The 144,179-nt window shown below is 38.7% G+C and overlaps 4 protein-coding genes across 5 annotated transcripts; 1 reads left to right on the top strand and 3 right to left on the bottom strand.

Moving 5' to 3' along the window:
- Positions 1–9,299: 9,299 nt before the first annotated feature.
- On the bottom strand, positions 9,300–20,745 carry LOC117299710 (5-methyltetrahydropteroyltriglutamate--homocysteine methyltransferase-like). The gene is made up of 9 exons (XM_033783265.1): positions 20,558–20,745; positions 17,901–18,018; positions 15,668–15,765; positions 14,069–14,118; positions 13,128–13,194; positions 12,197–12,280; positions 10,912–11,066; positions 10,206–10,287; positions 9,300–9,640 (listed from the first exon to the last, which is right to left on the bottom strand). The coding sequence occupies exons 1-9, from the start codon at positions 20,694–20,696 to the stop codon at positions 9,351–9,353; spliced, it is 1,083 nt and encodes a 360-aa protein (XP_033639156.1). The 5' UTR covers positions 20,697–20,745; the 3' UTR covers positions 9,300–9,350.
- A 9,766-nt stretch (positions 20,746–30,511) lies between these two features.
- Positions 30,512–55,311, top strand: LOC117299338. Of its 2 annotated transcripts, none has more exons than XM_033782860.1 (6): positions 30,512–30,836; positions 32,717–32,861; positions 35,153–35,275; positions 37,354–37,489; positions 53,552–53,644; positions 54,448–55,311. In XM_033782860.1, exons 2-6 carry the CDS (start codon positions 32,721–32,723, stop codon positions 54,651–54,653), a joined length of 699 nt encoding a protein of 232 aa, XP_033638751.1. In that variant the 5' UTR covers positions 30,512–30,836; positions 32,717–32,720; the 3' UTR covers positions 54,654–55,311. The 2 variants fall into 2 exon arrangements, with proteins under 2 accessions (XP_033638751.1, XP_033638750.1); XM_033782859.1 differs by having other exon boundaries at positions 32,720–32,861.
- On the bottom strand, positions 41,807–43,801 carry LOC117299339. Its single transcript, XM_033782861.1, has 2 exons — positions 42,437–43,801; positions 41,807–42,159 (listed from the first exon to the last, which is right to left on the bottom strand). The coding sequence occupies exons 1-2, from the start codon at positions 42,624–42,626 to the stop codon at positions 41,891–41,893; spliced, it is 459 nt and encodes a 152-aa protein (XP_033638752.1). The 5' UTR covers positions 42,627–43,801; the 3' UTR covers positions 41,807–41,890.
- Positions 55,312–55,620: 309 nt separating the features above from the next.
- Positions 55,621–97,872, bottom strand: LOC117299145. The gene is made up of 23 exons (XM_033782609.1): positions 97,802–97,872; positions 94,926–95,081; positions 83,922–84,290; positions 82,699–82,812; positions 80,886–81,332; positions 79,992–80,105; positions 78,122–78,232; positions 77,020–77,367; positions 76,401–76,514; positions 75,719–75,832; positions 74,904–75,138; positions 74,305–74,426; positions 72,742–72,828; positions 71,526–71,894; positions 70,549–70,671; positions 69,500–69,693; positions 68,625–68,767; positions 67,824–67,895; positions 66,458–66,529; positions 65,017–65,088; positions 60,789–60,860; positions 58,231–58,317; positions 55,621–57,651 (listed from the first exon to the last, which is right to left on the bottom strand). The coding sequence occupies exons 2-23, from the start codon at positions 94,993–94,995 to the stop codon at positions 56,472–56,474; spliced, it is 4,629 nt and encodes a 1,542-aa protein (XP_033638500.1). The 5' UTR covers positions 94,996–95,081; positions 97,802–97,872; the 3' UTR covers positions 55,621–56,471.
- Positions 97,873–144,179: the final 46,307 nt, after the last annotated feature.

The following is a 144,179-nucleotide window of genomic DNA, read 5'->3' on the forward strand; positions in this document are numbered from 1 at the left end:
AGACTAGTTATATTGTTTTTAATGTTTCCATTGGACTCCAGCTAGAAAACTGTAGTATCTATATTGAGATCATCCTTTATTGGCTGTTTAAAGAGAAACCGTGCTTTTTCTAGGCATATTTGTTTTGGATCATTATACCGGCTGTCTCGCTTTTGAAATGGCTGCCGAATAATAAAATAAACGATTTTCGGGGAAAAGAGTTACGGATAGTTTATGGTCTCAACTTTTATAGGACATCAAGAGGTCCGAAAATAATTAATGCCTGGGTAAGCACTGTTCACTTTTGTGAAGGGTATGACGATTAGGCTGCACAGGAATTAGCCTTCCAATCTGTGAGCTTACAAACATCAGGGTGATATCACAAACTCATGATCAATATTACGATCAGTTTGGGTTTGCTGAGTGTACGTTAAGGTTTATTAAACCATTTGTGTCAACATGAGTAAATAACAATTGTATTTTTTTGTGCATGTGGCACTATAATTTTCCCTGGTAGACTCAGTGGTGTGTTCATGGGATCAGGGTGTGGTGATGTTACTTGTGCAAGTCCCATGAGTTTTTGTTTCACATTAATTTTTTGTGACTTTGTTTTTGTGACTTTGAATAAAAACATTCACCCCACATTTCAGTTCAAGAGAATTTGAACACTTCATTGGGTTTTTCTTAATAACCAGATGGGGATTAAGTTAATTGATTGAATACAAGGAATGTCAAAGATGTTGGCTACCTTTGAGGTAGGCGACATCTTGGATTGAATTTTGTAAGCTACAAAGGACTTGCCTCTCACAAAGGGACGACCCAATCCCGTGCAGGCTAATTGTCATACCCTTCACAAAAGTGAGCAGTGCTCACCCAATCATGAATTATGTTCGTGCTTTTTTGTGTCACATGAAAGTTGAGGCATAAGCTATCCATGCACCTAAACCTTTTTTACCTGGAATCATATACTTTTTATTCGGCAGCCATTTAAAAAAAATGTATAATTTTGTTTTGTGAGACACACGGTAGTCTACTTTTAAAACATCTTTCCAACCACTATTCACTTGTAACAAACGGTTTTAAACGCTTTTTACGGGCCATCTTGCCAGATCCGAAGCAAAGATCCCTTTAAGCATCAAAGCACACACATTAATTGTTCAATCAGGGTGTTTTTTTCTTTCATCATTCTCTTGCAACTTCGATGACCAATTAAGCCAAACTTTTCACATTTTTGTTATTTTATGCATGTTGGAACACACACAGTGAGATTACATGGTCTTTGACAATCAAGCGTGTCCAGTGCCTTTAAGACAAAGTAGTTAACCAAAGCGTTTGATAAATAATTGTTTGTCGTCTGGATATCGGACGTGAGTGAACTGTTTTAATGATTTATACGTACTTAAACAAAAGAAGTAGAGTTAAAAATGTAGTTGTGACCGTATAAGAATAGTACAAACATGTAAAATAACTGCAGTATTATTACAGTTGTATCCGCTAAGATCCGCTTTAACCGTTTAGTAAATGTATTTATCCTATAATTATGCTTTAACATATGTTTAACGAATTAACTTAAATGATATTTTATACAAGTACTTGAAATAAGTAGTTTTACTTCATTTATCAGACTAGAAAGTTACTTAATAACTTATTTACTTCAAATACAAAAACATACAACAATTGTATCCGCTGTATGGTCCGCTTAAAGTCATTATATACTTTCGGTACAGAAACAAAAATTAAAAGTTTACAGATTTACAAATAATTTACAGGGTTTACAGAAGGTAATGGTGAAAGACTTATCTTGAAATATTATTCCATGAAATGCTTTACTTTTTGAGAAAACATTAAAACAAAATCAATTCTCGATAGCGAGAATTACGGATTTGTTTTAAACACATGTCATGACACGGCGAAACGTGGGGAGACAAGGTTGGGTTTTCCGGTTATTTTCTCCCGACTCCGATGACCGATTGAGCCTTAATTTTCACAGATGTGTTATTTTATTTGTAAGTTGTGGTACACGAAGCGTGGGCCTTGGACAATACTGTTTACCGAAAGTGTCCAATGGCTTTAAATGCATGTAGCTCTTAATTATGCTTCAACATAAAAGATAATGTTAAACGAATTAACTATAATGATCTGTTATACATGTACTTGAAATAAGTAGTTATACTGCATTTATCAGATTAAAAAAACAACTAATGAACTTTAAATACAAAAACATACAATTGTATCCGCTTTATGGTCCGCTTAAATGCATTTAGCCTATAATTATGCTTTAACATAATATAAAAGATGATGTTTAACGAATTAACTATAATGATATTTTATACATGTACTTACAATAGGTAGTTATACTGCATTTATCACATAAGAAAGTTACTTTGTACCTAATGAACTTTAAATACAAAAACATATAACAATTGTATCTGCTTTATGGTCCGCTTTTACGGTGCAGTGGAATTCTTTGTATTATGTATAACATAATAATGAGACTATTTTTTTATTTTGTGAGCGATGGCTGCAACCCTATTTTTGCAACACTGCTTTTTACAAGTAGACCTACATATGGGACAGTCAAATCCTTGAGTCTATGACTGGAAAGATTCGGGATAATCTAAGAGGTGACAAAGTCCATGAGTGAATCTTGATGGTTGATGTCGTTTTTTGTTTGTTTTTGTTTGGGGGGGATTTTATTCATGTTATTTTAATTTTGGGGTAGGGCTGGACAATATTTTGTTCTAACTACACACTTCGTGCACAACATTACTGTTATAAAGTACCCGATGATTGATACCTGTTTTGTGCCTGTTAATTCCATTTTATCGAATATATCCCGGTGCGAAGTTGCTACTGCTAATTCAAAAGCAGCTATATACTTTTTACTTTTGTATAACGAAATTAAGTTTACAATTTTGTTAATTCTTGTATATTTAGTTAATATTTTATAGACATTCCATTTTTACTCTTTATTATCATTTATAATCCGAATAAAATTATTGTAGAATACACTTATCTCCACGATATGATATTCAATATTTTGAAAAACACAATTATTATACCAGAAGTAGGTGTTTGTGAACACAAACAAAGCTGTTCCGTGCTGTTTTGCTCGTATCATGTGCTAAAATTACAAGGGAGTCTATAACTGAATACAAGTTTGAAAAATGTTATATAGTTCTTGAGATATGGTCCCACTTCCGGTTGCCCTGGAAGTAGAGGTCAACATGAGGTAAAGGTAATTCAAAGTCAATCTTAATTCTTAGGAGTTTAAAAATGAAGACAAAAAAATTGAAAATCGGTTGTGTAGTTCTTCAGATTTGATCCCTCCTCCTAGAGGTCAACTTGGGTTCACGGTTTTTCACCGTTTGTTTTAATGCCTAAGGAGTCTAAAACTGAAAAAAAGTTTGAAAACCGATTTTATAGTATTTGATATATGGTCCCACTTTCGTTTGACCCGGAAGTTGAGGTCAACAAGGGGTCACGGTTACCTAAGGCTAATCTCCAACGCCCAAGGAGTCTGTAACTGTAAAAAGTTTGGAAATCGGTTGTATATTTCTTGAGATATGGTCCCACTTCCGGTTGACCCGGACGAAGATGTCAACTTGAGGTCCGGTTTTTTTTTAAATTAATATTGAATTTGAATGTACTCACTCTAATCTAATGTGTACACAGCAAATAATATTTAAGCATTAAAGTTTATTAAAGAGAACAACCTTCACCAAAATGTACTTTCTTAAGCCCACCGACAAAAACAAATTGTTTGAATTAGCAGTTCAAAGTAATGTTATGTCCTCTTCGTTTTTTTTAAAGGAATGTTGCTGTTGTACTAAGCTTTGCGATCATCATTTTTTGTCCATGGCTTTTCCTGGACGACTATAAAACTGTTATGTTTTTGTATGTTTGTTATAATCTAAAGCTCACATATTTAAATTTGATATTTATTAAAATAGCACACCATTCTTTAAAGTTTAGTTTCTTGAACAATCAGACAAAAACAAAGGCTTGTTTCACTGATGTCAAAACTAAAGTCTTAGGAACCATTTGTTCTACACACAACTAAGTTGGTATTTTGTATCGACCTGTAGTCAACAACGCTTGACTAAAAGAAACTGTCGAAACGGTGAGACTTTAACCGTTTGTTTTAATGCCTAAGGAGTCTAAAACTGAAAAAAGTTTGAAAACCGATTTTAGAGTATTTGATATATGGTCCCACTTTCGCTTGACCCGGATTAGCCTTAGGTCAACATGGGGTCACGGTTACCTAAGGCTAATCTCCAACTTTACCTAACAATTGTCTCAAGAAAAAAAAACCGTAGGCCTAAGGAAACACCTTGTATCTAGGGGACACAGCGAACGTAGGGTCCAACTTGCTATCAACAGGGCTCTAAACGTACCTCGTCATACTCTGTTGACTAACACGGGAGCTAAAAAATCTCCTACCAATAGAGTTGCTTTGGTCACCACCTTCCACCCCAAACTACCCAAACTTCCCTCAATTCTCAATAATAACATGCCTATACTTCACTCCTCCAGCAGGTTAAACTCAGCAATCCCTGAGGTTCCCATGGTTGCATTCCGCCGCCCTAAGAACCTTGGTGACATACTAGTCAGGGCCAAACTTCCCCCAGGTACAGTCCAAACACAACCCTCGACAGATATACTGGGCTGTCACAAATGTACCCGTTCCAAATGTAAAACGTTTCTGCACATTAAGCCCTCATGTAAGGTGAAGAGTCATACCACTGGCTCTTCATACAACATCAAGACCGACTCTGAATGCAGCACGTCTAATGTAGTCTATGTCATATCATGTAAGAGATGTGGGCTACAATATGTGGGAGAGACTAAGACCAAACTTAGTCTTCGCTTTGCGAATCATGTCTCTTCCATAAAGACTAAGAAACCGTACCCAGTCTCTATCCACTTCAACAGCCCCAATCATAGTGTCAGTGATGTTGAACTTCTGGTGATTGAAGCTTGCAATGGTGATGACACACACCGCAAGAATAGAGAATCACACTGGATTCACCAACTCAAGACAGTCAAACCCTTTGGACTTAACATAAACACTGGTGTTAAATAACTTCTCATTACCCTCCACTTCACTTCTGCCTAAGAACTTATATGTTGTATATATTCTGTACATAAAGTATAAATTAACCTAGTTTAAAGTTGTTTTTATAAATTCATCACTGTAACTATCTGATGTAAGTAACCCCCCCCCTTTTTTTCCACAGGTCCCTCATACCTTTTTTTAAAATCATCATACCTTTGATCTTGCTATTCTTATTAATTGACCATTGTTAGTTGCATCATGATGCAACTTGCTCTCTAATCCTACCCTTTCATGTCTCCCTGCATTGTTGTCGAACAATACATCTACCACTTTTATGGTCCAGTAACCCTTCCTTTCATTCTAAACATCCTTTGTCCTCGCCACTTCAACTCCTATTGGTTCATAGCCACCAATATTGTTTCTGAAATAGAAACTTTGATTGGCTGTTTTTTTTCCCGCTTCTTTCTGGATCCTTTCCTTAATCCCTTTCCCCCTCTCTTTTTCTATAATTGGATATGTATTTGTTTGTACTTGTTTTATGCCTCTGAAGAAGGTCCGGATTGGATCGAAAGCTAAGGCCATCTACCCTATTCATTATATTATAATAATAATAATATATGATATACTAAACACACGCGTAAGGTATGGGCAAATTCAAAGCCAAGAGTTCCATCTTAATTGGAAAATATTATTAATTTTTATTTCATAAATCTATTTCTCATACCCCTGGCTATATCAGACTAGCGCCCCAACTTGTTAACTTGCTAATTAGCTCAGCCAAATTAATTAAATAAGGGAAGAGTTTTTCTACTTTATACGCTGTTTTTCTACTTTATACGCTGCTTTTCTACTTTATACGCTGTTTATAATGCTATGCAAAGAACAAGCGTTTGGGTACGGGCATATATGCAAAGCCAAGAGTTCTATCTTAATTGGCAAACCTTTTTGTTTTTTATTTCATAAATCCATTCCTCATACCTCTGGCTATATCAGATTAGCGCCTCATAGTGTTAAGTCTGCTAATTAGCTCAGCCCAACTAAATTAATCAGGGAAAATTTTACGATTTTTTGTACTTTAAACGCTATACTTATACAACAAGCGCGTAAGGTATCGGCAATTACAAAGCCAAGAGTTCCATCTTAATTGGAAAATATTATTCATTTTTATTTCATAAATCTGTTCCTCGTACCCCTGGCTATATAAGCCCAGCGCCCCAATGTGTTAAGTCTGCTAATTATCTCAGCCCAATTAAATTAATCAGGGAAGAATTTACGAATTTTGGTACTTTATACGCTGATACTTAGACAACAAGCGCATAAGGTATGGGCAATTACAAAGCCAAGAGTTCCATGTTAATTGGAAAATATTAATAATTTTTATTTCATAAATCTGTTCCACATACCGCTGGCTATATGAAATTAGCGCCTAAATGTGTTACGTTGGCTAATTAGCTCAGCCCAATTTGATTAATAAAAGAAGAATTTACGAAATTTGGTACTGTTTGTGATATTATGCTAATACATGCGTAGGGTATAATTATGCAAAAACGAAACAAACGAATTCCAGCTAAGTTGGAAAATATTATTCTTATTTAAATCATAAATCTGTTCCTCATGGCTAAATGCGATCAGCACCCCGACGTGTTACCTTGCCTAATTAGCTCAGCCCAAACCTTACGCTTGTTCTTTGTATAGCATATACACAGCGTTAAAAGTACAAAAACTCGTATACTCTTCCTTGATTAAACTAATTGGGCTGAGCTAATTAGCAGACTTAACAAGTTGGGGCTCTAATCTGATATAGCCAGGGATATGTGGAACAGATTTGTGAAAAAAAAACTAATAATACTTTCCAATTTAGATGGAACTCTTGGCTTTGAATCTACCTATACCTTACGCTGTACAATCCTTCCGCACTGTCTTCGACGGGTAATGACGGTCGTTGACAGTTATATCGAAATTTGGTGCTAGCACCAACATTTTTTGCCAGCACCAAACTTGGTGCTCACTTCAGCCTGGTAAAACAGATTTGTTTTGGTGGAGAGCGCCACCAAGAGACGGCTTCTTAGAGGTTCGCAAATAATATATTTGCTCACACACACGAGGGTTTTGCTCACACACACGAGGGTTTTGCTCACACGCACGAGGGTTTGCTCACAGGCACGAGCACACACGAGGATTTTGCTCACACACACGAGGGTTTTGCTCATACGCACGAGGGTTTGCTCACAGGCACGACAATTTGCTCACACACACGAGGGTTTTGCTCACACGCACGAGGGTTTGCTCACAGGCACGAGGATTTTGCTCACATACACGAGGGTTTTGTTCACACGCACGAGGGTTTGCTCACAGGCACGAGGATTTGCTCACACACACGAGGGTTTTGCTCACACGCACGAGGGTTTGCTAACAGGCAAAAGGGTTTTGCTTACACGCACGAGGGTTTGCTCACAGGCACGAGGATTTGCTCACACACCAAAGGTTTTGCTCACAGGCACGAGGGTTTTTCTCACAGGCACGAGGGTTTTGCTCACACGCACGAGGGTTTTGCTCACACGCACGAGGGTTTGCTCACAGGCACGAGGATTTTGCTCACATACACGAGGGTTTTGTTCACACGCACGAGGGTTTGCTCACAGGCACGAGGATTTGCTCACACACACGAGGGTTTTGCTCACACGCACGAGGGTTTGCTAACAGGCAAAAGGGTTTTGCTTACACGCACGAGGGTTTGCTCACAGGCACGAGGATTTGCTCACACACCAAAGGTTTTGCTCACAGGCACGAGGGTTTTTCTCACAGGCACGAGGGTTTTGCTCACACGCACGAGGGTTTTGCTCACACGCACGAGGATTTGCACGAGAAACTTTGTGGGATTTATTGTATTCAAAAGTATATTTGTTTTTCTAGGACACGTTCGAGACTTAGCGCCACATCGAGCTTCTGCAAATAGTCATTGAATGTCAGATACCATGGCACTTTACCAAAAATAACAAGTTCGAACGCTTACATGACCCTGCACGAAACGGCGTCATCGGCAACAGCTTACAGCTGGATCGCGCGCGGCTGCCTATTATTCAACACCCGCAAACGTAATGATCTAGCCGTAATTATATACCTCATCGATCTAATCCTCTAATCTGATTGGTTAAAAATGCAGTCATGGAAATAGCTATGCCCCCTTTTTCTATCAAGATGACGTCATAGTAATTATGCCTGGGGCATAGTAAATTGACTATGCCCGCCCTGAAAATAATGCAACCATGATATGTATAACGCAGCGTTCCGTGTCACGGCGCGACCTTTTTTCGCAGTTGACCTTTCGACCTTTTGTTGAGAAGAATCTTTGTTCGGTATATAAAAGAAAAATTGAATGCTCGAACTGGTTCAATGCTGCAAGGTATCTGTAGAACCGCCCTCAAGCTTTCTTTAATAATTGAAAAGATGGCCGCCATCACTATTCTCCCCAGTGAAGTTTGTTTTCCTCCTGATATTTGTATGTTGCATGCAATTGTGTCACTTTCTTGGAGTGTTAAAGTCACCTGGAAGTGATATTTTGTCAAAATAAAGCTTTTGCCACTAATATATGTGTTTTTATGAGTGGAATGTGAAAAAAACAGTTAACTAAGGTTTTAAAAACTCAGTTCTTATGTTATTTACAAATTTAAGAGTAGACACCGACCCGAGAGGGCGCTGTTCGTGACGTCAGTCGAGGCAGACTTTGCCTGTAATGCGTAGAGTAAACACAATTGCAAAGTACTGTACGGACCAAGTCGTGTGAGTTTTTACGTTTCAAAAAGAATATTTTTGGGGGCTTTTCCGGCAATGCCGACCAGGTGTATTGCTGCTGAATGCAGAAAATCACTTTTTGAAACGTACCAACTCACGACTTGGACGTACATGTACTTTGCACGTGTGTTTACTATACGCATTGCAAGCAAAGTCTGTCTTGATTGACGTCACAAAAGGGATAGGCGGAGTCAGCCCCCCAAAACAACTTTATATATTTTTTAAACATATAAATCGTAACAAACAATTACTAAAAAAATTGTTTTATTGTTCGTAGGCATATACTCTTATGTTTGAAAGAAGAAAAATTTTATTTCCAGGTGACTTTAATCAAGTTATGGTGCCCATTAATTCTGTAAAAAAGGAGCAAGCAAACATGCAATCATGATCACAGTTATCACGATCACCGTTTGCATCTCTTTTCAAGCATCTGAAAGCACACAACGTCGTGTGACAAGGGTGTTTTTCTTTCATTATTATCTCGCAACTTCGACGACCAATTTTGAGTTCAAATTTTTTGTCAAAGGTGTCCATTGTCTTTAAGCATGGGAAGTGATTTTGCAGCTTCTACCATGTTCAATAACTTTTGTCTCATGATGTCATGTGGAAGAAACGCCAATCCACAATCCGGAGCCACGACGAGTCGATCACTGGGGATGAACTGAAGAGCATTCTTTAGCCTCTCGCGTATTTCATCAACTGACTCTACCTTGCTGCTTGCAATAGTCACTGATCCTAGGATGATTCTAGACATCTTAAAGTGTCGTAGCAGACTCAAGTCATTTCGGCAGTGGGCATCCTCGATGGAAACTGTTAATACAAAGAGAATACAAAATAATTAACGTATCACAAGAGCTTGTTTTCGTGTTTAATATCATTTTATGCAAATTAATGTATACACATAATAAGATGGTTCCATTTGAATGATGACGTAACGTGTATACTCACATACCAGCCTGGCGAATACACATATGACTTAACTTGTTCGATACCTATAAACTTACATAGCACCATGTAATGGTTTACTTGGTGTTGTGGCGCAATATGCAGACAACCAAACCAGGAACAACGGGCAAACCTCTTTATGATAAATGTACTGTGCCCTTATGCGTGCATTCACAACGCACGGGACCAACGGCTTTACGTGCCGCCCGAAACACTCTTGATTAAGGAGACAATTAACGACTCGAACCTACACTCTGCTTGGCACAATCTGCTAAAGCAAACAATTTGTATAAACACGAAAATAGTCTTGGCCAGTAATCTTATTTTACTAAGCAAGTGTTGTTAGCTTAAGTAAAATTCCTCTGCTTAAGCAGCTCCATGAAATTGGGCCCGGATCAAAAACACCAGAGTTTGAACTCGGTTATAGTACCTTCGTCAAATCCTGCTCTGTCGATGGCATCTGCAATTTGAAAGTATCCTTCCGGTTCAGCCTTCATGTAGTTTTCTTGTTCCTTAATCAACCAACCAATGAGTACATTTGTTACATAAATAAAACACTGATACTTGTTGTATTTCGCACAATATTAATAATTTAAAAAATATATATATATATCAAAATTAAAACAATTACTAAATAAATAAATATATGGCGAAATATGGCGAACTGTGTGAAAATTATACCTCTGATAGCGCCCTCTTTTGGAAAATGCCCCTTCACTTTAGCCCACGGGGACATAGGCCAGAGATACAGGTCTCATGTTAAAGTTTTAGCTGCAAATTTCCATGGCAATTTCGAATCCACGGCTTCAGCTTTTGACTCGGCTTCAGGTTCCATCCTCTCGTCTGAAGCCATAATCGTGAACGCAAAGCACGAGCATTGCCAAATCCAACGCAGGGCAAAGCTAGCCGGAACCGAATCTGGAGTCTATCGTCTGAAGCCATAAGCGTGTATGTACGCAAACACGCACATTGTCAAATCAAACGCAGGGCTAGGGCAAAGCTAGCAGGAACCGAATCTAGAGCTGAAGCCGTGGTTTCGAAAAGAAACACAGTAGGGTTAAAATCATCAACAAGGCCGTCAATAGAAACTTATGAACGAGCAAGTAGTTTAGTTTCGGAATGAAAACAAAACTTACATAGTACTGTGGGTAACCGCAACACAGATGTATAGTCTTTGTGACGTCATTCCCAAGACCGTCGATACATTTCGATGCATGTTCAATCCCATAATCCAGACACTTTGTTACATCGCGCATAAACACTGGTTCGTCAAGCTGTATGTGTTTGCACCCTGAACAAAACAACATAATGACAAAATTAACTATAAAAATGCCTAGCTGTCAGTGTTATTATTAAAGAGCATTTCTAGTGGCTCTTAAATATATATTTTCTTATTTTTTTTTTCAATTGGTGGAGTGCCAAGAAACGGACAAGATACGAGTTCCTTAACTTACGCTAGAACGGCAACAATGTATTTTCCTCGGAACACTCCCGGCCCAAAATCTGACCGTGTGTTGCCGACCCGGACGGCAAGGGGTTAATGCATATCATTATCATAGATAAACAGTTTTTGACTCTTGCCTGAAAAAAGCCGCGCGGAGAGGTGATTTTTGTATCATTTCTTAAAGTGCAATCTTTCAGCGAAAATAAAGTTAACCTTTCAAGAACAATGTCTATTCGACCATAAAACGGTAATCATAAGAACACTAGTTATTATAGATCATCCTGGAACTGCTTATTAACTGCTTATTAGTAGTGTTACAGTTGCCTTTACAGGTTTGGATGAGAAGTCCTATATACACCGATCGGGCCCGCAAGTGCTGGGCGCGGCGCGCCACTGCTGCTGTGTACTTGTGCACAAAGACACGATAAAATCGTTTTCATCTTCATTTTTTATGGGAATTTAATGTCTTCCTCGACAATCTATGCAATTTCCATAATATGGCTGCATGGTATAAAGATGTACTACATTCTTGATATATTTGTTTAATTAAGCAGAAAGTAAAATACTGGAATTCTGACAAAATACCGTGCCGATGTAACGTTTTTAGCGACTATTATGCAGTTTCCCGTCTTTGACTCATCTAAGACAAGCACCATTTTTAAGATGATTCGGTTTCTTTTTAGTTGTGCATATTTGTGGTCAGTGATCTACATTGGTATATCATGATGTCCTGTCAATGAAATTGTGCAAGTCGGTGAGGAAAACATCTAATTTCCATAGAGAGTGAAAAGGAACATGATTTTCTCGTGTCTTTGTGCACAAAACTATGCACCGGTACACCGCAGCAGTGGCGCGCGGTGCCCAACACTTGCGCGCCAGAACTGGTGTATACAGTTAAATAAACAAGTGATGCAATAATTGGACGTCTACATTTTAAAAAGGAAACACAAAAATGTAAATCATTGTTCAATGCTTACCGGCATCGGCTAGTCCTTTCATGATTTTCTGTATCGCAGTCACCAGGTCTAAGCTGAGTTGTTTTTCATCACTGTAAAACTTGTCTACACAGTACAAAATAACAAATAAACTGAAAGGAAAATAGTATTTGTGGCAGTGTCATGGCCGAGCGGTTAATAAGAGCACCGGATTCAAGCGCTGGTGTTTGATCAGCAGGGTGTAGGTTCGATCCCGGTCGTGACACTTGCTACATACAATTGGGGAAGTATAGTGCTTTCTGCTCTACCGGCCAGGCTTCAAATTGATGATACCCAAACCTACATCCGTATGGACTGTGAAAGGGGTAACCCTGTGTCAGCCCTAGGAGTAGGTGTCAAGGCCACACCTTAAAGTGGCCTTAAGGCCTTGCAATTGTGTGTCAGGCGACTTGCATAGAAGTGCAAGATATCCCCAACTTTGTTCTCTCTTTTTTTTTTTTTTTTTTTTACAAATTCCTGGTTATCTGGTTAAGTTGGGAAACTGCTTGTAATTAGGAAGTGCTGTTTTTACAGCACCGATGACAAATTGTTGTTCTTTTTGAGCGCTTGATATCAAAGCCAGAGACACTCATAGAATGTCAAAAGATAACAAAGAGGTTCTTTAAGGAAATCAACTCATAATGAACTTTAAAGCACTGGCCACTAATGGTAAGTACTCAAAATATTTGTTAGCAAAAAAAAAACTAACTTGGTATTACACAAGCAAAGGAGAGGTGTTGATAGTATTAAACAAGTAATGCAAAAAAAATTCTCGTTCAACTTCGATGACCAATATTAAACCCAAATATTCTCAGGTTTGTTAATTTTATGCTTAACGTTGGGATACACCAAGTGAGATTACTGATCTTTGACAACAACCAAAGGTGTCCAGTGCTTTGAAGGGCTCAAATAATGTTCTTCCTTTCAAGCTTACTTTGTGTTGTCCCAATAATGGTGAACGGTCCTGGAATAGTTGCCTTAACGGGTTTGGATGAAATCGCCTAAAAAAAAAAACAATTGTAACTTACGGTAAAACGTTGTTAAATTATTCCGCATGGGATTAAATATTTTGAAATCTACTTTTAATTAAGAAGTCAAATACGTCAAATACGAGTTTGTTTTGACCAATGCTTCTGTTCAAGTTGGGATGAAACAAAGATATGTGAAATCTTGTCAGAGAATATAGGGTGCGTTCGTTTAGCTTCTCTGTGTCGACCCCGGTGTGTGGCGGTTTCCTTTTTCAAGGACGAACGTGGGTAATTATATGAACACGTTCGTCCTGGAAAAAGGAAACGCCACACACCGGTGTCGACCCGGGGAAGCTAAACGAACGCACCCGCAACTGGCCAGTAGTCTGGCTTATACGCTTGTACATTAACAAACAACTATACTAAACAAACAAGGACCAATGGTTGCGTTCGTTTATCTTCCCTGTGTCGACCACGCAGTGCTCACTCGGGTGATCCCCCGACAAGGGCTAATCGAACGATCACACTGGCCATCTCGTGGTGACGGCATGGACCTTATGTCACCCCAAGTGACCCACTCCACAAGCAAGGCACTGGGGGGCTGACACAGGTGAGCCCGTCAAGGCTATTCGAACGTACCGGGGCAGACCAGGGTCGACTCAGGGAAGCTAACCGAACGCACCCAGTGTTAGTGTTCAAACAATTTAAAACATGCTCGATATCAGGCAAGCAAACGAGGTGCATGCTGGTCTAGCTATAGCGATCAAACTTGATCGCTAGCTAGACCAGCATGCACCTCATTACACGCACAATGCGCGTGTACCGAGCAATATTTGACATAAGGTCTATTGCATCCAATACAATAAAACAAAACAAAAGTACATAATTATGTCACTGCTTGTCCTACCTGTGCTTCGATCCATTTCTTGACAATAACTTCACAATCATCACCCGCCTCTGCATTGAATGTCAAAAAAAACATTCCTAAATACCTGTTAGATTCGTTATTCCTATTGCTGGAGAGCGCGTCACGTGGGTGTGTATACGCCTTTGTTTATGACCAGTGAAATATGTTGAAACATGGGCGTGACACGCGAGCTTGCACCTTATTAGACAGTTTCTTCATTCATATTGGTCGAGAGCAACGGCTGAAACAGTTGTGCCACATCACGCGATAAGCGCGACGCGCAAAGCATTCCCTTTTAAGGAGTTGTTCACCCGAGGGCGGCGGAAGGCTTTACCGGGGTGTTGTTTTGAAAGAAATCATTGAACGATTCATTTTTTTGCATTTATTTTACTTTTTGACTATAAAATGTGTTGATGTTTTTGGCCGAAAAGGTATTTATGATTGGGAATCAAAGTGTGTTGAAACGGTGTTCAACTAGTGGCTTGAACCCACCAAGGCCAGGTTCTTTATAATTTACCTCTAGTTGAAAACCTCCTCACCACACATTGATTCCCTTTTATTTAGTTACTTGATTTATACAGATGTTCTGTTCAAATAGGATTCTCTTGAGGATACTATTAGGTGGCAGCAGAATTGTACCAGGTAGTCATTGTTCTCGGGAAAAGTGGGCATGTCATAAATTGACGGTTAAGAACTCCGGATTCAAAACTCCAGCGAAGTGTGGGTTTTAAGCAAGACAAGACACAAGCAAGACACTGGACCATGATGCTTCGTCCTTCGGATGGGACGTAAAGCCGTTGGTTTTTAGTATAAACGCATGTGGAAGAACCCAGTTCACTTATCGAAAACAGAAGGGGTTCGCCCCGGTTTTCCTTTGTTCCTGGCTGGATTTTCAGCATATTGCTCCACAGCATCTTGAAAAATCAGGTTACATTGGGTCATTTAAAGGCAGTGGACACTATTGGTAATTACTAAAAAATAATTATTAGCACAAAACCTTTCTCGGTGACGAGTAATGGGGAGAGGTTGATGGTATAAAACATTGTGAGAAACGGCTCCCTCTGAAGTAGCTTTCGAGAAAGAAGTAATTTCCCACGAATTTGATTTCGAGACCTCAGATTTAGAACTTGAGGTCTCGAAATCAACCACCTAAACGCACACAACTTTGTGTGACAAGGGTGTTTTTTTCTTTCATTACTATCTCGCAACTTCGATGACCGATTGAGCTCAAATTTTTACAGCTTTATTTTATGTACATGATGAGATACACCAAGTGATAAGATAGTGTCCACTGTCTTTAATTAAAAAAATCCAAGTCTTGCGAGAAAATACTAATTGTTGAAGCGCCTTGAGCTTCACTGAGTGACAGTATGCGCGCTCTGATAGATAGATAGATAAATAGATAGATAAAATGGTTTAATACAAAAAACTGTCCTCGCAGCACAAAGGCTGAATTACAAAAAATTTACATAAATTCAAAATTTCAAAATTTGAAAATAAATAGAAGGCAAACAAAAGATATATGAAATAGCTGAGCCACTCCCCTAAATTTACACGTTGAAAATTGCACATCATGACAGAGAAAGATTGTGATCTTACCTATCGGACCGACTACTTTCGGCAGAACGCTCACACATGCTCCGTTTCGATAACTGCACTTCTCCAAGTTGTCAAAGCTGATTCCTCTTAAATGACGACTGAAACAAAATAATTCAAATTCATAATAAAATAAACTTAATTGTTTGGAGCGATTTTATTTTGCTTGGATAGGTCGAGTTGGTCTTTGAAAAGCGTTTGTAACCGTTTGTTATAAAATGCATATGATTGGAAAGATGTTTTGAAAGTAGAATTTTATGATCCACACAAGTACCACTCGAAATTGCGTGGTTTTCCTTTTACCTCGTCTGCTAACACGGTCGGCCATTTATGGGAGTCAAGTTTTTGACTCCCATAAATGGCCGACCGTGTTAGTTTGCAAAGTAAATAGAAAACCACGCAATTTCGAGGCAGATTTGTGTGGATCATTGTATTCTAATTTTAAAGCATCTTTATAACCATATGCATTTTGTAACAAACGGTTGTAAACGCTTTTCAAAGACCAACTCGACCGATACAAGGCAACGTGTTCCTTTAATATATCTCTACTTTGCAACAATGGATTTTACTTCCATTGTTCTAATGCAAATTCGATGACCAATTGAGCCCGAATTTTCACAGGTTTGTTATTATATTATATCAAAGGTTAGAATCGTCAAGTGGGAATACTGGTCTTGGACAAATTACATTTACTCGTTGTACCATATGACACAGTGTAGAGTGGCAAACGTTCAATATCCATATTTCACGGTAAAACATGTACGAGAAATATATACGTTATTACATCTTTATTTACCTTGTGCTGTTTCTACTGTTTACCCAACCTTGTATACAACAAGGTTACATGGGTGTTTGGTTTGGACCAAAGGGGGTGTACCTGTGTATGGACTCGAGCTTATAAGCTTTTCTTCCTAGTGAGCTCCCCTGCAGTATCATAAAAGTGTATTTATGTCCACCTGGCTTAAAAGTATTATTTTAAACTTGTACAATTTATTGTATGCGTTACAATGTTACTGTGGGACTAATAAACCTTGAAACCTTGAAGAGACGTGTCATTGTTTACATTGAATTATATGGGTCAATGAACTTTGGATGGGAGGTTAATCTACATGTGGCAATCAGGTTTGTGCTTCATCCAAAGTCCACTGTTTGGAAAAGCAATTACATGGACAGAACTACACTTGTGGACAATTAGTCATTAAATGTCCGTTGCGGTGTATCACAACTTACATATAAAATAACAAACCTGTGAAAATTTAGGCTCAATCGGTCATCACAGTCGGGAGAAGAGAACGGGAAAACCCAGCCTTGTTTCCGCGCGTTTCGCCGTGTCATGACATGTGTTTAAAATAAATCCATAACTCTCGCTATATCGAGAATTGATATTGTTTTAATGTTTTCTCACCAAGTAAAGCATTTCATGGAACAACATTTCAAGGGAAGTCTTTCACCATTACCTTCTGTAAACTCTGTAAATTATTTGTAAATCTGTGTTCTTTTTTGTTCTGTACCGAAAGTGCATAATGGCTTTAAAGGAACATTACATAATTGGTAAGGAAAAAACTCCTTTAAGATCACAGCTTTACATAAACTTAATCGATCTAAAGATAAGGATAGTATAGAAAACATCCCTCAATAAATGAACAAAAAAAACTAAGTTTCCCGTTTGAAGTTTTTCGCTCACTGAGCGTTTTATTTCTTTATTCTTCATGAATCGATGTCATGCACAAAATTATGTGTAATCGTTTTGGGGTTTTTCACTATTATTGTTCTCCACACCCACATTGCCGATCGATCTCAAACTTCAACAGATTTGTCAGTTCATGTATAAAATGGTGAATTACATAGAGTGCTTACCATGCAGCAACTGTTTTGTTAGCAAAAAAAAACTCTTTATGTTCATTTAAAGGAACACGTTGCCTTGAATCGGACGAATTGGTCTATAAAAAGCGTTTGTAACAGTTTGTTATAAAATGCATATGAGTAGAAAAATGTTTTAAAAGTAGAATATAATGATCCAAACAAATTTGCCTCGAAATTGCGTTGGTTTCCTTTTACTGTGTGATCTAAGACGGTCGGCCATTTATGGGAGTCACAAATTTGACTCCCATAAATGGCCGACCGTGTTAGTCGACGGGGTAAAGGAAAACCATTTTCAAAGACCAACTCGACCGATCCAAGGCAACTTGTTCCTTTAATATTCAGCCCTCTAAAGATGGAGATTGGTCTTGCTTACCATAAATACCATACGTAACTCTCTCGGTCAAGCTCACCGTCAGTAACGACATCGATCCCTATATCTGCTTGTTCTTTTAAAACATCAGTCAAAGCTCTGAGGTGGAGCTGCTGCAATCCTGAAAAGGGTGTTGTTTCTTTTTAAAGGCAGTGGAAACTGTTGGTAATTACTCAAAACAATTATTAGCATAAAACCTTTCTTAATGACGAGTGGGGAGAGGTTGATGGTATAAAACATTGTTAGAAACGGCTCCCTCAGAAGTGCCATTGTTTTCGAGAAAGAAGTAATTTTCCACGAATTAAATTTTGAGACCTCATATTTAGAACTTGAGGTCTCGAAATCAACCATTGAAATGCACACAACTTCGTGTAGCAAGGGTGTTTTTCCCTTTCATTATTATCTCGATGTCATTAGTAAGTTCGATGACCGATTGTGCTCAAATTGTCACAGGTTTGTTATTTTATGCATGTTGAGCTGCACCTAACTGTGAAGGCTAGTCTTTGACAATTACCAATAGTGTCCACTGCCTTTTATTAGTGACTATCAATCAATCAAATTCAATTTATAAAGCGCATAAATCAATGGTTTGCTCGAAAACGCTACTGAGTCATAGGAAAAATAAAACTTGGGATGGCTGGTAGGCCTCCTGAAACAAGTGGACTTTTATAAGTGTCTTGAACATGTCGAAGGATGATGCGTCCCTCATGTGATTTGGAAGTTTATTCCAGAGTTTGGGCCCGTATACTGAGAAGGCTCTATCAGCAAAAGTGATGTGGCTGGTTCTTGGCACTGCATATAATGGTAAACATGAGCCACTTGTGTATTTCTCCCACCTGATTGAGGTTCGGAAGCAGGGATTTGTCAGCAAGAATTAAGAGCACAATAATTGTTAATGTTTCATCATATAGTCATGGTCATCACCTAGAGAAAAACGTCACGGGATATGTTGCCTTGGATCGGGCGAGTTGGTCCATGAAAAGCGTTTGAAACATGTTTGTTTAAAATGCATTCCTTTAGAAAGATATTTCAAAAGTAGAGTAATAAAAATGATCCACACAAATATGCCTCAGGAGGTTTTCTTTGCTGAACTAACACGGCATGCAATTTTGAGGAGTCAATATTTTGACTCCATCAAATGGCCGACCGTGTTATAGTTCGCAAAGTAAAATTAAAACCACGCAGTTCCGAGGCATGTTTTGTGTTGATCATTATATTATACCTTTGAACTATCTTTCTAACCAAAATACGCTTTATAACAAACGTTACAGTTCGTATGGTTATAAACCCAACCTCTGCCCAACTTCGTAAGCAGACAATATTGCGATTTTCCGCTAAACAGTTAGCAGCAAACCGGTCACAAATTATACATTTGATGTTGTAGTTTGGCTGGTACCCTCATTCTGGTAGGTAACAATTTACTGTGTTAGTTACTTGTGCTTTTAAGCAGCTCTATTAAATTTGACCCCCGTGTGCACTAGACCATAACACATTTTTTTTTTTTTTTTATTGCTTTTGACCCGAAAAGAACGTAAAGCAAATAACCATTGTTGTCATTAAAGGAACACGTTGCCTTGGATCGGTCGAGTTGGTCCTTGAAAAGCGTTCTGTAACCGATTGTTTTAAAATTGTTATGGTTAGAAAGATGTTGTAAAAGTAGAACACAATGATCTACACAAATATGCCTCGAAATTGCGTGGTTTTCTTTTTAACTCGTCGACTAACACAGTCGGCCATTTATGGGAGTCAATGTTTTGACTCCCATATTAATGGCCGACCGTGTTAGTTCGCGACGTAAAATGAAAGCCGTGCATTTTTAGTGATACTTTGGTGGATCATTATATTCTACTTTAAACAAAAAATTCTAACCATATGCACTTCATAACACACGGTTTCAGACACTTTGTGATGACCAACTCGTCCGATCCAAGGCAACGTGTTCCTTTAAACTTGTAGCAACGACTAAAGGTTGGATCGCAAAGGGCAATGTGTCACACTGTAACATTAGCATGTAATACAAATAATATACAATTAAGCCGACCAGACTCTGCGATGTATAAGGTTTACAAATCTGGACAAAGAGGTCTCCAATCTGTTTCCACTGGTCAGACAGAGGCATTGTTAGGGTATTCTTTTGTTACTCTGCGGTTTTGCGGGTCGTTCGAACTTCCCTCCATGATATCTAGCAAGTTTATGATGGTTGACAAGCAAATGGCGGACAAACAATTTTAGTTATCGTGGAATAGGGTATATACATGGAGAAAGGCCTCCATCCATGGTATATAATACTAAACCAGTTAACAATGTGTGTTAGCACTGTATGTGCTCATACTTTCCCCAAGTCCTGTGATTTTGTTTATATTATACCCCTACTGCACTTCAAATACGAAGGGTGCGTTTGTTAGCTTCCCTGGGTCGACCCCGGTGTGTGGCGTTTTCGTTTTTCCAGGACAAACGTGGGTAATTATCTGCACACGTTCGTCCTGGGGGGGGGGGGGGAAACACCACACACCGGGGTCGACCTTGGGAAGCTAACGAACGCACCCACATAGCACACAATACCCTGGCCTTGAAAGAAGGTCAGAAGGGTGCACCCATAGATTACTTACTGTGGAACACGCAAGAGTTTACTTACACACAATGTGCACAGTATACCTTACCCGCAGTGCTTTCCGTGATGGCTTTAAACTGTCCATACTTTGCAAATAGTAAACTGGGTTCTTGCACGTCAAACCATGACGGTACATCAAGGTATGGCGGCTTTGGGTAGCTGCCGATAACTGTAGTTTTGAGCGGCATAGTCACTTGAAGTAGGTGGCCGTTCGTATGTTCGGTAGCGGCTATACTGTAGACTGAGCTGGCCGAAAAAAATTGAACCAGTGCATGCACAGTGGGCCAGGTCAAGGTCACACTGCGCCAAAATAGGCAATGGGCGCTCGTTTTAAAAATCAACACTTCACTGTTTAGCTTTTGTTTTCCTAATGGTCCAGCGGTACGTTATAAAACAGAACTAAACTTTCTGTCAGCTAAGGGCATATGATTTGGCCAGTAGCTGGCTACTTTGGTCGGTTAGGAACATGTAAGGCAAAGGGGTTGAACTCAGTGTTGCTAAAATGATTGTGGAAATATTTGTAAAGAAATAGACAGTCATTCAATATTCTTCTCTGTCTAAGGGGTGGAAGTCTGTACATTTTACATAGGTCAAGATCATCCAAGTTATAAACAGTGCCATTATTTAGTGTCCTATGAATAAATTTAAAAAAAAAACGAAACTGAACTCCCTGTAGTCTATGTGCTTGATGGGCTGAAATAGAGTTAAATACAATGGTACAAAATTCAAGATTAGGTCTGATGAGAGAACAATACAAGGTACGTAAAACATGCTCATTTTTTTAAGGAGCGAAAGTTACGCCATACTAAACCACTCGTGCGATTGGCTTTTAAGACTGGGATATTAACATGCGGAATGAAAGTGAGTCTGCTGTCAATAAAAATACCAAGACCTTTCTGGACATCAACACGAGTAAGAATATTATCACCTAATATAAGGTATAATCAATTTTGACAGGCTTCTTCTTAAGAGTCAGGGTTAAACCCAGCTAACACACGACCTAACTGCAACGTTGCCTGCAGGTTGCGGTTTCGTCATGTTACCTAGTAACGTTCACACAATGTTGCAACAACGTTAAATGGTGACGTTGTATCGCAACATTGCTAGAAAGTTCTGCCGCAATGTTGCTGGAAGGTTGCGCTTTCGTCATGTTACATGCTGACGTATATACAACGTTGCAACAACGTTTTAGTTGTACATTGCTTTGGAACATTGCTTCCACGTTTTGTCGCAACGTTGCATGAAGGTTGCAGTTTCGTCATGTTACATTATAACTTATACCAAACGTTGCAACAACGTTACAATTGTCTGTTCCCTAAACATCTCCCGCACGTTTCTTCGAAACGTTGCCTGAAGGTTGTGGTTTCGTCATGTTACTAGAAACGTTCAAACATTGTTGTGAAAACGTTAAATGGTGACGTTGTGTCGAAACATTGCCAGAAGGTTTGGCCGCAATGTTGCTAGAAGGTTGCGCTTTCGTCATGTTACATGCTGACGTATATACAACGTTGCAACAGCGTTTTATTCGGACATTGCTTTGGAACGTTGCTTCCACGTTTTGTCGCAACGTTGCATGAAGGTTGCAGTTTCGTCATGTTACATTCTCACCTATACCAAACGTTGCAACAATGTTACAATATTGTCTGTTCCCTAAACATCGCCCGCACGTTTCTTAGAAACGTTGCCTGAAGGTTGTGGTTTCATCATGTTACTAGAAACGTTCATACATTGTTGTGACAACGTTAAATGGTGACGTTGTGTCAAAACATTGCCAGAAGGTTTGGCCGCAATGTTGCTAGAAGGTTGCGCTTTTGTCATGTTACAGGCTGACGTATATACAACGTTGCAACAGCGTTTTATTCGGACATTGCTTGGAACGTTGCTTCCATGTTTAACGTTGCATGAAGGTTGCAGTTTCGTCATGTTACATTCTCACTTATACCAAACGTTGCAGCAATGTCACAATTGTCTGTTTCCTAAACATCGCCTGGACGTTTCTTAGAAACGTTGCCTGAAGGTTGTGGTTTCGTCATGTTACTAGAAACGTTCATACAATGTTGTGACAACGTTAAATGGTGACGTTGTGTCGAAACATTGCCAGAAGGTTTGGCCGCAATGTTGCTAGAAGGTTGCGCGTTTCTCATAGAAACATTGCCTGAATGTTGCGCTTACGTAAATACAACATTGCAACAATGTATCAATATTGGACATTGTTTACGAACGTTGCTTCCACGATTTGTCGCAACATTGCAACGTTGCAACAATGCTACAATTTTCTGTTCCAATAACATCACCCAGACGTTGTTTTAGAAACGTTGCGTGAAGGTTGCATTGTCGTCACGTTACTGAGTAACCTATATAAAATGTTGCAACAACGTTTAATGGTGACGTTGTATCGCAACATTGCGAGAAGGTTTTGCCTCAAGGTTGCCTAAAGGTTGCACTTTCATCATGTTACATACTGACGTATATACAACGTTGCAACAACGTATCAGTTGGACGTTGTTTTGGAACGTTGCTGCCACGGTTTTGTCGCAACATTGCCTGAAGTTGCAGTTTCAATTTCATGTTAGATTGTAACTTATACACGTTGCAACAATGATACAATATTTTGTTCCCTGTTTATAACATCGTCCAGACGTTTTTCTAATAGAAACGTTGCCTGAGGTTGATGTTTCGTCAAGCCAAAAGTTATACATACTTACTGAGTTTTGAGAGCACAGTGACAAGATGCTAAAATTCAACATTTTGGCGGGTAATTTTGTTCTTGTTTTTTGGATTGAAAAATGCTTTTAACCCTAAGTTTAGGTAGCTGATGGGACATCTCAAACTAAATTTTGTGCAAATCCCATGTTGCATTAACATTTTACAAGCAAAAAGCTATACATACTCACTGGGTTTTGAGAGCACAGTGACAAGATGCTAAAATTCAACAAATTTACTGCAGTTAAAACTGCATTCAAACCCAAGTCAAACTATAGTGAATCTGCAGTATTTAAGAAGTAATACTGTAGTATTTCTACTCTTAGTTTACTGTAAATTCACTTTAATTTTACTGCAATAAAAACTACAGTAATACTGCAGTATCCTTGTAGTAAAACAATGGTAATTTTTTTGATAATACTACAAATTTACTGCAGTAAAAACTGCATCCAAACCCAAGTCAAACTATAGTGAATCTGCAGTATTTTAGAAGTAATACTATAGTGTCTCTACTCTTAGTTTACTTTAGATTCACTTTAACTTTACTGCAATAAAAACTGCAGTAATACTGCAGTTTCCTTGTAGTAAAACAATGGTAGTTAAATTTGTTTGATAATACTTTAAATTTACTGCAGTAAAAACTGCATCAAACCCCAAGTCAAACTATAGTGAATCTGCAGTGTTTTAGAAGTAATACTAAAGCATTTCTACTCTTATTTTACTGTAGATTCACTTTAACTTTACTGCAATAGAAATTGCAGTAATACCGCAGTATCCTTGTAGTAAACAATAGTAGTTTGTTTGATAATACTTTAAATTTACTGCAGTAAAAACTGCATCAAAACCCTAGTCAAACTATAGTGAATCTGCAGTATTATAGAAGTAATACTGTAGTATTTCTAACCATGGTTTACTGTAGATTCACTTTAACTTTACTGCAATGATAACAGCAGCAATTCTGCAGTATCCTTGTAGTAAAACAATTGTTTTTTGTGCATGAAACTATAAGCTATGGTAATACGAAAGTATCATTGTCGCACTTAGAATGTTTTCAGAAGATGGATGCTGTCAGTACATATTATAGTCATGTAGAAAAGTTTATTTAAAAATTGGCGTCCCCACTTTTCTATAGAATTTTTAAGGTTATTGTCTATAGAAATCAGTTTCCTTCGCCGCCTGTAGAATTCTAGTTTTCTATGGATCTAAATTCTAGTATAAAAACTTTTATTTTCAAAAGAGTCCCATTTCAGGTTGTCTAATATTCTATAGAACTTAGACTTAGTTTCTTTTATAAATATATCCATAAACAAACAAGAAAACTGTTCAAAAGTAGAATCCCAACTTCTCCATTTTATAGAATTCTAAAAAAATAATAAGCTTTCTATTATGGGTCTGTTTCAGGTTGTCTATATTCTATGGAACTTAGTTTCTATTGTGAACATTTAAAAAAATTAAAACTTTTCAAAAGTAGAATCCCACATTTAATACTTCCCATCCACAACCCCCCCCCCCCCCCCCCCCTGAGCTAGTTCCCAATTCTTTGGTAGCTTCGAAAAATAATGACTGGACATTTTTCCATCAATAGAGGGCGCTATATGATAGTTGTGTGTAAAACGGTCGGCACCCAGACTTCGCGCATGTAAACTGAACAGCTATGTTACGCACAACATGTGGAGCTCCGTCTATCTATCACTCAGAGCCAGTTTCAAACCGTTTCTAACGGCCGGCGGACCAACGGATTCTAATTTCTGTGATGATGATGTTCATTGTTGTATGTTTTGGCGTATGATTATTGTACATTTTGGAGGTATTTCCAGTGAATAAAGGCTGACCGTGTGGGGCTGATTAGATGTGAATTTTACAGTGAAAATTAAGAGCAAGAGAGAGTCGACGTCCGTCAGGTACCGTCGCCGTGATGATGTGGGTGATTATTTTTGTTTGGTAAGTAACGTACGTACGTGTTTGAAACTTAAAGATTTTCTTTTAGAATGTTCTTCTTCAATCCACTTCCTTGTAAATTGTAAATAAATAGCTTATTTTTTACTGAAACTTCCGCTGGGGAACTTGGCAAGGAAGTCAGGAGAACTGTTTTTTTCTAGCCTAATGGTTGTATAGATATAATTTTTTTGTAAATAGTCTACTTTACTTGCTTTGGTTTGGTTGGACTTGGAATGGAAATCTATGATGAGGGAAAGGTTAACCTCCATGGTTAAAGATTCATACATACTTGATACTCTGTCTGGGTGTACCCCGTACATTATAATTCAGAAAGCACTGCAGTGAGGTTAACTAACTTTTATTTAATTTTGTTTAAAAAAAAACTCTATGGTATGTTTCAATTTTGTTTGTGTTTATAAATTTTATCCTTAGTTATTTTTTTTGGCCCTGCTTTACTTGTTTTCTTGGGTAGAAAAAGAAAACGACAATGGGTTTGACTTGCCTTGGGTCCGACATTTAAACCCAAATTATATATAACAAAAAATTCAACATTAATTGTCATGTTCATATTAATCATGACAGTATGAAGTACTTAGAGGGGAGGAGAGTAATAATGGGTATTCAAAACCTTTTTGCCTCATCTTGACTTTACGGACTGGAGAGCTGTGCAAACTTAAACCATTGAAATTTTCTACAAATGTTTCATTATTTCTGACACATATTTTCCATTTTTTTTCTTTTACAGATATTGTGCTTCTCTGATAAAGACAACTCAATCAACATCGCCATCAACAGAAGGCTGGCAATGAAGCATGGCGCGGTGTTAGGGCTACGTCTTGCTCAAGATAATTATTTCAAAAAGAGATTAATCCTGTCCTGTGGTATTGCAAAAAAAGGTGCTGCATGTATTTATTTACACTGCTTTCTCTCTCATTATATTTTGTACTAATTATAATCGTACAACCGTCAACTGCACAAATTTGTAAAGACTGCATTGAAACTGCAATAAAACTATAGTAATTATGTGGTAGCAACGGGTTATTTTGAGGTAAAATAATGCTGAAACTACAGTAACAGTGTAGTTTTACTGCAGTAAAGACTGCATTGAACATTTCGAACATTTTGGGAGGTTGCAGGAACGTTAATTTTGCACATATTGGGACGATGCTGGAACGTTTATTTATAACATTGAGACGTTGCAGCAACGTAAGTTAACAACATAATTGGGAGGTTGTCAGAAGGTTAATTTTGGATGTGGTATGGACGTTGGCTTACAACGTTAGAGACAACGTTGTCACAACATCAAGAAGAGTCCACACAAATTCGTTACCACAACGTTACACATCAACGTTGCAACAACAGAAAATGTACAGATGCAACAACGTTTTCGCAACGTTTTTTTAAGACGTTGCTGGAACGTTAACTTACAACATTGAGACGTTGTAGGAACGTTAGTTAACAACATATTGTGACGTTGTCAGAAAGTTAATTGTGGATGTGGTATGGACGTTGGCTCACAACGTTAGAGACAACGTTGTCACAACATCAAGGAGAGTCCACACAAATTCGTTGCCACAACATTACACATCAACGTTGCCACAACAAAAAAGTAACGTTGTAACAACGTTCTCGCAACGTTTTTTGGTTAGCTGGGAAATGCTACATTTGTTAACGTTAAGAAATAGACGCCATGTTTTAGACCAGTCAAGAAGTCAGCCTGCAAAGAAATAGTATCGGCTGTGCAACCAATCTGACGAAAAACCTTTAGATCATCAGCATATAAAGTAAACATTTATTACTTAAACATTTAGGAAGATTGTTAACAAATGATGTAAATAAGAGAGGTCCTAGAATTGAACCCTGTTAACTGTTTTCTAATAAACATTGTTACTTGTTTATTGTTTTAAAAGAGTTGAGAAGTAAACAAATGTTTTTCTCATGTATTTCTTACAGTTCACCGTGAAATAAAGACCTTTTGGAAACTGGAGCTCGAGACCTCTGGCCGACTTAGATTTATTTTAATGGTTGACACGAGCTGGCAATTTTGGGTTATGCTGCCACACGCTACACCCTCTTAACCCAGTACATATGCTATATATTAAAATCAGACCAACTATATTATTTTAAAGGCAAGGTACACGTTTGTTAATCGTCAAAGACAAGTCTTGTTACTTGGTGTATCCCAACATAGGCATAACGTAACAAACCTGTGAAAATTAAAGCTAAATATTGGTCGTCGAAGTTGCAAAAAAAAGGATGAGAGAAAAATTACACTTGTTGGACGAATTTGTGTGCTGTCAGATATGAATACAAGACTTCTAGCTAGAAGTATTTTATTATTTTAGTGAGAAATTACCTCTTTCTCAAAATCTATGCTACTTCAGAGGGAGACGTTTTTCACAATATACTAACAACAGCTATACAATGCTTGTTTCCAAGTAAGGTTTTAAGGTAATGTTTGTTTTCAGTATATACCAAACGTGTACCTTCCTTTTAAAGGCAGTGGACACTATTGGTAATTGTCAAAGACTAGCCTTCACAGTTGCAAAAAATATCAAACCTGTGAAAAGTTTAGCTCAATCGGTCGTCGAAGTTGCGAGATAACTATGAAAGAAAAAACACTCTTGTCACACGAAGTTGTGTGCTTTCAGATGCTTGATTTCATTATTATCTCGCAACTTCGACGACCAATTGAGTTCAAATTTTCACAGGTTTGTTTCATGCACATGATGAGATACACCAAGTGAGAAGACTGGTCTTTGTCAATTACCAGTAGTTTCCAGTGTCTTTAAATTCCCCCAGACTATAGGTGACCCGCTACGGTTTTTTTGTTTTTTTTTTGTTTTTTTTTAAGATCTTTATTTGCATGGTTAACCGAGAACACCTACCTTTAGGCTATAAAGCTATGAATACAACAATTCTGTGATCATACTTATAATTTGTATCCTTTCGCGCGAAATGGTAGTTCAAAACATCACTTTACTTATAATTCGTTTTTCAGACAAAATGATGAATTGACTAATTTCAAACTGGAGTAACTCAGCAACGCAACACACCCCAAAGCTAAGACATAATATACCAAATTGCTGCTGCTGGTGTGTTGTCAACATCTGACTCATTTTCACGTAGCGAACCTTTGACATAGAAACTGTCTGGCCCAGACAATTTCAACCTCTTTTAATGCTTAACCTTTTGAACTTTTAATTGGCGCTGTGTACGTGTTGATATAATTGTATTTGGTGTATTAAGGGGTCTTTTAAAAAACACAATGTCCACAGATTTACACTAAACGTACACAGTTTGACGAAATTTGATTTTTCAGGATTAAGGACTAAAAATTAGCCTTGGTATCCACCAGTTTCGGATTCAGCACCCCCAAATTAGTTAAATCAGGTATGTTACCAACTTTATTAAAAAAATGCCGCTCACTTCCTTAAAGGATTTGGGTAGCTTTTCAAAATGTCCATAGATTTACATTAAACTTACAGGGTTTAAAGATAATGATAGTGGAAATGATAATGATAGTAGTATGATCACAAAGTTGTTTTATTAATAGCTTTATTGCTTATAAGTAAGGGTTCTAAAGGTTCTAAACCATGGAAAATCTAGATCTAAAAAAGACATTAAAAAAAATTCAAACAAAAATGTTTTTTTTTTTTTTTTTTTTTTTTTCACATTTAACTGTCCATTACTTAATAATGCATTGGGCGACATCTGACTCATTATCACGTAGTGGGTCACAAATAGCTTACTAGTCACCGTCCTCTGGAGTGCGTTCGTTTAGCTTCCCTGGGTTGACCCCGGTTAGTGGCGGGTTTTTTTTCCAGGACGAACGTGTGCAGATAATTACCCACGTTCGTCCTGGGGAAAAAACACCATATACCGGGGTTGACCCAGGAAAGCTAAACGAATCCACCCATAAGCATAGTTCAGTTACGTTTAAAGGCAGTGGACACTATTGGTAATTGTCAAAGACTAGCCTTCACAGTTGGTGTATCTCAACATATGCATAAAATAAGAAACCTGAGAAAATTTGAGCTCAATCGGTCGTCGAAGTTGCGAGAAAATAATGGAAGAAAAAAGACCCTTGTCACACGAAGTTGTGTGCGTTTATATGGTTGATTTCGAGACCTGCAGTTCTAAACTTGAGGTCTCGAAATCAAATTTGTGGAAAATTACTTCTTTCTCGAAAACTATGGCACTTTAGATGGAGCCGTTTATCACAATGTTTTATACCATCAACCTCTCCCCATTACTTGTCACCAAGAAAGGTTTTATGCTTATAGTTATTTTGAGTAATTACCAATAGTGTCCACTGCCTTTAATACTGCACAATCTGCACTGGACACCAGTGATATTTACTCAACATAATTTATTGTTAGCATAACAACTTATAACTTGGTAAATAGCAATGGGGAGAGCTGTTGATAATTTACTTTAGAACAATATTGTGAGAAATGGCTCCCTCTGAAGTTACGTAGTTTTTTTTAAGTGGTAATTTCTTACTTAAAAATTTGAATTGAATTCGAGAACTCTGCTGAGGTGTTGACTTGTCTAATCTGTTATGACCAAGTCCATATATTACTGGGAAAAAAATGGAGTTCTTCAGATTTGGTCCTTCTTCCTTTGGAGGTAAAGGTTAACATAGGGTCACGGTAAACCAAGGCTAGTATTAAATGCTCAAAAATTATGTACTGAAAAGAATTGAAAATTTGTAAGTTCTTGGGTAAAAGCCGGTTTATAGTCGATCGCGCGATGGAAATCTTGCGCGCGATCCTAAGACTGAGGCCTAAAAACAGTGTCTTGGTATGATCTCGTGTCAAGATTTCCATATCGCGACCATCCCGCCACCGACTATAACTCGGCCTTTATGGTACAACTTACGGTTTACCTGGAAGTTAAGGTCGACACGGGGTCGTGGTAACCTTGTCCAACATATGACGTAATTCTTCGAGGCTCGTGAGTAACGCCAGAGACCGGCTTCAAAAACCGGCGTGTAGTTTGACCTTTGACCTCACATAGAGATACACGCAAATTCTACACCAACATTACCAAGCAAGTACCGTATCCACCATGCATGAACTGTATAAATTATACCTACACGTCAATACACGTGGATGCGGACGACCAAAAGAAAGCTTTCCATATCCGTGTTTTGATTGGCTAACCGAGGTGAGCTCAGGCCAATCAAAACAAACCCAGCAACGGTAGCTTTTAGTCACTGCATTTATGCAATGGTATCATTGTATCCAATGAAATTACTGGATCTGAATAGCAGGTACCTGTCTCGCGGATAAAGACAGGGGCCCAGTCTAGTCCATCATTGTGTGCGTTCGTTTAGCTTCCCTGGGTCGACCCCGATGTTGCGTATTTTATTTTTTTCCAGGACGAACGTAGGCACACAATTACCCCACGTTCGTCCTCGAACCAGGAAAACAACCCAGACACGTCACCACGTGAGCTTTCCCGTGGTGACGTCAGTGCACCTCGGGCCAGCCCCAAGTGACCCTATCCACAAGTGGCACTACCGAGCCCAGTTCATTACAGTGAAAGTTCGGTGTGGTGGGGTGTGTCAATCGTTGCTTGCTCTCAGTATCAGAATAAGGACGATTACTAGGAGCTGAATGTAAATTACATGTGTCCACGCTGGTATAAACTATCCGGAACTTTGCAAGTCGTCTATCAAGGTAAACCTACTTATACACAGCATGACTTATTAGACAGTGGAAGTGTGAGGAGCCGTTTATCATAATAGTGGGGTGGCCATCCGCTGGCAAATCGTGGGCCAAAGGTGGGATGCCCTAGTAGTTAGTAACCCAAAATTAGCAATAACTGCAGCAAACCTGGGAAAAAAATTGGAAAGAAGCTAATTTCAACTGATAATGGTAGGTATGGGTGTCAGTTACCACACTATCAGTTGAAATCAGCTTCTTTCCAATTGTTTTCCCAGATTTGCTGCAATTATTGCTAATTTTGGGTTACTATAGGTCGGGAAGCTGTACTCTCTCACCACGCTTGTTTTGTACATGTTCAAAATAAGCGTTTCCTTGTGTATCATTCATACCCCGTCGTTCACACAGCTCCAAGACCTTACTAATAATGTGTCTAGTGGGAAAACCAGTATCATACAAGCAGCGCGGTAGCATAGTGGTGAGATCTCTGTATACTAGTAATGAAAACGCAGGACGATGTCGGCAACCATTTCGAATTAGAAACAACCGCTTGATCGGCATTGACCTGGGTGTACACGTTATAGTTGCATCATGTCAGCAACACCTTTGACATATAGTCTAGACCAGATTTCCAAAAAGGGCTCTAGTAAAGGGTCTATGTAACTTTTGTAGGACAAAAAACACAATGTCCACAGATTTACTCTAAACTTACACAGTTTGAAGATAATGATAGTAGAAAGCTTCACTGGAAATATTACGTGCTGAGGTGCTGTAGTTTGGGGGAAATAAGTTAAACAACGTCATGAAAATAATGTTCGTCTCATGACACGAACATTATTTTAATCAATTACAAATGTATTTTCATGACATTGTTTTACTCATGTCTCAAAAACTACAGCACCTCAGTAAGTAATATTTGAATGGAAGCTTTCCACTATCATTATCTTTAAACCCTGTAAGTTAAATGTAAATCTATGGACATTTTGAAAAGGTACCCAAATCCTTTAAGGAAGTGAGCGGCATTTTTTAATAAAGTTGGTAACATACCTGATTTATGTATATTGGTTTGCGGCAACACCATGTGTGTGTGTATCTACATGCCAGGTAAAGTTGTTCTTAGGGAACTGTCTTGCTTTATTCTACTGCCGTGGAGTAGATAATCGGAGGTTCGGGAGACTTCTCAGTTCTGAAAAGAACTGTCCTGCTTTTTAACTATTACCAGGGCGGATGGTATATAAATTAGGCAGCATAACGCATTGTTAGTCGTGTTTGTACACACACGGACAAATTTCACACAAGAAGACGATAGTAAGATTCCGAAACAAAGGACAACAACATATGTATCCCCTCCAATGATAAACAATCCAGCCCTCTCTTTTCAGCTGGATGTGAGAAACAAGGAAAAAACAAATACATGTATCTCTTTATTCATTATTACCGCTCAATCCACAAGTATAGACTCCTGCTTTATTTTTGTATGTCAGCTAGGACGGTTCCCAGCAATGAATCATTCATGAAAGGTGTGCGTATCTTCGATATTAGCAATCACAGTTTGCCAAAATTGGCAAATTGTGGCAAATTGTTTTGCCACTCCCCAATTACATTAGTGTCCTGTGAAAGATGCGAGATAATAATGAATAGAAAAAAGCACCCTTGTCAAACGAAGTTGTGTGCTTTCAGATGCTTCATTTCGATACCTAAAAATTCTAAATCTGAGGTCCCGAAGTCAAATTCGGTGGAAATTATTTCTTTCTCGAAAACTACGTCACTTCAGAGGGAGCCGTTTCTTACAATGTTTTATATTATAAACCTCTACCCATTACTTTACCAAGTAAGGTTTTATGCTGATAATTATTTTGAGCATTTACCATTAGTGTCCACTGCCTTTATACCAGCAGAATGAATTCTACAACTCCAGTATTATCAATTGAGGAGAAGAGGGATCTATGTCACGGGAAGTCTGCATTGCCGTACGAAGAGCGACGCAAGATTGTGGACGATTTGTACCGAGAGTGGATTAAGGACGACTGCTACGAAGAGGTAAAACCACTAGAGTTTATTTAACTAAAATAAAATAATAAATTAAATAGTATACACATAATGAATGTTTATGAGTGCAATGGTGCGAATAATGTTCATGAATTGAAAGATGGAATGTTCTATTCAACGAGGCGGAGCCGAGTTGAATGGAACATTCCAGCTTTCAACGAATGAACATGTTCGCACCATTGCACGAATGAAAAACATTCATTATTTGTTTTATATAACATCCAAGTAGATCTCTGTCATTTTGATTGAAAGATACAACTTTCAAAACAAACAAAGCGTAGGCCTACAATTTTTAATTGTAGAAGCCGAATGCTAGAAATTTTACTTATTTTTATGCCTTGCAGTAACACATGCTGCGTTACCAAAGGCACGCGCACGCAGTGATGTTTTTACTCGGCTTTTTCGTTCCATCCGAAAAGTACCATTGCACGCTGCCAGCACAGTAAGCGGAAAATGGTGATCATAAGCGCAGAGTTTGGTGGTTAAGAGTTCTGTGAAATCAAATCGTACTAGATCAAACATCAAACCACCGACCCAAAAAAAAAATTAAAAATCGTAATTAATTAACCACGTGACCCATATTTGCATATTTAATTGTACAAGGGGACAAAGTTGTTTGACATTCCTGTTGATGCTGACAACATGAGAACATCAGCATAAGTATTGGAATTGCACTACCTATTGAACCACTTGGAGTGTTCAAGGAGTCCAACACGTCAGTCTAGAGTCCAACTCTGATTGTAAAAATCAATTCAGGCATCATCTTCAATTTAATTTTATGCAACAAGCAAACTTATAAATTTTCTGATTTTATTTCAAAGGGTAACATAAATGGCTGTTAGCAAACGGTTTCCAGCAAAAACTACATGGTGTACGTGCAAAATACTCTTATTGACCTCAGGCATTTACCTCTAGATAATAAATCAAGCATTCAGTTCAAAATGATAAAAGTTTGTTATTGCCACATTATTCAGCGAACCATGAATCATACACAGCTACCATTCACAAGAAAATCTATGTGTGGAGGGTAACGAACAATAAAACAAATTTTTTAGTAATTGTTTGTCACGATTTATATGTTGAAAAATATATATAGTTGTTTGGGGGGCTGACTCCGCCTACCCCTTTTGTGACGTCAATCGAGGCAGACTTTGCCTGCAATGCGTATAGTAAACACACGTGCAAAGTACATGTACGTCCAAGTCGTGAGTTGGTACATTTCAAAAAGTGTTTTTCTGCATTCAGCAGCAATACACCTGGTCGGCAATTTTTTTTTGAAACGTAAAAAACTCACGACTTGGTCCGTACATGTACTTTGCAATTGTGTTCACTCTACGCATTACAGGCAAAGTCTGCCTCGATTGACGTCACGAACAGCGCCCTCTCGGGTCGGGGTCTACTCTTAAATTTGTAAATAACATAAGAACTGATTTTTTTAAACCTTAGTTAACTGTTTATTCACATTCCACTCATCAAAACACATATATTAGTGACAAAAGCTTTATTTTGAAAAAATACCACTTCCAGGTGACTTTAATAAATCACCTTTACATTGTAACTTTAAACAAAAAAAGGATAATTTAAATGAAGCCTAAACGTATTCCTTCGTTCAATTTGTTTTGGAAAGTTGTATTTTGTTTCTCTTTTAATATATATATATATATTATAAAAATATTACATGCCTCTGAAGAAGGTCCGGATTGGATCGAAAGCTAAGGCCATCTACCCTATTCATTATATATATTATAAAAATATAATTTTGGCTACTTACCGTCTTTACGTTTAGAATTTTTTTAAATGTATTGGCGAGAAGTTCAGTAGGGGTCTTATGATTTCATTTATGAATTGTGGTATTTCCTTACTTGTAAATTGTTGTGTTTATTTCTGCTGTTGGTACAATTTTATAATCGTTGTCGTTTTGCTGTTGTTGTTTATTTATCTGTTTCTTGATGATTTAATTATGCGCTTGTGTACATTTTATGGAATAGGCGCAACGTAAATCAATAACTTAATTATAATAATAACAATAATAAATAATGTCATGAAAAAAACACATTTTTTCTAATTCTCGGGTCTCGAAATCAAATTCATGGAAAATCACTTCTTTCTCGTTCAAAGGGAGCCTTCTCTCACAAGGTTGAAAACTATCAACAGCTCTCCATTACTCGTTACCAAGGTTTTATGCTAATAATTATTTTGAGTGATTATTCTTTTTTAACTGTTCTAGGGAGGAGCTTGGCAGTATAATCATTATAAAATAATCTTCTTCTTTTTTTTTACAGGAAATGAAGAGACTCGGCTATGTTGCACACATTGAACTAGCTCAAGAGATACTGAAGTGCGTTACAGACAAGACTCCACGTATACTTGATTGCGCTTCTGGAACTGGCTTTCTGGGTGAAGAGGTAGGCTGCACACTATATTACACTCTTACCATCTTGGTCATGTTCCCTGTTTCCGTATAGTAACGCATACTAACATTCTTTGCGCAAACACGGCACCAGACTATTTTTTCGTCCAGCCTCAGTTTGGTTACAATGCGAATTGGAATGGAGTAAAAGCAGGTTCTAACTCATAACATGTACATCGCAAGATGGTTTTGTTTAAGGATCGTTTGTGTATTCGATAACAGCAATGAATGCTAACATTCATTGCGCAAACATGGCACCAGACTAGTATTTCGTCCAGCCTCAGTTTTGTTACTGTGAGTTTAAATGTCAAACAAAACTTGTATTAAGTTTTATTATTGTTATTGTGGTTTTTGTTTACCCTCCGAGCTGCCCCGGGTGGAAATGTAAATGCTGGACCTCCACTAGGCGCGATCGGAAGGCACAATCGGTTAAAGGCAGTGTACAATATAGGTAATTACTCAAAATAAATATTAGCACAAAACCTTACTTGGTAACGAGTAATGGGGAGAGGTTAGTAGTATACAACATTGTTGAGAAACGGCTCCCTCAACGTAGTTTTCAAGAAAGAAGTAATTTTCAACGATTTTTATTTCGAGACTTTTAGAATGTTGAGGTCTCGAAATCAATCATCTGAAAGCACACAACTTCGTGTGCAAAGGACGTTTTTTTCTTTCTTTAATATCTCGCAACTTCGACGACCGATTACGCTCAAATTTTCACCGGTTTGTAATTTTATGCATATGTTGAGATACACCAAGTGAGAAGACTGGTCTTTGACAGTTACCAAAAGTGTCAGTGTCTTTAAATAGTTGTGTTTGTGGCAAGATTTTGTTCTCGTTATACGGGTCTGAACATTAAGTTGGTTTATTGTTTGCATAATAATGTTGTACAACGGGAATTAATTTACACATGTTCCAAATAATTCTGTTAATGGGAAGGTACACGTTTGGTAATTGTCAAAGACCAGTCTTCTCACTTGGTGTATCCCAACAAAAGCATACAATAACAAGCCTGTAAAAGTTTGAGCTAACTTGGTCATCGAAGTTGCGAGAAAATTATGAGACAAAAAACACCCTTGTTGGACAAATTTGTGTGGTTTCAGATAAGAATAAATAACTTCTAGCTAGAAGTATTTTATTATTTTAGTGCGGAACTATCTCTTTCTCAAAAACTATGCTACTTCAGAGGGAGCCGTTTCTCACAAGGTTTTATACTATCAACAGCTCTCCAATGCTCGTTACTAAGTCAGTTTTTAAGTTTTTTTTGTGTTGAGTAATTACCAAACGTGTACCTTATGCCAGGTGGAAATAAATACACTTTTATGGTATTGCAGCTTATAAACGTGAGCCCCAAACAGGTACACCACTTAAGCCCAAACCAAACAAACATTGAAGCAGTCTGAAATGTGAAGGAAGCAACATGTATTCAAACGATTTCAAATGTATTCAACAAATAGTATGCACACAGTAATTTCCGTGCACATTATATGGGGTCCACAAGCATGACTCTAGCAGTCGGGCAGGGGTCTATCGAATTCCTTGTACTTGTGGTAAAGTGTACATTGGCGAGACCGGTAGAGACCTCACTACCAGGCTGAAAGAACACGGCGAAACGTGCGGAAACAAGGGTGGGTTTTCCCGTCATATTCTCCCGACTCCGATGACCGATTGGGCCTAAATTTTCACAGGTTTGTTATTTTATATATAAGTTGTGATACACGAAGTGTGGGCCCTTGGACAATACTGTTTACCGATGTTGTGCGATTGCTTTAAAGGGTAGTTCAAAAGAAAAATCTGCGGAACTGATCCATACAAGTTGTATTTATTGAAAATGTATAAAAAAAAAGTGTGAAATTTTTGACTCCCATAAATGACCAACCGTGTTAGTTCTTAAAGTAAAGGGAAAACCACGCACATTCGAGGCAAATTTGTGTGGATCATTAACCATTAATATGCATTTTATAACAAACGGTTACAAACGCTTTCCAAAGACCAACTCGACCGATCCAAGGCAACGTGTTCGTTAATTGATATAGTATCTGAATTTGTCCTTTCCCTCTTTTTGTTTAACAGCTGCAAAAGATTGGCTTCACAAATGTGGATGCCCTAGACGCATCGCAGGAATCTCTCAATTACAGCAAGAAGAAAGAGATTTATCAGAACTACATTTGTGGACTTCTCGGACCAAAGAAAATGGAAATTGACAGCGGTATTCAATTTATTTATTTAATTATTTCTCTCTTTTATTTACCACCGGTGAGCCAATTAGTCAACGAAATTGGCCCCTACCCTTTGAGCTAAAAATGCATTCATAAATACCTCAGACTCTTCTGACCTCACTAAGTCGAGTACGTGACGAAATTAGTCACAGGCTAAACACTATTCCACTGTCACACTGTCATTTGTTTCTTTATTGGAACCAGTGTGAAACTGTAATAAACAAGAATAAAACATACATTTAGTTATAAAGCATAACGTGAACGAAGCCTTAAAATATAAAAAAGCTGACATAGAATGGGTAAAGTCACAAAAAAGACCCTATATCCATGCTGAAATACCAAACATAAGATTTGCCCAGTTTCCGGACAAACGTTGAATGTGTAGTGCCTTCGCAATGCACACATGGTAAAAAAGTACATGTAAAGCGCACATGTAGCCGATTTTGGCAACAACAGTTTTAAGGAAGGTAAACTAGCCTGAAAACCCTAATAAATCGAGCGAGCTAGACAAGGAATGATTTATAATAAGACGGAATGAAAAACTTACAGATTGTGCTTGATCCAAGGGAAAAAAAAACAAGGAAATTGGGGCTCAAAACTGCAGAATTAGACGAAGGCTTTATAACTGGAAAATGATAGATGCGAGTAAAAATAATGATCACTTGAGGGCGCTATCTACAAAGGCGAGAGGCCTATTAAGTTCTCGGGGCAAGGCACAGACAGTTTCGCTATATAGGTGTAGAGCGTGTCACGTGTGTGTGTATGAACCTCTGTTTATGACCAGTAAAAAGTGTTGAAACATGGGCGTGACACGCGGACATGCACCTGTGCTCATAAGACAGTTTCTTCATTCCCATTGGTCGAGAGCAACGGCTGAAAATAGTGCCATGTCACGTGATACGCGTGACGCGCACAGCATTCCCTTCAAAGGAGTTAATTTATTCCAATTAAGCATAAAACAAACAAGTACACACACATACATTAGGTATTTTTTACTGCAGTCTTTTTATTATTGCAATGGTATTTCTTCTTCAATGCCAACAGTTTGTTTAAAATTAAAATTCTTCAAAATTAAACCTTCTGACGAGGACGTACTGATTACAATCCTATTTGCAGATCACACCCAAATTCAACAACCTGGTCATACGTTTAGTAAAAACGTACACATTAGTTGGGAAACATTCTTAGTTGGTCACAACCAACCAAAAATTGAGTTCGTCTTGAACGCTCAAATGCATGTATACATGTACATGATGTACCCATGTGAGGTATATTAGAGAGGTTTCGCAAGCGTACGGATACAGATACAGATACGGATATGATAACCGTATCCGTTCACGTCAGACGCGCGTTAGATTTTGTTTCGCGAAATATAGGTACATGTACGTATATGTCACTTGAGGGCGCTCGCACTCATCATGCATTCATCATGGCGACGCCCAGAGAGGAATGAGCTTGTACGGTTTGCGATTGAAAATAACGACGAAGATATGGTTATATTCCTCATGTTACCAACTTTCGGGCCGACAACATACAACCCTGATATTGCAAGATTTAGTTTAGAAACTTTAACAGATATTCAGTGTCTAAGTAGCTTCAGGTTTGACAAACAATCGATCCGACGACTAACCACAGCCCTTCGTTTGCCTGAACGTTTTGTTTGCCCGAATAGAACAGTCGTTAGTGGGCAGGATGCTCTATGTGTCCTCCTCAGAAGGTTGGTTTATCCAAATAGGCTAGTTGATTTGGAACCATTTTTTGGTCGTCCTAAATCTACCTTATCATTGATTATAAATACAACTCTGAACTACCTCTATGATATACATGGACACCTTCTGATAAACTTTAACCAGCCCTGGTTAATCAATAGATTGCAGAGGTATGTAGATGCAATCCACCAGAAAGGCGCTCCCCTAAGTAACTGCTTTGGATTTGTAGATGGAACTGTGCGGCCCATATGTAAACCTACTCGGAACCAGCGAGTATGCTACAATGGGCATAAGCGTATTCACTCATTGAAGTTCCAGTCAGTAGTCGTGCCAGATGGCATGATTGCTAACATGTTTGGCCCAGTAGAAGGAAGGAGGCACGACTGTGCACTGCTTCGTGAAATTCGACTAGATGATATGCTCGATAGGTTGCAAGCTGATGGTGTGGTAGTTGGCAATGATTTACCGTTTGCTTTGTATGGCGACCCAGCCTACCCCATACGTAACTACCTCATATGTCCATTCAAGGGTGCAAACCTCACTGAACAACAGCAACACTTCAATCGTGCGATGTCTTCTGTAAGAGAGGCTGTCGAGTGGGAATTTGGAAAAATTTTGACCCAATTTGCATTCCTAGACTTTCGCAAAAACCTCAAAGTACTCCTGCAGCCAGTGGCGAAGTACTATTTGGTAGGGGCATTGCTCACTAACTGCCATACATGTCTGTTCAACAGTCAAACCAGTCAGTACTTTGCACTAGTTCCCCCTTCTTTGGACGAGTACCTACATGTAGCTTGACTCTAAGTGATGTTCAATCATACCACAGTAATCTCCCGAGACGGTAATATCCACAGGACAAACTTCTAAATTATTGTCATCTGCAATTTTGTTACTCATATTTACTAAATGTAGCACATTGAATATATTTGTAAACAAACAAATAACAAAGCACTAGTTACATTCCGCATCAATTGGTTTAACATCTCTGTTTTTTTTTCATTTGAAAATGAAGTGACAATAATATAGCATATAAACAATGGTAACAGCATAAACTCTTGAACAGTTATTATTACAGTAAACTTTAATTGCAAGGAATCTAAACAAATTTTATGGTTCTGCTGCTTACCAACGAATTCTGTGCTCACGGCGCCCTGTAAGACACAAAGTGTTATGTGCCGTAAGCGCAGAATTTGGTGGTAAGCGGAGCCATAACATTTGCCAGGGGCCCAATTTCATTAAGCTGGTTAGCATAAAATATCCCGATTGTGCTTATTCTCTAAACAAAAAGTAGAAGGGAATCAGTCACAAACAAAATACATAGCATGGCATTTTGGAAGGTAGTGTGTTTCTGCTAGGCAAGATTTTTCTGTTCTAACCAATATTTTTTTGAGCTCAGCATTTAGCAGCTTTATGAAATTGGGCCCAGGTGTCGCATACTTTTGTCACCTGGCCTTTCAGTTAACAAAAGATTGAAGTAAAAAGTACACCCCAAACTTGATATGCAGCAAATCACAAATAAATAAATAACAATAAGGCAAGAAATGGAAACATCAACTTGTAAATATCAACTTGTAAATATCAACATAAATATAAAATGTAAATATCAACAATCTATAAATGATTGTTCAGTTTTCAGGTTATTTTGCAACTGATTGGTTCTTTGTACCCACAATTAATTATTTTAGTATCTCCATTGTTGCAGCATCTCTTTCCATTCGTTGTTCTTTTTAAAGGAACACGTTGCATTGGATCGATCAAGTTGGTCTTTGAAAAGCGTTTGTATTCATTTGTTACAAAATGCATATGATTAGAAAGATATTTTAAAAGTAGAATATAATGATCCACACAAGTATCATTCGAAATTGCATGGTTTTCCTGTTACCTCGTCGACAAACACGGTCGGCCATTTATGGGAGTCAAATTTTTGACTCCCATAAATGGACGACCATGTTAGTTCGCAAAGTAAAAGGAAAACCACGCAATTTTGAGGCAAATGTGTGTGGATCATTGTATTCTACTTTTAAAACATCTTTCCAAATTTTATAACAAACGATTACAAACGCTTTTCAAAAACCAACTCGTCCGATCCAAGGCAACGTGTTCCTTTAAGCTGGTTAGTATACACATAATGAATGTTTATGAGTGCAATGGTGCAAATATGTTCATGAGTTGAAAGATGGAATGTTCTATTCAACGAGGCGGAGCCAAGTTTAATAGAACATTCCAGCTTTCAACTCATGAACATATTCGCACCATTGCACTCATAAACATTCATTATTTGTTTTATATAACATCCAAGTAGACATTTTCATTGAAAGATACAACTTTCAAAACAAAGCGTAGGCCTACATTTTTTAGTTGTAGAAGCCGAATGCTAGTAATTTTACTCATATTATTCCTTGCAGTAACACTGTTGCGCTACCAAAGATGCGCACCCAGTGATGTTTTTACTCAGCTTTTTCGTTCCATCCGGAAAGTAACATTGCACGCTGGCAGCGTGCAATTGTACTTTTCGGGTGGAACGAAAAAGCACGGTGAGTGACTCAGCGTGCAATGGTACTTCTATTTGCAATCACGTGACGGACAATCGTCCAATCAAATGGCAAGGATCTGCTTGGGTGTTATATAACATAAAATATTGTGATTGTAAAATGTAAATATCAACAATCTATAAATGATTGTTCAATTTTTAGATGTTTTTGTGGCTGATTGGTTCTTTGTGCCCACAATTAAATTTTTTAGTATCTCCATTGTTGCAGCATCTCTTTCCATTCGTTGTTCTCTTTCTTGCCTTTCTAGATTAAATCTGTCGCGATCCAAGCGCAACTGCTCCAATTTCAAATCAGCTTCTTTAGCATTTTTCTCCCTTAGCACCTCCAAATACTCAGAAAGACTTGCCCGAGCTCCAGATTTTTTAGACCGCTTCAAGGCGCCACCATCGGTGTTTTCTCCTGGAGGAAAGAACACATGAGTACATGTACAATGTGCATAAGTTATCTTCACTCACTCATGTCTCTTACACCAATACAATACAATAAAAAAAGGCAATTATATACCGCTTTTTCATTCAGCAACCAAACAATCAAGTCCCTAAACTTGTCTTGTAAAATACTACACCAGTTACTGCAATGTGACAAAGTACTTGCAGTTCTGTAAAGCAAATATAATTTGTGCGAATTGGATATTTTTTCATGGAATTTCCTAAAACTGTTCTGATGGCTTGCTTACCAGATCTTTTGAGAGACTGCATTGCGGCTTCCCTGATGTCTTTTCCCTGCTCCTCTTTCTTCTTTTCATCTTCTAGAGCCTCTTTTTTCCCCTCCTTCACTTTCGCTGCTTCAGTGCACAATTCATTTACTTCTGTCAGGAGTGCATCACGCTCAGTGAACTCTTCCTCTGTGCCTGAACTAAAAAACATATAGAGAACTGTTAAAACAGGTGATTATTTTATTGTATTGATTTATTATTGAATCAACTTTTAGAAAGAGAAAATGAGGAAAATGGGTGTTTGTATAATCTAATCTAGTAAACGATTGTGTTTGCTAATGCGACCACAAAATGCCAAGAATATAAGAGGATGGGGGCCCGCTGTAGAGTCCCCCTTCCAAAATAAAAGCCTGACCCCCACCACACAAACCAGTTCCACTGCCCCCTCCCATAAAAAGCAATCCCCCCACCGAAAAAGTCCTGGCAACGTTCGCTGCTTTCCTATGCTGTGTGGTTAATGTTTTATTATGCTTTTTTAGTGAAAAAGATGGATATTAATTTTGGTTTGACCCATATAGATGGGTAAAAGATGGTGTAAACAATTTTTGTTTACAAATTCCAACCAAAAACATCAATGTGATTTCAAAGTAGGCCCTAATGCAAGGTTGAAGTAAAACGTTCCTTACGCTTTTAAGGACTGCATTTCTGCTTTTCGGTGTGCCTTCAGTAAGGTTTTCATTCTGTCCTTACAACCTCTGGGTGTGACTGTTTTCCCGTTTTTAAGAGTGGAGTTGACGTTATATACAATTGAGTCCCATTCTTTGGCATTTTTCTCTTTCCCATACGGATTTATGGCAGCAACCTCCTTCAGCAATGCTATGTCAAGGCCTGGGTAAAACCTTATGCTTGTACTTGTATTTGTAGAAGACATCTTGTAGTTGTAGCAAATTTGTTTTAGGCCTACTGTAAAAACAAGAAAAATCATTTGGTTAATTTTAGTGCGGGGGAGGGCACAATCAAGTCTTTTCATGGCTTGTAATGTTTTTATTTGTCAGTCTGTTTGCAAAGAGAAAGAATACGAACATGACGAAAGCAATTATTTTTTACTCAGCTTACACTATAATGAACACTAGACTGTATCTTTGCAAAATCCAGAAGGAAAAGTAGTTCAAACACAACACAAAATCTAAGGTTAAAACGGGTTTTTTTTAAATAAAAAAATATATGTTTACTAACACTATAAATAGTACAGTAATATACATTTTAGTTTTTTACTAAATAATACGTGAGGCCTTTATTTCACTTTTAGAACATGTACACATGTAGAAGTAGCTAGACCTAGCCAATTATTTATAGATAAACCTAGGTTTTGCTAGCCAAATAAACTGCAGAAACACTAAAGAATCGATTGCATACATTTTACATGTAGTTTTGTTTTCGACCACAGGATTTTTGAAATTTTAATCTTAGGCCCAACGTTCAACGCGTATGCTTTGTACATGTACATACATGTATGTACACGTACATGTGTATGTAAACAGAGGGCATGGTGAAGAAAATTTCCCAACAAGCATGACCGGTCGAGACCTCGTTTATATACTGCATTTTCTTATCTTTTTGGATGCAATTGACTAACAATATTCTATCTCTATCAAGCACGATACCAGTGAAAGCAATTCTGTGGGAAATGTTTTTAATCTGGGGCAAAAATACAACTAAAAGTCTGCAAAACAGTATCCGTTTTTCTACTTACGTGTATGAGCTCCCGTATCCGTTGCTAACGTGTGTGCAAACACCGATAGTCGCGGATACGCGTCACGTGTACACACAAAGTGTCGACGTATCAGTATCTGTATCTGTATCCGTACGCTTGCGAAACCTCTCTATTGACGTTGCCAGCGCTAGGCAAAGCCAACCAGCAAATACATGACAACAAGAGTTAAAGTAGAATGTCAGGTTATACTTCATCGTTTTTCACGATTAAAAAAAGTATGTGTGGTATCTTTTGACGAGTATTTTAGAAATGGAAAAAACACAGCGCAAAAATAAAGCATTAGAATATTTTTTTTTCGTTTTTAAGTTCATATTCATAGTCCACAACCCAACAGTCAATGCTATAATCCCAACACAATGAACAGTAATCCGATTATAGCCCCTTTTTTCGGACTCGGACGACCAGACAAGCTCAGCCCACTGAAGCATTTAAAGAACCTATCCCCCAATCGTCTCACAACCGCTGCTGAATCGTTTGCTACTGTAATCGTTTGACAATCGTGTGATGGTTGCCGAACCGGCCCTAAATGGACCGTGCGCCTTACCCGAGGGCGGCGGAGGGCCTTATCATTTTATAGCTGGAGGGGTGTTGTGTTGAAAGAAATCATTGAACAATTATTATAATGTTTGCATTTATTTCACTTTTTGACCAAAAGTGCTGATGTTCTTTTACCGAAAAGGTATTTATGAATGGGAATCGAAGCGTGTCCCTAAATTCATTGCTTGCTCAAAATGCACTGAGGCAGGGCAAATATGAACTAAATAAGTAATTGATGGTATGCCTCATGAAACAAGTTGGCTTTCAGAAGTGACTTGAACATTTTTTTAAAGATTTTGTGTCCCTGAGGTGATTTGGAAGTTTATTCAAGAGTTTGGGTCCGTGTAATGAGAAGGCTCCAATCAGCAAAAGTGATGTGGCTTTTTCTTGGCACAACAAAGTATGGTGAGCTATCTGATCGTCCGTTCAGCACCAACTTACATTGATTAAAACATTGATGTAATGTCTCATGAGAATTACAATAAAGGTGTTTGAAAACGTTTGAAGTTCAAGAGTGACGCACGCAGAATCTTACATTCGAAACACTTGCCACTGGGTGCAGCCAGACAGTAGCTTCACCCCCCCCCCCCCCCCCCCCCCCCCCGCCTGATGATTTGGTGAGGCAAGAGAGAGATAGAGTAACCAGTTGAGACCGTTTCAATTTAACTAACCCCCGGGCTACATGAGAAGAAACCACATAAATCTTCATCTTTCGACATGGTCAGTACTGAGACGAAAAAGATGAGAGGCCTTGCGAAGGGACGATTCACTAGAATATGTCGTTCCATTGACACCGCAATCACGCATAGTAAACCCATAGAGTATGTCAACATGTTGGCATCTGATTTGAAGTCGGCATGTGACACTGTCTACGCCAAGCATGAACACCGACGGTGAAGAAAATGAGGACTGGATTTCCACTACAAGATCCACGCCCAGAAAGATGAGACAGATGCCTCCAAAATAGAACAGACACAACTTGAGAACGAGGCTAAGCAAAAATGTCACTGCACAAGGCGAGAAATCTAAGAGACGTTCACGAGGCGGATCTTCGTCAACTTTGTAAGGGTATTACGTCATACATCGAGAACGAGTCAGTTGATGCAGTGAAGACTGGGAAGATAGAGTTAAAGCAATGAATGGAAGATACCAAAGCAGCTCACATGCAGTACGTCATGATGTTACCAGCGGCTTCTACCAATTCGTGAATCATACACACAGAGGAAAGATTACACAACTTGTGTAAAATATTACCTGTTTTAGATGTAGTGGGCGAACACCATAACTATTAGGTAAAACTTTACCCAACAGGCGTTGGGTAATATCTTGCTTAATAGCTGTGTAAAAGTTTACATAAATATTGGGTAGTTTTCTTTACTGAATTGTTGGGTAAACCCACTCATGTAAAATATTACTTAATTGTGACGTAAGACTTTACCGCTTTACAATGTAAATAGTTGTGTAAAACTTTACATCAATATTGGGTATTTTTTTTTACTGAATTGCTGGGTATAAATCCACTCATGTAAAATAATTACTCAATTTTGAAGTATAGATTTTACCGATTTTTAATGTAAACTGTGTGCCTTTAAAACTGGTAATAATATACACAATGCTTGTGTTGAATACTAGCAAAGTGTTATTTCATGGAGTTTAGGGCTGTAATAAATGGACACATCATAAATACTGAGACTTGGCGACTACAACATGAATTTCAAGATAACAACTTTTTAATAAAAATTTAATGGTAATAATATTAACAATCCAAAACATCACATGTGCAAAATGGGGTTTTCTGTATGTTTCATAATCAGTCAACAATTTCAGTGAATTTAAAAAATTACAAAAAATCTACCTAATTGGCAAGGTCAGAATAAATACTTCCAGGCTAACACAGTTTAAACTGAAAGGTTGTTCCATAAATCAAAACTATCACAACTATCACATCTCTTATGATTTTGATACTTTATTGCAAACAATTTGTGCAAGAACTTCTTTAACTACAATGCTTCTGGAATGGTCAAATTACATTAATTGGCAAGGTCAGAATAAATACTTCCAGGCTAACACAGCTTAAAGAAGAACTCCAAGGTCAAATTCAATTTTGGGTTTGAACAATTTGTATGGGGAATTATTGGTTTATCCTAATTGTCGCTAAGCAATCAAAACGGTGTTGAATTTGACATTTTGACAAATTTGACAAAAACTGGAAGGGTATTGAATACAAATTTGAATTTGACCTTTGAGTTCCTATTTAAACTGTAAGGTTGTTCCATAAATCCAAACTATCACAACTATCACATCTCTTATGATTTTGATACGTATTTGCAAACATTCACTGCACCACCCGAGTTTCTGAAAACCAATTTTTCAAGATTCTTGCAGTAAACAACTGGAATCGTAGTTCAATTTTTAACAGATAGCTTAATATTTATGCACAATTTTTTACCCTTTTGGTAATGTTTGTATAAAAGTACAAGCTCCCATTGGGAACAATAATCAGCTCTCGAATATTTTTTTGTAAGGATAAAATGGACACAATAGCTTTTCAAGGCTTTTATCTGGCTCAATGCTCATACTAATTAAATGCGAAGGCGTTAGTTTTCGACAATATCATCAATCATTAATGATGAATAAATACAGTTTCCTTTGTGCTTACTAATTAGTATGAGCTAAATTATTTCATCGAAGCTAATGACGATGAAATAATTTAGCTCATACCAATTAGTAAACACAAAGGAAACTGTATTTATTCATCATTAATATTGATATTGTCGAAAACTAACGCCTTCGCATTTAATTAGTTTGAGCATTGAGTCAGATTAAAGCCTTGAAAAGCTATTGTGTCCATTTTATTCTTCCAAAAAAATATTCGAGAGCCGATTATTGTTCCCAATGGGAGCTTGTACTTTTATACAAACATTACCGAAAGGGTAAAAAATTGTGTATAAATATTAAGCTATCTTTAAAAAATTGAACTACGATTCCAGTTATTTACTGCAAGAATCTTGAAAAATTGGTTTTCAGAAACTCGGGCGGTGCAGGGACTAGAGGGTTAACTACAATGCTTCTGGAATGGTCAAATTACATTAATTGGCAAGGTCAGAATAAATACTTCCAGGCTAACACAGCTTAAAGAAGAACTCCAAGGTAAAAATTCAATTTTGGGTTTGAACAATTTGTATGGGGAATTATTGGTTTATCCTCATTGTCGCTAAGCAATCAAAACGGCGTTGAATTTGACATTTTGACAAATTTGACAAAACTAGAAGGGTATTGAATACAAATTTGAATTTGACCTTTGAGTTCCTATTTAAACTGTAAGGTTGTTCCATAAATCCAAACTATCACAACTATCACATCTCTTATGATTTTGATACGTATTTGCAAACATTTTGTGCAAGAACTTTCACTGCACCACCCGAGTTTTTGAAAACCAATTTTTCAAGATTCTTGCAGTAAACAACTGGAATCGTAGTTCAATTTTTAACAGATAGCTTAATATTTATGCACAATTGTTTACCCTTTTGGTAATGTTTGTATAAAAGTACAAGCTCCCATTGGGAACAATAATCAGCTCTCGAATATTTTTTTGTAAGGATAAAATGGACACAATAGCTTTTCAAGGCTTTTATCTGGCTCAATGCTCATACTAATTAAATGCGAAGGCGTTAGTTTTCGACAATATCATCAATCATTAATGATGAATAAATACAGTTTCCTTTGTGCTTACTAATTAGTATGAGCTAAATTATTTCATCGAAGCTAATGACGATGAAATAATTTAGCTCATACCAATTAGTAAACACAAAGGAAACTGTATTTATTCATCATTAATATTGATATTGTCGAAAACTAACGCCTTCGCATTTAATTAGTTTGAGCATTGAGTCAGATTAAAGCCTTGAAAAGCTATTGTGTCTTTTATCCTTCCAAAAAAATATTCGAGAGCCGATTATTGTTCCCAATGGGAGCTTGTACTTTTATACAAACATTACCGAAGGGTAAAAAATTGTGCATAAATATTAAGCTATCTTTTAAAAATTGAACTACGATTCCAGTTATTTACTGCAAGAATCTTGAAAAATTGGTTTTCAGAAACTCGGGCGGTGCAGGGACTAGAGGGTTAACTACAATGCTTCTGGAATGGTCAAATTACATTAATTGGCAAGGTCAGAATAAATACTTCCAGGCTAACACAGCTTAAAGAAGAACTCCAAGGTAAAAATTCAATTTTGGGTTTGAACAATTTGTATGGGGAATTATTGGTTTATCCTCATTGTCGCTAAGCAATCAAAACGGCGTTGAATTTGACATTTTGACAAATTTGACAAAACTGGAAGGGTGTTGAATACAAATTTGAATTTGACCTTTGAGTTCCTATTTAAACTGTAAGGTTGTTCCATAAATCCAAACTATCACAACTATCACATCTCTTATGATTTTGATACGTATTTGCAAACATTTTGTGCAAGAACTTCTTTAACTACAATGCTTATGGAATGGTCAACATTAATCAGATGCATCATGAGATGCACAGTAAGCCCTGAACTCTCGAATAGTGCTGCTCTTCACACCGCCTTTGAGTTCAAACACAACCAATTCAATGAACTCCCAAACGCCAGAACACTCCTCCTGGTAGCTCAAGTCGAAGACAAAATGTGTTTTGAAACACACATCCAGTGCTTTCACAAGGGATGACTGTTCAAATGCATTTGCTCAAAAATTACGAACACTTGCTGTGGAGCCAGTGCAGACCCACCTAATATCAGCATGGTTGCGATCTGGTGTCCCTGTTGATGTCTTTCAAATACTGGTCCAAACTTGTGTTTTCCTGCATAAAGGGGAATAATATTAAACACAATAGGTTAAATTTCAATGGGGGTGCAGTACAAATTGTATGACACGTGTATATTGTCTGTAATGAACTTAAAGTATTGTAATATTACAATTAAACCAATTTTGCTGTAAAATAATGATTTAATCTGATTGTCTTAAGGATGGGGTACACACAATGTCAGATTAAACCATTATTTTATATCAATAGTGGTTTAATTATCATATTACAACACTTATAGATCAATAGAGACAACGTTCCAGTACTGCAATGTATGTGCAATACAATTTGTACATGATGTACATGCACATAAATTTAAAAAAGTACAAATACAAATTGAAATAAAATAAAATAAATAAACAAATACATAGGGGCTTAAAAAATAAACAAATCAACAAAAGGTTCAATGATGGAGACTTGCAGTTCTTGAATAAGGTGATAGGATCCCAGGAGGAGAGATAATTTTGGTGCTATATATGCAATCCCACATAACAGTAGGCTACCTGAAAACTTTGATTTTTCTTGATCTTTATCTGATTTTTCTTTTTGTTCTTTTTCTTTCGTCCTTTTTTTTTGTGTGGGGGGGGGGGGGGGGGGTGAGATTTCTTGAATAATTCCTTTAACAGGTTAAAATAAACAAAGGGTAGATGTGTTTGTGCGATTCCCCTCTCCCAGAATTTGCATTTTAAGTCAGTTGTATCATTTGTCAGTATCTTGTAAAGACAAAATGTTGAAAAGTTATTTGATTGTTCTTCTGAACAAATGAGAGATTAAAGTTAGCCCAATCATTGGCCTGATGCACCGTGGCTGTATGCAGTGGTGGTGCTTTAACACAGTGGCGATGTACATGTGTACAATGGTCTTCAACGATGCATGCTGTACGTGTACTATGTGCACAATACGGGGACCATTGATCAGACCTACGTATGTATTTGTGATATTCAAGTCACTGTTCAAAAGTGTTGTCAGTCAAAATATGACGTTCAACTGTCCCTTTATCTGTGCTAACTCGTGCTAACGAGTCGTGTATAGTCTATCACTACAGATAATAACATCAATACAGAAATATGTTATAGTACTTACCTTCAAACGTCTCAACTAAATGAGGGAAGTTCCACTCAAGAAGGTTTTTTTTTCATGAGATCCATTTCGTTACGTTGTGTGTGGTTACACTGTGGTACTGCAGAGCGCGACCCCAGCAGACAAGTCACACGCTGCGTATTTTGCACAATACTTGAGTAAAATATCGTGGTTTACTAAACACCATGTAAACTTTTACAACCAGTTCAGTAAAATTTGCATAATATGTGTTTAAAGTTGCTAAGTTATGTAAACTATTAGTTTTACTAACTATTTGAGTAGTTTTTTATTTACACAAACATTTTGTTTAAATTTTTCATTAATTTTTACTTATGTTAAGTATTTTTTCACTTAACACATTTAACATAACTTTTTTTTACCATTCTTTTTCTGAGTGTACTACAAAATAAGTGAAGCAATCGGCAAATTCCTAGATTGTCATGGATCTTCTTCATCCCAAGCTCATCATGGGAAGAAATCAACAAGTGGGTTCCATATAGAGAAAATGCGCCTACCAGTCATTGATAGTGGCATCATAAATTACCCAAGATTTCGTTCAGATTTCAAGAAAATCATCCAACCTGAGACAACAGTAGATCAGTCTGCTTTTGTTCTGCACAGGTCTTTGGGTGAGAAGCCGCTCCAAGTGATTGGCGCCATAGACGATGATGTCAACGAAATTTCGTTGAGATTGGATGAGCGGTATGGGGATGTATATTTGGTTTGCGGTAACACCATGTGTGTATCTACTTGCCAGGTAGAGTTGTTCTTAGGGAACTGTCTTACTTTATTCTACTGCCGTGGAGTAGATAATCGGAGGTTCGGGAGACTTCTCAGTTCTGAAAAGAACTGTCCTGCTTTTTGACTATTACCAGGGCGGATGGTATAGAAAATAGACTGGACTACTACTTTAGCTTATAGGATCGTAATTAACTGTACTGCCGCGGAGTCAGGAGATGACTAGAGCAAGCTAGTCGAAACGTAGTAGTCCAGTCTAAGTTCCTCCTCATAGGGTTTGAATATAAAGGGTACCACCCAATAAGACTACAAGCTGTAGACCACTTGCTCGTTCTGGAAAATAGATTCGGTAGATGTTTGGGAGGCACTCATCCAGCCATTACCGAGATAACCAGACGAATCCTTGCCGCTACAGCGATGATCCACCATGTGTCAACTTGCAGCCTAGACCAATTCATGACGTTGGAGAGCATGGGAGTGGAGTGTAACCAAAGATGCGGGAACTGTAGATGTGGTAAATGTCCCATCGGGTCCAAAGACTACCGTTTGAAGGAAGAGCGTGAACTCGCACTAATTGATCAGAATCTCGTCTTTCAAGGATCTCTTTGGGAAGCAGCTTATCCCTGGATTAAGGATACTGCTAATCTACCAGAAAATTTAGGTTCAATCGGTCATCGGAGTCGGGAGAAAATAACGGGGAAACCCACCCTTGTTTCCGCACGTTTCGCTGTGTGTTTAAAATAAATCTGTAATTCTCGATATCGAGAATTGATAATTGTTTTAACGTTTTTTCAAAAAGTAAAGCATTTTATGCAATAACATTTTAAGAGAAGTCTTTCACCATTACCTTCGGTAAATCCTGTAGGTTATTAGTAAATCTGTGAACTTTTTTTTTCTGTTCCGAAAGTGTCCAATGGCTTTAAAGGTAGTGGTCACTGTTGGTAACTACTCAATGTAACTATTAGCATAAAACCTCTTTCAAGGGGGAGGTGTAAATCTGTCAACGATTGTGCATGCGTGTGAGAAGCCTTTACGGTGTGGGGTCCGGGCCCGCTTAAGGGCCCGGGAAAATTTTGCATTTTAGATGCTCTGTGATGCAATCTAGGGCAAGTTTTGAAGGGGACTAATTGATATAGCAAATAGTGTCCCTCACCCTTCAAAAATTGGTGTCATACTTGCCCCCAAGAATTAATGCTCATGGTGTGACACATGGTTTGGTAATACACACAGTGCAAAACTTCGGCTTCATCATAAAGGTGGTCAAACAAAATGGGGGGGACATTTGATATTGTGTCCCTCAGCCTCCAATAGATGGGGGACATGTCCCCCTGTCCCTCCCCCCGATTGACGCCCGCTTCTGTTGACAAAACACTGTATATCTCCAGGATTTAATTCAACATTATCCCCCTCCGTGAAAACTTCGTTCCAGTTCGGAAGGTCTTCTCACAGCAGTTCCAGTTCACATGAAGTTCTACGGTCAACGTTCCTTCCAATTTGCTTCACCTAGACTATGGAACTCTCTTCCCAACAATCTCAAAGACTGTGCCACACTAGAACAATTTAAATCACGACTTAAAACCCATCTCTTCAATCACAGAAGCGCTTGGAGACTTTATTTTGTATTATGCGCTATATAAGAACTGTTATTATTATTGCTATTGCTGTTGCCGTTGCCGTTGCCGTTGCCGTTGCCGTTGCCGTTGCCGTTGCCGTTGCCGTTGCCTTTGCCATTGCCACTGCCATTGCTATTGCTATTGTTATGAAGTTTGTTTCGCCGGGCAAAAAGACGCGTAATCATGGTAAGATTGCGTGTACTTTCTAGCTGGCTGCCAAACACACAGGTTTTTCCAGGCGGTATGCGCGCGAATCATGCTTCGGTTAACGAGTGAAGTCATAGATCACAGTCATCGTCTATACTATTATTACATGTTTAGTTTTAATATTTGTCTTACAGACCTTATGCACATGATGTCATATCAGTGGGGCGCCCTCACCTAGAGGTAAAAAAGCGGCCGTTCATTGGCCAAACCTGTTCGCCGCGCGTACAAATCTGTGATGCTTGAGTGTTTCTCCATCGTTTTACCTCTAAGATGGCGGCTGGATGACGTCATTGCATATAGCTGTTAATAGTTATTGTTGAAGTCTGTTTTTATTTTGTTGTGTTCCCCAGACGTGTATGATGCTGTTGTGTTTACAGGATGCTTTGGGAACATTCACACAAAATCGGACTGTTTTCCGGAACTTATACGAATCACTAAACCAGGTAGGTCTATCGCTGCTGTAGAATTAAGAATGTCGGTGCTATAAAGTTGTCGATAACAAATTCAAACAAAGTATCCTTTGGGGAGGTAGTGCTTTCTGCTCTACCAGCCAGGGATCACACCCAGGTAACGATACAACCTGGGAAGCGGCAGACAGGGATCACCTTAAGGGGATGCGACTTTTTATATCAGATATCAAATAAAAAACCACAAGGGAAACTAACTCGGTACATTTTTAAATGATTTGGGGTTGAACAAAGAAAATTGACTAGAGCGGTATTTCATCCAACGACCTCCGGTTTAACGTGCCGGCGCTCTACCAACCGAGCTATCTAGCCCTATGTGGGTGGTCTCCCATAAACATTTGTCAATATCTTTGTTCTTTTTTTTGGGGGGGGGGGTGGTTGTGGGGTTTAGTACTTACGTATAAAGTGCAAACACACATCGATGTATATGCGTAAATCCAAAATTTATAATATTTATCCCCGGTGCAAATTAAAAATTTATTTATAATACTAAACCATTTTGAGTTTTACCAATATACACCGATGTGTAGCAGTGTAAACTAAGTACTTGCCCGAGTTCTGTGGGGGAAAAAAATCACAGGAATGTAACTCTGGTGGGATTCGAACCCACGACTATTGCAATTCTAGAGCAGTGTTATACTAGACCACCGAGGTTTCCCGGTAGCTAAAGGCAGTTCGAAACCTGTGTTTTAGCAGCGGGTATGGAAACGACAATAATTTTAAAAAAAATTACAATATTGAGAAAAAACTTTACTAACGTGACATGTGTACTTTTTTAGGTGGCTATATCATGTTCACCGTACGACGATCAGTTCTTCTGGAGGATGAGTTTTGCAGTAATGGTGCATTGGATGCAAACATTCATGATCTGGACCTGAAAGGAAAATGGAGATACCTCTCGAAAACGCAGAAACTCTACATGACAAATCAAGACTTCAGAGGGAAGAAAGAATACTGTTATGTTTTCGTTTGTAAAGTGCTTTGAGAATAATCGATTTGGTTTCACAGTAAAAAAAAAAAACAGCCCCTTGTTAACCATTCAAACGGCGTTATGGGGTGTGTGCATGGATTAGCCCAGACATAAATTTCAGGACGCTTGCTGCAAAGATGCAAAGATTAAAAAAAAATCAAATTTCGCCGCCAAAGGCTGAATTATGTTTAAAACACAGAACTTTGTATAAAAGAGACTTTTTTAAATTACAGAAAAACATCAATAAACATGGACAAAAATGTAGCGTTTAGGCTGGGGAATCTCAAAAAGACAGTTGGGATGGTTTTGACCCCAATATAGGTCGAGTGACCTTGTATGCTCAATCGGTCGACTGTTCCCGATCTTTGACAAAGGGACCAGAAGTTTACGTCTTTCATTTCCAGGTAAAAATAAAAGCAAAAACCTACGGGTCTCATTGACAAAAACACAGTAAAATAATTGTTGAGTAATTGTTTTTAAGGGTTTATATGTTAAAAAAAAATAGATAAAGTTGTTTGGGGTGACTCCGCCTACCCTTTTGTGACTTCAATCGAGACAGACTTTGTCTTGGTCGAACATCGAACACACGTACGTACAAGTACATTCACGTCCCAGTCGTGAGTTTGTACGTTTCGAAACAGGTTTTTTCTTGCATTTTTCCGTCAATGTCGACCAGGTGTATTGCTGCTGGACGCAGCAAAACAACTAATGATGGGGTCAGTTTGCAAGTCTTTTCCAGCGCTGTGCAGCACTACACATTTTGACATGAAAAGAAAAGTTCTTTTCTTAAACATGACACCATCCCAACAATTTTTCCAGTTAGTGGGGAAGTCGAAGAAGGTACATGAAAAACGTAACGAACCTAAAGGACCATTTGCCTAACGTGAACAAAATCAGGTATTGTTTCAACTTTGAGGGCATGTTTTTAGCTTGCGCCGAGCGTCACTATCTTGTGTTTGCATTGCATGCGATTCACCGCGCCTCTATCGACGTCACGAACAGCGCCCTCTCGGATTGGGCTTATTTTCAAGTTTGTAAATAACATTGAAACTAATTGTTTTAAACCTTAGTCAACTGTTTAATTATAGTCTATTCATCATAACACATATTTTAGTGATAAAAGCTTTATTTTGATAGCCTTTGGAGAAAAAAAATATCGTACAAATCTAGAACCACAACTTTCCTCATATTTTTACTCAACATACTTAAACAACAATAACTCACTTACGCAAAGACAGGTTGGTTCTCAGCTTACAATAATGGTAAATAAATAAAGTAAGTTTTATAACAAGCAGAGTCCGCGTAGAGAAAGCAACAGTCTTAAAAAACGTCATCTGATGTGCACTCCTGACAATGCTAATAAAAAAAGCACAACTTCATATTTATACTATACAAACACATGTGAAATCAAAAATTATAGTGAAAATTAGTATAAACGATGGCAAGCAAACGATGTACAAGAACCGTACTAAAACTAAGGCCCCTTAATATTGTCAAATATTAGCAGAAACACCAACCAGTGGAGATGAAATTGGGGGGAAATAGTAAAGTAAGTATAGCCTAATTATAGTAAAAATGGTAACATATATATTTTAATTGTTATAATAAGCTGATTATTAACTAGTTTTCGGCCCATCTGGTACAAATTAAGTAACATGATATGGAACAAGAAATGAACATACAGGACTAACGATAAAAACACAAGCTACAACTTTGTTATAATTGCTATGGAAAATCGCATATTGTATAACTATGTAAAAAGTATTTTGGTTTCGCCAAGTCTCTATTTTGTTTGAATAATTCTGAAGATGTGAACTGAACAAGTCTTCTATCCTAATGGGGCCTGTTTTCAGACACAGTGGAACTCAACGTCTCCATGGATTTAGTCTTCATTTCAGTCGTTACTGACTTTGACATCTCGGTATTTAAGTTCTTCGCATTGCGCTGTGCTGAGATTGTCGTGTACAGCGTGTAGAGATACGGATTTAAGGAGGAATTAATGGGCAATATGAAGACTACAATCCAAGCATAGATGTCTGAGCCTATTTCCACCACCCCCGTCTGTGACAGAATCCCCATTATTATGACCGGCATCCAGCATGCGAAGTCAGTCCCAACAATCAGCGCCATCTTGACCGCCATTTTGATTTCGCGAGTACGGTGCGCCGTGACGCGAACTTTACTCGCTGTGCGTTTGACCTTGACAAAGATGGCGACGTAGCAACAGAAAACGATGACGAAACAGAGTAGGTTTACCCCTAGAAACAGAACGATGGAGTAGATCCACGCGGGTTCTTTCCCCTCGGCAACGGGGATCGATATCGTGTCAAAGTCACCGAGTGGGTTCATGATATAACTGGTTTCAAGGGAAAACCCTGTTGATTTTGTTATCAACGGTAGCCCGATACAGACATCAGACAGTCCGTACACATTCGAATCCCCGTCGCCAACGGAAACCGTTGGTCCAGTGCTAAGACCAATAGCGGCACACCACATCACAGCAACGATGATCTTAGTTGATCTCTCCCTGAGTTTAATCTGACTGAAAGGGAACACAATGCAAAAGAAACAATCTAGACTTATGATAGTCACAAAAAACACCGAGGCCTCACTTGATACGACCGACAGTACTCCGGCGATCTTGCAGACCACACTCGATCTCCACGCGTGCGCCTGCCGCGCGTATTTCTCACCGAAGTACACATCAGCCACGGCAAGAATCAGCATATAAACACCCATCATGAAATCAGATACGGCTAAATTCAACACTAGGAATGAATAGGTCTTCTTCCCGCCTCTCTCATTACCGTCTCTACACCTCCAGACGATAACTATGATGTTGCCGATGAGGGCGCTAAGTCCTAATAGCCACATCGAGACGCGAAGCAGTGGGTTCTGCATGAGACTGCCACAGAGGCTGAGCGGTGGCTGTAACTCGGTGGTAATGCACTGCGAAACGTTTAGCTTGATTGCAGAAAGAAACTCACAGCAGAGACGGTAGTCATCCACGTAGCTGTAAATCAAAACAACAAATCAATCAAGGAAATTAGTGAGTTTTAAAACGCATGCAGAAAAAAAGAACTTTACACCTAATAATACAAGAAAAAGTTCTTTTGTAGCGCATTTTACAAAAACTGTCTCATCAATGCGCTTTTAAGTAGTGCGGGCCGATTTCACACAGACACAAAAACATCGCAAAACAAACTGTCAATATTACCATTTCGATATGTACTGTGACATGACACTTTACTTTGCAAAAAAATAACAAAAACGATTAATTTGCATTTAAGATCAATCTTAGCTCTTTGTGAAATAATGCCCCATGAAAATTTACTATTTTGAATTGAATTGGATTGAAATGGATTGAATTGAATACTGAATACTGAGTATTGAATATCTTATATCGAATATTGAATATCGAATATCGAATATCGATTATCGAATATCGAATATCGAATATCGAATATCTAATATCGAATATCAAATATCGAAAAACGAATATCGATTATAGAATAAAAAATATAAAATACCGAATATCGAATATCGATAATCGAGTATTGAATATTGAATTGAAATGATGAATAGCACTTACAGCAAAGATAAGCTCTTGAGGTCACCGAGTGCACCCTCACGTACATCCACTGGATCATCACTCGGCAACCCGCCCCTCAGAAGCATTCTAACAAATGAAACAATGATATCAGGCATAATATCAGTGTTTTTTTCAAGTTGTAACATTCACAACAGGGCCCAATTTCATACAACTGCTAAGCACTTAAATTTGCTCAGCATGAAAAAAATCCTTTATAACAACAGGTTTACCTACCAACTTTTAATTTGTTGCATATTGCTTGTTACTGGTATTCAGCTGTTGTTTGCTTATCCAGAAAATCGTTTGAAATATGGTAAGTATACCTGTTTTCATCAAGACAGAAAAATCAAGCTCAGCAAATTTCTGTGCTCAGCAGCTCTATGAAATTGGGCCCTGTTTACCAACATTTTACAAATCGGTGCAAGTCTCTTGTGTGCAGGAGTGTTGGCTGTGAAAAGAGCCGAAGTGGTTTCGACGTTTCAACTTAAAGGGTCTATGTAACTTTGTGTAGGACAAAAAACACAATGTCCACAGATTTACACTAAACTTACACAGTTTGAAGATAATGATAGTAGAAAGCTTCCCTGAAAATATTACGTGCTGAGGTGCTGTAGTTTTTGAGTAATGAGTAAAACAAGTCACAGAATAGTTTTGGTCTCATAAGACCAAAACTATTTTAGCATGTAAAATACCCTTAACCAGTTATGATATTATACCAAAACCATAGCATAACTGGTTAATACGTTATTACATGCTAAAACTGAGACGTTACTCATTTCTCAAAATCTACAGCACCTCAGTATATAAAATTTCAAGGGAAGCTTTCTACTATCATAATCTTCAAACTGTGTAAGTTTAATGTAAATCTGTTGACATTGTGTTTTTTGTTAGGAAAAGGTACATATTATAACCCTTTAAAGGGTCTATGTCAGTACTTTTTCCTAACACAAAACACAATGTCCACAGATTTACATTGAACTTACACAGTTTGAAGATTATGATAGTAGAAAGCTTCCCTTTCTACTTACTGAGGTGCCGTAGTTTTTGAAAAATGAGTAAAACCCAAAAAAATGTCTCAATTTTAGCATGTACAAACCTATTAACCAGTTATGCTATGGCTTTGGTATAATATCATAACTGGTTAATGGGATTTTACATGCTAAAATTACTTTCGTCTGAGACGAAAATTATTTTGTGACTTGTTTTACTCATAGAGTAAGGACTTTTACTCGATTCTCAAAAACTACACAACCTCAGTTAGTAATTTTGAAGCGAAGCTTTCCACTATCATTACCTTTCAGCCCTTTAAGTTGAATGTAAAACCTGTGGACATTTTGAACAAGTACAATAATCCTTTAAGCAGCCGAGTATTTTCGAAACGTGGGACCACACTGGCTGGTTTTTGTTTTCTTTAAGAGCTAACTACTCCACTAATTACTCCAATTAAAGAGATTCACACGACCCTTGTAATTCTAGAGCAGTGTCTTGCTACCGGGCAATCTCAGTAGTCTAGTTGCCAAGACACTGCTCTAGAATTTTAAGGGTCGTGGTTACCCCACCCGAGAAATTTGCCTGTGATTTTTTTTCTTTTTCACATGACTCTGGAAAGTACTGAGTATACAGTACTAACACACATATGTGTATGGGTAAAACACAATTAATATTCTTTATCCCCGATGCAAATTTAATATCTTATATAAATCTTTCAGTTTGGATAGACTGTCATTTTCAAGCATTTTCAAGTATTTAGATAAGTTCGTAACGAATCTCTTCAAGAGTTAAAGTTGAGTGTAGATTCGTAAACACAATCTGCACTTTCATCAAAAGAGTGACGTCACAGAACTAGTTTGTGTCATGGCCGAGCGGTTAAGAGCACCGGATTCAAGCTCTGGTGTTCGATCAGCAGAGTGTGGGTTCGAGTCCCGGTTGTGACACTTGACATACGTTTAGTTGGTGAGGTAGTGCTTTCTGCTCTGTCAGCCAGGTTTTAGATTGATGGTACCCAAGCATACATCCATATGGACTGTAAAGGGGTATCCTGTTTCAGACCCAGGAGAAGGTGGCAACGGCCCCTGGAAAAAACTGTAGCCCACACCTTGTGTGCCTTGCGACTTGCATCCAGAAAAAAAAATCAAAATAATAGGCATGGACCTTTAAAGACACTGGCCACTATTGGTAATTGTCAAAGACCAGTCTTCTCACTTGGTGTATCTCAACATATGCATAAAATAACCAACCTGTGAAGATTTCAGCTCAATTGGTCGTCGAAGTTGCGAATAACTATGAAAGAAAAAAACACCCTTGTCGCATGAAGTTGTGTGCTTTCAGATGCTTGGTTTCGAGACCTCAAGTTCTAAATCTGAGGTCTCTAAATCGAACTCGTGGAAAAGTACTTCTTTCTCAAAAACTAAGTCACTTCAGAGGGAACCGTTTCTCACAATGTTTTATACTATCAACCTCTCCCCATTACTCGTCACCAAGAAAGGTTTTATGATAATAATTATTTTGAGTAATAACCAATAGTGTCCACTGCCTTTAAAAATAATAAAATATCTTACAAGTTTTGCAAGTGCACCAGTCCATTGAAACCGTTGGTGTCTATCGTGGTCAGAGGAACATTCTTCGCGACCCTGCAGAAAACAAACATTTTAATAAACATATCGATTAATATACAGAGAGTTGGAATCGAACCACGGGCAGCAATGTTCTTAAATGATACTATCTCAAAATAATTGTTAGCTTCACAACTTACTTGGTAACAAGCAATGGAGAGATTTTGATAGAGTAAAACAATGTGAGAAACGGCTCCCTCTAAAGTAACGTAGTTTTCGGGGAAGAAGTAATTTTCCACGGATTTGATTTCGAGACCTCAGAATTAGATTTTGAGGTTTCGAAATCAAGCATCTGAAAGCACACAACTTCGTGGAAAAATTGTGTGTTTTTTCATCATTATCTTGCAACTTCGGCGATCAAATGTTTTCAAATGTTCACAGGTTATCACTGTTATTTTGTGCAATGTTCAATACAACAAGTGATAATTATGGTCTTCGACAAATACCAATAGTGTCCAGTGCCTTTAAAACATTGGAGATAGCAATCCACAGACCAGTTATTAGTAAAGTGGTGTTTAGTTTAATTATATGGTTTAACGGCTCACTGGCCAAGTTGATTAAAGTGCACCTGGCTATAAGTTATATTTAAGTAACGTACTCTAATGTAAAAGAGTGAAACACCACTTGTTTTGTCCGCCTTACCACTCTTGCGAAGAGCCGTATGCCGGGAAAATCTTTTTAGAGTGATAGACGGCTACTTTCAACTCGATTAAGAGTGAAGTTCGTTCCAATTTCACTCAAAAAGAGTGACGCAGATTTACTTTCGCTCCCAAAAGAGCGGAACTGACACCACTTGGACAAGACAGTGAATATTACATTAAAAAAAAGTAATATTTATTATTCAAATATTGAGTGGCTCAGAGTGGAATGGGAGGAATATTATCGCAAGGTAAAATGTTGACTGTTCCATTTACCGAGCGATAATATTCCTCCTATTCCACGAATTAAAGCCACTTAATATTTTGTTTTATATATTTGACATATAGATCCTTGTCATTTGATGTACTTTAAAAATCACACAAATTACTGACAACCAAAAATCATATAGCGCCGCGTAGCGGCAACAAACAAATTGGATCACAACCTTTAGCACAAGTGCTCCATTGTTTTAGCAGCGGCGCGGCGGCGCTGTACTGCTGAAAAACATTGGAAACAAGGATGATCCTAACTGTTGAATGGGAAATGATATTCCCCAAGGGCGAATAGGTCTTTTTGAACGCCGGTGCGGATGGGAGTAATAGTGAATGTCACGTGAAGTAAGTGCCACCAATCAAATGACAAGGATCTGTATGTCAGTTATATAATTCAGTAAATATGGCCCATTCAACATTGACTCGTTGTCTATTTTCTTCGGGTGCGCCACCGAGTCAACGGTGTATTTGGGTTAATTGTTCACAAGTGTATTTTCGGATTCGAGTTGTGTTTGAATAAAACACCAGTTGTATGTGTCAACGTTCAAGAAGAAACGTATAAATTGTATTTCATTGTTTGAGTTTCAATCCTTTGGGCGGGATGGCTGAAAATGCCAGCCCGTCCATAACAGTTTACAACCGCCAAAACACAGCACGGTTTAGCATTTAATGGCCAAACAATTTCACAGGGCCGCAGTATTCATTCAATACTGTAACAGCCAGCAAAAACGGCAGGTTAAAGGCTGCCTTTAACAATTTAGTTTCAGTGTAGCCTTGGTCGTCTATAAATGAAATGCAACGACTGATAAAAATCTGAATAATAAATGGACAGCCAAATTGTGTGGCAATGAAAATTAAATTGAATTAATTTATCATATTTTATACGACTGCTCGTAATGGTGGCAATGGCGCCGATACAGGCTGTAGTTACATTCCTTAATGGCCTATGACTATTATTTAACGTTGCCTTGGATCGGAAGAGTTGGTCCATAAAAAGCGTTCGAAACCGTTTGTAATGAAATGCATATGGTTAGAAAGATGTTTTAAAAGTAGAATATAGTGGTCCACACAAAAATCACCCAAAATTGCACGGTTTTCATTTTACGTCGCTAACTAACACGGTCTGCCATTTACGGGAGTCAAAATTCTGACTCCCATAAACGGCAGACCAATTCCAGGCATATTTGTGTAGAACGTTGTATTCTACTTTAACTAACATCTTTCTAACCATGTCGATTTTATAACAAACGGTTCCAGAACGCTTTTCAAAGACCAACTCGACAGATCCTAGGCAACGTGTTCCTTTAACGATGGTCGTTATAGCAGCATGTGCAACAACACAGACCTTACAAGGCTGTCGGCCTAACGGCCGACGCATGCGGATAGCGTACGGGGGAGTCGTGTCGTGCGGTGTGACTACACACAGTAAACACAGTGTATACGGGTGGGTTTACAGCGGCGTCTTTTCGGAGTGCGCGAGGCTAATAGAGCTACGGTATATCAATCCAAGAAACGTGTCTGCTGCCCTCTCGTGGGTGCCCCCAAGCCGGGAAGAGAGGCTGCAATCTGAAGCAAGCTCGAATGAGGCGCTAAAGTCGACCATTGGTTGATTTTGCCTGGTACCCAGGATGTTTTGAATGCACAGGTAGCCATGGAACATGATGTTATATTTGTCAGCTGCACTCATTATACCCCGGACCAATCAACACAGATGTGCAAAGCTTACGTCACTGCACGTTTATCAAATGACATTATTCTATCCAATGAAATCGGTTGTTCTGAAAAACAAGTACTCATCTTTAACCTTGCAGATAAAGACAAGGGACCTGTCTATTAGTACAGTTACTTGCGCAAGGACACAAGTGTCGCAATCCGAAACTGATCAATTCCAACAACGCATCGGAATAATGATTCAATAACAACAACAGAGGGTGCCATCATCCTGAGCTTTACGGTGTTGCAGACCGTTTCGCAAATACCATTGCGCAAGCGCAGACTGTTGAATGAGGTGCATTGTGGGATAGATATGGAACAAATTTGATCAACAGCTTGACCACAATGCAAGCTTTACGTGCTCGCCTTAGTAATAGCGTCGGCTCATTATTTTATTATTTGTTCGTAGGCCCTCAATATAGTCTATTGTAGACAGAAATGACAGCCCTAAAAAGGGGATACCGCGTTCAACATTAATTTGCCAAACTGCAACCGGGGGTTGTCAACTTAGGGTATTTTGGGTGACATAGGCTCTTAAAGGGTTGTGTAGGGAACTTTTTCGAAATTAATGCTCGGACGTTTCGAAAAATACATGGGTTTTGAGATGTTTTTATATGGAGGGTGAATAACTCGACGGGCACTTAGACTACCCATCATTGAATTGAGCAGAGGGAAGAGGATAAAGTTCAGCAGTTAGTTGAATATTATCTTCATTAATATGTCAAAAGCTCGGAGACTTTAAATGGTCTGAGTGCTTTTTGTAGTACACAAAACACAGTGTCAACAGATTTACATTACACCTATAGGGTTTGATGATGGGAGAAGGCTTCTCTTAAGATATTACTTTCTGAGGTGCTGTACTTTTTTTAATGAGCAAAAGACGTCACAAAAATAATTTTCGTCTCAATTTGTTGTCATGAAAAAAGCATGTTCGTGACATTGTTTTTTACTCATTTCTCAAAAACTACAGCACCCCAGCTGGTAATATTTTGTGAGAAGCCCTTTAATATCATTACCTTCAAACTGTGTAAGTTTAATCTAAATATGTGGACATTGTGTTTTGTGTTTCCAAAAGTATCCCAGTCCTTTTTTAAGTATCGTGTATTTTTAAATAGTTAGCATTTTGCACTGTAGGCCCTATGATATTGGAGTTACGCGTTACGTTACGTTACGTTGCGTTACGTTACGTTACGTTACGTTGTGTTACGTTACGTCACGTCACGTTATGTCACGTTAAGTTATGTAACGTTACGTCACGCTACATTATGTTACATAACGTTAAATTACGTGATAGTATTACAATACTTTTATTAAAAACAAATCTTTATAATTTCAAAAGATTTATACAGCGCATTTCCAAAAAAGACTAATGCGCTTTACAATAAAAATTGAAATTAAATACAAAAGAAAGTAAAAGACCACTCACACAAAAAGCACAAGAAACAGCACATAGAGGAAGTATATACAAGTTTAGCAAAAATATCAAACCTACGGGAAAAGCATTTCCCTATTTGACAGTGTTAAATACTTGAACATTTATTGATTCATACAAGGTTTTCAAACTCCGGAGGTCCGAGAAGCTGTTCGGGGCAATGCTGGAGATTGGATTGTTGGAAATGTCCCTGCAAAGGATAAACAAAGAACAAAATCAAGTTTGTTATATATGAATAACGATGTTGGATGAATATAGCCACTTTGTTTCTGGTCTTCAAATGGCTACAATTTGTTCGTGTAGTTAATCGACGGCAAATTGCACATCACACGTCGGCAAAATGAGGGAACAGCTCAATAAACTGAGTACAACAAATTAACCAATTAGCTGTCGACCTCTTGCACATTTTTTGATGCAGAGGTTCATGTACCGTAACCCTTGTCTGTTCGTGAAGAATATTGGATATGCCTTTATTATGTGAGGCTTGAGAACGTTAGGGCCAGCAGACTAACCAGGTAAAGTTCCACTGTTTACGTCGCTCTGATCACGCGCAAATAACCAATAGCAATGATTTACCTGGCAAGTCTGCTGCCACCTAGCGTTCTCAAGCCTCCCATAGGCCTTCTGTGCCAAAAGTCCCCCATTACTAATTTTGAAATTGTCTACATTTGAAAAGTGTCATTTAGACCAATTCACACAAGTGTGTATACGCCTGAACGTTGGACCTACTGTTGTTCCTCCTTTGTTTATAGACGATGTGACCTATGTTTACATTCAAACCGCCCTCTGTTGACAAAACACTGTATACATCACGTTTCACCGGGCAAAAAGACGAGTAGTCATGGTAAAATTGCATACACTTTCTAGCTGGCAGCCAAAACACAAAGACTTTGCCTGGCGGTATGCGCACGAATCGTTCAATGAATCGTCACAACAGCTCCCATTGGTGTTGTACACGTTTTACAACTGGGACCTTTCCCAAACCGTGGACCCTATTGTCCCCTTTTGTAGTAGGTCCCCGGTTTGAAGATTTTATAATCACCCCTCCCCAATCCCCCATAACGATATTGTCAAGTTTGAGACACCACTAAAAGATAGCTCAGTTTGTACGGCATCGACACGTTAAAGGATTTTTAAAATGTCCACAGATTTAAATTAAACCTAAAGGGTTTGAAGATAATGGTAGCGGAAAGCTTCCCCTCCAAATATTACTTACTGAGGTGCTGTAGTTTTTGAGAAATGAGTAAAACAATATAATGAAAAAACGTTTGTAAATGCTTAAAATAGTTGTCGTCTCATGAGCCGAAAATTATTTTCATGACATTGTTTTACTCATTACCCAAAAACTACAGCACCTCAGCACGTAGTATTTTCAGGGAAGCTTTCTATACGGTCATTATCTTCAAACTGTGTAAGTTAAGTGTAAATCTGTGGACATTGTGTTTTTTGTCCTACAAAAAGTACATACAACCTTTAACCCGGAGGTAGCAAGTTCCAATCCCGTTCTGGTCAATTATTTGTTCACCCGAAAACTGTTTTGGATTAAGGAATAAACTTACAAGAAGGTTAGATTCTGCAGATCGGAAAATGTACCCGCCAGAATCGAGTCGATTCCATTTCCTATCAAATATCTGTTGAGAATAAAAACAAACTGATTAACAAAACAGTGAGGTACTCTGCGTTCCGTCTAGCCCTTTGAATCGCGATGTGTCGGTTTTTGAGAAATTAGTAAAAGAACGTCATGAAAATACGTTTTTACATGCTAAAATAATAATTGTCGTCTCTTGAGCACTGAGACGAACATTATTTTAGCATGACATTGTTTTACTCGTTTCTCAAAAACTACAGCACCTCAGCAAGTAATAATTATTTTCAGGGAAGCTTTCTACCATCATTATCTTCAAACTGTGTAGGTAAGGTTTTATGCTAATCAATATTTTGAGTAATTACCAATAGTGCCCTATGCCTTTAATGTGGAAGTGTCGCGGCCGAGCGGTTAAGAGCACCGAATTCAAACTCGGGTGTTTCTGATCAGCAGAGTGTGGGTTCGAATCCCCAGTCGTGACACTTGTGTCCTTAAGCAAGACACTTAACCATTGCTTCGTCCTTCGAATGGGACGTTAAGCCTTTGGTCCCGTGTGTTGTGTAACGCATGTAAAGAACCCAGTGCACTTACCGAAAAGAGAAGGGGTTCGCCCCGGTGTTACATAGCTGTGGCTGCTGTATGCGCCGTAGCACCTTGTAAACCCTTATACGGTGCTTCATAATTGGTCTCAGAATTCATCACTGCAATAACCTATCTTTCTGAAAGTTTGTATATACTCAGCGCCTTCAGTACCTTGTTTGGTAGATACGTGCGCTATATAAGACTTCGATATTATTGTTATTAAAGTCACCTGGAAATATAATTTTTTTCTTTCAAACATAAGAGTATATGCTTACGAACAATGAAACAATTTTTTTAGTAATTGTTTGTCACGATTTATATGTTTAAAAAATAGATAAAGTTGTTTGGGGGCTGACTCCGCCTACCCCTTTTGTGACGTCAATCGAGGCAGACTTTGCCTGGATGCGTATAGTAAACACACGTGCAAAGTACATGTACGTCCAAGTCGTGAGTTGCTACATTTCAAAAAGTGTTTTTCTGCATTCAGCAGCAATACACCTGGTCGGCATTGCCGGAAAAAAAACAATTTTTATTTGTTTTTTAAACGTACAAACTCACGATTTGGTCCGTATATGTACTTTGCAATTGTGTTTACTCGCAACTTTGACGACCGAATGAGCTCAAATTTTTACAGGTTTGTTATTTTATGCATAAGTTGAGATACACTTAGTGAGAAGACTTGTCTTAGACATTTACAAATAATGTCCACTGTCTTAAGATGAATGGGTTACACATCATTGAGAATTGAAGTGACTTACAGGGCTGTTAGGAAGGAAAATTCCTTGAAGAGTCCCATTTCGAGAACGCTGATGTTAGCATTGGACAGATTTCTGCATAAAAAGAAGAACATTTGATGAAACCTTTTTGATTCACTTTTAATGCGCATTAATAAACGGATTTAAGGGTTGGCTCAACCTTTCATTACAGGATTCAATTCATGAACCCAGTAGTCCAAAAACATATTGTTTTTGTTTTAAGCCTCAAATTCCTCCCGGGGCCCACGAGTCGACCTGACCGGCCCGCATTTTTGTTTCTGCACTAAACTTTCGTATACTAGTGCTTTCAAAGAGGATTTTGTTTCTAAATCGATTAAAAAAGGGAATCCTTAAAGATAAATCAGGAATTTGATTGAGGAGTGCAATTATAATGTGCCGGGAATACAATTGCCGGCTGGTGTTAACTGTGCAATGTGCGTTCATGCAATCCTTCACATTTCAAAAGAGAAAAAAATATAGAGCTAAAATTGAACATAATGATTACAAAGTACGGAAGATCAGGGCCCAATTTCATAGCGCGCTGCCTAACGGTAAGCAAATTTTGCGTGCTTACAGTAGCAGAAAACTTTGCTTAAGCTGTAGCGTATTTCACAGGTTAGCAGAAAAAAATGGGCGGCCATATTGCGTGTTTACCGTTGCACCGGAGGGTTAGTATGCCTTTTCGTGTGCTTACGGTTAGCAGCGCCATGAAATAGAAATTGCACAGTAAGCACAAAATCGACCGCTAAGCAGCGATATGAAATTGGGCCCTGATGATACATCAGATTTCCAATTGGGACTTACAGGAGTTTGGTTCCTTTGACGATACTAGCTATAGTTGTGGCATTCCAGCCATGTAAACATTGCACGATAAGGTTGCCTTTGTTGACCTCGCATTCGCAATCGGGCGGACATCGATTTTCTAATGAATCGAAAGTGAATGCAAATCATGTATGTAAATGTTGATTGCTGTTCCCACACGGGCATTGCTTTCACAATCCGGCGGGCTGTACAGTTATCTATCCCTCTTCTAACCCTGTCCATGTGTAAATGGTGGATTTTGAGACTCCCTTCACTTTCCAATTAATGGAATTTCTTGGTTGATTTCAAGACGTCACCCTCCAGCGATTTGATTGTGATTGAGATATCATAAAGAATACTTCAGTTTGTGTTGGAAATTAAACATAGATTCACTTGTTGTTGTGAAATGTAACTGAAATATTGTTAGCTGGATTTGTTAAAAACACATTTTCGATTAAACAACTCAGACAAATCTTTCTTTTGTTTAGTTCCCTTTAAAATTTCGGTGCGAATGACGAGTTAATCGCCCAATGTACATATGAATCACTGTTATCCTCGGCGTGTGTATTGTTTATGGGATTCAGTTATAGTTACACGGGGGGGGGGTTACCTGACTATCTCTAATAGTGTCATTTACTAGCGGTTGTTGGCGCTATTGAACTTTTGTGGCCAGCCAAGATAAACACAATAATTGAGATGACATTATGTTGACGAAATCAAGACGGCGGCTTTCATGAGAAATTGAAAATGAATGTAGGCATACATACATACATAGGCCAACTCTCAATAATTTGCAAACAAAAGGAGTTAAAAACCAACGAAGTTAAATTCATGGTATGGTACTGTAACAAAATCATCAGAAGTCACAGTTAGTGCACCATTTTCAATATAGTACAATCCAAAAAACGACGAGCGAGGGATAGCTTCTCAAACGTTGTGAACTCATTACCACATGTCAAATTGGATTCGTCGTCATCAAATGGGCAGTCCGATTTACCGTCGCACACTAGTTTCCAATGGATACACTCCGACGAGTCCGCACATCGGTATGACGTCGGGCATCGTACATCGGCTAGAATTGAAACAACTCAACCTGCTGTATTATTATAACTATGTTATAGAATCTACTTAAAAAGGTTCTGGACAGGTTTGGTAATAAATAAAGACCAGTGGTCTCACTATCCCAACGTAAACCTGTGAACATTTGGGGCTCAAAAATAAGTCATCGAGGTTGTATCATGGGTTTGTACATTATGTACACGGTTTTGGCTGAACAAAATACTATGTACTTACATGTACTTTATTCGTGTAGGTGTTTGGGGAAATTTGGTTAATGATTGTAATTACGCTAATTGGCTTAATTAATATTTGCATTTACGGAAAGTCCGTAAAATAACAGCGAAATTACGGCGAGTAACACAAGAGTAGCACACATATTTGTGCTGTTAATGATGGTGGTGACGATGGACCCAATTTCATCTGTGTATCAATGAAGGATCCGACCCTTTCATGGAACTTAAAATGGCGCAAACAGGCTTGTATCATATGTATGCAAGCAGGTCACTGAGGATGTGTAAGCTTATCAGCCATTACATTCATGTTCTAAGGGTGCGTTCGTTGAGCTTCCCTGGGTCGACCCCGCGGCGATCACTCGTGTGATCCCCTGACAAGAGCTTATCGAACGATCACTCACCCTCTCGTGGTGACGTCATGCACCTGGGCCAGCCCCCAAGTGACCCACTCCACAAGCAGGGCACTGGGGGCTGACCCGGGTGAGCCCCTGGAATGACGTCAAAGCTACTCGAACGTACCGAGGGCAGACCGGGGTCGACCCAGGGAAGCTAATCGAACGCACCCGATATTTACTCAAGGGGGAACTGCTTGGTAAATATTGAGATAATTTAGAGTATCTAAATAAATTGCTTACAGCACCGATATTCATCCACTCCATTTTCTTCGCAGTCTCTAAACCCGTCGCACTTGGCGTCTATTGTTACACATGACCCGTCTCTACAACTGAACAGATCATCTCCCTGACAAAGTGATCCATCTGAGAACAGTCAAATTACAAGTTGCTATGATCGAAGCGTGAGGTTATTAACAAAATAATGTTCGGAAATAATTACAGACACTTTTTTTTATAAGAGGATGAATGATCATCCAATAAGTATTTCAAGAATGGGTGATTTTCTCAGTCCATTTTGAAAAAGACCCTTAATTTGTAAAATTATAACAGTAATATTAGTAATAATAATTTGGGGGGGGGGGGCTAATCATCCTTACTCGCAGCTAAGAGCTGAATTGCGAAGGACGCGGCTACAACGTGTTCGAGAAGCAGGCATGCAAGGGCGCCTTTAGCTGCCAGCCACATCAACCCATTATGACCACGAAGCACAGCCAAGATCGAAAGTGTTTTATTTTTCACGAGGGAGGAAAACCGGATGGTCTGGAAAACCCTCGTGGCACAGCAGAGAAACAACGCAAAACTCAACTCACATATGGCCCCGACCGGGAATCGAACCGGGGTCACCTTGGTGAGAGGCGAGCGCTTTACACACACGCCAACCATGCCACCGTTCCACCATTATAAAATGATGTTAAGCCGTACGCTTGAAGTCTTTGAAATGTTGTCTTTGTAAAGTGTATGGTTTTCTGTGAGTGCAATTTGACGTCGGTAAAAGCAGTAATGAGTCAGATTAATCGTATTAGACAGTATAAAAAAAGAACTCACAAAAGTCAGCGAAAATATTGACTTATATATTGAGACTTATCAGACGAAACATAATAGTCTTATTGCACAGCACATATTAAAATGATGGTTAGTAATGGACAAAAGAGACTCATGTTGGACAGCACATACTATATTAAATCACATTGGACAGTACACACACAAAAATCACTTACTGAAACCAGCGATTGGTTCATACACACTTATTTGTAGTTGAAACCCCTTGAACGAAACCGTCGAGTCTGAGGTAAACCTGATGAACACCGGACGTTTCTTATCAAAGACAATGTACCTCAGCTTAGTGGTCCCCTCCAGGAAAAAATTAAACTCCAAATCAAGAATTAAAGAAAGTCCTTCGATTTGAACCACATCTCGGATACTTTCAGTTTCGAATTCCACAATAGAGACGATAATTCCATGAGCGACGGTATCAGATTTGAATTCCCAGACGCAGTCGATCCCTGGTAGGTAGTTGCCAGGGTAACCTGGTGACGTCAGAGTTTGGCCGTCATGCTCTAATGAGTATCCACGAATACCACAGGTGTCTTTGAAAACCAAGAAATTACGAGAGAAGAAAATTAGTTATTTGCAAGAAGATTTCAAGGGAATGCACATTATAGGTCATCACTCTTAAAACTGATGGCACTACAAAATTGGGGTGGTCCAGAAAACAGCCAACTACTCACTTGCTGTCGATCAAATCATAGGCTTACCCTACTAAAACAGCTATGTTAAAAGCGTACATTGACGTCATGTGTGAGATGTTGCATTATTATAGACATCCATCGTAACAAACCGGGAATACAAAAAGGAGCCTTCAAGTATAACCTTACCCGAGTGATGACGTAACAGGGTTTTTGAGAATCAGTCTTAAAAAGCACAGGAGAAGGATGTTAAAATAATTTGTTTTCATATAGTTAAAATATCATGTGAGCTCGACTTCTTTATTGAAAACTCTTTTGCCGTTTCCGTTGGTAGGTATTTAAAGGCACTGCATGGACACGTTTGGTAATATTGTCATAGACCAGTCTTCCCACTTCGTGTATCGCAACACATGTACAAAATATAAAACCTGCGAAAATTGGGGCTCAATATTGGTCATCGAGTTTGCAAGAGAATTATGAAAAAACACCATTGTTGCATTACTTTGTTTGCTTTCAGATGCATAATAAAAGGCTTCAGCCGAAGTTTCGAGTGAGAAATTACCTCTTTTTTAACAACTCCGTTACTTCACCGAGAGCCTTTTCTCACAATATTTTATAATCTCTATAACTCTTCATTGTTCGATACGTAGTAAGTTTAAATTGTGCTTACAATTATTTTGAGTAACTACCAATAGCGTCCAGTGCCTTTCATAATCGAGCTGAAATTTGAAGTACATAAAATATTAACCTTGTGAGCACACCGCATCTGATGTGTCGTGCCTGACGCAGACGAGGTCGTCTATGTCGCAAGCAACTTCACTGTATCCACATCCAACTGGCAAATTAAAAAAAAAAACAATCATTTGGCTTGACAATCTAAAAGATTATTTCCCCCATTTTTGGACAATTAAAAGTGAACATAGTGGGATCTACTTTGTTCAGCTGGTGTCTGCTGATTTATAGACCGAGTGATTCACTGAACAACACCTTAGAACGAACTTAAAGAATAAAATTGTTACCATGTGGTGCAAAATAAACGAAGAGCTATCTGCTACCATGCTCTCTAAAAGGAACACGCTGCCTTGGATCGGTCGAGTTGGTCTGCAAAAAGCGTTTGTAACCGTTTGTTATGAAATGCATATGGGTAGAAAGATGTTGTAAAAGTAGAATACAAAGATCCACACAAACATGCCTCGAAATTGCATGGTTTCCCATTTACCTCGTCGACTTACACGGTCGGCCATTTATGGGAGTCAAATTGTTGACTCCCATAAATGGCTGACCTTGTTAGTTCGCAAAGTAGAAGGAAAACCACACAATTTCGAGGCAAAGTTGTGTGGATCGTTTACGTTTACGTTTACGTTCACGTTGGTTTACTCAGCAGGATCCACAAGTTTCTACTTTTAAAACCATCTTTCTAAACCATATGCATTTTATAAAAAACGATTACAAACGCTTTTTATAGGCCAACTCGTCCGATCCAAGGCATCGTGTCCCCCTTTTAACCGCTTAGTCACGAAACAGGGCTTCCTAAATTATAGCTACCCAGGTGTATTGCTCTTGAACAACTTGCAGCAAGAACCCGCCCATTGAAGTTGTAGAATCGTTCTCCGATATGTATAGGGCAGAGTTTTGTATTAAGTACTGTTGCGACATGGAGGGACCAGTTTTCTGTGGTCACGTGGTTGCTGGACGCCATGTTGTCTCCAAATGCAGCACAACCCATGGGCCCAATGGGCCCAATGGGCAGACTAGTCTGGCACCCCGTGTTCGCCCAAGCGTTTCTTGGAGAACAACATGGCTTCTAATCGCAAGTTATCGTAACTCTCCCAATATACGGCTCTGGTATATGGAACCCAAGTGCGCCCTCAGTATTCACATTGTTACAAGTTAACTTTGGGGTTGCGACCTGGGGTCAATTTCATAGAGCAGCTTAAGCAAACAAATTGCTTAAGCACGAAATAGCTCGCTTATTTTACACATGTTACTGGCCAAAATGTAATGCCATATACATTGCTTGTGACTGGTATTTAGCTGTTGTTTACTTAGCATAACAATTGAGTGGAGTCTTGACCGGTAATCTGATTTTACTAAGCAAGGATTTGTTTGCTTAAGCGAATTTTTGTGCTTAAGCAGCTCTATGAAATTGGCCCTGTAGATTAACGTGTTGTTTGTCCTTTGGTAGCTTTCGGCACGAGAGACCACCGTAATTTATCCCTGAATGTCTCTGTATGTTGTAGGGAGCATGGCTCCGGCCACGGTCCAAACACTAGTTATAATTGGATTGTCCTCTTAATATGGACCTACATACCTGAGTTGTGTTTCTCTTGCGTAACCTGAAGCGAGAAGCCGCCCATTGAAGTTGAGGAATCGCTGTCGAATGTAAGAAACATCATGTTGTCCCTTGATGCTACACTCAGGGGATACTGTTTCCTACGCCAATTTATAAATAAACAACTGTCTGATTATCGATTGGATGAACTAGGATTTAGTCCCATAAAGTGCCAAAATGCGATCACTCATTAATGGCACTGAAAAAAAAACCATACAAACTTAACGCGCAACATTGTGAGAACTGGCTCCCTCTGAAGTAACGTAGTTTTTGAGAAAGAAATAATTTCTCACTCAAATTATAAAATTATTGAAGCCATTAATAATTCGGCATCTAAAGGCACCCAAATTAGTGCAGCAAGAGGGTTTCTTCTTTCATTATTCAACCAAAGGGAAGCAATCTTTTAAGGGTATACCTTCTTTATTTTGATTCGATTATATTCTTGCAAATGGGCTAAGCAACAAAACCAATAGAAAAGGGCAGATGGATCTCAAAGTCTCCGTTTTAGCATTGTATATCGACATTAAGAACGAAAATCAGATAACATAAAAGGACAGAGGACTAGAAACTAGACTTACCCGGTCAACTTTAGAAATGGATCTGCAAAGGTATCGCCGTTTCCAATTTTGAGAAAATCGTACTTTTCCTCTAAGTCCATCATCGTGAACGTGACAACTACTCTGTATCCCACTTCTGCCACTAGTAGCCATAGGCAACGAGCTTTGTTTGGATATTGCTCATCTGGCCAGCCGGGGGAAGGTATTGTTCTCTGGGTACCTGTGCTAACGTTGATAAAGCTGGCTCCACATGGCTCTGGAATAATGGAGAAGAAGAACCATTCAATAACCATGTGGAGCAAGAGCTTTCTAAGATAAACATTAGGCATGTGTTGAAGAAATGTCATGTTCCCCCCACCCCAGCTATGCTTCAATGTTCCCACACCAAGGGCACGCCCTCCACAGTCTAGTGACAGTTTAGCCTGCACAACTGACGTCACGCTTCGAGGCTCGTGAATTACGCCAGAGATCTACGTCAACTCTCGCCTATAATCAACTTTCACCTATATTCATGTCACATGGAGATACGCAGTCAAATCATATGTACATTTAAATTAGTACATAATGTACAAGTGCACACCCATGCAGACGAACTGAAGTTAGCTGTGTTTTGATAAGTCTGAGTTGATAATATTATTGCCAGCTGCACTGTGCAACTAACAAACCATCACCTCCGACCAATCAAAGCACAGACATTGAAAGAGCTTATACGTCACTGCACGTTTTTCCAATGAACTCATTATAACCAATGAAATTGATGGGTCTGTTAAAAAAAATCAATACCTGTCTTTATCATTAAGGACAGGGGACCAGTCTAATGACAGTGCAAGACTCACCACATTCAAACTCATCCGACGAGTCAGTGCAGTCACTGAACCCGTTGCAAATCAGGTGACTGGAAACACACTGTTGCCCCGATCGGCAAGAGAACTCAAGCTCAGTGCAGTCACCTGTGAAGGCAAACATTTTCATAGTGTAATAGAAGGCTTATCTACAGCCAATGGAGACTTTGGAACGCTAGGTGGCAGCAGACTTACAAGGTACATTTCCATTATTTAAATAATTCTGAGCTTGCCCAAAATTCTGAGAACAATGTATTAACCTGGTAAGTCTGCTGCCACCTAGTGTCATAAAAAGTCTCCATTTAGTGGCGTAAACCAGAGATGGTCAGGAGGAAGCTCAGGACTCGCTTGAACTTGGTCTTGATTGATGTTGCTCATTTTGTTAAGGTAGTAGGCGATTCGCAACACGAACAATTTCCGCCACACGAAGTTATGGGGAGAGATATCTGTATCAAAAAACATCTTGGTGAAGATAAGATGTGTAGACTTGCCCCAGTGTATCCGAGTCGGGCTCTAAAACGGCCGATGGGGCGCTCTCTACCGGTGATTGATACAAAAACGGGGTATCCAATCAAAACTTGCCCAGGCCCTACCTGTCACCCCGCCCACCTCATACTAACAGCACTGTAAACGAAGCAGACCAAACCAATGGTTGGTAAAACGAAGAGAACCTTACCGCAACCAATCTCATCGGAATGATCTGGGCAGTCTGTTACTCCGTTGCAACGAGCTGTTTTCTGAATACAAGCAAGACCTGATGCACAGAGAACTTCTTTCTCCGAGAGACACTCTGTATATAGACCAATAGTGAGATAGCGTTGTTGCATTGTGTATCATTATTAGATAAAAAATTAACACTCTCTACCCTTCCGAGTCAGACTTGACCCGAATCAAGGTCCTTTGGGCTTGAACCAATTCTTAATCAGTGTGACCCGTAATAAATGTTTAATTGACTCAATCGACAGAATCGAGTTATCTTAACCACCAGGTCATTACGACCCGGGTATGGTTCGGATCCGGTTTGACTCGGGATCCAGGTCAATTATAGACTTTACTCAAGTCCCAATCCATTGCCAGAAAACTTGTTTTGTGATGCTCTGCATTCCCCAACGGGTTCATTATCGGGACCACAATCGCTACATTTTGACTGCGGGTTTGCTTGTGTGCTAAATGAACTCTCGCACGAGAACGGGACTTGAATCAAGTCTAGGTCAATTATAATTATAAGAGAGTGTATTATTCAGTTACACTTTAAGAATAAACTCACACACAAGACCCCCAAAATATTTACTCACCAATGTTGTTATATTGTGATATTTCTAGTAGTAATTGACTCCACATTAAACCCCATCGACATTGCAATGTGATCCACATAGACCCATCAGCGGTAATCGAAGACGGGTACACCAGTCTCGTGAAGTTCAACTCAGTAATAATCAAGTCTTTGTCATACGAGTAAATTTCTAAATCATCACCTCCTCCGAGGAAGGACATTGAGCAAGTGGGAATCTCTAGAAACTTGGCCCGGATTCTGGAGCCTGGCTCGGCGATGATGAACCAGACGCACGCTGCAGACTCATGGGTGTACTCGATCAATTGGCTGACGTCAGGGCGTGTGTATATTGTGTCGTTGCCACAGTATCCTCAAAACAACAACATCATGATTGTAGGACTAAAATACTTTTGTTATGGTTTAAGTTAAAGGAACACATTGCCTTGGATTGATCAAAAGTTGGTCTTTGAAAAGCGTTTTTAACCGTTGTTATCTAAAAATGCATAATGATAAGAAAGATATTTGTAAAGTAGAATATAATGATCCACACAAGTATCACTCGAAATTGTGTGTTACCTCGTCGACAAACACGGTCGGCCACTTAGTCAATTTTTTACTCCCATGATGGCCGACCGTGTTAGTTCGCAAAGTAAATGAAAACCACGCAATTTAGAGGCAAGTGTGTGTGGATCATTTTATTCTATTTTTAAAACATCTTTCTAACTATAATTATACATTTGATAGTAAACGGTAACGAACGCTTTTCAAAGACCAACTCGACCGATCCAAGGCAATGTGTTCATTAAAAAGAAAATGGAATGCATTTCATATTTCTGTATTGAGCTAGCTGTTGAGTCGGCTACCTTGTCCGTACAAAAGAGTTACCTCAAAACCTTCAAAAAAACTCTTGTTTTACCAGTGATCAAAAACGGTAATAATAAATTTTATTCCCAAAATGCGTTTCAGATTTTCACCTTGAAGTTCAGACTCATTTTTGTATAATTATTTCCAGCGCTTTTGAATGATTTTGTGTTGGAAAAAAAGTTATATCGTCCGCAGTCATTAACTTATTTCAAGCACACGAAGGTTTATTATACAGCTTATTTATTTGTTATACAACTTACCACACATCCATTCGTCCATAAAGTCCAGACAATTCGCAAAACCATCGCAGACTCGAGGATTCGGAATACACTCACCGGAAGAACATTCAAAATACAAAGGGTCGCATCGCCCTATTAAAACAAAGGGAGAAGATGTTTGCTCTTAACAAAAGGTGCATCATCGGAAAACTACGTAGATATTATCTTAAAACCTCCATCACACCGGACTCTATCTCACTACGATCTGAAAAAATGTAGTCTTGGTGTAAGACGTTGTTATCAACACGATCACTCAACTATCGCGATCCCACGCCCGCTCCCTCCTTGCCGCGCACTAGCAGTGTCTTGCACCGAGACTACATTTTTTGTCAGAACGTAGTGAGATTGAGTTCGGTGTGATGGGGGTATAACGGATCCGGTTTGTGTGGTCCTACTACTGTTGTTCAATTATTCCCTTTTAATCTACATAATTCCCTTGTGGGGTCCAGGGCCCAGTTTCATAGAGCTGCTAAAGCACACAAATGTTCTTAGCATGAATGTTTGCCTCGTTAAAAACAGGATTACCAACCAAATTTCCACGTGATTTACAGGATAAGCAAACAACAGCTGAATACCAGTAACAAGCAAAATGTAACAAATGGGACTTGGTCGGTTAACCTATTTTCATTAAGGCAAAAAATTCATGCTAATCAAATTTGTGTGCTTAGCAGCTCTATGAAAATGGGCCCGGGTTGAACAAAGATTTTCCTTGCGGGGTCCGTTGTTCTTACCCTAACAGCAACGCACTGTTTCAAACTAACAATAGTTTTTTTTAGTAGTGTTTACTATGGTAGCTGGTAAACACAACCCTTTTCAAACACCTGTATTTGTGGTGTCAACCGGGGGCTTCTCTTTGTTCTCCCAGTGTTTGGACATAATATGTTTGTTTTAGTTTTTTGTTTTGTTACATCCCCATTGGTTTTGTACACGAAATCGAATCGAGGACGTCCTCGGTGTGACTTTTTCCCCTAATAATAATAATAATAATAATAATAAGACTTGTAATGCGCACATATCCACCCTGCTGGGTTCAAGGCGCAGATTTTGTTATAACCCTCTCCATGTCCTCGGTTTGAATGCGTGGACATGCCCAACTGGTCGTGTGTACAATCAGATAAAGACACTTTAGACAAAATAAAACAAATTCAAGACATCAATACGCCACATGGAAGACATAAGCGATTTGCAACCAGGAGCTTTTAGCAATGATCTAAGAAAGTTGTGTCTAGAATACTTTTAGAAACCCTAGAGGAATGTCAATGTTTAAGGAACACGCTGCCTGGGATTGGGCTCTTTGGGCTATCTATAAAAAGGTATTTGCATGCAGACGGTCCTTAGTCAAGCTGAGTGACACTACATCGCAGCGGACCAATGGAAATAGATATGGAAAGCTGACGTCATAGCACAATTATTCTATGAAATCAAGTGCCTGTCTTTCACAGGGGCTCGCTTTAGCCTGGGCACTGAATAACACCAGAGACCAGCCTCAAAATCGGCGTGTATATTAACCTTTGACCTACATTCATTTCACATAGAGATACGCACACATTCTACACCAACATTAGCCCTACACACAAGTACTTCCACATGCATGGTCTGTATACATAATACAACACACGTGGCGAATGCAGACGACCGAAAGTGAGCTTTCCATATCTGTGTTTTGATTGGTCATCTGAGGTGATCAATCAAAACCATCACTGCTATAACGGTAGCTTTTAGTCACTGCATATATCCAATGATATCATTGTATCCAATGGAATCACTGGATCTGGGGGTCAGGGACCTGTCGTTATCCTTGTGGATAAAGACAGCGGCCCAGTCTAGGGCTCAGTCTATGTTTACTCCTTACCGCATCCCAGTTCGTCCTCGTTGGTGGCGCAATCCCTCCGTCCATCACACACGTACGAGTGATTCTGCAGACAGTCCAGACCAGTCGGACATGCGTACTCATCTTCATCGCATTCTAATTTTCATAGGAAAACATAAAAATATGGAGGCCGCGATTTGAATAAGAAAAAACTAAGATTGAGTGGCTTTATATACTATGTGAATTGTTTACTCTTGTCCAGTTAAATACACTGTACACGTTTGGTAATTGTCAAAGACCCGTGTTATCACTTGGTGTATCACATCATCAGAATAAAATAACAAGCCTGTGAAAACTTGGGCTTAACCGGTCATCGAAGTTGCAAGAAAATGATGAAAGAAAAAACGCCCTTCTTGGACGAACTCGTGTACTTTCAGATAGGAATAAAAGACTTCTAGCTAGAAGTCGTTTATAACTTTAGTAAGAAATAACCTCTGTTTCAAAAACTACGTTACTTCAGAAGAAGTCGTTTTCCACAATGTTTAATACTATAAACAGCTCTCCAATGCTCGTTACCAAGTAAGTTTTTAAGTTAATATCTTTTTGTTTGAGTAATTACAAAACGTGTACCTTCCGTTTAAGGCAACAAATAATGTATATAAATAGAAATTTGCATCGGAGATCAAGAATATTTATTTCGGTTTTTACCAAACAAAAACACATTTTTCATTTAATTTTTGAGTGAGAAATTGACTCTTTCTCAAAAACTACCTTACTTCAGAGGGAGCCGTTTCTCACAAGTTTGTTTTGTACTAACAGCTCTCCATTGCTGGTTACCAAGCTGGTTTTTATGCTAACTTTTATTTTGAGTAAAAACCAATAGCTGTCTATTGCCTTTAACTATGTAGATGTGAACATGAATATAGTTCAACTTACCTACTACATCATACGGTGTGAACAAAATCCTCAATCTTGAAAACTGTCCTTTGATCTCAAGCTTGATCCAAACTTCGGAACTAATTGAAAAGGTCGTATAGGGCAGTACAGTACGGAGAGTCTGGGGACGATCCGTATTAAACATAGAGACCGGAACGTCGAACGGATCTACTCCATCCCCAATGGACACATTCGCGACTTGTCCATCAAATTCCAGCACTTCGATCCGAATTCGGGTTCCGAGTTGTTCCGATAGTCTCCACATGCAATACTGAGGCAACACTAATTGATGCATCGCGATGACGTCATATAATGTAGCATTGGGGATTGACTCGGATGTTCCGGGATAAAGAACAAAAGACGATTCAAGTTGGCCGGAGCGGCTTTGGAATAGCATCGTGGAAGTTTCGCTCCTTCGCAAAGGAATAATTTTGGTACCACAAATATCTGAAATAAAATAGCAGGGCGTCAAACTATATTGTTGAACAAAAAACAAATTTAAGAAATAGTGCCAGACTGTAAACTTAATCCCGTCCTCTACTTATCACAACATATTATATCGTAATAGTAACTGAAAGCGTCATCAAAATCTGTGGTAAATTTCACGTCAGAACAGGGTCCGCCATTTTGTGAGACCAAATTTCCGCTGATTGTAGTTCCAGAGAAAAATTTACACTCTTTTTAATTGATCACCACTCACTAATTACAACACACTGTGTGTTTCAGGGCATGAAGAGCTCTAAGAGGGGGGGGGACAAAGAGCATTTCCAAACTGCAACATTTTATAAGATTTCAAAGCAATGTCCCACTTTAAAGTGACGTTGCCTTGGATCGGGCGAGTTGGTCTATGAAAAGTGTTTGAAACAGTTTGGTATGAAATGCATGGTTAGAAAGATGTTTTAAAAGTAGAATATAATAATCCATACAAATATGCCTAGAACTTGCATAGTTTTCATTGTATTTTGCGGTCGGCTAACGCGGTCGGCCATTTTGTGGTGGACATTTTGATTCCACAAAATGGCCGAACGTGTTAGCTCACGACGTATGAGACAAACTGTGCAACTTCGGGATATTTTTGTGTGGATCAAATTTACTCTACTTTCAAAACAGCTTTCAAACGTGCATTCAAAACATATTTCGAACATGCATTTTATAACAAGTGGTTTCCAAACGCTTTTCATAGACTAGCTCGCCCGATTCAAGGCAACGTTTCCTTTTAATATGAGTGCATTGTAAAATCGAGCTCCCTAAATGCGCAAACCAGGTTCGGATATAAGCAGCCTGAAATAATCGACACTGAATTTGTTTGAAAGTCCTCTTTGGAATAATCACGGTATCGATACTCACCACAGTCACTCCAACAATAGTATCGACACTCACCACAATCACTCTAACCCTAGAATCAATACTCGCCACAATCACTCTAATCATACTATCGATACTCACCACAATCACTCTTCTCATAGTATCGATGCTCACCACAACCACTGATCCTAGTATCGATACTCACCACAATCAATCTAATCCTAGAGTCGATACTCACCAGAATCACTCTAATAATATATCGATACTCACCACAATCACTCCAATCCTAGTATCGATACTCCCCCAGCTGTCTAACCCAAGCTACGATACTCACCACAATCTTTCAAACCTTAGAATCGATACTTACCACAATTACTCTAACCCTAGAATCATAATTAATATTCTTTATCCCCGATGCAAATTCAACATCTAGAATATCGATTATACAGTGCTAACACACATCGGTGTATGGGTAAAACAAATTAACAACCCTACAATCGATACTCACCACAATCACTCTCGTCAGAGTAATCGGAACATTCCACAATGCCATTACAGACCAACGTCTTGGAGAGACATATCAAGTTGGAGAGACACAAAACCTGCTCGGGGTCGCATTCAACTAAAACACAAAAGGTGAAAACGTATTACCATGTGGTGTTTTTCCTGTTCTTTTTTTCCGAGTAGAAAACAAATAGTGGTTATGGTGGACCTCGTGATGTTTTTGGCGGGAAATCAAGTTGGTGCCTACACGGAGTCGACCACGTTGTTCAGATGGGTATTTTATTTTAAGTCACCTGGAAATAGATTTTTTTTCTTTTCAAACATAAGAGTATATGCTTACGAACAATAAAACAATTTTTTTAGTAATTGTTTGTCACAATTTATATGTTTAAAAAATATATAAAGTTGTTTGGGGGGGGGCTGACTCCGCCTACCCCTTTTGTGGCGTCAATCGAGGCATACTTTTCCTGCAATGCGTATAGTAAACACACGTGCAAAGTACATGTATGTCCAAGTCGTGAGCTGGTACATTTCAAAAAGTGTTTTTCTGCATTCAGCAGCAATACACCTGGTCGGCATTGCCGGAAAAAAACATTTTTTTTTTTTTAAGTGTACAAACTCACGATTTGGTCCGTACATGTACTTTGCAATTGTGTTTACTCTACGCATTGCAGGCAAAGTCTGCCTCGATTGACGTCACGAACAGCGCCCTCTCGGGTCGGGGTCTACTCTTAAATTTGTAAATAACATAAGAACTGATTTTTTTAAAACCTTAGCTAACTGTTTATTCACATTCCACTCATCAAAACACATATATTAGTGACAAAAGCTTTATTTTGAAAAAATACCACTTCCAGGTGACTTTAAGACTCAAAGACGGTGTGGTGTAGTTTCCATGCCGTTGTGTGCTTATTGTAGACACAAATGACAGGGATGTATGTGCGAGTTATACAAAATAAAAGTTGAATCATTTGTTTGTGCATTGTCGCAGATTTTAATCCTGGCCTGTTCATTTTACTCGGCTTCGTCTCCTGAAATGGAACAGTCCAAATTTCACCCGGGGATTATGTTCTGCGGCAATACGTACACCAAACTATCAAAAACAAAAATTGTTGCAGACGAAAACTTCATGAAACTGATGTATTTGCACACTTTTGACTTAGTATTTTTTCGGTTGAATTTTTTTCCCAAAAACTTGTTTTAATTTGAAGGAAAAAAAAACATTACCTTCTTCATTATTTGAGTAGTTCTGAGACCGGATACGAACCTCCAGAGAACCATTCAACGAAAAAGATTCAGTCCACGCAGCTCTTATCCACAAGTTAGTCTCAATGACAAGCAGTGACGTCCCGCCTTTCCGCAGACTTCTGTCAAGCTCATGAATAACTGATGAAGGATTCTCGCTGTAGCGCCCTCTGCCGACCTTGAAGGTGCCGCCTTTAGTGAAGACGTCATTTAGAATATCGATGTAAGTGACTGAACCGGGGTTGTTGGAGACTAGCCACACGCAGTCCTGGGCACGGTGGTCACGAATCGACACGTTTAGCAGGTATGTGTCCGTCAGATTGATTTGTGCCGGCCCACAAAGTGACTCTGCTGCAAAAAAAGTCAAACCATAAGCTTTAAAACTGTCAACTTGTCCCCATTTTTGAAGTTCTCTCCCAAAACAATGTGTAAAAAGGTGAATTTTAATGATGAGGTATTCAGGACACTTTTTAAGAAAAAGCGGACTAGACAAGCTTTCACACAATGTTGTCCAACGAATCCAAACCACGCCTTTTCAACGCCCTCTTTGATAACCAAGAAAGTTTACAGAAGGCAGTTGAGCATTAATTTGGACATGGTCACCAGTATGAAGAAGAAACGTCTGATTTATAACTAAATAATATTAATAAATACCTAGGACGGTTTCAAGTCTCTGATCGGTCACAACTTTGACCCCAGTGAGGGCGCTGAACAAACCATTATTTAAAAGAGTCACTGGTCTCAACGATCAGTATTGTGATAACGCACGAAAGAGAAGGGAACCATCAAAAGCTCAAAATGGCCCCTGAACATTTCTGGAAGTATCGCCGAGAGAAAAGTCACAAAATTTGGCCAATTTTGACAGTTTAATTTGTTAAAAAAATATTTATTAATGGGAATAACAGTGCGAGGACCCGGTCTTCACTGTGTGGTAGTGACCTTGGTTGGTGGTTGGCGCTGTTAACGGACCGACCTCGCCTCCGGCTCGGTCCGTTAACAGCGCCATGCCAGCCACCAACCCGAATATTACCACGCAGTGAAGACCGGGTCCCCGCACTGTTAATCCCTAGTAACATCTTTTATTTGGATTAAATCATGAAATAATGGATGTTAAATTTGCATATTAGTTTTGGTTTAACCCTTTTACACCGATGTGTATATAATGTTTACACAGTATTTTCCCGAGTTCTGTATACAAAAAAATCTCACAAGGGTGGGATTCCTCGAAACAGTGTCATACCATTTATATTTGGTTTGCAGTAACACCATGTGTGTATCCCAGTGCCAGGTAAAGTTTGTTCTTAGAGAACTGTCTTGCTTATTCTTATTCTTATTCTTATTCTTATTCTTATTCTTATTCTTATTCTTATTCTTATTCTTATTCTTATTCTTATTCTTATTCTTATTCTTATTCTTATTCTTATTCTTATTCTTATTCTTATTCTTATTCTTATTCTTATTCTTATTCTTATTCTTATTCTTATTCTTATTCTTATTCTTATTCTTATTCTTATTCTTATTCTTATTCTTATTCTTATTCTTATTCTTATTCTTATTCTTATTCTTATTCTTATTCTTATTCTTATTCTTATTCTTATTCTTATTCTTTATTTGGCCAATAAACAATTACAAATACAAGCAGACAGTTTGTCAAATAGATAATATAAGTACACGTACAAAAGTAAATACAAAGCAAGAAACACAATAAGGGCACAGTAAATGATAAAACAACCCTAATGTGATGGCCAGGATCAACAAAAGTATATAAACACTGTAGCTCGAAAGCCTGTTAATCCAGTCACAAAGGCAGTGGATACTATTGGTAATTGTCAAAGACTAGCCTACACAGTTGGTGCAAACCTGTGAAAATTTGAGCTCAATCGGTTATCGAACTTGCGAGATAATAATGAAAGAAAAAACACCCTTGTCACACGAAGTTGTGTGCGTTTAGATGGTTGATTTCGAGACCTCAAGTTCTAAATCTGAGGTCTCGAAATCAAATTCGTGGAAAATTACTTCTTTCTCGAAAACTATGGCACTTCAGAGGGAGCCGTTTCTCACAATGTTTTATACCACCAACCTCTAGTCTCCCCATTACTCGTTACCAAGTAAGGTTTTATGCTAATAGTTGTTTTGAGTAATTACCAATAGTGTCCACTGCCTTTAATTCTACTACCGCGGAGTAGATTGTTCGGGTGTTCGGGAGACTTCTCAGTTCTGCTTATTAACTATTACATGGGCGGATGGTAAAGAAATAGGCTGGGACTATACTACTTTAGCTTATAGGATCGTAATTAACTTTACTACCGCGGAGTCAGTTATTGGGTTGGTCTCAACGTTTCGACTAGCTTGCTCTAGTCATCGTCATATACCAACTAGACCACCAGGGGTGGATTTCACAAAGAGTTAGGACTAGTCTTATCTCGAGTTAGGACCAGTTACTCGTCCTAACTTATGACTATCCATGCAATTTGTATATCTCCTAGGACTAGTCATCTTTTCTACACTCCGTGAAGATATGCTGAAATGATGCAATGTTATTGCATCTTATTGTGCCTCATAAGTGCGTCATAAATTGGTCTCTTATTTCAAAAACTTTCTATAGAAAATAATTGTCGTATGTTGTCGAAGCGTTTTGAGCTACCGTGATACATTTACTTTTTAGTTGGTTCAAGTGATTTTAGCGTTCTCTTCAGTGGGCGGTTTCACTCCATTTGAAATGATACATTAAAGCCATTGGACCCTTTCGGTACAGAAAAAAAATAAAAATAATCACAGACTTACAAATAACTTACAGGGTTTACAGAAGGTAGTGGTGAAATACTTCTCTTGAAATATTATTCCATGAAATGCTTTACTTTTTGAGAAAACAGTAAAACAATATCAATTCTCGTTAACGAGAATTACGGACTTATTTTAAACACATGACACGGCGAAACGCGGGGATACAAGATGGGTTTTCCCGTTATTTTCTCCCGACTCCGATGACGGATTAAGCCCAAATTTTCACAGGTTTGTTATTTGATATAGAAGTTGTGATACATGAAGTGTGGGCCTTGGACAATACTGTTTACCATAAGGGTCCAATGGCTTTAAAGGCAGTGGACACTATTGGTAATTACTCAAAATAATTATTAGCAAAAAACCTTACTTGGTAACGAGTAATGGGGAGAGTTTGGTAGTATAAAACATTGTGAGAAACGGCTCTCTCTGAAGTGACGTAGTTTTCGAGAGAGAAGTAATCTTCCACGAATTTGATTTCGAGACCTCAAGTTTAGAACTTGAGGTCTTGAAATCAAGCATCTGAAAGCACACAACTTCGTGTGACAAGGGTGGTTTTTTCCATAGTTATCTCAACACTCCGACGACCAATCGAGCTCAAATTTTTACAGGTTTGTTATTTTATGCATATGTTGAGATACAGCAAGTGCGAAGACTGGTCTTTGACAATTACCAAACGTATCCACTGTATTTAAATCACATGTACAATCATAAACAGGTAAATTAAAGGGACTGCATAGGTTTTGTAATGTTGCGAAAGACCAGTATTCTCACGAGGTGTATCCAAAATGCATTAAAAAAAAAGAAAAAACTGTGAAAATTTGGGCTCAACTGGTCATCGAATTTGCACAAGATTTAGGAAATCAAAAACACCCATTATACATTAAAAAGGGGCTTTGGCTACAGTCTTAAAGTCACCTGGAAGTGGTATTTTGTCAAAATAAAGTTTGTCACTAAAATATGTGTTTTGATGGGTGGAATATGAATACACAAGTAACTATGGTTTAAAAAGTTAAGTTTCCATGTTATTTACAAACGTGAAAAAAAACGACCCTAGAGGGCGCTGTTCTTGACGTCAATCGAGGCGCGATGAATCGCATGCAGTGCCAACACAAGATAGTCACGCTTGGCGCAAGCTAAAAACAAGCCCTAAAAGTTGAAACAATACCTGATTTTTGTTCACGTTAGGCAAATGCTCCTTTAGGTTCGTTACGTCTTTCAGGTACCTTCTTCGATGTTCCCACTAGTTTAGAAAAACAATTCTCTTCATGTCAAAATGTGTAGTGTATTGCGGTTCTCGAAGCACGACGGTTCGAAGTGTTTGCTGCACAGTATTGGAAAAGACGTCGGACCGGACCACAATGCAACCTGACCCCATCTTCAGTTGTTTTGCTGCATCAAGCAGCAATGCACCTGGTCGGTATTGCCGGAAAAATGCATCAAAAAAACCTTTTCGAAAGGCACAAACTCACGACTAGTACTTGCACGTACGTGTAGTAGATGTTCGATCGATGCAAAGTCTACCTCGATTGACGTCGCAAAAGGGGTAGGTGGAGTCAACTTTTTTCTTTTTTATTACATATAAATCGTAAAAAAAAATCACTCAATTTTTTTTTCATTATTCAGAAACATATACTCCAATGTTTGAAGGAAGAAAAAAATATTTCCAGGTGACTTTAAACTAACTGAGTGAGAATATTCATCTTTCTCGAAAACTTCGTTTTGAGAGGGAGCCGTTCTCACAGTGTTTTAAACTACCAACAGCTCCTCATTGCTCGTTACCAAGTAATTGTTTATGCTAGCAGTTATTTTGAATAGTTACCAATAATTACTAGTGTAGTGCCTTTAAAGCCATTGGACCCTTTCGGTTCAGAAAAAAAAAGTTCACAGATTTACAAATAACTTACAGGGTTTACAGAAGGCAATGGTGAAAGACTTCTCTTAAAATATTATTCCATGAAATGCTTTACTTTTTGAGAAAACAGCTAAACAATATAAATTCTCGTTAACGAGAATTACGGATTTATTTTAAACACATGTCATGACACGGCGAAACGCGCGGAAACAAGGGTGGGTTTTTCCGTTGTTTCTCCCGACTCCGATGACCGATTGAGCCTAAATTTTCACAGGTTTGTTATTTGATATAGAAGTTGTGGTACACAAAGTGTGGGCCTTGGACAACACTGTTTACCGAAAGGGTCCAATGGCTTTAAACATTGTCAAAACTTAAACATGTCAGACTTCATTCTGTGCAAGCCTTTCAAATTCGATAATGTACAAAAACAAGTCAGTATTTGTGTTTAGGAAATGAAAAACAGATGATTTAATTATTTAACAAGACGCCATTGTGTGCTTCAGCAGAAAGGTGACGCCATCACAAACACATATTTTTCAAAATGAAGTAAAAAAGATCAGAGTCTCAAGCTATACAAAGGGTCGTTTTGTAGCCTTGTTGTGGATGAATGTAGCAGGAGCAAAATTGTCACAAAAGGTACGTGATGATTTTAAGCCTTGAATTAATACAACCTTGATCTGATTTCTCGGCCGTGATGTCTGCCGCGTCAAACAAACTGGACTTCTCCAGAAAAAGGTCTCTCTACAACTTATCAATAATGGATTCAGGGTTTTTTTTCGATGGTTTTTAAATGTGAAGGTCTTGACTTTGGCTGGTTCACAAAGAGTGTTTGTTTCTTTCTGAGGCCGCCGTCAACCAAAACCTCTCCTCAAGATTGGAGGGGACAAGCATTTTCAAGGAGAGCAATTGCATTTTCCGTACATCTAACTACATTACTTTCATTTTTTTTTTTTTTCGTTTCTTTCTACTGTTGTTTTTTTACTCTCTTTTTTTTTTTGGGGGGGGGGGTATTCACACGGAGCTTTTGATCCCTCCTTTAGACTTGAGTTTAGTGCTTCTGTTAAAAGAACATTACATAATTGATTTTTGCTAACAAAAAAGTTGCTGGCAGTGTAAGCACTTTATGTAATCCACCATATACAATGACTGGTAAACCTGTGGAAGTAAAAGATCGATCGGCCAGCTGGGTCACGAAAAACCAATAACATATTTTGCGTGACATCGACTTAACACAAACACTGGGCAAACGGATCCATACGGGAACTTCAGACAGAAATATTTCAAGGGATGTTTTCTGCTGTCATCATTAGACCGTGAATGTAAACGCAAATCTGTTGTTTTTTGACGAGTTTTTTTTTTCTTAACAAGCCACATTAATTGATTTGTGCAATTATAATCAACGATACCGTACGTATTTGCCAACTTTGCGTTTAAATCAGGAAGTTTGCTTAATCCCCTAGAAGGGAATATCACGCAAAAACAAACAAATACAACACATATTGGCATGGACTTTTGGAAACACCGACTATTTAAAGACACTGGACACTATTGGCAATTGTCAAAGACCAGTCTTCTCACTTCAGTAGTGTCCACTGCCTTTAAGTGTAGAATAATGAGATGGTTTAGGCAAGCTGTGCACCAACATGGCAGTTATCTCTGGTTGCGCGTTACTCTGCTATTTGAATGGCGAAGTCACCATGTCTTAAATGAAAAAATGAAGTTTAATTGAGCATAATGCTACATGTCTATAATGCTTCAAAGCGCAACCTGATGGCATTTTCAACTGCTATATGTGCACTGACACACTCACGGGGTAGCCGACCTTTTTTTCGTGTCCTTTTCAAGAACAACAGTTTGAAAACCACTAAAGTATAAGTTTGTCTCAGTGTTATTTAACATATTAACAATCAATTATGTGACAGATGATGAATGAAAAGTGCTTAATTTTGTCAAAATACAATAATTATCTTTCTTTGGCTCAGTGCTGCAGGTCTGGTCGTGGTTTCCATCCTTGTTCTAATTAACTTTCTTTGGCTCAGTGCTGCAGGTCTGGTCGTAGTTTCCATCCTGGTTCTAATTATCTTTCTTTGGCTCGTAGTTTCGATCCTGGTTCTGATGGCTCAGTGCTGCAGGTCTGGTCGTGGTTTCCATCCTGGTTCTGATTTCTTTGGCTCAGTGCTGCAGGTCTGGTCGTGGTTTCCATCCTGGTTCTGATTTCTTTGGCTCAGTGCTGCAGGTCTGGTCGTGGTTTCCATCCTGGTTCTGATGGCTCAGTGCTTCAGGTCTGGTCGTGGTTTCCATCCTGGTTCTAATTATCTTTCTTTGGCTCAGTGCTGCAGGTCTGGTCGTGGTTTCCATCCTGGTTCTAATTATCTTTCTTTGGCTCAGTGCTGCAGGTCTGGTCGTGGTTTCCATCCTGGTTCTAATTATCTTTCTTTGGCTCAGTGCTGCAGGTCTGGTCGTGGTTTCCATCCTGGTTCTGATGGCTCAGTGCTGCAGGTCTGGTCGTGGTTTCCATCCTGGTTCTAATTATCTTTCTTTGGCTCAGTGCTGCAGGTCTGGTCGTGGTTTCCATCCTGGTTCTGATGGCTCAGTGCTGCAGGTCTGGTCGTGGTTTCCATCCTGGTTCTGATTTCTTTGGCTCAGTGCTGCAGGTCTGGTCGTGGTTTCCATCCTGGTTCTGATTTCTTTGGCTCAGTGCTGCAGGTCTGGTCGTGGTTTCCATCCTGGTTCTGATGGCTCAGTGCTGCAGGTCTGGTCGTGGTTTCCATCCTGGTTCTGATTTCTTTGGCTCAGTGCTGCAGGTCTGGTCATGGTTTCCATCCTTGTTCTAATTAACTTTCTTTGGCTCAGTGCTGCAGGTCTGGTCGTAGTTTCCATCCTGGTTCTAATTATCTTTCTTTGGCTCAGTGCTACAGGTCTGGTCGTGGTTTCCATCCTGGTTCTGATGGCTCAGTGCTACAGGTCTGGTCGTGGTTTCCATCCTGGTTCTGATGGCTCAGTGCTGCAGGTCTGGTCGTGGTTTCCATCCTGGTTCTGATTTCTTTGGCTCAGTGCTGCGGGTCTGGTCGTAGTTTCCATCCTGGTTCTAATTATCTTTCTTTGGCTCAGTGCTGCAGGTCTGGTCGTGGTTTCCATCCTGGTTCTGATGGCTCAGTGCTGCAGGTCTGGTCGTGGTTTCCATCCTGGTTCTGATGGCTCAGTGCTGCAGGTCTGGTCGTGGTTTCCATCCTGGTTCTAATTATCTTTCTTTGGCTCAGTGCTGCAGGTCTGGTCGTGGTTTCCATCCTGGTTCTGATGGCTCAGTGCTGCAGGTCTGGTCGTGGTTTCCATCCTGGTTCTGATTATCTTTCTTTGGCTCAGTGCTGCAGGTCTGGTCGTGGTTTCCATCCTGGTTCTGATGGCTCAGTGCTGCAGGTCTGGTCGTAGTTTCCATCCTGGTTCTAATTATCTTTCTTTGGCTCAGTGCTGCAGGTCTGGTCGAGGTTTCCATCCTGGTTCTGATGGCTCAGTGCTGCAGGTCTGGTCGTGGTTTCCATCCTGGTTCTGATTTCATCCCATTGTATTGTGTTATTGTTGTATTGTTGTTGTTTGTTTAGCATTCACTGGATTTGCACATGTATTGTTTTGTTTACTTGTCCTGCTGCGGCTTGAACATCGGTTAAAGGCAGTGGACACTATTGGTAATTACTCAAAATAATAATTTGCATAAAACCTTTCTTGGTGACGAATAATGGGGAGAGGTTGACGGTATAAAACATTGTGAGAAACGGCTCCCTCTGAAGTGCCATAGTTTTCGAGAAAGAAGTAATTTTCCACGAATTTGATTTCGAGACCTCAGATTTAGAACTTGAGGTCTCGAAATCAACCATCTAAACGCACACAACTTCGTGTGACAGGGGTGTTTTTTCTTTCCTTATTATCTCGCAAGTTCGATGACCGATTGACCGATTGATTATTTTATGCATATGTTGAGCTACACCAACTGTGAAGGCTAGTCTTTGACAATTACCATTAGTGTCCACTGCCTTTAAGATTGACTTGGCTTGTTGCAAATGTATACCTTATTATTATTATTATTATTATTATTATTATTATTATTATTATTATTATTATTATTATTATTATTATTATTATTATTATTATTATTATTATTATTATTATTATTATTATTATTATTATTATTATTATTATTATTATTATTATTATTATTATTATTATTATTATTATTATTATTATTATTATTATTATTATTATTATTATTATTATTATTATTATTATTATTATTATTATTATTATTATTATTATTATTATTATTATTATTATTATTAATATTATTATTATTATTATTTCATTTTATCACAGCATGCAAAAGAAAGATCTCATTTTCCTTTGTGCCGGTAACTCCTCGAGTCGGGCTACGTCCCGTAGCCTTAGATCTCAAGGGTCTTTCTCAGGATCCTCGCTGTTCCCAAAAGCGCTGCCTTCTGTAACAGATCTACCCCCACATTTGTCCCTATTTCATCTAGATGTTTCCCCAGTGCTTTGGGAATGGTGCCAAGTGCTCCAACCACCACGGGGACTACTTTTACCTTTACCTGCCAAATCTTACGAAGTTCCCTGGCCAGGTCCTGGTACTTCTCGATCTTTTCCATCTCCTTCGAAGCTACCCTTGTATCACCTGGCACAGCTATGTCAATGAGATGACACATCTTCTTCGTCTTATCTAATAGCACAACATCCGGACGCCTATGTTGTATAACATGATCGGTCTGAATGTTAAAGTCCCATAGGATCTTGACCTGGTCGGTCTCTACAACTTTCTCTGGAACATGGTTGTACCATTTCGCAAGCACTTTGACACCATACTTCTTACACAGATCCCAGTGAATCACCTTGGCCAGCTTGTCATGTCTTCCTTTGTACTCCGTCTGGGCCATCTTACTGCATTCGCTAACAATATGAAATACAGTCTCCTCTGCTTTATTGCACATTCTACACATAGGAGAGACGTTTGCTTTCTCTATCCTTGCCTTCATTACATTTGTCCTTAGAGACTGGTCTTGCGCCGCAGTAATCAAGCCCTCTGTTTCCTTCTTTAGTTCTCCACTCTTTAACCAATTCCATGACTTGCTGCTGGCCACTTCCTCAGTACACCTCAAGAACCGGCCATGAAGTGGTTTGTTCCTCCAATCTTGATGTCTTTCCTCCTTCCTTTCTCTCTTGTACTCCTTCGGCCCAACTTCGTCTGCCCTCGTAATTATTATTATTATTATTATTATTATTATTATTATTATTATTATTATTATTATTATTATTATTATTATTATTATTATTATTATTATTATTATTATTATTATTATTATTATTATTATTATTATTATTATTATTATTATTATTATTATTATTATTATTATTTTCTGCAAAGAGTTACCCAATATTGTTCCTTTTGGTGTAAGAATGAGTGAACCTCAACCGCAATTAAGGGTATATTAGGACATATATGTCATCCACATTAAGTTTTGAATCTTAATCTTTTTAGTTTGGTTTCGAGACCTCAAAATTTGATTTTTGAGTTCTCAAAACCATGCATCTGCGACAAGGGCGTGTTTTTTGTTTGTGTTTTTTTTTCAATTATACCCTCGCAGCTTCGACGACCAATTGAGTTCAAATTTTCACAGGTTTGCTATTGTTACATTTGTTGGGATACACCAAGTGAGAAGACTGGTCTTTGACAATTACCAATAGTGTCCAGTTTCTTTAAAGAAACAACCTTTACTTTGTAGTTTAATCAATAATGAAATTTACGATCTTGGTTTAGCTTAGTTCGGTTTTACTTTTAAATCGTGAAATAAACTGTGCTTTGTTTGGGGCAATTCAGAATTTGTAAATCTTTTAACTTTTGCAAATTCTGTTTTTAGATGTGGCAGGAAAACTCTAACTGGAGAAAACAACGCATTTTGGGGAAAGTATATGCCTAATTACAAATTAACAAACGAAAAAGAAGACAAAAATACCCAAATCTTACCTAAGAGTAGCTATAAATATAAATAGTAATAGTAAACAATAGTAAAGGTTGTTATACAACCATTAGTAAAATCTCTTATGAAGGAGTGGTGGCTCTGAAAAGAGCCGGTTCAGTCTCGACGTTTCGAACAGTCTATTCTGCTCGTCTTCAGGACGTAATGTTCGAAGTGTCGAGACCAAACCATCCATTTTCAGAGCCACCACTCCTTCATAAGAGATTTTACTCATGGTTGTACCCGCAAGTTTACTATTCATGTTTTTATTTCTAGTTAGTCTTATTCTCCACAACATACAAAGCTTCAAAAACCATTTACAAATCTTACCTGCTTCCTGCGTAAACACAATCTGACATTGCAAGAGAAGAACGCCGAGAATACATTGTAAGTAGCCCATGATGCTCCACTAAGCTCTTTCAGGTATACAGAAACTATAAGATCCTCAACAGTTAATGGCTAGCACTGCAACCCACTTGAAGACATCTGCAGAAAAGGTGCAAATTTATGAAGCAGTTAAAGGAATCGCACAACATCGGTAACAGATTGTCCAAAGGCCCACACTTCGTGTATCACAACTTACACAAATAATCACAAACCTGTGAAAATTTAGACTCAATCGGTCATCGGAGTCGGGAGAAAATAACGGGAAAACCCACCATTTTTCCGCAGATTTCGCCGTGTCATGACACGTGTTTAAAATAAATCCATTATTCTCGATATCGAGAATTGATAATTGTTTTATTGTTTTCTCAAAAAGGAAAGCATTTCATGGAATAATATACCCTCTGTAAACTCTGAAAGTTATTTGTAAATCTGAGGACTATTAACTTTCGTTCTGTTCAGAAAGTGTCCAATGGCTTTAACTCAAACACCCCTTGTATTGGTAGACATTGCTGAGGCCCAATGACGCCAGAAACGTGTTGTGACATAAGCTTTTCCGTGTTTTGATTGGTCCAAGATGATGTTTGTTGGCTGCGCTTTCGGCCGTCTACATGCAACGTGCATAATTTGTGTCTTGCATTAATAAGGGAATAAAAGGGTAGCGACGAGGTCTTAAACTGTCGTTTAAAACCGGCAGGGTCGTGACCGTGCGTTAAAAGGCGTAATCAAGTAGGAAAATCTGTAACAATTATTATCTGTTTTACGACGTCTGAGCTCTGTACGTGATGTGCTTTTCTTTTTACATAGTTTTCTAAAATCATTGATAAGATCCATTACTTCCCTCATTCTACGGTTCCAGTTCATTCCGTTTGAAGAGAGACGTTTATATTGCTCAATGACACAAGAGTATGACCGGATTCGAACCAAAGATTAATGGCACTGGACACTGTTGGTAATTGTCAAAGACCAGTCTTCTCACTTGGTGTATCTCAACATATGCACACACAAAAAAACGTGTGAAAATATCAGCTGATTGTGTGTCATTTCAAAAAGCTAAACTTGTGTTATTATGTATGAGAGAAAAACACAATGCCGAATATAAACACTCATTAATACCTGAGGTCAATTTCATAAAACATGTAAGCAGCCGTTTTGTACTTAAGCAAGATTTCATCTCAAAGCTGTTTACTGTAAGCAAGAGGGTAAATGCTGACTAACCCGCGGTTAGCACGGGTGACATAACAATGCAGATCCTTGGTGAACGTGCACGCGCGCCTATAATGTACTGCTAACTTGAGAATTCATGGTGCAGTACAATAATTTATGCTTGTGCACATTGTTCTACTTTACAGAAAGGACTTAATTTGCGTATACGGGTAGACAGCTTTATGAAATTGGGCCCTTGTGATTGACAATTTATTTACTTGGCATGTGAAATTAAAAGTAAACATTCTTGAGGGTTGGAGCGGAAACATGATCTACATAATCGAAAACATTAATTGATTACAACGAACCCCATTGGGATTTATTAAAGGTTAATCTTGTTTATTCGTGATAGGAAATATTATGATGTGTGAATATAAAGAAATATACCACCGAGCAAGGAGATAGCCTGGTAGGTAGGTTGAACCTAGTTTAATCTTTTGTTGTTCTTCTTTTTTCTTGTTTCTTGTTGTTATATAATAAAGCAGCAGGTACCGCAACAATTTATCAGATACGTCTAAAGCCCGGTTCATACTTTCTGCGAATTCTGACGTCACAGCTGCGTTGTCGCTGCGAATATTTCGCAGGGGTTTGCCTCAGCTCCCCGCTTCCGAATTATTCGTTGCGTATTTGTGGCGTAAAAATTCGTATCGCATTCGCAGGAAGTATGAACCGGGCTTTACGCATAGATCATTTAATGGAAGACGAGTCACGTGCCATCCTTTATTTTGCCATGTAAATATTGCCGCTACGTTGAGCAGACGTAATCATCGAATATGGAAATAAATATAGGACGGGTAATTTATAAATTGTGCCAAATGCTTATAGTCTCAGCATTGTTCTCAAAATGATCGTTCCTGCTCGTTATTTAATGGCAATGGTTTGTGTAAGTTAGATGCAGTGGACACTACTGGTAAATTATTACTCAACATAATTATTAGCATAAAAACCTACTTGGTAACGAGTGATTGGAAGCTGTTGATAGTATAACACAGTGTGAGAAACGGCTCCCTCTGAAGTAACTTAGTTTTCGAGAAAGAAGTAATTTTCCACGAATTTGATTTCGAGACCTCAGAATTAGATTTTGAGGTCTCGAAATCAATCGTCTAAAAGCACACAACTTCGTGTGACATTCACTTTATAACAACCCTACTTTGAAGTGAAATATTTCACAAGGTGGCTTTGACACTGTTTAAGGCTTCTAAGAGAAAGTGTGTGTTGTCATGTGATAACAAACGTATATCTTCCCAGGGTGAGAGTCATTACTAACGAAAAAGACTGAAACTTGGATACAAATTCAAAGGTATGTTGAAATGATTTCATATCTACCGTTTGGTAACCCCTGGGGTTATAGATTCCATGGAGCTTTTGGAAACGGTATCCAAAGCACCACAGAAGTAGACCAATTAGCAGGATTTCTTTATTTGTGGACAAAAATATTGTCTGATTTTATTCACCAGGCCGACATAAAAAGTCTGAATTCAGCCAAAAGTCGGAACAATCTCATCCCTGTCTTCCCTAGTATTAATGCTGAATGTATATGCATTGATAATGGGTGTGAATCTGTTCTCACCAAATACATAATGGGAAAACTGTCGACAGATAACATAATTTCTTACCTTGGTTAAAGCAGTTTTCTTCATTGTATAGGTAAAATAAAGCGATGTTCATCCACTGCCTGTTATGTTAGCAATGCCACCTATTACAGCATTCTGCTGCATGCGATGTGCGCAAAGCACCTGGAGAATAGCATGGCCCCTTTACTTATTGTCTCATGCTGACTATTTTTAGGTCTCTTCTTCTCATTCAAGGTCTGTAAGTAATTGGTCAAGGAGTCTTATACAGAACGCATGGTGATCTAAAGGTACAATCAACAATAGAGGGAGGGTTGCGGTAAAAAAAGATATTCACATATTATGGTGCGTTCGATTAGCTTCCCCGCAGGTCGACCCCGCGGTGCCCTCTCGTGGTGAAGTTATGCACCTCGGGCCAAACCAAAGTGACCCATTCCACAAGCAGGGCACTTGGGGCTGACCGGGGTTGGCCCCTGTTATGACGTCGAAGTTATTCAACGTACCAGGGGCAGATCGGGGTCGACCTGGGGAAGATAGGACGCACCCTATAATAAAGGGTTGCGATACCTTTTCGCAAAACACCCGTTGCGCACGCGCTAACTGTTGAATGAGGTGCATGCTGGTCTAGCTAGCAAAAAACTAGCGATCAAAGTTGATTGCGAGCTAGACCAGGATGCACCTCGTTTCGGATCGTGCGCGTAAACCGAGTATTTGCAAAAAGTCAATTGTTACCAAAAACCTCTCTCACCATGCACAATTTCAAATCCGTCTTATAATTATCAAAAGTGAAAGTTTGTTGAATATTGCATATTGAGAAAACAGCAAAATGTCATGTAACTTTCAATAAAGATCGTCGAATCCGTGTTAATTGATTAAGGTGTCGTGTCCCCCCCCCCCCCCCCCCCCCCCAAATACTGGTCCAATCATTTCATTGGATAAACGTGCAATGACGTAAGCTTTCTGTATCTGTTTGTCGAGGTGACGTTTGGCAGAGCTGCGGCCGTCTGCATATTATAAATATTATAAATGCATTATTATAAATGTAGGTTAAGGTGAAGACGGACGAGGATATAGGCCACTATCTGGCTTCATTCACGAGCCTCGAAATGTGACGTCAGATGTTCATGCCCCCCCCCAAAAAAAAAAAAAAAAATGCCACACGAGAGTGATCTGTGGCTATACAGCAGTCAGAGCTTGAATACAAATGGCGAAAAATGGTGACCGCCAATCGTTAGGGATAGGCTATTACAGGGGTCGATTTCACAAAGAGTTAAGACTAGTCCTTTTGAGATATCAAAAATGTACAGCTTGTCCTAAGTTAGGACTAGTAACTCGATATAGACTAGTCCTAACTCTTTGTGAAATCCACCACTGGTGACTTTGCTGGCCATTCATCCTCTTTCTGTCAAGTTGTTCAAGTAAGAGAGGACACAATCTCCGAAGCCTCGATACTTTTTTCGTCTTTGTACGGCCCGAGTTGCATACAGCTGTTCAGGTGAGAAGTACCTTGAAATGTGGAAGTGTCGCGGCCGAGCGGTTAAGATCACCGAATTCAAACTCTGGTGTTTCTTATCAGCAGAGTGTGGGTTCGAATCCCAAGCCGTGACACTTGTGTCCTTAAGCAAGACACTTAACTATTGCTTCTTCTTTCGGATGGGAAGTAAAGCCGTTGGTCCCATGTGTTGTGTAACGCATGTGAAAGAACCCAGTGCACTTATCGAAAAGAGAAGGGGTTCGCCCCGGTGTTCCTGGCTGTGGCTGCTGTATGCGCCGTATAGCACCTTGTAAACCATTATAAGGTGCTAACTAATATTGGGTCTCAAGATTCGTCACTGCAATAACCTATCTTTCTGAAAGTTTGTATATACTCAGCGCCTTGAGTACCTTGTTTGGTAGATACGTGCGCTATAAGACTTCGGTATTATTACTATTATAGGGCACCGGGTTGAGAACCACACATTCTTGATGCGTGTTTTCATGGAAGCCGCCACAGTCAAAAAATAAAAACGGTGTTGGGAATTGCTTCAATAAAAACTGTATCATATCAAGGTCTGAATATTTTGTCGGGATTTTTGTCAGTTTAATTAATAACTCAGAAAAGTAAACTTCATCATAGCCCGTGGAGAGAAGACAAGGACGGAAGTGTCGTTTTTAGATGTGGAAAGAAAACCACAGATTTTCTGAGAAAACACGGCAATATGAAAAACGCAATCAACACACCGTGCCCAAAGGATTCGAACCGGGGAACGATCCCAACCGCCCATATTCTGTGTAACTAATAGGGTTATTGTTTAATTATTTATTTATAGTTTGATCGTGTAGACCTTCATCACGCTGTCGCCATCTTGGTCATGTTCCCCTTTTCCAAAAACAGAAATGAATCCTATAGCATTCATTGCGCAAACATGGCACCAGACTATTATTTCATCCAGCCTCATAGTGTGGCTACAGAATCCTCACTCTATGGTTGGAATGGAGTCAAATCAAGATGGCCACCCCATGATAAAGGTCTATTTTTATGCTCTATGTGCTCAGACAATGTTTCTGTATAGACTTTTTATTCGAATGTGTCTAAATAGAACACGTTTTGTGTAATTTCACATAAAACTGCCGTTTAAATGTAAAAGTTGTTGTAAGTGCATATCATACAGGAAAAGTCATTCCATTGTTTGTTAGTAATGTTGCGTTCCCCTTATTTCACGTTGGAGACTGGTTTTTCTTTAGTACCGGCCTTAAAGGCAGTGGACACTATTGGTAATTACTCAACAATAATCATTAGCATAAAACCTTTCTTGGTAACGATTAATGGGGAGAGGTTGATGGTATAAAACATTGTGAAAAACGGTTCCCTTTTAAGTAATGTAGTTTTCGAGAAAGAAGTAATTTTCCACGGATTTGATTTAGAGACCTCAGATTAAGAATTTGAGGTCTCGAAATCAAGCATCTGAAAGCACACAACTTCGTGTGACAATGGTGTTTTCTTCTTTCATTGTTATCTCGCAACTTCGACGACCGATTGAGCTCAAGTTTTCACAGGTTTGTAATTTTTTGCATGTTGAGTTACACCAAGTGAGAAGACTGGTCTTTAACAATTACCAATAGTGTCCAGTGTCTTTAAAAATGTTGGTCGCATAAAGGTTGTATTCAGACTCTATGGACTTTATTTCAAATCAATGATCGCTGTTTTTTATCAGCATCAACACCAGCTACGCAAACCTCTCACAAAGAAACGCCCTACTCGCAGGTAGGCTAGGCTAATTTTTGTATTTTCGGACAAAAAAAGCAAAACAATAAAACAAGCACAGGCCGTCCAGTGAAGGGCAAAAGTAAAAAAAAATGTCATCAAAAAAGATGTGCCCTCCCAGACCTAGCTCATAAAAAAAAAACATTTATATACTATTTATTAAACATTCTAAAATTGTAGTAAAAATTTAAACAAAAGATGGCAAGTAAAAAGCAATAACACAAACGATATACACAAGGTACTTTTTCAAAAGGTCCACAGATTCACACCAAACCTACAGGGCCCGAAGACAATGAAAGTAGAAAGCCTCCCCGAAATACCACTTACCGAGGAACTGCAGCCCCTGAGAAATGAGCAAAAAAAGTCACAAAACATATTTCTTCTCAGTGAGATGAACACTATGATTGTAGTTAACCCACAAGGGGGCGCTATTTCAGACAATAATGCATGTGGCTATCGGGTTTAACCTTAAAGCTACAATCACAAACCTGGAATCAAGTCTAACCATTTTGGGACACATGTGTATAATTATACTTACTGCATGTCGCGTTTTGCTGTGGATGGGGTGCACCTGCCGTCGTTTCACAAAGAGTTAGGACTCGTCTTATCTCGAGTTAAGACGAGTAACTGGTCCTAACTTAGGATTAATCAGTGCAGGGCTGGGACTCTCAATCAGTCATAAGATTAATACTAAGTTAGAAAGAGTTTTGTGAAATCGACGGCTGGTTCACTATAAACAAACTCCCATAGTTTACTCGAAAATATTCAAAAGTCCCACAGCTTTTAAAACAGTAAGAGGAAAATAAATTCATTGAGATTTGTCCCCATGGCACAATAACTAACATGGGCAAGAGGAGGATGATTCAAAAGAGGGCGCTATCAGAAGAAGTTTGTACAAAGTTTGCTATGATCGGGGGGGGGGCACACAGCCCAATGTAGACGGACTAATTTTTGTCAATATCCAGGTTCGGGTGCAATTTTTGTGTTCGTACCACACGCTGGCCACGGGGTCAACAGTGAAGGGATCCGGGAAACCGCCCATACCTTATGCGTGTACATGCGATGGCCAGCGTGTGGTACGAAAATAAAAAAATGCGTCCGGGGTGACAGTCAGAAGCCAGTCTTTTCTTTTCATCTAGGACACTGATTAATGTTGCCCTTGCGCATAAAGCACACGGCAAACATAAACCAATGTTCAACGAATATTGTTATCCTTTATTCTTTTTGCCGATGACACCAATGTTTTCTTTAGTCATAGTAACTTAAAGGAGGCAGTTTCAGTAATGAATTAAGAACTGCATAAGGTTTCATTGTGGTTTAAATGTAACAAACTATCAATTAATGAAAAGAAAACTTGCTTTATGTTATTTTCAAATATATGTAAAGATGACAACATCAATATTTATATAAACAACTCTAAAATAAGCCAAGTTAATTCTTTTAGATTTCTAGGTGTTATAATTGACAGCAACCTTACATGGAAGTCTCACTGCCAAAAGATTCACACATCAGTTTCCCAAGTTATGGGTGTTCTACGTAAACTTAAAAATATTCTGCCTAGAAATGTGCTTTTCTCTATTTATAATACGCTGGCGTTGCCCCACTTTCAATACGGGATTCTAGCCTGGGGAAATACTCATGCTTCTTACCTGAACAAGCTATTAATCGTACAGAAGAAATCCTTGAGAGTTATAGCCAATTCTAGCTTTAGAGAGCACACTGCACCCCTTTTCAAGCAATTTAAAACACTCGATATTTTTAAACTGTATAAATATCATCTTGGGGTCCTTATGTTTAAGTTTGAATTTAACTTGTTACCAGGTAACATAAGACTCCTCTTTACACGAAATATTGACATCCATCCACATAACACTAGATCAGCTACTAAAATTCATATTGGAAAGGCTCGGACCACTTTATTTATGAAAACAGTCAGACATCAAGGCCCCCTACTCTGGAATCAGCTCACCCCAATACCTTCATTTAGAACTGTGCACAGCTTCAAAAAATACATGAAAAACCTACTTATAACCAGTATCGTCTAAAATGACACCACCTGTAACTACACGCGTACCATGATTATCCATTCCAAATTATCAAGTTTTTGTAATTTCCTAAATAATGTTCTGTTAATTTTCCTTTTTGTTATCAATCTCAATATGTATTTATGGCTGCATAGCAAACAATTTTTTTTCAAAACAGTTTAATTACAAACAATCATTGCTTTGTGTTTTTTTTGCTGTATGCACTATACCTTTCACTGTACCTTAATTTCAATAATCAATATTGTTATTGCTATAAACTATAACCTATTAATTTATATTATAAAGGGTCCAGGCTCTGTACAAGCCTAGGCTTTTTCCTGGTGCCCTCCTCTTATCACTCGTTGTTCTTATTTCTTGTATGTTTCATAATTATTTATAGTGATATTTGGAAATAAAAAAACAAAACAAACAAACAATATGCAATAATGTCACCATACCAACCGGTGCGCACAACACCCTATAGCCTTTAAACCAAGCTTCAAGGCGCACGCGGCGGCGGCACCCCGAGATATCACGTACGCTGGTCTTTAAGTTTTAGGGGCGTGCTTGGCATGTGGGGGTGCTGCAAGACACACCCCCGCTCCCGGTGATTCTGGCCCCGGGCAACTGTACCTGACTTGTTTAGGGTATGTCTCTTGTGAGTTTATTCTAGCCGCCGTGTGCAACACTAGACCACAGTTTTACCCAAACTGGAGCATGTTAAATGAGAAGAAACAACAACTTTCTGATATTTCTTAAGTGTCGCATTGAGGCAAACAAACGAATAATAATATCAAAACATAACTAGATTTTATATAATTTAGTCTAAAATGAGAAGGAGGCAAAATCCCCGGCAGACAGCAAACCCTAACCAGGGACAGGATATTATTATTATTATTCCCATAGATGCTACTCGGGCCAAAATTGGCTCGAGACGTTGTGACCGCGGGTTTTTGCAATGTGAGAACTTCGTCTGTGCCATCCAGGCCGATCCTGCATAGCTCGATTAGAGAACCTGTGATATGTAGGTGCAGCGGAGGCTTCCAGCCCGTCGAAAGGGTTCAGACTGCTGGTTTTGTGGATTTACGAAGGTAGCGAGAGGCACCTCAGGTCTTCGTTGACCCCCCCCCCCCCCCGGTCCGGGAAGCGATTTTTCTTCTTTTTTACGACATTGCAAAATTGTTTTTTCCCTTTCCGTCAAAATTGGCTCTTTCCGTCAAAATTACGTCTCAGTGACATTGGCCAGCTCTTTTACCAAATCATTGCAATGTCGTTTGGGTGGGGGGATAGCGTCCGCGAAGCCATTCTGGGTGGGGGGATTCACTGGGACACCGGCAAACCTCTAGGCACAGTATGCAAGAAATGCTGTCCTAGTTCGTGATGATAATAATAATGCAAAGATTGAGAAGTGCACGCGAAGCCAACTAATAACGGGCCTAGCCTAAACGACGGCGCAAAAGACTATCTGTGAACAATTTCAAGACTATGATTACCAAGGCTGGTAATTTTGCGCTTAGCGTAATAATTATTGTTCGCGTTAGCAGATAATGTTTGCTTGCTGTGCACGTGCGTATTCCTTGTTATGGCCTAGACCTACTCAATTCACATTGCATTCGCTCGCTATAAGGCTACACCCACAGCTAGCGCAGAAATTCGCAGAGGGAAGCACACAATTATTTCACGAAGCCTGGAAGCAAAAAAAAAAAGCGTGATAAGCACAGACAATCTTGCTTACCAGCAGCCAAAAACTCACAGTGTTAGAACTGATGCCCGGCAGTATCTGCTTGACAAATTTATTAAATTAATTTTGACCAATGTCGCATGCACTTCTCAACCTTCTGGCTGCACTTTATAAGCAAGTCCAGCTTTCAGACAACATTCAGGCACTTCACTGGTCAACACAATCACCCAGTGTCCAGTGCTAGAAGTAGGTCGTATCATTGACCCCGAAAAAGTGCAATTTTAATTCTGCCGCTGGCTACAGTAATGGACAGTTATTAAGTACCATGTGACATATTCGTCTGAAATTGCCCCCGTTTATAAAGCAATAAAAGTAGGTTGACTAAAAGTGAATCTCTAAAGACCGCCTAAAGGCAACTTTGAGGGAGTTCAGTTTGTGAATGCTGAATACGGCCAGAGATGCGGTATCACACCTTGTGTAATTATATGTAAGTGGAATGATCCGATCTCAGTTCGCAGTTCCAGTTGAACCTAGTTTAATTATAGAGCAAGGGTTTAGTTTACTTGAACCAGTTGAAAACCAGTTGATAAACTAATTAAAGTAGAAAGTTAAAACCGGGCAGTTTGAATGGGAGTTGGTTTATATAATTAAACCAGGTAACCGAGTTGAACACAATTCAAAACAATTGAGTTTTATATACTAAGAAAAACTATCATCAGTGACTCATGTTAACTTGGTTCGACTAGATTTTTGATCTCGGACGTTCTTGCTTAAACAGACAACGACCCCCACTAAAGTCGAAAGCTATGAGGCATTATTTGTGTAAATTCGCCCAAAACAGGAATCTGCATGATGACGAAATTTGAGATAATTATTTTGTTGCTTTGTCAATTGAGTGCATGGCAGCGCTGATGAAGTGCAGGATGAAGTCAATGTTTAAGGAATAACGAACCAAATCGGGTAAAGATGACAATTTAAAGCCTACAGCATTATTTTTCTCAGATCGATAGGCCCAACTTCGTTTGTTTAATTAATATAATAGGTCTAGCATGCAGAGCGAAAACAATTTGAAGCACCCCCCCCCCCCAAAAAAAAAAAAGAAGAAAAGAAAGAAGATGAGACAGTGATCGTTTATTAAGGTTGCCCCAACCGTAATCGATTACATAAAGGTGCACTAATGATTCTATAGCATAAGAATGTTTGTGTTGTTGTTTCCTTGAAAAAAACGGATCACAGAAATCGGGAAAAAAACAAAAACAATTAGGTTGATTGATTGATTGATTGAATTTGTTTTGATAAAAATACAGCAAGAACTTGCCAAAAAAATACACAACAACATGAGAAAGGACAATTAAATAAGATAAAAAATTAAAATAAAATACTAAGAGAGAAATACTGCACACATTTTTCCAAGGAGTAACCTCCAAAAGTCAATAACTCATTTTCAATTCAACTGGAGTTTCTTGGGACGAAAGAGGACAACAAAAAAATGTCAGTTATAATATTCGTGCTACTGCCCTCTGTTGGCGGCATTGCCATTTCCCATAGTCTGGTACCCAAACCGACCGGGGCTCTCAAAACAAAATGACCATCAAAACGAACGACTGACAGCTGTCAGTGCGTAAACATACTGTACCAAAATAGTACCAGCAGCTAGCTAGCCTAACAATCATACTGCATGCAATGTGTGTGTGGTGAGTGTGGCTCAGAGAAAATGGCCACGGCGGAATGTTTGCCGGAATCGCTGGAAAGTCCCCTCGACAACTCGGATTGTTTCCAGCCCCTGACTGCCGTTAAAGAGTCTAACGGCTCCGTATCTTCCGGAGACGATGGCTCTGAATCTTCGGACCATACTTTGCCTCGGAGGTCGAGTTTGATCAAGGATACGACGAGGAGGCGTTCACGGAAGAAGACGGTTTCATTCTCAACATTCCCGGAGGAACGGCAAATCTCTACCGGTGAGTTGGCCAATGGCCTTTAAATGCAATAGCACCAGTTTCGTGATAAAATTAGCGAAGGTGTGTAAACTTCTGCTTGTTTTACAGGAAAACTTTACGTCTTTATCATGCCACAATTTATACACTCATTTTAACAAAAAGGAATATCTCAATATCTGACTTTGAGTATAATTTTAGAATTAGGCTACTATTTTTTAATTCATAACAAGTGAAAAAGTTGTGGCAGGATACGCTACGGTCTAATAAGGAATCCGAAACTTTTCCAAAATCATTCTGTTTCAGTTTTAGGGTGACATATTGAGTTGATTGTTCCTGGTTTGTTGAAATATTAAACGTCAGTTCTGCTGTGGAGCTGTGACTCCAGCCTAGTCCACAAACAATACGTACCGTGAATTTATCAAAACTGGGATTGTGGCTATTCATTTTGGTTACAATCGCCAATCAATCAAAGGTATATTTCAAACCTACTCCTAGAACTATTTTGGTTTTGTCATTCTGCAATCGTCTCCGCGAACGATAGCAGAACGAAACCAAAATAGTTCTAGGAGTATTCTATTAAAAACCCATCAAAACCTGAATGGCATAACATAATCGGTTAATTTACCTCCAGAAACCTATGTAATGGACCCTACCGAGTTATCAACATGAACGTACCGAAATACACACAAATGTTAAGTACATTTGAACATGGTATCGTAACTGTAGTGTACATGTTGTGAAAAGTGATTATCGCACTGATGTTTCTTACTGACAGTGATACTGTGTTGTTAATAATTAAGTTAATGATATCCTACACTCTACAGTCTGCTTTGCAAACATTGCATGGACTAGGAGTAGGACCACATCCCCTATCACTGATCACTTTCCGAACTGTGCAGGGACTTGAATCTGACTCACTCTATTAAAGGAACACGTTGCCTTGGATCGATCGAGTTGGTCTTTGAAAATCGTTTGTAACCGTTTGTTATAAAATTGATATGGTTAGAAAGATGTTGTAAAAGTAGAATACAATAATCCACACAAACATGCCTCGAAATTGCACGGTTTTCCGTTTGCCTTGTCGACTAACACGGTCGGCCATTTATGGGAGTCAAAATTTTGACTCCCATAAATGGCCAACCGTGTTAGTTCGCACAATAACAGGAAAACCACGCAATTTCGAGGCAAACTTGTGTGGATCAATGTATTCTACTTTTAAAACATCTTTGCAACCATACGCAATTTATAAAAAAAAACGGTTACAAACGCTTTTTGTAGACCAACTCGTCTGATCCAAGGCAACGTGTTCCTTTAAATAAGAAGTCAGTCAGGTTACACAGTTCAGAAAGTTTTACACAAAATATTATCCATAGTTCAATAGTACAGACATGGTTGTAATATTATCCATAGTTCAATAGTACAGACATGGTTGTCACCCATAGTTCAATAGTACAGACATGGTTGTCACCCATAGTTCAATAGTACAGACATGGTTGTCACCCATAGTTCAATAGTACAGACATGGTTGTCACAAATCATTTCTGAAACTGAAACTGGGCAGGGGGGGGGGGGGATGGATTTGGGATGGGTGTTTAAGTTTAGTTTTGTAATCATTTATGTAGGTACAGTAGATCAACAATAGTCAAGCTGAAATATTGGTGTATTTTGTACACATGGTTCGGCCATCTCAATTTTTTTTGGATTTAACTCGCCGTGGTCAAACCAAGGTGGAGAGGGAAAGTAGTCTGGTTTTCTTGTTTGACAATCAGAATTGGGTTCCATTACTATTACTCGATCTAGGAACATGACCAAGATGGTGGACAGGAAGCTTTATCAGTCAGAATATCTTACAATTGGCACTCTCTGACTGGTTTCCTTTTTCCTTGTTCAGTGGAACAATGTAGCAATTCCTTGTTGCAGAAAGTCACCAAACTGTTTTGCCCTTAACAATTGTTGGATTACTTGAATTGAATGTAAATGAATGAATGAGAAAGTAGGGCATGTTCAGCGAGAGTACCATCCTTTAGAAACATGTTGTTTGATTGATCAGCTGAGCGTCATTTCCTGTGTCAGGTGTCAGGTGTGTGTGTGGTATTTGGATGTTGAGACAGTCTTTCATGAAAATTCATCAAAATGTTCATTAATTGAATGGTGAACCGTTCATGGTTCATGAACTGCTGTGATGAACAGTTAAAAACTGATGTTCCTGAACTGATCATGAACGTTCTTGAAAGTTCATAAAGTCATGAACTTCATCTCGACTGGGCTACATGTATTGTACGAGTACAACATTCTGCATCGACCGAAAACACCCCAAAAACAATTTTTAAAAGACTGTATGCTTATGATACTTTCTGAGTGAGTGACAGTTTTACATTTGATATTGTGCATTCAGTCATGAAAGGGCTTGCCCTTACCTTTATCAGTAATTAGCCAGCAGGACTTGTTAGCAAACACAAGCCTACCAGCTTTGTCCACATTTAAAATTAAATAGGGATGCTTTTCCTACACTGAAGTACATCTATAGCCAAATGGACCACTTGGAAAGAGTTCTGACTGGTCCTCAGGTGTTTTAAAGCCATTAATAATAATAATAATAATAACCCGTTTTTATATAGCGCTTTTCACACCCGGAGGGCGTCCCAAAGCGCTTCACATTATTACCCCTGGTCACTGGGCCTTAAATCACTCCTTAAACCATCTCAGCTCCCTGATGGGGAGTGTGCTTGGACACTTTCTGAACAGAACAAAATTTAAAAGTTCACAGATTTACAAATAACTACCTAGGGTTTACAGAAGGTAATGGTGAAAGATTTCCCTTGAAATATTATTCCATGAAATGCTTTACTTTTTGAGAAAACTTAAACAATTATCAATTCTCGATATCGAGAATAACGGATTTATTTTAAACACATGTCATGACACAGCGAAACGTGCGTAAACAAGGCTGGGTTTTCCCGATATTTTCTCCAGACTCCGATGACCGATTGAGATTAAATTTTCACAGGTTCGTTATTTGTATGTGATACACAAAGTGTGGGCCTTTGGACAATACTGTTCACCGATGTTGTGCGATTGCTTTAACTGGCATTTGGCCATCTGACAACTCAGAACTGTTAAGATGGTTAGTGGAGAACGCTGCTTCATTTGTTTCTTTCATTTTAATTTGAGAAAGTAAACTGAGCATTGTACGTGAACAGCTTCGGGGAACCAACCAAAAAGACTGCATACATTTGTATTTTTATAAGCAAATTGTTTTGTGGCCTGGGCCCCAATTTGATGGCCCATCTTACCTCGCTGAATTCTGCATATTGATCACCATTCGCTTACGTGCAAGCGCCTAATTTCTGCGCTTGCTCTGTAAGCGTACAATGCCTCTCAAATGGAGTACGCACGGGCACAAGCCGAAATTTCCTGCAAAACTGCGAATACGTTTGAGCACAGAAGTCCCTGCTTCCGCAAGCGCCAACTCTTGGGCCCTGATGTTTCGACCCTAGCAGAATCTTTGAAGGTTGACTGAGAACAGAATCACCCAAGTGGAATGGTTTATTTGCCCTCAGAAAAATCAGATTTTGTTTGATTAAAACAAGGTCAGCCCTTCTTGTACTCAATGAAATTAAAATGTTTCCCAAGGACTAAGTATCATGGCTGATTGTGTATTGGTTTTCTAAGACCTTGAATCTTATTTTTTGTTGTTATTGATTATTATCATTCCCTGTAAAAAAGATTGCAGCAAATTAGGGGGGTTGTGATTCATGGGTTCTCAAATATTCTTCAACGAAATAAGAGGGGGACATCATCGTACAAAACTGATATTCAAAAATTTTAGTTCGCTGATTCTTTCAGTTTGGGCGTTCACTTTATAAATCAAAATTTCAGCCAAAGATCATCCTTTTCAGATTTTTTGGTTTAAATATTCATAGTGATGGTTTCCTTTGCTGACTTCAAATTCTGCTCAATTCGTAGCATACCATAATTCATGTTGGTTTTACCCGTGTGCACCAATATGTGTAAGCACTGATACTCAGTACTTACCCGAGTTCTGTGTAAACAAATCACCTGTAGGCATACTCGGGTGGGATTCGAACCTACGACCCTTGCAATTTCTAGAGCAGTGTCATACCAACTAGACTACCGGGATCGTCTGGTAGCTAGAGGCAGTTTGAATCCTATGGACAGCAGCGAGTTGAACGAATGTCTGCAACAGAGTGTTGTATCAGAATGTCTTGGATAAATGACTGAGTAAGTAGACCAATGCACGACACGATCCAATGCACTAAACTCCAGTTCTGGGCCCAATTTCACAGAGTTGCTTTTAATAGCAGAAAATATTGCTTAACAATTTTCTGCTTAGCAGAACCGAGCAGGATACCAGTCACAAGCCAAGCAACTTGTGACTGGTATCCTGCTCGGTTCTGCTAAGCAGAAAATTGTTAAGCAATATTTTCTGCTATTAAAAGCAACTCTGTGACAGGTATTTTGCCTAGCAACTCTTTTCTGGTGTCGAGCATAATTTTGTCTTGCTTTTTTTTTTACACGTATAGTCCCTACTTGTACTTGTGCTTTGAAACAGCTTTTTTAAATTGGGCCTTGTCGTGCTTTTCAAAGCAGAACAAAATTAACAACTCTCTGCTTAGTCTTGGTTCAAGACTCTCCTGGATTTGTACATTTGGCCTACTCAGTACTATTTTTTAATGTCAAAAATCTCTTCATTTCATACGAAATGATGAATAAGGAAAGTTTTCCTTATTCATAAATTCATTTTGTTGGTCAATCAATCAATTCTTTTAAGGGTTTGCCTGTTGAGGAATCACTCTGCAGACTTTCACACTGAAGTACATGTATTGTGATCGAATACTCAATGATTTTTTTTGTTAAAGGGAGGGTAGATAATCCTTTGGTAAATATAAATGGTCAACCCCTGTGATCTTAAAGGCACTGGACAATTGGAAATTATGCCTACTCAAAATAATTGTTAGCATAAAAACTTACTTGGTAACGATCAATGGAGAGCTGTTGATAGCAGTTGATGGTATAAAACATTGTGAGAAACGGCTCCCTCTGAAGTAACATAGTTTTCAAGAAACTAAGTTTCAAGAAACTGCGTACGTTGACTTTACATGCAACACAGATTCAAAAACACCACCACCTTTTTGAAAATAAATTTCCACAGGTTAGTTTTATTCTAATTACATGATTGAATCACACAAATGATTCCAAAGTTACTTAAAATGAATTTTCCTCTAGTCTTAGAATGGCTAAAAGTACCAGACCTGTGCTTCGTTTTTGAAATGGCAAGGGCACTAAGGCATTTCTCCCTTTATAAAGGGCACCCTACACTATATGAGGAGAGATTATGAATTTTGACTGTAAGCATTTCAAGGGCATGCAGGCATTGTGCAGGGGCATGGAGGTACTCGCCTTCATTGTCTTCCTGAAGTACAACTTATCATCAGGCCTGGGTCCAATTTCATAGAGCTGCTTAAGCACAAAATCCTTGCTTTGTAAAATCAGATTACCGGCCAAGACTCAACTTAATTGTTATGCTAAGTAAAAAAAGCGAGCTTTTTTCGTGCTTATAAGCAAATTTTTTGCTTTTAAGCAGCTCTATGAAATTGGCCCCTGGTGCTTGTCAGTGCAATGCACTTTTACCCTGTGTTGTAAAACAAAATCCACTTCAATCCTTCGGGCGTGTTAATGTACTCTGCATCATGTGCAGTATTCGCTGTCGGAGTCCAACAACATTTCCTCCCTATGTCATGTATACCTCCCTTGACACTGGTACACGTGTACATGTACACACCACTTTCATTTAAAACAACGCATTAAAGGCACTGGGCACTATTGGTAATTGTCAAAGACCAGTCTTCTCACTTGATGTATCCTAGAATGCATAAAATAACAAACCTGTGAAAATTTGGGTTCAATTGGTCGTCGAAGTTGCGAGATTACATGTATGATGAAAAAAAACACCCTCGTCACACGAAGTTGTGTGCTTGATTTTGAGACCCCAAAATCTAATTCTTCAGAGGTCTCGAAATCAAATTCGTGGAAAATTACTTCTTTTTTGAAAACTACATTTTTTTCAGAGGGAGCCGTTTCTCATATTGTTTTATACTCTATCAACAGCTCCCTATTACACGTTACCAAGTAAGGTTTTATGCTATTAAATATTTTGAGTAATTACCGTGTCCACTGCCTTTAAATCATGCACACGCTATACAAAACAAATCAACAATTTCTAACATTGCAAAGTCTGGCGCAAAAAAAATCTGCTAGAAAATGGACACTGCTTTGCAGACTGCAATGCAGTCTGAAGGTTGTTATAAAATTGTAAGTTGAGAATCATTTTCTGTGTTCCTGATATAAAAAAAATGCTGATTAGTGTACTGGATGACGTGAACGGGTTGCTATGGTTGCAGTTTGTGGTGACCTGGGGATGACGTCATGACTAGGGACTATAAACTAACTGGGCAGAATAGAGGCACACACTCACTCTTGTCTCTTTTCTGTCCTGCCCCTTCACATAATGTACATCCTGTTATTCTACAGTGGTTTTGCATTTGATTTGTCCTTAATCGGCTTCTATAGACCTTATGCATTGACCTCATCCAGCGGCCATCTTAGTGGAAAAACGGTGACGAAACAATCAAAACGCACAGATTTGTACGCGCGGCGCACAGGATTGGCCAATGAACAACCTCCTTTTGACCTCTAGGTGAGGGTGCCCTACTGAAATGACGTCATATGCACAAGGTCTATAGGCCCTAGAACTCTACGTATAGGCTACCGACTCAACGTTTATAACCGACGCAGAATGATGTACTGTACAACGTCTAGTGGTCTTGCATTTAATATCCATTTATGTAGTTCTCCCAAACTTCTATAAAGAATTGTTCCGGATGCACCAAGGTGTTTTTCAAACTTTTTAACTGACATTTATAACTTAAAATCTGTTTTTATTTTTATTATTAGTGCCTTCCAGCTCTACATTAATGTACAACTGTTCTGTTCATGTCATGAATTCATCAAAAATCATCAAGGCTCATCAAAGCTCACTTTTCAATCGGTCTAAACTTGTAAAAAATTATTACAGTGATTTACGTTTACTTGGGGGGGGGGATCCCTTTCAATGCCTCCATGGGTAATGTACACTGTAGTCTGTGCACTTCTTTTCTGTCAGCTGAGATGACGTACATGTTCATGGTAGTATGCACTTTACGCCAAATACAGAAAAAATACCAGACTTTGATCATCCAGATTTTTAAAAAAAGAGGAGGATGAGGGCCTTTTTATTTATTATTATTATTGTTTTTTTTTTTTATCCAAGATTGCTGCTTAGTATTTCAAATTAAACAGGCCACAAATTTTTCAGTTTGAAATACCGCAAACTTATTTGATATCTATTTGCATGAGGACCCTTGTTAACAGGGTCGGATAATTACACTAAAAAGATGTGCAGCTATCTGCTGGTAGGCACTCACTCATATTGTTTTATGAAACGGACGGTTACATGTGGTCGAGAGCATAACGTGTTTGAAAGGATGGATTTAAAAAATAAAAATAAAAAATAGTGTAAAAAAAAGGATGTGGCCCCAAAAGAGGACACGGGTGAGACAATCAACTTTTGTTTTTTTTCTTTTTTTTTTTTTTTGGGGTGGGGGGGGGGCCTAGAGCACTATACAGTAAGTCACATGATATTTTGTAAACATTGGACGCGAAATCAGTCTATTGTACTCTGAATTTGGACGAATACTAGACCAAGCACATAGATACAGTATTTGCTAACCCTAAATAAAGAGTGTCAATACAATATTTATTTTAGTATCAATCATTGATAAGAGTGTGTGAACTTGTAGTTCATCACTGGTAGTTCATTCAAAACCAAGTTCAATGATATAAGAGATATTAAATTTGCATTGGGGATTTAGATTATTGTTTTGGTTGCACCCTTAAAGGCAGTGGACACTATTGGTAATTACTTAAAATAATTATTAGCATAAAACCTTTCATGGAGACGAGTCATGGGAAGCTGTTGATGGTATAAAATATTGTGAGAAACGGCTCCCTCTAAAGTGCCATAGTTTTTGAGAAAGAAGTATAATTTTCCGCGAATTTGATTTCGAGACCTCACATTTAGAATTTGAGGTCTCGAAATCAACCATCTAAACGCGCACAACTTTGTGTGACAAGGGTGTTTTTTCTTTCATTATTATCCCGCAACTTCGACGACCAGTTGAGCTCAAATTTTCACAGGTTTGTTATGTTTAAATGTTGAGATACACCAAGTGGGAAGACTGGTCTTTGACAATTACCAATAGTGTCCATGTCTTTAATACACGGGTGTGTTAGCACTGTATAGCCTACATGTACTCCCGAGTTGTGAAAATAAACCTCAAAACCAACTATTATTTGTAATACGCCTGTGATTTGTTTTCACAGAGCTCAGGAAAGTTTTATGGTTGACCCCAAAGACCCAACCATACACTGTATGAACCTCAGAAACACATTGGCCATTTAAACAAAAGTGTTAGTTAAAACAAAAGTAAACACAATTGTATGGGGGGATTTGTTTTGTTTGAATCCAGTAAAAGGCAACCTTCTCCCATCTGTTTATTTCAGAAAACCATGTCATGGAAAAAAGCATAGCAGCATAAATAATCAATAACAAAAACACCTATCGGAATTCAAACTTACTTCGTACTTGTACATTTAATGTGACTAGTAATTTTGGTTTCCTTTACTAAATTGGAATTTTGGAAATGCAAATATAGTTTCCATGTTGCACAACCAGGAAGTCGGTTGCAGCAATATAGTTGGCACGCTGTGCTTCCACATTTGGTGAACATTAAAAAGTATAGTTTTTATCAATCAGTACATATATCGGGGCTAACATTTTACATAAGACCACAGACCCGAGGCCACAGTACGTAGTTTCAGTGGCCGAGTCAGTCAACTCATGACCGGCCAAGTCTAGCGGTATTGTGAAGTTGGGTCTAATGTATGCCCTTTTTCCTAACATGAAACACAATGTCCACAGATTTACATTAAACTTACACAGTTTGAAGATTATGATAGTAGAAAGCTTCCCTACTGAGGTGCTGTAGTTTTTGAGAAATGAGTAAAAGTAATAATTTTCGTCTCAGTTTTAGCATGTAAAAACGTATTAACCAGTTATGCTATGGTTTTGGTATTAATCATAACTGGGTAATAGGATTTACATGCTAAAATAATTTTCGTCCTCCGTAGACGAAAATTATTTTTGGGCTTGTTTTACTCATTTCTCAAAAACTACACAACCTCAGTTAGTAATATTTGAAGGGAAGCTTTCCGCTATGGTTATCTTCAAACCATGTAAGTTCAATGTAAAGCTGTGTTAGCGTGGACATTTTGAAAAAGTACCCGAATCCTTTAACCACCTCCTTTAACAAATTGTCCTAAACAATATTGACTTTGAATACACTGTATTTCTCAGTCTCAGTTTGATCATGGTTTTATTGGGCTATGAAGTATTTTAAACACACACACAATGGAGATAAAACTGTATTATCTTGAGCAAAAACAAACTGTGCTTAAATATTTACTTTGAGTGCGTCTGATAAAATACCCCTTGGTTCTATTTGCGCTATACTTTAAAGGCAGTGGACACTATTGGTAATTACTCAAAATAATTATCATCATAAAACCTTTCTTGATTACGAGTTATGGGGAGAGGTTGATAGTATGAAACATTGTGAGAAACAGCTCCCTCTGAAGTGACATAGTTTTCGAGAAAGATGTAATTTTCCACGAATTTGATTTTGAGACCTCAAGTTAAGAATTTGAGGTCTCGAAATCAAGCATCAGAAAGCACACAACTTCGTGTGACAAGGGTGTTTTTTCTTTCATTGTTATCTCGCGATTGCGACGACAGAGTGAGCTAAAATTTTCACAGGTTTGTTATGTTATGCATATGTTGAGATACACCAACTGTGAAGACTAGTCTTTGACAATTACCAATAGTTTCCACTGCCTTTAAATATTGACTTTGAGTGCGTCTGATAAAATACCTCTTGATTCTATTTGAGCTATACTTAACACCCATCATAAAAACATTGGAGATACACGTATGTAAAAACTGTCTCAGGAAAATGTTTTGCATTCAATTCCGGTTCTGAGAAAAGAGTTCTCATCAGGTCCAGTAATTATTGTTCAGCAATGTTGTCTTTTATGGATTCAACCCAATTCAAGTCCTGTTTTAATACGTAAAACAAGTGATTTCACCTTGACTTGAATAAATATTCTCGTCTAGTTACTGAATCACAATGTCTTGATTTGTGCATTTCATAATCATAGATGTTAAACCAATGTATGTACATGTACATGTATGAGAGAGATTGGATGTTGCCAGCTTGGTGCTTATATCCCCTTGGGAGTTGGCCGAGTTCCCTTGATCGAAGATCATTCAATCAAATCAAGTGTACTACATGTACAATTGCACACTACCTAGACTTGTGGACAAGTCGTTAAATCGGCCCCACACGTTAAGATAGTGCTCTCGCGAGATCACTGCTCTCGCGCCAACTGATGGCTGCCCGATTTCGACTCCTCATCGAAATCGCGGGAGCCATCAGTTCACGCTAGAGCAGTGATCTCGCGAGAGCACTATCTTAGCACGTGGGGCCGATTTAACGACTTGTCCACAAGTCTACACACTACCATTTAACATTTCCAGCGTAAAGCAGTTTGTTGTGTATTCATTTGGCTATCTGATGAAAAACAAAAATCTTCAAGCTCAGTGAAATCATATTCTCTACCTTCATGGTGAAATCGATTGTCCTTTTATTACCGGAAATTTTTTCAGATCTTTATTTTCGGTGGGAGCTCAACCAAAAGAAAATTGCTGACATTAATCTTAATCAATAAAGTGCTCTATGCAGTGCCAGGATTTCCAATTGTCAACTCGCAGCCGAAATGTCAAATTCAGCTTGGATATTAGAACCGTGATTCCAGAACCAGCCCAGTTTCTGATGGCTGGACAAAATAACGTCTTGGCATTTGGGACTCCAGGATGTCAATATATTTAACACAAAATTCAAAAATAAACCCACAATTGAATGCCAAAGTTGAGACCGTATTCAGGCAGTTGCTTTGTACTGTGTGCATACACACTTCCCTTTACTGTGTACAGATAGAGAATGCATGTCCCACCTTGCCAGTTGGATTGTACTAGAGGTACAGAGTAGAGAATGCATGTCCCACCTTGCCCGTTGGATTGTACTAGAGGTACAGAGTAGAGAATGCATGTCCCACCTTGCCAGTTGGATTGTACTAGAGGTACAAAGTAGAGAATGCATGTCCCACCTTGCCAGTTGGATTGTACTAGAGGTACAGAGTAGAGAATGCATGTCCCACCTTGCCAGTTGGATTGTACTAGAGGTACAGAGTAGAGAATGCATGTCCCACCTTGCCAGTTGGATTGTACTAGAGGTACAGAGTAGAGAATGCATGTCCCACCTTGCCAGTTGGATTGTACTACATGTAGGGGTACAGAGTAGCGTACAATGGTATATTACTTTAAGGTACATTAATAAAGACACTGGACACTACTGCCATATGTCAAAGACAAATCTTCTCTCTGACAACAGAACTTTGAGAAGAGGAATAACAATTAAACAAAGGTATAACAAAACTGGGGTGCATGGGTGCATGGGTTTTGTACACCCTCGAGGGGAAATGGCACCCGAGGCGAACCTCGGGTGTACAAAACGCCATGGACCCCGTCACAGCGCACGCAACAATTGTATAGTGTACACACTATACATACATTTTGCAGTTAGGTTTTAGTTATGCTTCCTTTATGACAGGGCAAGGGCGAGTGCAGTTGTATAAATTACTTTATGATGGTACATTAAACATTAAATGTTTTTTGCAGATGGTGAAATTCTTAGGTTTTTATCTTGAAAACTACATAGTAATTAAGAGGGTAGATATTGTTCCAATATGGTGTGTACACACAGTGATTATGCAAGGTCTCACAGTCATTATACGCATGCTTTGCTTATGAAAGGGCAAGGGCGACTAGAAGGCGTTTTTTCCATTAGAAATTGTACTTGTAGGGTTCATGTACACATATGGTACCTCAAGGAAAATTGGGTCAATGGAGGGCGCTGTGGGAGACTTTTGGTCGGCCCTTTTTCACAATTCACGCTAGTAGTGCGCGTATTCAGACCTACGCGTACGAGCAAAATACTGAGCATGTGCACCTACGCTTAGACCTATGCGCGCAATACTGAGCATATTCGCCCATGCTCAGAGCTGCAATGAATGACCACTGCTGCCAGCATCTCAAAAGTCTCCTATAGACCGTATTGAATATGACGTCACCGTTCAAATATCTGCCCTACAAGATGGCGTCTTCGAGCGTGTGCATGTGTGTGTGCATGCTTGTGCCGTATAAATCAAACCGGGAACATTGCGTGCTGCATGTTTTTTTGATGTATGCGTTTAGACGCGCATACGGTTTGACCTACAAGATGCTGACCTTCATAGCAGCAAAGGGGTTAGGTCTTTTGTCTCTGTTGCCCCTGTGAATTACTCCAGGCATGTACATACAAAAAAATGTACAATGTGTTGTACATTTTGCCGGTGTTTTTTCTTCTTTGGTACATGTAAAGGGCACCTTAACAACTTGAGGAAATTGTTCAAGGGGCACCAAGGCAATGACCAGGGTCAACATGGTCAATAGAGGCAAATGCCTCCATTGCCTTTGTACTGTGAAGGAGGCAATGTACATGATGTGTGCATGTTTTGTATGATATGTATGGGTACTGCTGAACAAAAGATCAAGCCCCTGGATGAACTGCATTGATCAAGGACTTATTTATAGGGACCCTGGTTTCCTGTCCCACATAACAGGAATAGATTATCTCTACAGTCACATACTTCACCCTTTGTTATTGGATTCATTCACCTGTACATTGTGGAAGTGTCATGGCCGAGCGGTTAAAGGAACACGTTACCTTGGATTGGACGGGTTGGTCTTTGAAAAGCATTTGTAACCATTTTTTTTTTTAATGCATTGATTATAAAAGATGTTTTAAAAGTAGACTACAATGATCCACTCGAAATTGGATGGTTTTCCTTTTACCTCTTTGACTAACACGGTCGGCCATTTGTGGGAGAAAAGGAAAACCTCCAATAAATGGCCGACCGTGTTCGCTAAGTAAAAGGAAAACCACACAATTTCGAGGTAAATTTGTGTGGATCATTGTATTCTACTTTAAAATTATCTTTCTAACCAATGCATTTTATTATAATCGGTTATAAAGGCTTTTCCAAGACCAACTCGACCGATCCAAGGCAACGTGTTCCTTTAAGAGTCACAAAATCACACTGTAGTGACAGTGGGTGTTTTTTTCTTTCATTATTATCCCGCAACTTCAACGACCGATTGAGCTTTGTTATTATAAGATTATTAACTGTGAAAACTAGTCTTTGACAAATTTACCAATTGTGTGCAGTGTCTTTAAGGAGAACACGATCTCTGGTTTGGCAAGCCTACTGATAGTATACACTTAGGACTGGCCTATGTACATGGTTACACGTACGCACCAATTATCCCGAGAAATGTTTCCTCGTCAAGTGCGGTAGCAGTGCGGTAGACACAATTTTAAAATGGGGCGTTCAAATTTGCCATAAATTGAAAACTAGGGCACCTTAATTGCTCACGTACACAATTTTGTCTACCTGTGTGTTATGAGTAAATGTAATGTACATGTATGGTTGAGACAACCAGACGCCCATTAGGACACCATTGCCACCTGTGATCTGTGATAAAGTCATTGTCAAGTATGTCATGTGGTTTTTGTTATGAATCACACAAACCGTAAGCCAAGTTAAACAAAAGCTTTCCAATGACTAGCCAGCAGAACTGGCAGTCAGTTTATAATAATATTAATTGTATATTTGGTTTGTGGTAATACCATGTGTGGATCTACTTGCCAGGTAGAGTTTGTTCTTAGAGAAACTGTCATGCTTTATTCTACTGCCGCGGAGTAGATAATCGGAGGTTCGGGGGACTTCTCTGTTCTGAAAAGAAATGTCCTGCTTTTTAACCAGAAAATAGACTGGACTACTACTTTAGCTTATAGGATCGTAATTAACTGTACTGCCGCGGAGTCAGTTCTGAATTGGTCTCAACGTTTCGACCAGCTTGCTCTAGTCATCATGTTCGAGGTCTCGAAATCAAGCATCTGAAAGCACACAACTTCGTGTGACAAGGGTGTTTTTTCTTTCATTATTATCCCGCAACTTCGACGACCCATTGGGCTCAAATTTTCACAGGTTTGTTATTTAATGCATATGTTGAGATATGTTGAGATACACCAACTGTGAAGACTAGTCTTTGCAATTACCAATAGTGTCCGCTGTCTTTAACAATATCGCCCAATATCGATGTTTACCTGACGATATATCGCCAGTCAAAATGTCGATGTCGTCGAGGTAATGTACATAGATGTGTAAAAAGCTGTTGGTCCTGTGTGTTGTGATTATCAACAGCTCTTGTTCCTCACCAAGTTAGTTTTTATACTAACAGTTATTTTGAGTAATTTACCAATAGTGTCCAGTGCCTTTAAAGAATCCGAAACCTTACCCAGCCTCGTTAGCACGAATTCTGAAACCTCTTGAAATTCTAAAGCCATCCTAGAGGTAGCAGCTTTTGTAAGCTGATCACTAGAAATGATATGGTAGTAGATGGCTCTAGAGATAAATTGGGAAAGTCAACTCTTGGGAGACGGAATTATAATCGCTTCCGGATAGAGACGGAATATTATAAAATACTGACGCAGACATTTTAGGAAGCAGTGAAAATTGAGGGCTGAAAGGAGATAGATGGACTTGTAATTTGGTCAGTTGTTTAGGGTGAGCTATAAAGAAGTATAATAGCTTTAATTAAAACTAGCTTGACTATTACAAGATGCACTGAGATGCAATATCATGCACAGTACGGAATGTACTTTGTCAGCTTGTGTATAATAATGATAACATGCAGTTCTTAACTCATTATTGTTTTTTCCCTGTAAGGTATGCCAAGCTCTGAACATGGGCATTGTTCTTAGTATTGAATCACCTAGCATGATTGGCGACTGGTGAAATTTACTACTCGTGCCTCAAATAGTTGCGACTTTGACACTTGTTCATTATTTACACAGCACCATGTAGGCCTATGGTTTAAGGTGCAGTGGTGCACTGGTGCAGCTCCAAACCTAGGGTTCTTTTCAGAACCACCCCTACTCAATTAGAGATTATCATTACATTGGTTGTTTTTTTTTATAAGCGCTGTGTATCACTTTTGTAAAAATAAAAGCGCCATAAAAACAAAATAAGGTTATTATTTATTATTACTGCACATCTTCACCCCACAAAATTTTAAATCCTACTTAAAGTCACCTGGAAATAGAATTTTTTTTCTTTCAAACATAAGAGTATATGCTTACGAACAATAAAACAATTTTTTTAGTAATTGTTTGTGACGATTTATATGTTTAAAAAATATGTAAAGTTGTTTGGGGGGCTGACTTCGCCTACCCCTTTTGTGACGTCAATCGAGGCAGACTTTGCCTGCAATGCAAACACACGTGCAAAGTACGTACGTCCAAGTCGTGAGTTGGTACATTTCAAAAAGTGTTTTTCTGCATTCAGCAGCAATACACATTTTTTTTTTTTTTAAACTTACAAACTCACGACTTGGTCCGTACATGTACTTTGCAATTGTGTTTACTCTACGCATTACAGGCAAAGTTGACGTCACGAACAGCGCCCTCTCAGGTCGGGGTCTACTCTTAAATTTGTAAATAACATAAAAACTGATTTTTTAAAACCTTAGTTAACTGTTTATTCACATTCCACTCATCAAAACACATATATTAGTGACAAAAGCTTTATTTTGAAAAAATACCACTTCCAGGTGACTTTAACTCAATTGCTGTAAATCTTGGTGTCGTTTGTAATTTTAGACAGGGAAGTCTTATTTATATGGTAAATAAAGATGTTCTTGTTTGTGAATGCCACATGGAATGTGGTTTCTACCAACTGAACAACCAAACCTATCTACTTAGTAACTTAGCCATAATTTTGGCTATCTCCCGGTTTTGTCACTACATGTTTTGTTGTGCAGACGATAAGGGATTGGACACAAAGCCTTTTAATCTCTCTTGTAAGATAAGGTGTTCTTCATCATCAGGGAAGTTGATTGAACAGGAAACGTTACATTTGATGACGTTAAGATATGACAGGTGCTGTGATTACATTTCTTCCTGTTGAAGTGTTCACTGTGCAATGTGTAAGACCTTTATACATGTAAGCACCATGGTATCAACTAAAGAGCGCCTGTGGGAAGACCAACTGTGGTTAAAGGCAGTGGACACTATTGGTAATTAATCATAATAATTATTAGCATAAAACCTCACTTGGTAACGAGTAATGGGGATAGGTTGTCAGTATAAAACATTGTGAGAAACGGCTCCCTCTGAAGTGATGTAGTTCTTGAGAAAGAAGTAATTTTCCATGAATTTGATTTTGAGACCTCAGATTTAGAACTTGAGGTCTCAAAACCAAGCATCTGAAAGCACACAACTTCGTGTGACAAGGGTGTTTCTCTCATAGTTATCTCGCAACTCCGATGACCAATCGAGCTCAAATTTTCACAGGTTTGTTATTTTATGCATATATGTTGAGATACACCAAGTGAGACGACTGGTCTTTGACAATTACCAATAGTGTCCAGTGTCTTGAAAGCAGGCCTGTATGCTTCCTTTTTGAAAAGTAACAGGGCAACTTGCTCTAAATGAGGGCATCAAGGCATTCGTAGTGAAAGATCAGCAGGTCTGTATACAGGGCAAAGGCATTTTCTGCTTGGTTAAGGGCACCATACGTGTACATGTACGTGTATGAGGAAATTGTGATATTTCTACTATAGCTTTTCAAGGGCACTAATGCAATGACCAGGGGGCATGGAGGCAGTCGCCTATACGAAGTATCAGCTGCAGGTGAAGGGAGATACAATACATATATTGTGTAGAGCCCCTTTCACACGAGAGCAATTTAGCAAGGGTCCCTTGCTAAACTGTAGCATAATTGTAATATTTTACAGAAAGGACCTTGTGTGAAAGGACAACAATTTTTCTATTGTTCAAGTTTTATTCCAAAATCTTCTCAAACATTGCTACATTTTACAACCATGCTTAAATCAAGCAAGGGACCCCAGTTAAATTGCTATCATGTGAATAGCACTTAGGTAAGCCCCCCAAAAAATAATGACAAAAAAATTACTTTGGAAGAGCATAAATGGAGAGCTGTTGATGTACATCATACTTTATCCCCGATGCAAATTTAACATCTATTATATCGTAGATAGCCAAAACATAGGATTCGAACTGCCTTTAGCTGCCGGGCAACCTCGGTAGTCTAGTTGGTAAGACACTGCTCTAGAATTGCAAGGGTCGTGGGTTCGAATCCCACCCGAGTAACATGCCTGTGATATTTTTTCACAGGACTCGGGAAAGTACTCAGTATACAGTGCTAACACACATCGGTGTATGGGTAAAAACCAAAATTAATACATCAAACTATGTTTTGAAGGGGTACCGAGGTTCAAGCCAGGGCAATAAACATGACTTCTGCCTATTTTTTTTTAACCACAATCCTCATGTTTACACAGACAAAAATACATCACAATATACTTTATGTTGTTATTATTATCGCATGCTCCCCACTATGCCACACTTTGGTGTCAATTAGTGTGGAATGTCTCACATTCATACATTGCACACGATACGTATTGCATGCACAAAACCCCAAATGAAAACTTATTTGAACAGTTTTAACACTTCATTTTTATTAAATAACTACTTGTAATGTCTTATCCATTTGATTTAATCACTGGGCTCAAGTTGTCATTGGTGCAACCTTTTTGAAAAATGCTCCCACAGAGGCATTACAAATTTCACTGACAAATTGATGAGTCTGATGTACTTGTATTATCTTCCAGTACGCGCTTATCCACCAATCAGATGCTCGAACTGGAGTATGGTATAAAAACATCCTACGTACTTCCTCTGTTTTTATTGCACAGTGCGTATGGTGAGTGTCAATGTGTCACGCTTCGTATACGGACAGTGCAAAAAATACATTATAAACTTTGTGCGCGTACATGCTGTTCTTCGCAAAATAACTTTCTGAAAGTTTAAACTTTGCGAGTTGCACGTGAGACTGGAAGATAAATTCGGCCTCGTTGGATATAGGACACAGAAGCGCTATATTTTTCCATTATCCACTCGCACTTGTGTGATAACTTATAATGTAAAAGTACGTACCACTCCCCCTCTTTTTCATGACTAAAGCAGGGTTTTCCCCAGATGTTTTTTAGAACTTAGGGGAGTTCTGAACCCATTTTTGGGAAGTTTGACCAAAGAACGCTGAATTTATGTTTTGAACTTTGGTGTATTACTTTGTTTTGAAAGTCCTACATGAAAAGTTATTGTGCAATCTGGAGCGTTCTATATGGTTTTCTCTTGATTTTATTTGTTTTGGGGAAAATTAGAACTTTTATTAAATTTCTTGTTTGTGTATCGGCCGAAATGTGTGCGTATCGGCACACAGTTCAGGCTTCCTCTCCCGATACGCTAATTTTGAGAGAACACTGCATGTCGTAAACACTGTCCTACCATTGCATTAGAGAAAATTATAAGCTGAAAATTACCTACACGTGTCAGCCCTGTTTGTTCAAGGCGTTTTTAAGGGCAAGGGTACGAAGGCATTTTCTCCTCGGGAAAAGGGCACGCTGCGAGGAAATTGTAAATTTCTACTGAGTATTTTAAGGGCATCAAGGCGATAACCAGGGGGCATGGGGGCAATCGCCTTTGTTGCCTCCATGAAGTATCAGGCCTGATGGGAGAACCCTGGAAGTTGCAAACATTTTCCTACGACAGTTTGCATTAGCGAAAAATCATAATAATAACAATAAATAATATTTTTAGAGCGCCTTTTACAAAAGTTAAAAAGCGCTGTAGGCCTACATTAACTAAGAATAAACACAAATTATAATAACTAAGCCTAGCAAAGAAGTAAATGAGTCTTTAACATGGCTTTGAAGGATTCAAGAGATGAAGCGTGATGGATGTGAAGAGGTAGATTGTTCCATAATGTAGGTGCGCTGACTGTGAAGGCTCGTTGGCCATACCGGGTGTAGGTGCGGGGTGTAGGACACAAGCACAATCATCAGCTGAAAATGACCTAAATGCCATGGATGGTAATCAATCAATGGAACAAAATGGTTCTCACTGTCTTAAATAGAAATTGTCTTGAGATGGTTAAAACAGATTACTCTTCATACATAAACCAACGCCAGGGTTGACATCCTTTAAGTCATTGGACTTGTAGATCACCCAGGCCTTTATTAAAGGCACTGGACACCGTTGGTAATTACTCAAAATAATTGTTAGCCTAAAAACTTACTTCATAACGAGCAATGGAGAGCTGTTGATAGTATAAAACATTGTGAGAAACGGCCCCCTCTGAAGTTTTTGAGAAAAGAGGTAATTTCTCACTCAAATACATAATTTGCATCTGAAAGTGCACAAAGTTTTGCAACAAGGGTGTTTTCCCTTTGCATTATTCTAATGCAAATTCGATGACCAAATGAGTTCAAATTTCCACAGAGTTGTTATTTTATGCCTGTTATGGGTACACCACTTAGAGAATACCGGTCTTTGACAATGGTGTCCAGTACCTTTAAACAACAGAGGTAGATATGTTTTAGTGACTTGACATGCTGATCACACGGGCCCCTCGTGTATTCCATTAATCCCATCAGACCCACTAGACATTACGCTGAACAATTCCATTGATGCGGTGTTGCCATAGCTACCAGCGTGTCTTGCGAGACGACTTATGACGTCATTTGCTGGAATTAAACTTAAACTGTAAGATGTCAAGGTTGCCGGCAAACCTTGTAGAAACCAAATAAAGCTCCGTGGTCACCATGATAACAGCCTCACATGTCTATCTCTATGAAAGAAATAGAACAAGAAAAAAAGAAATTTTAGTTGCAAAATGATTTTCTGTAAAAAATACTGTACTGTTGAATGCCACCAGGCATGGTTGTTGTTGAGGGAAGTATGGCGCCATAATGGCATGTGTTTTTCAATAACAAACTACATCTGTGCGTTTCGAAAATTGACCATAAATAATTATTTTGGTAGAGCATGATGAATGGAGAGCTGTTGATACTATACAACATTGGGAAAATAGAATTAGCTGTTGCAAACAACTTACCAACCAAATGGACCGAGAGTATGAATGCAAAAAATAGTTAATGGCCTGACGTTTCGACCCTAGCAGAGTCTTTCTCGAAGGCTAAAAAAAAACCCCAAAAACCCAACTATACAACATTGTTAGAAATTACACCCTTTGAAGTATGAAGTTTAGAGAGAGCTGATTTTCTGTACGTTAGAAGGTTGAGGAAATAATAGCATGTGTTTTTTCTCTGACAACCGACTGTGTGTTTAGAAAATAGTATCAAACAAAGTATTTCATACATATATGGACATACAACTAAATATTTATAAAGCGCCTTTACATCAAGTTCAAAGTGCTGAAAAGAGCAAAACCAATGGAACTACGGTATAAATTCAAAAAAGAAAAAAAATTACATGTACTACATGTACGTAACACATACAAGAACGCAATCAAAGTAATGTAATTCTGTGCGAGGAAGAAGGACCCAACAACAAGTAACTAAAGAAACAGCAGTAATTATTGTGCAAAATTGTGTTTTAAGAAGACTAAGCTGGAAAGTTTGTTCAGTTTTATGCCATTCTTTAGTCATCATATAGGAAGACTATCTGCATGGGGATAGGAAAACATCTCTTTGGGGGAATTCTAGCAACATCAATGTACAATTAATGCCACAAGTACTAGACCCAGCCTACATGTATCCATCCGCCCTGGTAATAGTTAATAAGCAGGACAGTTCTTTTCAGAACTGAGAAGTCTCCCGAACCTCCGATTATCTACTCCACGGCAGTAGAATAAAGCAAGACAGTTCTCTAAGAGTAAGACTGAACTCTACCTGACAGATGATACACACATGGTGTATCGCAAACCAAGTATACTATACACGTATTTGCCTCAAATCCTATAAATTGTTATTAATTGACCACCTGAGCTTCCCTCTTCAATTCATCAACATTTTTTTCCACCGAGGATAATCACTTTAGAAAAAGAAAAAAAACAGCAATTGATACAATAAAACTAATACAAGGAGGCATTACTCAAGAAGCCGAAGCTTATAAATGGAATGCCTTTCACACAAACAAAAAATATACTTAAAGATGCTAGATGTAAGATTTTTTGCCCCAAACATTAAAAAATATATTTTTTTGAGTGAATGGTTTTTCAAAGAGTATCACCCGCTCTAACGAAAAAACGTTTAACTTTTACTTTTAATGGTCAGGAGCAATGACAACAATTTAAAACGTTTCTTATAAAACACATAAGAATTGGTCATGTGATATAATGTCAGGATCCCGACAAAAAACAATTTTGACCACTTTATTTCACTGCTACTAATAATTGGCGGACGTTTTCGAGCAATAGCTCAAATGAAAGCTTGTAACTTTCTTGACCCCCCATCAAAATACCCATTGAATTTTAAATCAAAATTTGGGGTCAAATCGGCCAAAAATCTGACATAGCATCTTTAAGTAAACACTATTGAACAAGGCAACAAAATACAAACGGAACTTGTTACAAAAAAATGGTGCACCCTTTTCTTCAAGTGTATGTGGCATTCTAAATTGTTACTGTAGGCCTATATTCAGCACTGGCTAGTTCTATTCTACACTTATTACATGTAAGCCTACATCATGTATGTGACTTTTTCTCTGCAGTTTGAATATTGATTCATGCATTCAGTACATGCTATTGACTGTATACACTGATGACTAGACTAACCTTGACCTGAATGACTAATTTTACTTTTAAAGGTTCCTCTAAAATGAAAAATGGGAAATTATTTCACTTTTCTCACTACATGTATTTGTATGGTGTGAAGCCTGGTTCATACTTCCTGTGAATGCGCACATGCGCACATGCGAAGCAAGTTTTGACGTCACAGGGCTGTTTTCGCTGCGAATGTTTCGCAAGAGTTGAACACATTTAAACTGTTCATTGCGAATTTATTATGTCAAAATACGTATCACACCTGTGTATGTTTTTTAAAGGCAATGGACACTATTATTAGTTACTCAAAATAATTATTAGCACAAAACTTTACTTGGTAACGAGTATGGGGAGAGGTTTGATGGTATAAAACATTGTGAGAAATGGCTCCTTTGAAGTGACATACGTAGTTTTCGAGAAAGAAGTAATTTTTCATGAATTTGATTTTGAGACCTTTGTTTAGAACTTGAGGTCTCGAAATCAACCATCTAAACGGACACAACTTGGTGTGACAAGGGTGTTTTTACTTTCATTATTATCTCGCCACTTCGACGACTAATTATTGAGCTCAAATTTTCACAGGTTTGTTATTTTATGCATATGTTGAGATACACCAAGTGAGAAGAATGGTCTTTGACATTTACCAATAGTGTCCACTGCCTTTAAGACGTAAATAACAAGTTCCTTGCCCTTCAAGAATGAAGTCGTGGCCCCTTTCATGTCAATGTTGATGCATGCAGTAGTACTTCAGGCCCTTCCTTCCTCAATCTGATTTAACAGCTCAGGGCTTATAATTTCACAAATAGCTAATATTAATCTTAACTACAGATCAATCTCAAATGCCACACAAGTTGTGATGTCACAAAGAAATTTCCCAAACCACTATAGGGATAGTAGTGCTTTGTAAAATGGAGTCTAGGTAATACATGTACATGTAGTATGCTAACCATCCTATGGGGCTCGGCGTGCAACCATTTTGCAAGTTGAAAAAAAAAAAAACCAAAAAAAACATCGCATATCGTGAAACTGTACACACTGACCCACTCGCCCAAGCTTAGCTTCCAGTTGATTAATGAACCCCCAAGCCCAAGAGTTGGGTGAACACTTGTTCAAAGGCTTATGATTATTTTCAGTGAACATTCCAGGCCTGAAATACTTAACGGAGGCGTTGAAGGCAATAACCTCTATGCCCCCTGTTCATTGCCTTGGTGCCCTCGAAATAATACAATTTCCTCAACTAGGGTGCCCTTTACCAAGTAGAAAATGCCTTGGTGCCCTTGAAATGCTACAGTAGAAATGTACAATTTCATTAAGGAGAAAATGCACTGGTGCCCTTGCCGTTTCAAAAACGAAGCATACAGGCCTGACATTAATTTTGGTTTTTACCCATATACACCGATGTGTGTTAGCACTGTATACTCAGTACTTTCCCGAGTCTCGTGAAAAAAATATTACAGGTATGTTACTCGGGTGGGATTCGAACCCACTGCCAAAACATAGGATTCGAACTGCCCCTAGCTGCCGGGCAACCTCGGTAGTCTAGTTGGTGAAACACTGCTCCAGGCCTGACATTCTTACTTACATGACCTGGCCTTTCAATCACTTGGGGTTAAAAAAAACCATTCCCCTCCTCCCTCCCCTTCCATAGATTACAATTCACATACAAATACTGAGAAGTTGTATACAAAAAAACATGTCAAAATGATTGATTATTTTCAATGAACATTCATACTGTACCTACATGTATGACAATTGACCTTTCCATCATTTGAGGTTCAGGGTAAATTTTCCTTCCTGACCAGCACCCCCCCCCCCTCTCCCCCACTCCTTCCTTGATAACTGACGGTGTAATTCACTTTGATACGTTCAACTTAGAAGCCGCATGGAAAACGCATGTAGTTCAAAGGAATGATTATTTTCAGTGAACATTCTTACCTACATCATGTGACCTTTCCATCACTTGAGGTTCAGGATAAATTCCCCTTCCCAACCACCCCCCCCCCCCCTCCCTTGACAACTGATGGGTTCTAATTCACTTTGATCTCAAGGTTCATCTCGGAAGACAAGAGAGGATCGAGGCAAAACAAAACACATCCTTGGAGGTAAACAAAAACCAGTCCCTCAGTCGGAGTCTGGGAGTAATTCCATTCCGCTCTGAATGATTTGTAGACCGGGTCTAATTTGATGACGCTGATTACCATTCAGATGAAATCAGTGCTTTGTAGCAGAAATATCAGTGCTTATGTATGTCGATTTTTGTGGGTTGGAGTTGGTTCTAGTATGCGTTGCACATAGTGTACACTTGGCTCATGCCATTGTAGTTTACGTAAGCGCTGCACATTATGCATATTTTGTGCAGGAAGGAAATACAATATACGTGTAGGACGTGTAGGAAATAACAAGTGACTTTGATTGCCGTTCACAGAATCTGGTTTTAAATTTTGTGTATCAATTGGTTATTTGTTAAAAACACCCGGTCAGTAGTTAAAATAAAATTTGTTAAAATAAAATTTATTAAAATAAAAAACAGATCAAAACCATTTGTCTGAATATACATCAGCCAATATGATATTCTCATTCTTAAATAAAGTAAGCACAACATGTACAACAGAAAAAAAAATGCCTCAAAATATGCAAATGTTTCATAAAAATGTTACGTGGATGGTTAATATCTATACATGTATGTATAATGTAAAATGTACAAGATCAAACAAAATGCTTGGAAGGATTTAGAAAGTTCATATTTTGAACGAAAAACATGTTCTACTTAGTAACTTGTTAGAGTGCATTTGATTAGATTATTGACAGCATGGGGGCGCTTTCAACAGTGAATTTCCTTGCATCACAATAAGGGAATCAATGTGTGGTGAAGAGGTTTTCAACTAGTGGTTTAATCCCAACGAGGCCTGGTTCTCGATAACTTTACCGAGACGAAGTTGAGGTAAACTATCAAGAACCAGGCCTCGGCGAGTTTAAACCACTAGTTGAAAACCGATTCAACACACTTTGATTCCCATTCATACTTGTTTGGTCAAAAAGTAAAATAAATGCAAAAATTATAATTGTTCAATAATTTCTTTCAACACAACACCCCTCCAACTATGAAATGGTAAAGCACTCCGCCGCCCTTGGGTAAACAACTCCTTATAAGGGAATGCTGTGCGTGTCCTGCGTATCGCGTGATGTGGCACAACTGTTTCAGCCGTTGCTCTCGACCAATAGGAATGAAGAAACTGTCTTATAAGAACAGGTGCAGGCTCGCGTGTCAACACTTTTTACTGGTCATAAACAAAGGTGACGCGCTCTCCACCAATAGGAATAGCGAAACTGTCTGAAGTATTTATGAATAACAGTTTAATCTATTTTATACTCTGTGTGTGTGTTATTTTCTTACATCAATGGCAAAAAAAACAAAAAAATCAACAGCAATGAGAATTTTTAGTTTGTTTCATTTGTCCCAAAAATATTGTCAAAAATACAGAGATTTAACATTTAACACAGACTATAAGTTCCTTGGTGTCATAAGTGTATAAATTATTCAAGATCAGTTTATTAAAATCTGTAAAACATTTAAAACTTCACCCTCTTATTTAATGACTTGAACTCTATGGCCATAACGTACAAATCCACTCCGTTGAAACCATAATTAATGCAGAATGGTCCCAAATAGTCATAAATCAAATCAATCAAGCGTGAAGTCATTTAAGGACGGTTGAGAGGCTGATAATACTACTCAGCCGCCGGAAAAGTGACATGGCCATAGAAACGAAAATAAATTATCTTTGCACCCACGGTGGAATTTATTGCTTTTTATAATGTCTGTCTGTGTTTAAAGGCACTGCAGCCGATTTTGCAAAACGCTAGGAATAATCCTATCCCGAGTTAGAAGGAGTAACTCGTCCTAACTTAAAGGAACACGTTGCCTTGGATCGTTGTTTATAAAATGCATCTATGGTTAGAAAGAAGTAGATCAACACAAATTTGCCTCGAAATTGCTAGTTTTCCTTTTACTTTGCAAACTAACATGGTCGGCTATTGATGGGAGTACCCCAATTGACTCCCATAAATGGCTGACAGTTTTAGTCGACGAGGTAAAAGGAAAACTATGCAATTTTGAGTGATACTTGTGTGGATCATTTTATTCTAGTTTTACAATATTTCTCTAACCATGTGCATTTTATAACAAATGGTTTCAAACACTTTTCAAAAATCAACTCGACCGATCCTAGGCAACGTGTTCCTTTAAGATTGATCAATGTGTCCTGACGTCTATATGGATGCGGAACATTACTCGTCCTAAATTAGTACTAAGAATAATTCTAAGTTAGGAAGAGTTTGGTGAAATCGACGGCTGGACACGTTTGGTAATTGTCAAAGACCAGTACTCTCACTTTGTCTTGGTGTATCCAAACCTATTGCAAAAAATAACAAACCTGGGAAAATTTGGGCTCAATTGGTCGTCAAAGTTGCAAGAGAATAATGGAAGAAAATACACTCTTGTGGTATTACTTTGTATGCTTTCAGATGCATAATAAAATAAAATTATTTTGAGTAATTACCAATAGTGTCCACTGCCTTTAAAGCCATTGGACACTTTCGCTAAACAGTAATGTCCAAGGCCCACACTTTGTGTATCACAACTTCTATATAAAATAACAAACCTGTGAACATTTTTGCTCAATCGGTCATGGAGTTGGGAGATAATAACGGGAAAACCCAACCTTGTTTCCGCACGTTTCGCAGTGTCATGACATGTGTTTAAAATAAATCCGTAATTCTCGATATCGTGAATTGATATTGTTTTAATGTTTTCTCAAAAAGTAAAGCATTTCATGGAATAATATTTCAAGAGAAGTCTTTCACCATTACCTTCAGTAAACCTTGTTAGTTATTTGTAAATCTGTGAATCTTTAATTTTTTTTCTGTACCGAAAGTGTCCAAAGGCAGTGGACACTATTGGTAATTACTCAAAATAATTATGAGCATAAAACCTTTCTTGGTGACAAGTAATGGGGATAGGTTGATGGTATGAAACATTGTGAGAAACGGCTCCCTCTGAAGTGCCATAGTTTTCGAGAAAGAAGTAATTTTCCACGAATTTGATTTCGAGACCTCAAGTTTAGAACTTGAGATCTCGAAATCAACCATCTAAACGCACACAACTTCGTGTGTCAAGGGTGTTTTTTCCTTTCATTATTATCTCGCAAGTTCGATGACCGATTGAGCTCAAATTTTCACAGGTTTGTTATTTTATGCATATGTTGAGATACACCAACTGTGAAGGCTAGTCTTTGACAATTACCAATAGTGTCCACTGCCTTTAAGAACCTCTTGTGTGTTAATTGTACTCAGATACTAGATTGGAATAGAACACCACTATCAGTATGCTCATTGTGTACTTTATTTATTTATGGCCATAGCGGCAATTATTGTTCCTCATCAATAATAATTATGGTTTAACCTTGTATTGGACTAATGGCAATCATATGAAAAAATTGTTCTTGTACAATCCCAGGGCTGATACTTCACGGATGCAACAAAGGCGTTTGCCTCAAACCCGCTGGTCATTGCATTTGTGCCCTTGAAATGCCCAAGTACATTAGGGTGCCCTTTATTACGAAGGAGGAAACGTCTTTTTGTGCCCTTTCAAAAAACCAAGCAATCAGGCCTACATTGTAATACTTTACGGAGGCAACAGAGGCGATTGCCTTGATCCATGCCCCCTGGTCAATGCCTTGGTGCCCTTGAAATGCCCTTTATTACGAAGGAGGAAACGCCTTTGTGCCCTTGCCCTTTCAAAAACGAAGCATTCAGGCCTAATACTTTACGGAGGCAACAGAGGCGATTGCCTCGATCCATGCCCCCTGGTCAATGCCTTGGTGCCCTTGAAATGCCCTTTATTACGAAGGAGGAAACGCCTTTGTGCCCTTGCCCTTTCAAAAACGAAGCATTCAGGCCTAATACTTTACGGAGGCAACAGAGGCGATTGCCTCGATCCATGCCCCCTGGTCAATGCCTTAGTGCCCTTGAAATGCCCTTTATTACGAAGGAGGAAACGCCTTTGTGCCCTTGCCCTTTCAAAAACGAAGCATTCAGGCCTAATACTTTATGGAGGCAACAGAGGCGATTGCCTCGATCCATGCCCCCTGGTCAATGCCTTGGTGCCCTTGAAATGCCCTTTATTACGAAGGAGGAAACGCCTTTGTGCCCTTGCCCTTTCAAAAACGAAGCATTCAGGCCTAATACTTTATGGAGGCAACAGAGGCGATTGCCTCGATCCATGCCCCCTGGTCAATGCCTTGGTGCCCTTGAAATGCCCTTTGTTTCGAAGGAGGAAACGCCTTTGTGCCCTTGCCCTTTCAAAAACGAAGCATTCAGGCCTAATACTTTATGGAGGCAACGGAGACGATTGCCTCGATCCATGTCCCCTGGTCATTGCCTTGGTGCCCTTGAAGTGCTCAAGTAGAAGTTTACAAATTCCTCATAGGGTGCCCTTTACGACATGTACCACCAAGGAAAATGCCTTGGTGACCTTGCCCTTTGAAAAACAAAGCATTCAGGCCTAATACATGTACAGTATGTACTTTACAGAGGCAACAAAGGTGACTGCCTCCAAACCCGCTGGTCATTGCATTGGTGCCCTTATGCCCAATGGAAAAATTTACAATTTCCTCATAGGGTGTCCTCATGGTTCTTGTGATTGGTTTAGCCGAGTAGCGCATATAGTGCGCACAGGCTGTATACTCCCCAGGGAGCTGAGATGGTTTATGGAATGATTTAAGGTCAATGACTAGGGGTAATAATGTCGAAAGCGCTTTGAGACACCCCTCGGGCGTGAAAAACACTATATAAAAACTGGTTATTATTATTATTATTTACCGCATGCCTTGGTGCCCTTGCCCTTTCAAAAATGAAGCATACGTGCCTGCAATACTGTACATGGATACCTTCCTGCATGTTCTAGGCTCATATCATTTGATCTCAGCGATCACCTTGACAGTAGACTAAGATCAATTTGTGATTTACTAACCTTGTATACTCAGACCTGCTCTAAATATGTCTGTCGAGGTCCCTTTGGTTATATCGGCCCCAACCTTTAGAACGCTCTTTCCTACAACATCCGCTCTTCTACCGCAGCTGCTACATTCAAGAAATTTTACTCAAAACATAACCACAGTATATTGATTCTAACTCAGCTCATATGCATTTTATAACAAACGGTTACACAGACGCTTTTCAAAGGCAACATGTTCCTTTAACAAAACGACAGAGAAAACCTGAGAATAAAATATGACCTTCGTCTCCAGTTGTTTGTATTAAACAGTAACAATGTTTGCCTAACTGATGTGTGGTATATTAAACCTACATGTATTGAAGATTTATTTAAATTTGAATTTCAATAATTTAATTTGAATTTCAAATATTATTTTAAATGATTTGGAGTTGAACAAGGCAAAATTTACTAGAGTGCGGCTCGAACCAAGGACCCTCTGATTAACGTTCCAGCGCAGGTGTGCTCTACCAACTGAGTTTTCTGGCCGTATGTTGGCGGTCTCCCTATTTTGTCATAATCTTTGTTTGGGGGTGCCTGAATTAACTACCATAATTTGAATTTAAAGGATTTGGGTACTTTTTCAAAATGTCCACAGATTTACATTAAACTTACAGGGTTTGAAGATAATGATAGTAGAAAGCTTCCCTTCAAATATTACTAACTAAGATTTTGTAGTTTTTGAGAATTGAGTAAAACTAGTCACAAAATAATTTTCGTCTCACGAAGAAGAAAATTATTTTAGCATGTAAAATCCCCTTAACCAGTTAAGATATTATACCAAAATCATAGCATAACTTGTTAATACGTTTTTTAGATGCTAAAACTGAGACGATTTTTTTTTTTTTTACTCATTTTTTTCAAAAACCACAGCACCTCAGTAAGTAAAATTTCAAGGGAAGCTTTCTACTGTCATTATCTTCAAACTATGTAAGTTTAATGTAAATCTGTGGACATCGTGTTTTGTGTTACTGTTAGGAAAAAGTACATCGACCCTTATATATATAGAACTTGAAATTGTATTAAACATTTTTTTAATAATATCAATATAAACCACAATGGAAACTGACTGGGTAAATTTTCAAATGATTTTTGGGGTTGAACATCTTTAAGAAAAATCAACTAAAGTGGGATTCGAACCGAAGACTTCCGGATTAACGTGCCGGCGCTTTTTATGTAATTATTTTCCCCCAAGAGTTTTGTGTTAAAACAGAACAAATACAGTATTTGTTCTAATGTTTTTCAAAACGCCCGAGACTCGCGACGTCTATTAGAAAATGAATGCCTAACTGCACAAAACTTACTCTGACCTGAGATCCCCTCTTTATCGTTTCAAGGAGACATGGTAGATAGTTAATCCATGTGACAGTGACTCTGATCAGCATGAGGTACTCGGGACATAATAAATGTCAGTCTCACAGTGTCTTGGCATTCTAGCCACTCTTTGAGTGTGATGGATCCATGGTTACTAACTAATTGAACCCCTCTTTCTCTGGCTCCTAAGCTTGTACTATGTACAACACAGAGACAGGTTGCTGGTTAAAGGCACGTCCATCGATTTCACAAAACTTTGAATTAAATCTTATAAGGACTTAGGACGAGTTAAAGGAACACGTTGCCTTGGATCGGCCGAGTTGGTCTTTGAAAAGCGTTTGTAACACGTCCGTGTGTTGCTTTGTTATGACTGAGACGCCATTTCCGACAGTTTCCGGATTTGTTCGTGCGCGTATAGTCTTGGTGCAACGCGTTCTCGTTTTCTTTTCACACACAGCGCGGCCAACTCACTGACAGCGCCCGCATCGCCCGTAACAAGAAACGTCTTGCACCAAGACTAGCGTGGAGTATCCGCTCACAACCGGTTATAAACGCTGGTCATTATCAAAGGTTTAAACACCCCCACACGACGCACTCTCCATCAATAGGAATAGCGAAACTGTCTGAGGTATTTATGAATAAGGAGTAAACAAGGGTTTTCTGTCATTCATCTTCATGTATGCCAAACCTTGTTCTTGATAAAGTTCCTACTTTTTTCCAAGGACCAAAACCCATGCCTGTAGTTGTGCACTATCACCTCAAAGTTCAATTGGATACCATTCTTCGAGGCTCGTGAATAACGCCAGAGAGCGGCCAAAAACTGGCCTGTAGTTTGACCTCTGATCTCTGTCGTTTCACATATAATAGATACGCACTCAAATTCCATTGGGGACTTGAGAGCAGTGACCATTTGGGCATCTATGTCACTGCACGTGCATTGTATCCAATGGGAATCACTGGATCTAGCGGCAGCGACCTATCTATACAGACAGGGGCCCAGTCTACATCTATGGCAGTCAGGAATTTACTCTTTGAGAGGGCACAGCCATTGTCATTTTGCTCAGGGCGATTCCATAATGATTAATTGTCAAGTCTATGGAAACTTTGGGAAAGGATCCAAGGCCACGAGCAATAATTTCAAAAATTTATTTTGTAAATGAAATCAGATAAGATGAAAACAAAGATTGGCATCATGCTGTTTGTACAGTATGTACATAATAATAATAATAACCCGTTTTTATATAGCGCTTTTCACACCCGGAGGGCGTCCCAAAGCGCTTCACATTATTACATGTAATAATAAGATAATAAAAGAGTGCTGCATGGGAATGGGTGTTTCAAAACCGGCAGTTTGTGGCTGTGTGACTCGGTTTGAGTCTACTTCTCGTTTATTCCCATTCATAAAATTTCCTTTTTGTTGAAAAGCATATAACCATCAGACCACAAAACAACACTAGTATTTTATTTCTTTACACATCCAACATCACAATCACCAGTCTGTATAGATAGGAGTTGCTAAGTTTGTTCAGCTTTTAGATGTGGTTGTAACAAAAACAGAATGGGGGAAAGCTCATACGTACACAATATGGGCCCAATCTCATGGCTATGCTAATCGCCGAATTCTGCGCTTACGATCATCATTCTCCGCTTACGATCAGCATTCTCCGCTTGCGAAAGCGCTAGCCATGTAAGCGTAGAGTGCGTACATTGTAGGTAATGTGAAGTACGCATAGGCATAAGCCTAAATTCCGCGTGAAATAAGCTTGACGTAAGCACAGAACTCCCTGCTTCCATAAGCGCCGATTCCTTGCTTACGGTAAGCAGAGCCATGAAATTGGGCCAGGTTAGAGGTCAGGGATTGGAATCTCAGTACACAGAGGTGAAAGACAGGGAACTAACCACTCATTGCTAGTTCCTCTGCCATGTCTGTCAGAACCTCTTTAAAGACAATGGACACTATTGGTAATTGTCAAAGACTACTGTTTACACTTGGTGTATCTCAACATATGCATAAAATAACAAACCTGTGAAAATTTGAGCTCAATCGGTCGTCCAAGGTGCGAGATATTAATGAAAGTTAACACGAAGTTGTCTGCTTTCAGATGCTTGATTTCGAGACCTCAAGTTCTAAATCTGAGGTCTCGAAATCAAACTCGTGGAAAATTACTTCTTTCTCGAAAACTCAGTCACTTCAGAGGGAGCTGTTTCTCACTATGTTTTATGAAACTTGGAAGGGCTTTTGAAATATAAACAGCAATACCAGGGCACTTCCCTTGATTAATCTTCAAGTCTACTAGAGATTATTGTTGTTTTTTTTTAATAATGGAAGAGAATGAAAGAGAGGAACAGCTGTTTAAAACTGGCAGATCGTGGCTCTGTGATAAAGGATTGAGCCAAAGACTCTGTCAGAACCTCTTTAATTTATTTATAACTATTGGAAGGGTTTCTGAAAGATAAACAGAGAAATCCCGGGGCACAGAAGTGAAGAGCCATCTTGTTCTGGATGTGATGGTATTTGTTCAGGTGCCTGGAACCTTCAGTGCGTTTGTAGAGACTCCTCATGGAGAAAGTGGGAGGAGAAGAGAAACTGACCTTTTACTACTGTTGTGAAAACACTGCGTGTCTGAGTGTCTGCTTTAACACTGTGCAGCTTCTGCCCTTTTACTGTACCCTGTATATTGACCACTTACTGGTCTGGTAAAATCCGACCACTTCAACGCTGGATGAAGTCACCACAGTGACAGCTGTCCCCAACTAATTGGTTTTTAATCTGCCACATCTGGGAACGAAAAAAAACCACTGGACCTGCTATTTCAGTTGATCCTGTACTGGGCAACTGTCAACACCTCACAGTGGTATCAAACACTTTGCGGCCCAATTGAGCCTGGGGTTAGGAAAATACAGCTGGTTAGTCTATCACTGCCTGTCTTGGAGATTGCTGTCCCCGTGCGCAAACTATAGGGGGCGCTCTCCAGGGTTAAAGGTACTGTATACCGTAGGGTCATCGATGGATGAGCTCTACGTATGTAGTTGTGCAAACTGCATCTTTTTTGTAATGGTTCTGGCAGTTGTACCAATCCTGCGTAATGTTTTACATCGGGATCAGGTGGGCTCAGTGGTCTTTCACCTCTGTGGACCCCGGTTCAAATCCCAACGCAGATCGGAGCCGTGTATTTGGATTGGGTTTTCTTCCCATATCTTGAGCTGAACATTTCTGCTCATTTCTTATTCACCCTGTTCTTAGCACACATTTGTCCTGTTGGATGTACATGTATGATCAAAGAAAAAAGTTTATTAAAAAAAAAAAAATAGGAAAGAAAAAAGAGAAACAAATCTTCTTTTGAAAGTGGCCATAGCAGCTGCTTAAACTCTGAAGCTAAACATTTCTCATTTCCTATAGACCTTATCGAATATGACGTTGACTTTCAAATACCTGTCCACAACTGTGGCAGTTGCGCGGGTGCGTGCGTGCATGCCTGTGCCATAACAAACAAATCGTGAACGCTGCACGCTGCGTGCTTCATAAATGCGTCTAGACGCGCAAACGGACTGCCCTACATTACGGCCACTTTCATAGATACAAAGGGGATATTTGACACGGTCATCCTGTTATTTGCGCTATTATAATCAAAGAAAAAAGTTTATTGAAAAAAAAAAAGGGGGGACAAAATAAAGAGGGAAACAAATCAGTATTTTAAGGTGGCCAAAGCAGCTGCTAAACTGTAAAACTCTATGGAGATGTCAAGTGCTCTTACCTCTAGTCCAGGTATTTACAGCTCAGAGGCCTGACAGGTTCATGCCAACATACAGGTGTAAATATTGCACTTACATCATTGTACATTGTGCACTGACTTGGCTCAATCACAGACCCATTTGTCAACATTGACAGGGAATTAAAAAGTACAGAGAGTTACCTTTGCTGGCTAGCCAGGGATCAAGTTAATAGAGCTGCTTTAAAGCACTATGCACAACAAAACTATGCTTACCAGATTAAGGTTAAAAGCCTTAGAATAGAATAATTATAATATAATAATTGTGACTGGTATCCTGCTCATTTATGCTTAGCAGACAATTGTTAGGCAATGTTTACTGCTTAAAGGCTTTGTACACGTTTGGTAATTGTCAAAGACCAGTGTTCACACACAGTGTATCCAATCATAAACATAAAATAACAAGCCTGTGAAAATGTGGGCTCAATTGGTCATCGAAATTGCGAGAAAATGGTGAAAAAAAAACACCCTTGTTGGACGAATTTGGTTAAAATAGGAATAAAATACTTTCGCTAGAAGTCTTTCATTATTTTAGTGAGAAATTACCTCTTTCTCAAAAATTACGTTACTTCAGTGGGGATCAACAGCTCTCCAATGCTCGTTACCAAGTAAGTTTTTAAGTTAATATTTGTTTTGAGTAGTTACCAAACGTGTACCTTCCCTTTAAACATCTAAATGAAATTACTGCAAACAATTGTTAGCATTTAAAAACGTACTTGGTACCAGGCAATGGAGAGCTGTTGATAGTTACATTGTAACATTAAATGTATGTGTTGCATTAAAACAACAAAGAATGAAGAAGCAGGATAACCAGGAAACAGATGGGGAAAGCCCACAATGTACACTGTAGCTCTTCTAAAGATAAACTCTCAGTCTGTCACCAAGGCATAGGCATTGTTAGGCACCCATAGAGTGTAAAAATCGAGGTCCCTCATGCAGGGAATGCCTTGTTCAATGTACACTCATTAACAGTTCAGTGCGTGATGCGTACTTTTCAAACTACCCCATGATTTAATCAAGCAGGAGGTGATGAGAGATTCCTGCTTGAAACATTGAGACTCGTTACATAAACCTTTTCACTGTTAGTGTTACTCTGTACATCGGACGAGTTGGTCTATGAAAATCATTTGAAAACGTTTGTTATGAAATGTATATGGTTAGAAAGATGTTTTAAAAGTAGAATATAATGATCCACACAAGTATCACTCAAAATTGCACGGTTTTCATTTTACGTCGCGAACTTACACGGTATGGCCGACCGTGTTTGTCGACGAGGTAAAACGAAAACCACACAATTTCGAGGCATATTTGTGTAGATCATTGTATTCTACTTTTACAACATCTTTCTATAAACCATACCGATTTTATAACAAACGGTTACAGAACGCTTTTCAAAGACCAACTCGACCGATCCAAGGCAACGTGTTCCTTTAACTATTGCAGCAATTGATGCTTAAAGGCAGTGGACACTATTGGTAGTTACTCAAAATAATTATTAGCAAAACAACTTACTTTTAACAGGTTTGTTATTTTAATCAAGCAGGAGATGGTAAGAGTGTTTGAAACATTGAGACTCGTTGTAAAATTCCATCAACACTTCAAATTGTACAGAAGGGGAAAAATGCATCATTTGACTGCCTTATATAATAATAATAATAATAATAATAATAATAACCAGTTTTTATATAGCGCTTTTCACGCCCGAGGGGTCTCAAAGCGCTTCTTACATTATCACCCCATTGGGCCTTAAATTATTCCTTAAACCATCTCAGCTCCCTGGGGAGTATACAGCCTGTGCACAATATATGCGCTACTCGGCTAAACCAATCACAAGAACCATCTGTGCCCTGACAGGTACATGTACCCATTTACCCTTGGGTGGAGAGAAGCAATTAAAGTTTAGTGTGTCTTGCTCAGGCACACTAGTGTCACAACCAGGATTCGAACACACACTATGCTGAACAGAAGCATCAGAGCTTGAGTTCGGTGGTCTATCCACTCGGCCACGACACCGCATATTACAGCATGACAATGTCATCACCCACAGTCGTTCAATTAATAACCAAACTGAACGAGTGACCAATAATATCAACTTGGAACCAAGACTAGTGGGAGCAATTATTATGGTGCTCAAGTTTGTCTGCACTAGGCTACCTTTGTTATTTCCTTACAGTAGTCTGGATGCCAGTCAGTTGTTGCAATTGAAACATGCAAAGCCTTTTAGTGTAGGCAAAGTTTGGGAATCAAGAAATTCCAATAAAACACATTGTTTACTTCAACTTTTTACCAACAATCTCCCAAGATGATGTAGATCAATTCCAACTTAAAAACACTCGCCAAAGAATCATTCCGATGTGTCCCTGGTCCCCATCGCTAAGTGAATTACCCTACATCCCTCCCATTGATATTCTGCAAACACCTGTCCGTATACCGGTCGTCCATTCACCGCTACCGTCAGTCTGACCCCACTCTGAGCTACTGACATTTCCTGATGGTGTCGTTGAGGTTGGTCGGTCAGCTAAAGAAATCTCTCTCGCAGATCAATTTGAGATCCTGACCACGGCAATTACATTAGCAGGGGGTATACACAGCGTGCTCCGTCTGGAAATAGACAAGAAATAACAAGGTGCTGTTTTCAATTTGATGATTTGGAAAGCAGCGGAGGCCAGTGAATATGAAGCGCTGTCAAATGTTTTATAATCAGACAAATTTTTTTGAAACACTTCAAGTAATTTTCACATAATTCTGACGCATAAAGAGCTGTAACTTGATGAGGCGTATGAAAAAAAAAAAAAAAAAAAACTATTCTGAAAATATCAAAGTTTACGAATTTTCAACTGCTCTGGGTAGAACTGGTTATTGAAATACGTAGGTATAAGGGTGAACATGTGAAGGGAATATTTAGGCAAATATGTGTGCTGATGAACGCAGCAAATCGTTTATAATGTAATGTTTCAAGTAATTTTTGCATAATTCAGAGGTAAACACGAGCTGTAACTTGATGATGCATATATGGCAACGAAAAACTTTTCTGAAAATATCCAAGATTACTCATTTTCAACTGCTCTGGGTAGAACTGGTCATTGAAATAGGTAAAAGTGTGAAACAAGTGCTTTCAAATGTTTTATAATCGGACAACTTTGTGAAACGGTGCTAGTCATTTTTACATAATTCTGAGATAATATAACAGCTGTTCTTTGATGAGATTTATTATCCCTTGTGGTTTGTAATATATTGAGAATAAAGTAAAATTATTCTTAAAATATCAAAATTTATTAATTTTCAACTGCTTTTTAAAAATTCGTAGAAATGTGAACAAGTAAACTGAATTTTTGCGCAAACATTACGGTGCCTGAAGTGCTGTCAAATGTTTTACAATTGGACAAATTTGTAAAACACCTCAAGTAATTTTTGCATA

The sequence above is a fragment of the Asterias rubens genome, chromosome 14, assembly GCF_902459465.1.
Source record: "Asterias rubens chromosome 14, eAstRub1.3, whole genome shotgun sequence".
Lineage (NCBI taxonomy): Eukaryota > Metazoa > Echinodermata > Asteroidea > Forcipulatida > Asteriidae > Asterias > Asterias rubens.

What these genes read in the sequence shown, in the direction of transcription:
- LOC117299710 (XM_033783265.1), bottom strand. Translation starts at nt 20,696, where the DNA reads ATGCCGCTCAAAACTACAGTTATCGGCAGCTACCCAAAGCCGCCATAC. An exon ending in CATCACGGAAAGCACTGCGG is followed by an intron (nt 18,019 to 20,557) that starts GTAAGGTATACT and finishes CACCCTTTTCAG; the next exon opens with GATTGCAGCAGCTCCACCTC. An exon ending in CATTATTGGGACAACACAAA is followed by an intron (nt 12,281 to 13,127) that starts GTAAGCTTGAAA and finishes TGTACTGTGTAG; the next exon opens with ACAAGTTTTACAGTGATGAA.
- LOC117299338 (XM_033782860.1), top strand. Translation starts at nt 32,721, where the DNA reads ATGAATTCTACAACTCCAGTATTATCAATTGAGGAGAAGAGGGATCTA. An exon ending in AGGACGACTGCTACGAAGAG is followed by an intron (nt 32,862 to 35,152) that starts GTAAAACCACTA and finishes TTTTTTTTACAG; the next exon opens with GAAATGAAGAGACTCGGCTA. An exon ending in TATACGAATCACTAAACCAG is followed by an intron (nt 53,645 to 54,447) that starts GTAGGTCTATCG and finishes GTACTTTTTTAG; the next exon opens with GTGGCTATATCATGTTCACC.
- LOC117299339 (XM_033782861.1), bottom strand. Translation starts at nt 42,626, where the DNA reads ATGTTTTTTAGTTCAGGCACAGAGGAAGAGTTCACTGAGCGTGATGCA. An exon ending in GCAGTCTCTCAAAAGATCTG is followed by an intron (nt 42,160 to 42,436) that starts GTAAGCAAGCCA and finishes TCTTTCCTCCAG; the next exon opens with GAGAAAACACCGATGGTGGC.
- LOC117299145 (XM_033782609.1), bottom strand. Translation starts at nt 94,995, where the DNA reads ATGGGCTACTTACAATGTATTCTCGGCGTTCTTCTCTTGCAATGTCAG. An exon ending in TATGGACGAATGGATGTGTG is followed by an intron (nt 77,368 to 78,121) that starts GTAAGTTGTATA and finishes TGTTGTTTTGAG; the next exon opens with GATACTGTGGCAACGACACA. An exon ending in TTTTCCTTCCTAACAGCCCT is followed by an intron (nt 66,530 to 67,823) that starts GTAAGTCACTTC and finishes TATTCTCAACAG; the next exon opens with ATATTTGATAGGAAATGGAA.